This window comes from Crotalus tigris, unplaced genomic scaffold, assembly GCF_016545835.1.
Source record: "Crotalus tigris isolate CLP2741 ecotype Arizona unplaced genomic scaffold, ASM1654583v1 scf7180000019302.1197242, whole genome shotgun sequence".
Lineage (NCBI taxonomy): Eukaryota > Metazoa > Chordata > Lepidosauria > Squamata > Viperidae > Crotalus > Crotalus tigris.
The window spans coordinates 585,433-729,611 of record NW_024097477.1 but is presented as its reverse complement, the minus strand read 5'-3'; the positions used below and the strand labels follow the sequence as shown (position 1 = coordinate 729,611).

Below are 144,179 nucleotides of genomic sequence, written 5' to 3'. Positions count from 1 at the left end.
GAAACCCTATACCATTTCAGACAAACAGTTGTCCCTGATAATCTAAGTACATCATGCCAAAGATAAGGGTTCTCATTTCTTCCCTTGCCATCCCACAAAAAGCTGGCCTGAACTCAGATTATAGTTGCAAGATCAACATTCCTAAATTGTTACTGCATGCATAAATAGCCCTGACACTTATTTGATCATCATAACAATATTGACACTAGGCTTAAATGTTGCAGTTTTACAAGATATTTGTTTCCAAGATGAGTTTGCTAAATTGTTGCAATATAAAGGAAACACTTAGCCATCACTGTCATTTACTGATAATATATAACCCATGTTTCTGCTATGAATATATTTGGCTGGCAAGTAACACAACCAAGTTCCTTTGCTTCTTTCAGTGGGCAATAATATTTTATGAGAGGACTTCTTTTTCTGTTTGTTCAGTGGATTCCTGCTCTAGACTGGGAAAAGCACCCACTCCATTAAAAAAAACAAACCAGGAACTATATTGGGAGAAAATGCCATCTTCGAGCAGATGATAAATGCTTCTAAGCAGTGTAATAAAGGGAAAACTATTTCACTCCATCTATAAAACCATTAGCTTAACTTCCATTCATCAGAAGTAGTGCAGAGATAATCACTAATTAAGAACTGGAATCTCTTAACAGTATGTAGAAAAGAGTATGAGAGATAACATAGTCAACAAGTGTGTGATCTTACCATAGATATGGAATCTCTATTTCTTTGAAAGCTTTAAACAGAAATTAGGAGGAAGACAATGCTTCCAGGAGGATGGGGGTCTGCTCCATCGATTAAAAAGTAGGTAGGTATAATAAGTGTGTCCCCTTGAGGCACAGATTTACAAAACAAAAAGTTTGGCTCATGATTTAAACTGAACAGAAAAAGGAGGCATAGTAGCAAAGAAAAGGTAGACTAGAGACTACGTGCATAAAAGGAGGGGGTGGAAAGCACCTCCACCAACCTTTAAAAAGCACAAAAGAAGAAAGCCTATCCATGAGTTTCAGAAAAATAAATAAATAAGCAATCTTGGTTTTAGATTATAAAAAATATTTTGCCCATCCTCCCCCCTCCTCCAATGAATCCAATTCTTTGAGAAGGGTCCCTAATAGACTGGGTTGACAGGGATAGCCAAACTAAGTACAATGCTCACAAACTGAGTCTCCAGTTTCTGCAAACATCTCAGAAGCATGCTTCACTGACTCATTGGCTAAAAGTTCACACATCTCATGAAGGCACTCTCTGTTGCCCAAGCCATAACGCCACTCATGAAAGGAATTTACAAACCAGGATTGGCAAATAAGGGGCTGAGTCCTCTTACCATACTAAGCCATTGCCAAATAAAGGAGAATATTTGTATTTGAAATGAGGAGGTGTTCTCTTTGATCTTGGTTGTTTTCTTGGAGATTTTTCATTACCCAAACTAAGCAACATCATCAGGACTAGTTTGGGGGTAATGAAACATATTCAGGAAAACAATGAAACTCAGAGAGCACCAGGAACCCCTCAAATAAGGAAAATTAAGAGTATAATAAATATTAAAATGACAGATAGATCCTGTTGAGGAAACTCTCCCTGGAGATTCTGCCTTTAATGGCAAGCCGAGAACATACAGGAGGTGAGTTCCGCCAAAATCACTGGGACATTGGCTTCTTCAGAACCGAAGCAGCCATTCAATACTCACAGATAAAGAAAAAAATAGACTTTGGAGAGACTTCTTATGAAGTGTGTCTCACTGCAGGGAAGGGAAAAACAGGTTTCTGCATGCTTCTCATTAAGAGAGCAATAATTTAAACCTAGACTGAGCAAACTAAGATTCTAAAATACTGACCACGTGCCCCACTTGATGCAAAGTATATTCTCAAATAAATCCTCAGGTTAGGGTTGCAAGGGGAAATTGCTTTTGGCTTCCTTCAAAAGCTTCTTCCACATGGCGATAATGTTTGGTGCAACCTATGCATGCGTAACTAAGAGTCTATCTTAATCAGAGTTTACTATGCCTTTCTCTTATTTGAGCAATTGTGCCACAAATTGTTTGTTTACATCTCTACCCACTTTGGATTACTACTGTATTGTCTACCCTCCAAACCCCTGCCCCTCTTTTAGATCTTTCCCTAAATGAACGTTTTGATATTTCCCCAAACATTTCTCCTTCCTTATACTTAAATTATAAATCCTCCAACCTTGTGCTTAGGTGTCTCAAATGCTCCCTGATGCTCAATTTTACATCAAGCAGATTTCCCAGCAAGAAAAAAAAAATACTTAAGTCTAATAAGAACTTTAGTGCTTGCTAATACTTAACAAGGATGAGAAGTCTTCTTTCTAAACAACAAATATATGAATGCAGGATTCTAGTCCACTTGACTTTGTTATGGGAGTCCTAGAAGACCTCACCCATAACTTCATTCATTCTTTAGTGTATCTAACATCACAACCACATTTTAGCTAAAATGTTACATTCCAACCCAAAATCTAGACAACATAGTTATGCATCAAAAGTATATTATGCTGTAATAAATGCTATAGTTCTGGTGCGACACTGATTGAAGACTGATGTTGAGGGGAGAAAACATAGAAAATGTATTTAAATGTCTGTTAGATTTGCACATAGAAGAACCCTCTAGAAAGATTGAGCAGGTAATATTTCCAAGAGGAAAACTGATTATCGTTAGCTAAATTCTCCATGAACCTTTTTTTTCAAAAGGGAATTGAGAGCCAAAGAGCCTCTTACTATTAATTTTAAATAGCTTAGTTCTTTTCAATTTTTATTCAGCGTGGCTGGTTCCCTGTTGGTTTTTCACCCAGCGCTGATCAGATGATCCACTTCTGCACTAGACTGCATTAAATATCTTAGGTGTTATTGCGGATTGCAAAATATCAAATACTGCTAAGAGCAGCAGAAAAACGGAATGATAAATAAGATACTTTCTGAAAACTTGGTGGAAAGCATGAAAAAATAAATGTCATAGGACTTCTCCTTGAGAAACTACACCAAAGGGAATGCAGAAAAGGCCTGACTCTTGTCTTCCTTTGGGTGGACACTGAATACATAAAGAGAAGGTCTTCCCAACCAAAAGGTGCCTAGGACATGCCTTATTGGTGTCACTTTATCCAAGAAGGACCTCTGTTTCCTATATTGATTTCCATTTTGGAAAAGCCATTATGGGTCTGGGCTGTTGTATACATGGCAAGGCCCACAACAGACCCTTAGATGCACCTGCTGCCACTTACCATCCAACGGCTCTATTTAAGTGACCAGATGGAAGAGTCTTTGCAATCTCTCCTGCTACAAACAGAACAAAAACGGAGCTCCACACAACAGTATCACGCAAGTCAGTGGAGGCTAGTGTGACAATGGTGGAGGAAATGGACCAACCCACGACAGAGTCTCAAATTATGGAGTCAGCTTGCCCCACAATTCTTAGCCATCTCAAGCAATGGATGCATGCCGATATGTGCAATATGTGCCTAAAGTTCAAATAGTGACTCTGGTTTCTAAGCTCCACTGACAAACAGCATTCCTTCCCCAGCTGCCCAGAAATGCTGTCAAATGTTGTTGAGTTGGAGAAGGAGAAGGAAGAGGAGGAGGTAGATGTGAAAGTTCTTACAGCACCAATTCTAGAGGTTTGCTATGTGACAGCAACATACTGCTCAAAAACTGATGCTATTAGGAGTTAGATGATGACCAGATCAGAAGATAAGAGAGAGGGGGGGGTCTCTTTCCTTATTTCTACCCTAAGCTATTTCAAAGCAAGGGAATAAAAAAATCCAAAACAAAACCTAGGAAAAAAACACTAATTACCAAAAGCCTTTGTATTTTTGCCTGTGACAGGGACATATTTTTTTTTTCTACCAAGGAACACCACTGATGTCACATGCTAGTACTGTAGGAGGTGAATTGTCTCATGACATATTAGTTTTCATGACATACTATATAGCCCTGACAGCTTAGGGAAAGCAAAAGCAGCAGGGAAGGGAAAAAATCAGTAAGGTGGGAGGAAGAGACCAAATACTTACCTATCCATCCTGAGACAGGATATTGGACAGCATATAAATACATGCTGACCAAGAAGCCTAACACCACCCACCGAGAAGCAATTTCTTGAGCTGCTGTGCCATCTTAAGGGAAACTTAAGATGACTAAATGGAGCCCTTCCATCTGTGCTTTTCCAGGTCCCCTCCCATTTTAATTACTGTACGGTACTGAGAATCTCACTTAAGGTACCACAGGTGTGGAAAAGCAAGCACTGTGGATTTACCCCTAAACGTTTACATGTTGGTGGTACAACTGAAATTTGGCTTCGAAGAGCAAGTCTGAAAATTATACTGCTAAGAGGCTTTAAAAAAGCTCTGCAGGAACACAGGAGTACATTAGCTGGCTATCTTCCAAAAAAAAAAAAAAAAAAAAAGTGGATGTACTTTGCACTATGAAATATTAGCCAAGAGAAATCTCTAAGACTTGCTTAGAGGGAATGCCGAGATGCAGAACATCCTTACAAAACAAGTGATTTGGAAAACAATAAGTAGATATTCCTATTTGATGATCAGGCATCACTTCCCAAGACTGAGTGACATGAACCAGTTTCACCCTCTTTGACCACCTTGTTTGAAGGACTTGAATAGACATCATTTCATGCAAAAGTACATTCTTGTGAGACCCTGGATAAGACAGGAATTTTCAGATGTCTATTTAGAGATCCTCCCAGTTCTGTACTCAGTAATTTTATTTATATATCTCAGCCAGACACAAATCCCTTACTGATTCCTTCTTGCTCCCAGTTCCCAAATATATTATTCTGCAGCTAGTTAATTTTTCCTCCCTAACCCAATGCAGATCTTCTTGCAGCCTTGAGGACTAGACCAGTGCTTGTTCTCGCTTCCTAATTGATACTGCTGGGCTTTTAACTCAGTATCAACAGCCTTGTGGGCAGCCCATAATAGCCTTAAAACTTAAGTAGTCACTGAAGAATTTGGCATGCAGTGTTAAGACCATCAAACTTCACGACAAAGAAAGGAAGAGAAAAAAATATCCACAAAATGTCTCTAGTATCTTACCCCTGAAAAATAATGGACATCATCTACTAAAGATGCATGGGAAAGAAGTCCCATCAGTAGCAAATGCATTTTAGATAGTCATCTGGCAGAGAAAACTTCTTGTATATAGCTCATCTCGCTCAGTCTTTTAACAGTACTTTAAATGCTGGCTTGATCTTTACAGCAAAAGGATAAAACCAATGCCAGATTCCCCAGGCATGTTTTGGTGGACTAGTAACACAGTTTCCTGCTATCCTATCATTTGTGCCTTCCAATATAAACACCCCCCCCACACACACACACATAAGCGAATTACTCTGCTGTAGAAAGGAACAGGAATAGCTTTGGCAAAAGATCTACACCATCACCCCAAAAGATACCAACAAGCACTGTAAGGACACACTTTTTATGGAACGGACAGAAAAGAGCTTTGGAATTTTAATGGCAATACTTTTAAAGGTGCATTCCTCTTTCCTGCCTGCCCAGACTTTGAAGCAGAAAATCAGGAAGAAGGGGAAAAAAAAGAACAAACCCCTCTGAGATCTCCACCTAAATGCCTGTCTGTGTGTACCTCCAACTCTCTGTATGTTCCTCTAAGGTAGCAGTTCCTGGTTCCAAAAAGTGAGGAGGAGAGTTGCTGATATCATCATCACAAAATTATAATCAAGAGCAGACTTCTCAAATCTTGGCCTCTTGAAAAGCATAAAAAGAAGCCATTCTGATGATATTCAAGAAGGAAAGGGAGAGCCAACCCTCCACAAACTGCTCAAACAAGACAAAATACAAAATGAAAATGAAAACTGGGGAGCACAGCAATAATTACCCAGTCTCATACTTCCAGCAGAGGAGACATAAGCACCTAAGTTTGCCTCTTCACTTCATCCACAGATAAACCTGTTGGATTCCTCAGAACAAAAACACCCAGGGACCACAGCTCCCAGAGCAGGGAGCTTGAACAGGTGGACGTCACCCTGAGGCTCAGGTGGCACATAGCTTTGGCATGGGGACAGGGTGTTATTCTAGGGTACCCACCGTGAAAAATGTAAGTTCTTCTAACTCCCTAATTCCACAGGTGACCTTCCAACATCCCAGATCCAAGCCTCCATCCCAGCTCCAGAAATTATTCCGGATCTGCTTCCTAAACCAAGGAGACTGCAGCAGAAAACTGTTTCCAGGATTCAAGTTTAACCACAGGTTTCTGAGATCTCTCCCGCAGCCCAAACCCGGGTCACTCCTACGGTCGGTCGCACTTAACCCTACAGGCTTCTGCTGAAGCCCTCACCCCCCCTCCCTCCAAATCCAAAGCTGAAGGCAATTGCCTCTGCCCTTAGCAAAATCGCAACGGCTGTTCTCGCCTGCTGCCTCGGAGTAACCAAGAGACGCCGATACCTGGACAAAACCGCGGAGGAGCTGAAGGAGGACCAACCTCTACCGGGCAAATACCACCCCCCCCCCCCCCAAAAAAAACCCTATCAACACTTCGAGGAGCTTGTGGTGGAATAAGGATGCTTAAAAAAAAAGAAGACGAGCCTGGTCGACCCTTCTGAGCAAAGGTGGCCAAGAAAGAGCTGTTGCCCCCCCCCTTCTCCTCCTCCTGCCCTTCTTTCCAGGCGTGCAGAAAAGGGCATCTCAAAAGCCTTCTCGAACCCCGCTTTCACCGTCAGCGGGCAAGAGCAAAACTCATTTTTTTTTCCTTTTTTTAGGGGGAGGAGGAGAGAAGGAGAGAAGAAAGGAAAGCCGAACAACGCAACGCAATGTTTCCCAAAGAGAAACGCACACCTCGCCCTCCACCACCCCACCCCACCCCCCTTCCCGGGTCTCCTTCTCCCCTTCGGGCAACGGGGAGAGAGAGCCCGAGAAAGGGACAAGGAGCAGCACCGGGCACCAAGTCGCGAGGAGTTTCTCCCGTTCTCCCCCCCGTCCCCCCCCTCTTTCTCTTTCTAAGCGCAGGTCGGGCGGGCTTCCCATCCCGGAGTCAGTCCCGAGGATAGGAATTTGGGAAAAGTCACCAAAGGGAAGGAAGGAAATCTAACGGCGGGGGGGGTGGGGAGGGTCGTTGTCTCTCGCTTACCTTGGCTGAGCAGAAAGAAGCAGAGCAGAGCCAAATCCGCCTGGAAAGCTTTCATTCCTCGGAGTTGGCGGGAGATGCGAGCCGAAGTTGCGCGCTCGAGCCCTCGGGTCGCCCACGGTGGTCGGCGCGCTCGCCCAGCGATGAGCCGCCGCGTCCGCTTCCTCCTTCCTCTTTGCCTCCTCGGCTGCCCGGAGCCCCTCGCGAGCTTCCCCCGGCGGCAGCGGCCACGGCGGGCTGAGCGGAGCCGGAGCGAAGCAGCGGCAGCGGCTCCTCGTCCGCCTTTTGCCTCGCCGGCTTCCCCGTTCGACTGGCGAGCTGGCCGGCCTCGTCGCTCATGTACGCGCTCTCCGCCGCTCCATTCCCGAGTCTCCGAGCCTCGCCGGCCGCCTCCTCCTCCTCCTCCTCCTCCCGCGAAGGAGCTCCTCCTACCGCCGCTGCCTGCCTGCCCGCCCGCCCGCCCGACTGACTGAGTGACTGACGCGGCCAGCGGGTAAGGCTTTAAAGAGGAACTCCTGGCCAAGGGAAGGCGGGCGGGGGGAGCTGCGCGCGTTCCAAGTTTGGCGAAGCGGCGGCGGCGGCGAGAGGCGAGAGGCGAGAGGCGGGCGGCGCGAGGTGGGGGGAAAGAAAGCTTCGACCGTTCCAAGTTTGGGGAAGCGGCTGAGGGGAGAAGCGAGAGGCGAGCGCCTCGTCCGTCCGTCCTCGCCGCTCCTCCCAGCCGAGCGAGGGCTGCGGTCCGGCGGGCTCGACTCAGCGCTTTCTGGGATGGCGGCTGGGCGCGGGGCAGGCTTGGCTTCCGGAAGGGCCACCTGCTCTCTTCAGCCCAGCAGGTGCAACAGCAGGAGGGCCGCCCCGCGACGCCCCGGGCCCAGACGGAAAGCCCTGGCTGGAGGCGGTTCTCCTCCTTCGGCCGCTCGCGCCTGGCCGAAAAGGCGGATTGGCAGCCCGCCCGCTTCACCCGGGCGAGAAAAGTCCGCGAGACCGGAGCGCAGCTTGAAGGAGCCTTACGAAGCGCTGGCCGCTTCCAAGGCAGGCGGGCGGGCGGGCGGGCGGGCGGACGCAGAGACGAAGAAGAAGAAGAAAAAAAAAACCCGCAATTCTCCACCAAATCTCTCCTCCGAGGTCCAAGACTGACCTAGCCTATAATGGAGGAAGGGAGGGGGTCTCTAGGATTGTCAAGGCAAAGCTGCTGGCCTGTGCCCTTCAGAAATGCAGGTGGTCCTCAACTTAGGACAGTTCGTTTAGTGACCGTGCAAAGTTACAACGGTCCTGAAAAGTTAGGGGACTTGTGACTATTTGTCACCCTCACAATCATTGTGGCATTTCTCTCCCCCCCCCTCCATCACCTGATCAAAAATTCAGATGCTTGGCAACTGGTATGGATTTAGGAAGGTTGCAGTGTGCCGGAGGCTCATGTTGCAAACTTCAGTTAAGCAAAGTCAGTAGGGAAGTCATATGATTGGCTGAACGACTGCACTGATTCACTTAACAATGAAAGGTCATAAAATAGCACAAAACTCATGACTTAGGATGGATTTTTCCTAGTCACCATCACCTTTGCAGCATCCCCACGATCCTGGGATCAAAAGTCAGATGCTCGGCAAATGGTTCCTATTTTTGACCTTTGCAGGGTGCCGGGGATCACCGGATCACCTTTTGGGACCTTCTGACAAAGCAAAAGGGGGAAGCCAGATTCACTCAAAGCTGGGTTGTCAATTTATCAATTGCAGTGATTGGCTTCACAACTGTGGCAGGAAAAGTCATCCAATGGGGCAAAGCTCATTTCACCAATGTCTCACTTAATGGGAATTTTGGGGTCAGTAGTGGTCGTAAGTCAAGGACTACCTGTATTAGGTAGTAGACGGCAGGGTCTCCTCCCTCCACCTTAGAGAGGTTGATCCTGCCTAAATCCCTTGTGGTCCTTTCCTAATTGGCTGAGGCTGAGTTTGGCCACTTGCTAGATCTTCAATGATGGGCAGAAAAAAGGACAGCTGGGAACTGTAATTTTTAAAGCAGGCAAATCAGCCTTCTCACCTGCTCATCTCTGCAGAACAGGCTGAGGTAGATGCAGAAGAGGGAAGGCCGTGGAAGGCCTTGGCAACCTGAACACCTTCTCCCTGGAGCTGCAATTAAAGAACTAGAAGGAGAAACTTGACTGGCCGCAGTGGTACAAATAAACATGTTTGATTCTGGCTCTCCCCCACCTGCTTAATAATCCTGGTTCTCTTTGGGCCGTGAAGCTTCTCCTCTCCCGTTGGAAGATGAAGGGGAGGCTAGAAAAAGACACTATAATTTGAATACCTGAGGTAGTAGTCAGTCATTCCCCGATACCCCACGTTCCTGGAAAGCATTGCAGGTGACTCACTTGCTTAATTACTCTTGAGACCAAACCCTGAGCTCATGAAACCACCTATCCTGGAAAGCACTGCTGGAAAGTCAGTGTGCTTAAATTGTACAATCTTCAGGTCTATATAGATCAGCGGTTCTCAACCTATGGGTCGCGACCCCATTTGGGGTCGATCGACCATTTTTCGGGGGTCGCCAAAGAAGGCGATCCGCCATTTTCTCCCCTCAGGGGGTGCCGCTGCGCATGCGCGCTGCACATGGGGGGTGCCACTGTGCATGCACGCTGCGCATGGGGGCCGCCGCCGCGCATGCATGCCGTGCATGGGGCGGGCCGTGCATGTGCGCCGCACATGGGGGCGGGCCGTGCATGCGTGCCACGCATGGGGGCGGGCAGCGCATGCACACTGTGCATGGCGTGCGCATGCGTGCTGTGCATGGGGGCGGCCACACACGCCCGGCGTGCATGGGCACGCATGGGGGTGCGCATGGGGATGGGCCGCGCGTGTGCACGGCGCCGCGCGTGTGCACGGCGCCGCGCATGCGCACAGCGCCGCGCATGCGCGCAGCGCCGCGCATGCGCAAAATGTTTGTGTGACGGGGGTCGCCGTCACACAAACGTTGAGAACCACTGATATAGATAGTCCCCAACTCACAACAATTCATTTAATGACCATACAGAGTTATGACCGTTTTTCACACTTACACTTATGGTCACCTGGTCAAAATTCAGATGCTTGGCAACTGGCTTGTATTTATGATGGTTGGAGTGTCCTGGGATCATGTGATCCCCTTTTGTGACTTTCTGACAAGCAAGGTTAGTGGGGAAGCCAGATTCACTTAACATCTATGTTTCTAACTTAACAACTGCAGTGATTCACTTAACAACCGTGGCACTAAAGGTCATAAAATGGGGCAAAATGCACTTAATGTTTCACTTAACAACAGAAATTTGGGGTTCAATTGTGGTCATAAGTTGAGGACTACCTGTACAGAGTTGATCAGCCCTGCCAGACCAGCCTCACCTGGTCAAGGCAGGTCAAGGCCAGAAAAACACTTCATCTGTTACGTTTCTTCCTACCTGTTGTGATAGGCATATTAAGCTTGGCAGCTTATCAATCATTTATTGGGCTCCTGTCAGGTACATACTATAAATCTGTTTATATATGCTTATCCTCTCTTAAAGATGTTGAGACAGTCACACAAATGTTATAGATCTCACTGTAAGAACGCATTCATTTATTCAAGGACTCATCTGATTATCTGGGACTTTTGTAATGGGATAATGAGAATTATGGTTTATACCATTTTTTTTTTTTGGTATTACAATTGGGAATATAGTGGCATTTTTATTGTTAAATGAATGATAAGACTTAAACAAAACAAAATAATAGTTATTAGGTTATGGCAGGTTGTATATGAACCTGAGTTATCTCTGATATTGAAAAATTGAATAAATCTTTCAAGAACAAGTGAACCAGCTATGAAAATTCAATAGAATTGAAATGCCTGATGCTATTTTTGAACTGTATGCAGCAAGTATCAAATGAGAAGGAATGTCTAGACAAAGAGAAAGCACAATGGAGATTTTTTTTTCTCCAAGTCTAATTTCTGATAATTTAGTATGCCTAATTTTATTGTTTTCAAGGGATCCGACAGAGTTGTGTCCATTGTATGGAGGGGGCAACAGCTTTTCCATATTTAAATTATAAGTGGGTTCTTATGTAAAACAGAGCCAGTTTCTCAACTGATGCCTTCTGATTGGGTCTTGATTTCAACTCTCTTAATTTCCAGGCAATATGGTCATTGACCCAGTTGCTGGGAGCAAAGAAAGTTGCAGCCCCAAACATCTGGCGGGAGAGCAAATTTTAATTATGTTTTTAATTTCTACATTGCCCATTTCACTGAGGTGACTCTGGGCAGTTTACAGCTTCATTATAAAACTATATACATACATGAATGGAAGCATACTTTAAAATCTGAATTTAAAACAAGTAAAATGATAAAAAAACAATCAAGTTAAAAAAGGTTAATAAGGCAACAGGAATGCCCTCAGACCACCAGCCATCCCCAGGGCTGCATCATAGTTTTAGACCTCCATGCTAGTTGGCTAGTTTTTCCTTTTCCAGAATAAACCAGCCTCTGGATGTTAAGATGTTCGACAGGGCTGGGGCAGTACCTAAGAAGGCCCTTCTCCTAGATTCTATCAGTCGAATCTCCTTGACCAATGGGTTACATAGCACACCCTCCCTGTTGACAGGGTGGGATAGATCAAAGTCATTGGAACAAAATAGATCCTCGGGTTTATTAGCATATCCATCTGATACCAGCCTAGATGTCAAGTGCATGACATCACAAATTACATGAATTATGTAATTTGCATGTTTCTGTCACCGATGCAAATTGCATAATGTTTGCATTGTTCGTACGAATGTGTCACAACGCATGCAACATCCTTTTTTTATCCCCAGGGATGCCAGTGCAAGTTGGAAAACGCTGCTTTCAGAGTTGTGGAAGTTGCACCAGCTGCTGCAACTATTTATTTATTTATTTATGAGACTTATATACTGCTTTAAGTGCAAGCACTCTCTAAGCGGTGTACACCAGTAAGCAATGTATATATATATTTACATTGCCCCCAACAATCTGGGTCCTCATTTTACCTACCCCGGAAGGATGGAAGGCTGAGTCAACCTTGAGCCGGTGAGATTTGAACCGCTGACCTGCTGAACACAGTCAGCTAAAGTGGCCTGCAGTACTGCACTCTAACTGCTGCACCACCTCGGCTCATAAACTGTTTTTCTTACTTGTGGCACTAGTGAAACAAGCCACAGCTGTTGAAAGGCTATAGTTCAGTAACTCAATACCTGCTTTTCATGCAAAAGACCTTCAGTTCCTTTCCTCACCCAAGACAATTGGGAAAGACCTAGCGGTAAGATTTTGAAGAACCAAACGTCTGTTCATGTGGCACACCACACTATGTATCAGTCAACCACTTTTTAGCATGTTATGTGAAATCAGTGTATTGTGTGAAAAAAACAAAATAAGAAGATCAGGTGGGTAAACCTGTTGTGTGGACACAGCCATTAAGAGTCAGTGTATTGGGCCATATAATACAGGGGTGTCAAACTGCTGGCCCATGGGCCGGATGCGTCATGCTGAAACTGCGCCCATGGGAAATGGAGCAATGGGGCAAAAGTTGCGATATGTCATGACATGTCATGTGACATGACGAGTTTTATACCCCTGATATAATTGGTCCAGCATAAAGTGAATCCAGTTTTCCTTTCTATGCTATTCTGAAAAAAAAAAAAGGCTGTAGCTCAGTTTAATCCATCCAATAAGTCTCTTTCAAGTAGGCTTTGATTCCCAACTTATTCTCAGATGGATCCATATTGTATTCTGGGCAATCACTCAGAAATGATTTCTCATCAACTTGTTTTAGGGGAGTTCCCACAACTCAGTCTAGCTCTTGTCAAGCTTGAAGTTCACTTTGCTGGTGCAACAATTATTGCTTCTTAGCTTGCTAACGAACGTGGAGGGGGAATGGGGAAATGGAATGCAGGCTCAAAGATAAAGAAGGCAGACTGTGAGATTCAAGGACGAGACACTAGTTGTTTGGCCAATGCAGAAACATTTTCTCATAACAATATATCTGCTCCTAATTGGGCAATGTGACCTGTTCATGGATGGGAGGGGGAATTTATACTTTTACTATAGGGGTTTGGCTTGGGTTTTTCCAGAGCTGGTTTTGCTTTGATATGTGCCGAAATGGTGTACTCAGTAAGATTTTACATTAAGAGATTGGAATGTCTTGAAGATGTTTGCTTGGTTGGGTTCGTCAGTCGGAAGCAAGACAGCTCTACTGTAACTCAGTATTTTCTTTCATTTAAGTCAGGGCTTTTCAGCCAGTGGTACGGGTACCACCTGTGGTACATTAGCACCTGGCAGGTGGTACGCAACCATCCTAGAAAAGTGGTAGCGGGGGAGGGGAATGAGCTGAACCGGTGGCAGCACTGCACAAGCCTGAGAGAGAGATGCTGGAGCTGCAGGGCTGTCAGGGCTCAGCGGAAGCACCAGGATCAGTGCCACTTTCCAGCTGATAGGTGCTTCTTTGGGACTGTCAGGGAGCTGGAGCTCGGCACTGATCCTGGCGCTTGTGCTGAGCCCAAAAGAAGTGCCCATCAGCTGGAATGTTGCAGCATCTCCAGGGTCTTGTGATTTACATTCAGATGCTTGGCAACTGATTCATATTTATGATGGTCACAGTGTCCCAGGGTCTTGTGAAGTGACCAAAACCTGCTGCAACCACCCAGAAGACAAGGGGAATAAAACTGAAACACCCCCCCCCTGCTGCCAATCCTCAACAGAAATGCTCACAACAATGAAAACCTCAGACAGGAGGAAGAGCGCGGCCGGGTGGGCAGGCAGGTGTCTTGCTCAGCTGTGGCTTGGGGGCACTTTTTTCAGTACCATTGTAACTTTGAACAGTCACTAAGTGAACTGTTGTAAGTCGAGGACTACCTGTACTTTATCACTTTTTTCCTTTTTGGGGGGGGGAGGGGTCATCAAGTTTTTGACACCTTGCTAGGCGACTGGTGGTAGTCGGATGTTGCCATATCCTAAAAGTGGTACAATGGGTGAAAAGGTTGAAAAGCACTGATCTAAGTAAGTGATTCAATTTGGAATTAAGAAGAAATTTCCTGACAGTGAGAACAATTAGTCAATGGAACGGAGTTGTGGATGCTCCATTGCTGGAGTTTTCAAGACAAGATTAGACAGCCATTTGTCCAGGATGTTATAGGGTCTCCTGCCTTGGATAGGGGTTTGGAGTAGAAGATCTCCAAGATCCCTTCCAACCCTATAACAGGATCTGACTCTGCATTTGAAAACAGTGGAGGGTGACTCACTTCTGCCATCTAGCACATCACCCTAAGCTTCACTTTTATCTGATAGTGAATAAACTACAATTGGCTGGATTCATATAATCTATGTCTATGTCAAAATTAATCTATGTCAAAGTTAATCCAGTCATGTTATGATTTAGTGTAATGTTGAGGTCAGAAACCACTAGTTACATATACTAACATTTTTTTGTTTTGATGCTCAGAAGTACAGAACCAAGCATTTAACAGGCTAAAATAAAGAGCTGATGCACTGCAAAATTAGTTTAAAAGACTTTTGATAAACTAAGGAAATGTCTTGATTAACTGGATATAAATGTTAATGTCTTCATATTTTAAAAAACTGTGCAGATAATAAGTACCATATTAATATATATATATATATATATATATATATATATATATATATATATATATAAAAATCAGGAAATTTCTTTTTTTTTATGATAATCTTTTTTAAAAAAGGTCATTCATTTTCCTCCTGATCTAGTATTTTTTATTCAAGTGCAAATTTAATTAGGCAATTTATGAACTAAAACGTGCATGATTAATAACTAATGTGCCCTAGTCACCATTTTTTTTTAGGATGGTCTTAAAGGTCTTCAGATATGGTAAGTCTACCACTTCTTCTGTATGCCTGATTTAGCATACAGAACAAGCACTTATTAATATATTAGATCTAAGTTGTTTAGGTGTATGTCAAATATAAAGGTCACAGTTGCATCTATGCTAATCCCTAACCTTAATATTTTGAAGACTGTAATTTGGAATGCTCATTTCAGGTTGGCACTTAAACCTCTTTAGACAAAACATCATTTGGAAAATAACTGTTAAGCTCTGTCTGCATGCCAAACCACAGACTCTGAATAATAAAGCACAAAGATTGCTATACACTCAGCTTTGCACAACATGCTAAAACTTAAAGCGATTTATACTGGTGTGTAGGCATTCACAACTAGTATATCTGTGTTGGGCAGTGTTGGGCTTCAGGATTTTAGTAACCATGTTCTAGACAACAGATTTCTTGACATTTTGCCAGCAACTATGAGGCAAAGTAGTTTTTGGAATTAGCTCCAAAACAGGAGGAAATCAGAAACTCGCTTGGACAAGGAGCCAATCAGGACTCAACTGCACAGACTAACCACCAGAACCCAGCACAAAGACAATCAGGAATCAGCATTCCAAAAATGACCAATCAGAACCTGGCATAAACAAAGGGACAATCAGGACTAACTCCACCAAATTGACCAGTCAAGACCAGGTGTAAAAAAGAACCAATCAGAGACCAGGGCTCACTAATCTGCACCAATCAGAAACCAACCAGCTAAAGGCCAGACAGCAATCAGGACTCTTGGCTAGAAAGGCAGGAGTTGAGTGAGTCTTTGTTCAGTTGTCTATGGAGCAGACTACAGTATCTAGCTTCTGAAAATGCCAGCAAATATCAAGTAACCTACTGCTTAGACCATGGTCATTAAACTCTGAAGCCCAATACTGCCAAACTACAGTAAACATGGTTTGTTTGGGTTGAGTTCAGTGGTCCTAGACTGCAAACCAATTGATGGTTTATTTGTTGGGTAAACAGTTTTTATCAGCAGAGATAATGTTAATGTGGTATGACTTTAAAAGTTATATTGTGATTGTTGCTCAGGTGTGGTTGATTAACTTTTGAAGTCTTTTGGTAACAGATGAAATACTGTAGGATGCAGAGGTTGAGTTCAAGTCTCATTCTAAACTGTCAGGGCAGGGTTGGTTTAATAAGCTGTGTGAATACAGCTACCGTATTAACATTAATCCTGCTGTAGGGCTGAGCATTGCATGCAGCTATTTTGGTTTATTTAATAAACTATGGTTTACTAAACTGGTTAAAATGGCTTACTGATAAGAATTTCAGCAGGTGGGATGCATTTGGTAGGTTATATAAGGGAGAAAATCTTTCATTTGCAGTTGTATCACAAGTGAGTGTCTTGTCCTTTTTTAAATACCCTAACACATACTAAATCTACCCAGTTATGAAAAATCAGTTCAGATGTATTTAATAATAGATGGAAGGCTTAAAAATTCCAGGGATAGATTGAAAGGAAAAGAACACAGTAGAAAAGAGTGTCTGTTGCTCAGGGTTGAATTGTGGAGTCCTTGGCATTCCCTTGTTTATTTACTTGCAGATGTTTCATTACACAACTAGGTAATAACATCAGTGAGTGTGGGGTTTGTTTCCTTATGAATGTTATTTTAAAATTCAGCAGAGGAAACAATGGCAAATTAGAAATAAATCAGTCAAAAACCTGTCCCTAAGCAAATGCTCCATTACCAAAGTAACAACCCAAACTCCCACAAGTGTTGTGTAAGAACATTATTCAGATGAGTACAAATGCACAGAAGCAACTCACAACACCAGAAAAAGGAAATGGGTCACCTATACCAGAGGTCCCCAACCTTTTGGGCACCAGGGACGAGTTATGTGGAGAGAGGTTTTTCCACAGACTGGAGGGTGAGTGGTTTTGTGTGCTGCCTACATCCCACGGATGGGGCTTCGCTTGTTTGTGCAGACCGGTTGCTGGCATGCTGCAGTCCGGTACTGTTCTATGGCCTGGGTGTTGGGGACCCCTGACCTATACAGCTTCTTCCAACTAAATGGATACCCTCACAACTTTATCAGAAAGTACTTGAAAGTACCTAATCCACAACAGTACAGCTAGCACAAGCTATGAAAAGGGTAAGACTACCATCTCAGATTGCAAATGAAACCAAGGCTCAAATTGGTTCTAATCCAAAAAGTTGGAGCCTTTTACATGGTTTCATTCCGGTTCAAGGCAGGAGGTAATGAATGAATGGCTTTAACCAGCTGGGAACAGTAATAATCACCTAATAATGAGCTGCCTGAAGTCTTTCTGCTTTTATGAAATAGAACAAAATGTACACAAGAATAAGAAATCTAAGGGCCCGTTAGAGACATTGAGACAAATTATGCTTTCAACTTATATAGAAACTAGCAAGAGTTCAGCAGAGCGATTGCCGATTTCCGCAGGTAAATTGGAGCTGAAATTATCGGGAGCCACGGAGCCAGCAATGCATCCAAATGCAAAACCTGTTTATGGGGCAAACTTTAGTGCAAAGATAAAGAGACTGGGTTAACAGAGAAGCTGGTCAATGGAGCATAGCAAGCCCCATTCATCTTAGGAAGGTAGGAATGAATCCAGCCAACAGTGCTGCATTCAATTTGTTTTGGTTATTGGAACGGTGTATTTCACAATAGTTTTTAGATGGCTGTTTTTATAACTGTCAGTCCAACTGTTCTTTAAATTCCCTGGGTTTATGTGAGCCTACCTATTAAGTTGTCATATCCTTGCTGTATGTAGCAGCTTAATACTTTCTGCTCAGGTTGGAACAGTCTAGGACAGAGGTCCCCAACCTTTTGAGCACCAGGGACAGGTTCCATGGAGAGGTTTTTCCGTGGACCAGGGGGGCGTGGTTTCATGTACTGTCTGCATCCCACGGATGGGGCTTTGCTTTTTTGCATGGACTGATTTCTGGAACTGGCCCATGGATCGGGGGTTGGAATCCTCTGGTCTAGGATTCAGGCTGGGGATGGTTGTACAGGTGGTCCTTGACTTACGACCACAATGGAGCCCAAAATTTCTGTTGCTGAGTCATTTGTGAAGTGAGTTTTGCCCCATTTTATGTCTTTTCTTGCCACCGTTGTTAAGTGAATCACTGCACCAGTTAAATCAGTGACACGGTTGTTAAGTGAATCTGGTTTCCCCATTGACTTTGCTTGTCAGAAGGTTGCAAAAGGGGATTGTGTGACTCCGGGACGCTGCAACCGTCATAAGTATGAGTCAGTTGCCAAGCAGCTGAATTTTGATCACATGACTATGGGAGGCTGCAATGGTCATGTGAAAAAATGGTCGTAAGTCACTCATTTCAGTGATGTAACTTTGAACGTACATTAAACAAACTAATGAGTTCTGGCTGAGAATGTTTCGAAGTGCAACTGCTGAAGACTGATTCTGTGGAAAGCAGAATGTACTCACTTGATCACCAAGTTAATCCTTTCTTCTTGGGTTGAATAGAAAATGTTAAAATATATCTTTTCCCCTGTGTAAACAAACTCATAAATTTTGGTGACGTATGAACTGCACTCATTTTAGCAATAAGACTGGCCAATTACAACCTCTAAATTTACTTTCTATAGAATAGCAAGCAGACAGTGGTGTATTGAATCAATCTCTAGAGCAGTGTTTCTCAACCTTGACAATTTTAAGGCATGTGGACTTCAATTCCCAGAATTCCACAGCCTGGCTGTGGAATTCTGGGAGTTGAAGTCCACATGCCTTAAAATTGTCAAGGTTGAGAAACACTGCTCTAGACCAGCGATTCTCAATCTTCGTGTGACGGCGACCCCGTCACACAGATGTGCTGCGCATGCGCGATGCGCCATGCATGCACGGCCCCATGTGTGGCGCCCACGCGCGGCGAAGCCCACGTGCGGCAGTGCCCACACGCGGCGGTGCTCACGTGCGTGGCGGCGCCCCATGCGCGGCGGCGCTCCATGCGCGGCACCCCATGCGCAGCGGCACGCCCATGCATGGCGCACATGCGCGGTGCCCATGCGCGGCGGCGCGCCCATGCGCAATGCCCATGCGCGACGGCGCCCCCTGGGGGGGATGGCGGATCGCATTGTTTCGCGACCCCTGTAAAATGGTCGATCGACCCAAATGGGGTCGCGACCCATAGGTTGAGAACCGCTGCTCTAGACCGTTTGAAGTACACCGCAAGTAACAGCAATAGAGGCACAGGCCGTCGAGCAGAACAATATTAGTCTAACACTTATAAATTGCAAATCTGGAATCTTTCAACTCTTATGACCTAATATTTTTAAAATAGTTACAAAGTAGAATTAAAACGGCAATATTTCTACTCAAACACCTGGAAAGTTTAAGCATGCGGAAGACTTCTAAGGAATCCTGGCTTTTAATAAAAGCCTTCTAAAACCTGATCTGTTCCTTATACAATGAGCACAATCCAACTTTTCATGTTCCAAGTGCCGCAAGCAGATAGAACACACCCCGATTTTTTTAAGTAATATTTTTAAGCGACCACCTCGTGTCAGATTCCCATTTGCAAAACCTTAGAATTGGCTCTCAGGACAGGCAGGCCTTGGGTAGGGTTAGGATTGAGATGGAGAAGGATCACTCCAAGCCTTTGAGGAAAGGAAGAAATAAAACGAGAAATAGTCATAGAATTAGGGGGCGAACAGGCAAGACTCTTGATTCAAGCCCTAAGCTTCTTTGAAGGGTTTGTGGTGCAATAAGAATCTTTATATAATGTGGAACTTGTTTGTTTATTCGCCTCAGAAGCATCGCAATTAAAACCAGGCATGCTACACGACATGAAATTTAAAATATAAAACACAAGCTTAAAATATGTACAAGTTAAACAGATCTTGCCCAGGAAGTAGCAACATGAACTGTGTTCTGTCACGCTGCCATGAGGTCCTCAAGTGTAGACTGATCGGGGCACAAAGTGCAGGCATGCATATGTGTTGTTGTCTGCATGTCAGCACAATCTCAAAATGCAGAAGCCACCGGATAGCCCCATTTGTTCTGGATCTTGTACCCGTGCACAGTCTATTCCACCATTTCCATACTTTCCAGCTTTTGTCAGATCCAGATGCCGGCTCCTCCGTTGGTTCACCCAGAGTTGGTTCTTTGTAGCTTTCCATGGATCCTCTCTGCTTTTGAATTCTTCAAAGTCTTCTGAGGAGCTAAGGAAGCTTTTCCTGGATTTTAGTCTCTGCTAAGCTGGCTTTTGCATAATTAAGTTAATTTATTAATTTATGACATTTATTCATTAAAGCCTATGCTATGATACAGAACGAACCTTATAAATGCAGGTCGTCCTCGACTTACAATAGTTTGCTTAGTGACTGTTTGAACTTATGATGGCACAGCACTGTAAAAAGGGATTTGTGAGTGTTTTTCATAGTTATGACCTTTGCAGCATCCCCCAGGGTCACATGATTTACATTCAGATGCTTGACAACTGACTCACATTTATGACGGTTGCAGGGTCCCGGGATCACGCGATCACCCTTTTGAGACCTTCTGACAAGCAAAGACAATGGGGAAGCCAGATTCACTTGTTACTGACTTAACATCTGCATTGATTCACTTGGCAACTGTGGCAAGAAAGGTCGTCAAATGGGGCAAAACTCACTAAACAAATTAATCACTTAGCAATGTAAATTTTGGGCTCAGTTGTGGTTGTAAGGGAGGACTACCTTATATAGCAAATCAGACAATTGTCTTTTCATGTTCTCTCTCTCTCTCTCTCTCTCTCTCTCTCTGTGTGTGTGTGTGTGTGTGTGTGTGTGTGTGTGTCCGTCTGTCTATAGGAGGGATTGTCAGATTCCAAACTGTATCATTCCGAACATTGAAAACAAGGAATGTAGATAGAGGAGACACCAGCATGCTTAAAATCTTACAGAGGCAACTATTTTTCTCTTCAAAAATGAAATGGGGAAAAATGCAGAGCAAAGGAAGTTCATTAAGCAAATCAGCATTTTCAGAAATGTTATCAGTTACCATAATCTATCTGATTTAAAGAATTTTCAAAACTGAACCAGATCTTTTTGGTTAATCTGGGAAGTGCTGATAAGGGAGTGTAAGCAAGATCTCCCCGGTATATGGACAGTTTCCCAAAATCTTGTCTTGCCGACTGTGATAAGCTATTAAGGAACAAGTTCAGGGACAGCACAGGCTGAGGGAGATAAGCAGGTAGTCAGGAAGACTGGCTTGAAAGGAAGATAAGGATGAGAAGGCTAGAAAGACTTTTTGGGGTGAAATGAAAGGTTTTGATTATTGATTGTTTCGTATAATACCTCTGGAGATATGAAAAATGTGATCAGTGAAGAATGCCACTGAATCTACAAACCTAACCATCATTACTAAGAAGTTGACTTAAAAAATCTTTCTTCTTTCTTTCTTTCTTTCTTTCTTTCTTTCTTTCTTTCTTTCTTTCTTTCTTTCTTTCTTCCTTCCTTCCTTCCTTCCTTCCTTCCTTCCTTCCTTTCTTTTTTCTTTCTTTCTTTCTTTTTCTTTTTTGAAGGGCAGTACACAGTAAATAAATAAATGCCTACTAAAGTTAACAAGACTTCAGGATCCATACACTCTTCAGGATTATTATTATTATTATTATTTTTTGCATGGCAAGGAATAGTTGATTGCCCTACCTTGACATCAGATATGATTATATTTAGTTAGTATCAGATTTGTCTGCAATTACAGCTTCTTAGCCAGATAATAACCAATGCATCAGTAAAAGAAATGATTTTTGAACTATGTGTCTAAACATGTGTATTTAGCTATATAGGTACAAAGAAAGAGAATGTTGGTGCTGTAAGTATTAAAATATTAGTTTCATCCAATTATCTGACTGTACTCAGAATTTACATCTGTCTGAAAGTTAGTATATAAAGATGCAAATGCATGGAGTCTTGAAAAAGCTAATTTATTATAAATACCAGAAAAACTGGAATAGAATAGAGAGTCACCACTATAAAAAAAAGTCTTTATCTCCACACATATTCACTGTGTGCAAGTAGTCCTTGACTTACCATCCTAACTGAGCCTAGAATTATGGCCTTAAGTCATGCTAGTCATTAAGCAGATCATGTGATAACCCAACTTTTTTATTTTATTTTTTGTACTGGTTGCTAAGTGAGCACCATGGCTTTTACACAAACCCACTGTTTGGATTAAACAATAGAAGAAAATCCCTGATGATGGACTAGAGTTAAGAATTTCCATTTGGATTTGGTTGATGTAAATTTATCTAGCCAGTAAGCTGCCTATCTATTCTATAAAATAGACTATAAAACACTCAGAACAGGAAAATATGAATCTGTTTTGATTTCTCCTACTTTGCAATACTTTAAATCTGAAGTTCTTTATAACCAATTTAAGAAAAAAAAAGTCAGTTTCTTATCCCCTAATTTATAGCACAATTTTTCAACCCTATGCATAAGTCAAGTTCAACGGGTACAAACTCTTAGTAGAAGAAGAACAATAGTCTGTTTGCCAGATACTGTTAACCATGAAATATTCCTTAGAACTGTTCACTGCCATTAGAGATTTGTTTAAGTAGAGCTGGGTGAATGTATTTTTGATATATATTTTTTCTGATTATTCTCAGTCAACCTAATGGGAAGGAAATTGCTTTTTAACATTTTTTTTCAAAGGAAAATGAAGCAATTTTTATGGACAAGCTGTGGGATTCTCACACATTTTAAAGGGTGGCTGAGCTGTGAATGGAAGTAATCTGTCTTCTTTTATGCAATTGCTTCTGTGGTTTGCAATTTTCCTACCAGCCCAACATCCCCAACATTCTCCCCAAACTTTTTCATTCAAGAACTAGGAAATGGATAATCAAGATAAGAGGAAGATGATCATGGTGGTGATAACAAAAACAATAATATCTTCCATCACCTTACTTCAATAATAAGGTAAATTGAAAAATCCCACCCAAAAAAGTTCTAAAGAGATTGTAAAGCATGAGAAACCAACAAAAACCACAAATTCCAAACTCTTTTTTAAATAATATTTTATTAATTTTCTCATTTTACAATTAGGTATTTAAAAAGCAACGTGATGACAGGGTTAATTAATAGTTCAATAGCATACAAAAGTCTTTAGTATAAATCTCAAGTTACAACATCAGATATTTTCTCTCTTTCTCCCTTAATATCTACCATCTCATATTAGGCTAATACAGTTCTTATTATTAGCAACTAAATAAAAACATCTTTGTTACAATTATCAATATTTTTTAGCTTATACATATCTTAATTGTGTTTGCATTTGATCTTCATGTACAATCAATGTCCTGTTATTGCTTCCTCCCCCCCAAACTTTAATTTCCTATCAACATTCAAATTAAAATTTGTTATTTATGATTTCCAAGTATTTTATATTTAGGTGACCAAAGTTTCCCTTATCTCAACTTCTTCCCTTTTCCCTTTTCATAACAAAGTCTAACATTCTAAATACACATCTTATCTATTTGAATATATTCCAAACTCTTCAATCAGGAGATGCTTCAAGAAATTGAAAGACAAATTTTAATATTAGGTTTTATTACTTATGATACAGGGCTGACATCTAGTGTAACTGCTACAACAACCAAGGTTGAAGTCTGGGACGATCCAAGACTGTTGCAAAACAATGCACAGATGTTTTCCCACTCTTTTCCCTGAAAAAGAAAAGTTCAGTTCAGTTCAGAAGCAGGAGACAGAGAACTTCTGGATTATTAAACAGGTAGTCCTCACCTAATGACCTGTTGCTTGATGACTATCACATAGCAACAGATTCAAAATTCCAATATTTATTCCATTCAGCAGTCAGGTGGTTGCATGTTGGGTGCTCAGCAACCTGCCTGTATTCTGGCAAAAAGCACCCGGCAGCAATTACAAAATTGTGTGAAAAATATGGCATATCAATAAAAGGCTAAAATATTGGAAAAGATTAATGTTCATCTCCATTATGTCAAAAAAAGGCTGCAGAAAAGAAGGACACATGCAACTCTTCCAAGCACTGCACCATAGTCTCCGTTTACAGGCTAGAAAAATGTTGTTGCATATTATACCACCATTCATAGAAAAACAGATGTGTGCCATCTAGGTTGCTTTGGAAGCAGGAGTAGGAACTCCTCAATAGTGGAGTTAATGTCCCCTTTTTCCAAAAGCGACTGTTGGCCTTAAAAGTGATCGTTTTGAAAGTCTTAAACTCCATCATTGAACAAGAGGTTGACAAACTCACATACATCAAAAGTTTCAGGCAGTCTCAGAAGATCACCGCAAAGCCATTTTTTAAAAACACACACGCACACACACACACACACACACATTACAATTGCTAACTGATAAGGTACAGATGATTTATCTCATGTGTAAACCTGCATCTGCGTCACCCCAGTTTAAGTCCTCGATCAGCCTAGCCACTCTAGATATCTGAGGAAGTAAACTGCAACTCACAAAAGCTGATACTTTTAAATAGAACTTGTTAATTGGAAAAGTTGCTACTAAATTCCTTCAGATTTGTTCATCAGTGAAGGTGGTCAGCGTCAAACAAGGGTAGATAGAAATTATCCACTGCCTGAGTGGTAGACCATTGGCTAATTTCCAGAATCTAATATTACAAATGAGCTCTACCAGCTGCCAGGGCAGACCTTGCCACAATCTGCTGCAGAGCTTGTTTGTAATATTTTCAGGGAGGAATTGTGAAAGAACACTGTACAGGTGGTCGATGGAAATAAATTCTCCACGGAGTTTCCACAGAATTTCATCTCTGGCCATTCCAAACATGCGTCATCAGCCAATGTCAAAATGAGACTGAGCAGGTGACTGGCGCTTCTTGCCTAGAACATTTGCATAGCGTGACAGAGGAGAGATATTTGTTCAGTTCACACATTTTAACCACAATTGGCCAGAAATAGGATGTCATTCAATTCTTCTGAATTTTGTGGTCAGTCTAGAGCAGCAAGAAAAGAAAAGCTCATAAGAAGAAAGGTGTGAAGAGAAAGGCAGCCTAGCCAGGAATATCACTTGCAAACTAGGTGTAAATATTTGGGTAAGGCTAGTCTGGTGAAAATAAGGACTAGGGGTGACATGATAGCAGTGTTCCAATATTTGAGGGGCTGCCACAAAGAAGAGGGAGTCAACCTATTTTCCAAAACACCAGAAGGCAGGACAAGAAATGATGGAAACTAATCAAGGAGGGAACCTGTAATTAAGGAGAAAATTCCTAACAATGAGGACAATTAACCAGTGGAACAGCTTGCCTTCAGAAGTTGTAGGCCGGTGTTTCTCAACCTTGACAATTTTAAGGCATGTGGACTTCAACTCCCAGAATTCCACAGCCAGCAATGCTGGGAGTTCAAATCCACATGCCTTAAAATTGTCAAGGTTGAGAAACACTGTTGTAGGCACTCTATTCTGAATTTAATTGATAGCATACATGTCCCACCAGATTTCCCCCCGGCAGTGGTCATGTCCTCCAGAATGAGACCCAATTTTTGATTGGATTGATAAGCCAAGTGATGGTATTATTCATTAATCAATTGGAGTTAATCAGCACGGGATTATTAGGGTCCTCAATCTGAAAATGTTGAAGGTATAACTTACAAACTGGATGTGTCCTAAAATAATAGTCCAGCCACCTTGCTCCTTACTGAAATGCCATCCCCATCTCTATTATTGGTTTTACTCCATTTCATGGACTTACCCAGTGTTGTCATGTTTTATGGTAGCAGCTTTTGAGAAAACATTGAACAAAATGGAACGGTATTCCCCTACCTTGTAATATACTGTCTTCTCTTTAACATGGAATAAATTCTAATGTTTTTGACAGTTGGCTTTGACAGTTGGGGCTTGTAATTTTAGTGATGGGGGCAAAGGAAAAAATTGTTGTGCTGTTACTCCAAGCAAGAACTTATTTTAAGGAAGTGAGAACTTCTAAAGAAAGAACAACTGTTAGGGATGACTTTTCACAGTTTGATCTTTGGCGTGATGCTTATGCCTCCTTCTCCCCCCTTTGACTGCAAACTCTTTCTTCAACTAAGCTTTGGAATTCTGACTGCTGTGAACATGGGATGTAGCCAGCTTGTTCCATCTAAGTCAAGTTTGCCCTCTACTGCTTTCCTTTCAACCCTCTACTAAATGGACAAATAATCCAATTTCTAGTTCTGCTTTTAGACTCGGGGTGCTCCCTCCAGACTGCTCAGCCAAGATTAGAAACAATTATTCTGACTTTTGGCAGCATAGCAGTGTGCAGTTATATCTTTGGCAAAATAGGTATAAAATGTAGACATTAAAGTTCAGCAAGGCTTAACCAGGGAGTTATTTTGTCCTTTAACCTCCCCTCTCGATCCAAAATAACTCATAAGAAATGAGATTGTTTCACAGAGGCATCCTCTCACAACCAGCCATGCCCCCTTGTTTGACCTCAGCCACAAAGACATTGCTCTATTAGCAAAACAACAGAGAGGAAATTTACCCCTAACTAGCTTACATTTCAAAAACAGGGAAAGAAAAAAGGCAGATTTTTTTTATACCTCACCTGGAGGGCCACAGGGTCTCTTCTTTACATTCCAGTAAAATTTTCAAAGAGAGAGTGACCCAAGAGAAGAAAAGCAGAAGGCCTCAATTTTGTTAAGTATCATCCCAAATGTTTCATGCAATCACCAGTGCACCTTTTGTGTAATGTGCAATTTTCCAATTTTGCTTGTCCACCTGGTTGGGAGATATACGATATACCTGAAACTGATCCGGACCATCCAGATTGGTGGCAAAGGCACCATTATTCCAAGCAATAAGCAACATGTGTCTGTTTTATTTATTTATTTTTAGAAAGAAGACTCTGAATGTACAAAGCTATGCATTTTTTTTTTAAAAAAAGGAATCTGTCTTACAACATGTTGTGTAATCCTGTAATCCAATTGGGGTATATTAATCCAACTGATCTGACTGCTTTGAGTGACAGCAGGCCTTTAGGATGCGAGACATAACCCATATCTTACATCGCCTGCTTCCTTCAATCTTTCAGCCAAGCACAAAGGGATTTACCGCAAGACCCGTTGCATGAAAAACAAGTATTCTGCAGTTCAACATTGATCTCCTTTCTCCAGCTTTCTCTTTGCCTAGCCAAGCATGCTGTCTAGTGTGAAATGCACAGCAATACATTGGAGTTTCTTCATTCAGTGCAATGTTGTCATTGCCCATCAGAGTTTTGTAATGAGCCATTGCAGGCCCCCTTCGTTTGCAGGTGAGGTTTGGCTGAAAGTTTAAGAACAGGAGCAGAAGAGTCAGCAACGCCTCATTTGCCAAGAGCCTGGGAGAAACATCACTTTACCTCTGCTTTCATTTGAGAAATCTCTCTGCTCACCCAGCTGGTCTTGGCAATGTTAGAACAGTTATACGAAAAGATGTTCCAACATCTTTTCTATTTCTGGGTGATCCTATCCACCCCCAGTCCTCATGAGTTGGAAATAACCTGCTCTGTTTTTTGTTTTTGTTTTTTGTCCCCCTCTTCCGTAGTTTAGGTGCACTGCCAGAAAGACTCTCATGTTTCCCCCCTGGGGTTCAGTAGACATCTGCTCAGAGTTTTACTGGAGTGTGTCTCAGCTTCTTTGGGCCAGCTATTTCTCCAAGCAAACAAGCCTCAAGCAGACATTTCTGACACTTCTGGGTCTAGATAGAGGCGGGCAAGAAATTTTGTTATTTCTGCATTTTAATGATCCAACCTAATTTGCACTTCCTAGAGGGAGATGTAGATTTAGGAGGCAGTTATCTTTGAGTTCTCACATGTTTCTGCATTTTGTAATTTGTTTTCTCTCTCTCTCTCTCTCTCTCTCTTTAAAAAAAGAAAAACATCAGAACACAAAAGGGCATCTTTTAGACCAAAATGCATAGCAAAATGTATTGTGATTAAAAAAAAAAATTAAAAACGCAGAGGATATTTCCCCTCCCCTCTCCCCAAAAAAAGAATTGCAGATTGGAAATGGAAATGGTTTTAGGAATGTCCATTTCTGGAAAAGGTTCCTAAGCAAACTGGATCAATCCATCCATTTTAGGTCTTGCTACCCAGTGGAAATGAAAAGATCCTTTCTCTTAGGATAGATGTGGGAAAGAACCTTTATACAGTTTGCTGGATCCATGTTTTAAAGCAAATAGTCTGATTCTGATCTCTGGATCTATTTTATGGTATGGAGCAAAGTTATTCATACTTGATTATTTTCCACCTGTTGTGATACAGTTCCAGGTTCAAACTAAGTGCAAGACATTTAGAGGTTGCACACCTTGAGACATCACCCTGCTAACAAAAGTGCGTATAGTCCAGGCCATGGTTTTCCCAGTTGCAATGGATGGCTGTGAAAGTTGGACCATAAGAAAGGCTGAGCGCCAAAGAATTGAGGCCTTTGAACTATGGTGCTGGAGAAGACTCCTGCGAGTCCCTTGGACTGCAAGGCGTTCAAACCGGTCAGTCCTAGAAGAGATCAACCCCGACTGCTCTTTAGAAGGCCAGATCCTGAAGTTGAAACTCAAATACTTTGGCCACCTAATGAGAAGGAAGGACTCACTGGAGAAGGGCCTAATGCTGGGAAAGATTGAGGGCAATAGAAGAACAGAACAACAGAGAATGAGATGGCTGGATGGAGTCACTGAAGCAGTAGGTGTGAACTTAAATGGACTCCAGAAGATGGTAGAGGACAGGAAGACCTGGAAGAATGTTGTCCATGGGGTCACGATGGGTCGGACACGACTTCGCAATTAACAACAACAACAACAACACCTTGAGAGAGAAACTACTCTCAGAAACAGAGTAGATCTACTCATTGCACTTACAAATAGGCAGTGAAAATAAGATGACAGTCCTTGAGCTGGAAAGCGTTGCTTGAAAGGGGTTGCTTCCAAGTACAGGCACTACTTGACTTACAACAGTTCATTTAGTGACCCATTCAAAGTTACAACAGCACTGAAAAAAAAGGACTTGTGACTATTTTTCACAGTTACAGCCTTTGAAGCATCCCCCATGATCATGTGATCAAAATTCAGATGCTTGGCAACTGGTCTGTATTTATGACCATTGTATATCCCAAGGTTATGGGATCCCCTTTTGCGACCTTCTAACAAGCAAAGTCAATGGGGAAGCCAGCCATTTGTCAACCAGGTTACTAACGTATCAACGGCAGTGATTCACTTAACAACTGTGGCAAGAAAAGTTGTAAAATGGGGCAAAACTCACTGAACAAATGTTTCACTCAATAACAGAAATTTGGGGCTCAATTGTGGTCGTACGTCGAGGACTGGCTTAGCACCATGAGTTAAAGCAGTGGTTCTCAACCCCAAATTTCTGTTGTTAAGTGAAACATTAAGTGCATTTTGCCCCATTTTATGACCTTTAGTGCCACGGTTGTTAAGTGAATCACTGCAGTTGTTAAGTTAGAAACATGGATGTTAAGTGAATCTGGCTTCCCCACTAACCGTGCTTGTCAGAAAGTCACAAAAGGGGATCACATGATCCCAGGACACTCCAACCATCATAAATACAAGTCAGTTGCCAAGCATCTGAATTTTGACCAGGTGACCATAAGTGTAAGTGTGAAAAACGGTCATAACTCTGTATGGTCATTAAATGAACTGTTGTGAGTTGGGGACTATCTATATCAGCGGTTCTCAACCTATGGGTCGGGACCCCATTTGGGGTCGAACGACCATTTCACGGGGGTCGCCAAACAACGCAGTCCGCCATTTTTCCCCCCTTTTCCTTAGCTGTGCTACTCCCTTTTATTCTGTTGGCTTTTGAAAGCCAATAGAATAGACTCTCTTGAATAGAGTCTAATTCTATTGGCTTTCAAAAGCCAATAGGAATTATCCAGGCTGTCTCTGCCCTGCTGAGCCCGCCAAAAGTCCCATTCTGCAAATGGTGCTGCACCAGTTGAGTAGTCCTCGACTTACGACCGGTTGAGTAGTCCTCGACTTACAACCGGTTGGGGGGTCACGGCATTAAAAAGGTTGAGAACCACTGAGCTAAGGAGTGGCTCCTGACATGACTCTGGGATGAAATTTTGGTTTCTTTGGGGAGCCGTGCTCACCATGTCCTCCCTGACCCCAATAATTTCTCAGTCTGCAAAGTGCTTTGCTGAAATTAAGATGGGCCGGCACTTATGAATATAAATGATGGTCCAATGTGGAATTGAAGTTGCTTCTGCTCCGTGAGATTCTTTTAAGTTGCACACAGCCTAACCTGGCTGATAACGTTCTGCTGTTCTTATTGGAATTCATTATGCACCATTGCTGGAGGATTATCGGCACCGAGGGAACGAGTACGCACTAGATACATTACTGAATCTCCCTAAGGGGTACAGCTGCTACCTTCAGCTCATCAGGGATGGCTTAAAAAGATAGCAAAGGACTCTGTTGTGTAACAAAACTCCTACGATCACCACCTCCTCCTTCTCTGCAAGGAGGTTCGTCATCACTGACTCCGCATTTCTGAACTTAATGATGATACCCCAAGGGAAATCAGCACCATGACTGATGGGGGGAACCTGGATGAGAAGGGGAAGGAAAGAAATACCCAGATCGTTCATTGCTATTCCCCCATTGCACATGTATGTCCTTCATGACTCAAGGCTGCGTACTTAATGGTTCAGTATCAGAATTCATTGGCCTGATTATCTATGCCAGGCAAATTAAGTAAGGGTTTGTTGTTGTTTGCAGGGACCTGTTTGTTTTTACCTCAGGAAACCAAAACCGTAGGAGTGAACTGTTTTGTTTTGCCGATTTGTTGATTGTTTTGAAAGGTTTGGGGGACTTTTAAGAGTCAAAAAAGAGCAGCTTAAAAACTTATGGAAGTCTGAGGCACCTATTTTAGCCATAGCAATAGCACTTAGACATATATACAGCTTCATAGTGCTTTACAGCTCTTTCTAAGCAGTTTACAAAGTCAGCCTCTTGCCCCCAACAATCTGGGTCCTCGTTTTACCGACCTCGGAAGGATGGAAGGCTGAGTCAACCTTGAGCCGGTCAGGATCAAACTCCTGGCAGTGGGCAGAGTTAGCCTGCAATACTGCATTCTACCACTGTGCTACCACGGCTCCTTTTGTTCCTTAAATCCCTCCAAACTGAGAAAATGTATTTTATTTTTTGGGGTTTGATCTCCCCAAGAAGTGAAAAGGCCCTCAACTCTCTTTTCCAAAGGTACAAATGTTAGACAGGGCTATAAATGAAAGGTTGGTCCTATACATATAATAGCAATAGCATGTAGACTTATAAACTACTTTCCAGTGTTTACAACCCTCTTTAAGCAATTTACAGAGTCAGCAAATTGCCCCCCACAATCTTGGTCCTCATTTTACTGACCTCGGAAGGGTGGAAGGCCGGTGAGACTCGAATGGCCCAGCTGCAGGCAGCTTTCATAGACTAAACTTTGCTGTCTCTGCACATCTTTTCACGTATGTGGTTTTCAAAACCCGAATCTTGGCAAGGCCTTCCTAGAGAAGTCTCCTCACCTGCAGATTTACTACAAAACAGCTCCTTCTCTCGTGAGAGCTGCTGTTTTGTTATGTGCAATTAGCCCCATACATGCGATGCTAGATGGGAGCAGTTCAGCTGCCATCTAGGGATTATGGCCTCTTCTCCAGGAGGCGGTTGGAGAAGGCAACTGGGGATGGAGCCCTAAGCAGTGCGATCCTCGGAAGACTCTGGGATCACCTCAGGAGCCCCATTCCCGATGGGAGGATTGAGGGCTGCAGCTGCATTGCTACGATTCGAAGAGGTAAACAGAAAAAGCTGATTCCATTTTAAAAAGCATGCGGGGAAAAAATTTGCCGCAAAAAAATTGCTGAGAACTCCAAATTATTTTTACTGATTGGATGATAACTGTGAAGTGCTACGTGCTGGAGTTCTCCCAAAATAATAATAGCAGTATTCGCAGTCTTTACCCCAGCAACCCTCCCAATAACTGTAAGATAGATCAGGACTATCTTATTCAAAGCCTTGTCACTTTGAAATGCATAAGATCAAAGTCCCAGGAATATATCATGCCAGCCTCAAGCAGGCTAATTCACGCATGAAGTCTGATTGTTACTAGCTATATTTCAAGCCCATTTTCCCCCCATATTAAGTTCTCCCCTTTCCCCTGCACTCATAGTTTTACAATTTTTTAAAATAAAGTAAGCTATGCAGACAGAGCTAAATTGTTCCTTGATTCTCCTAGGATTTTAAATAAGTATATAAAACTGGATTTTTCCTCACCTGTTCTGTCACCTTAACCATTGTACCCTACTGCTTCCCATATGCAAAGATGACAACACAATAATGTGTTAAGCATATAAACATCCTTTTCTCTTCTTCTTTCTTGAACAAGGCAGAATAATCAAAGTATTTATATTCCAACAGAAGGAATGGTCCTGGTCTTCTTTTGGGGGCCCAATATTAATGCTAATATTGTTTACTTGGAATTTTACCTCCTCTTTAATAAGATCATATATGGCATTCTAGATAGAGCTTGGAAGAGCCATAGAAATGTAATACATAAATAAACCAAGAAGCACGTTTTTTATTCTACAGCAAAAATGAAATGGTATCTGGTTGAAAGACTGAACCATCTCAAGATACAGCTGTGCTGGAGATGACCTGCATGTTTGAAGGGTTAGAAAAATAGGGTCTTTGGAAAAAGAGTTCAGCCTGACTTCACTTACCTACCGTGTTTCCCCGAAAATAAGACTGTGTCTTATATTAATTTTTGCTCCAAAAGACGCATTAGGGCTTATTTCCGGTTAGAGCTTATATTCAGGGAAATATGATTCTAAATGCATCTGTCTGTCTAACCATCTTGTGGGGCTTATTTTTGGGATGGGGCTTATATTACAAGCATCCTGAAAAAATCATGCTAGGGCTTATTTTCCGATTGGGTCTTATTTTTGGGGAAACACAGTAGCATTCTTGAGCAGAAGAATGTACAGATAATCCTTGACTTACAACCACAATTGAGCCCTATTTATTTATTTATTTTGCTAAGTGACACAGTTGTTAAATGAGTTTTGTAACAGTTGTTAAATGAATGACTGCAATTAACTGAATCTGGCTTACCCGATGTTTTTGCTTGTCAGAACGTCGCAAAAGGGCAACACATGACATCGGGAGGCTGCGACTGTCATAAATATGAGTCAGCTACTGAGCGTCTGAATTTTGATCACATGGGAACCGTGGGGATGCTGCAATGGTTGTAAGTATGAAAAACGGTCATAAGCCACTTTTTCAGTGCCATTGTAACTTTGAAGAGTCACTAAACAAACTGTTGGAAGTCCAGGACTACCTACAGTATATTGGTTTTCTAGTACACTCAAGTACACTCACCTCTTTCCTCTCCCATGAAATGGTATTGTGTTGGTCTTGAAAGTGGTATGAAGTGGCTCCAAGCCATGGTGTGTCCTTTGTGTGTTGTTGATGATGATGATAATAACCTTTAAGGTCTTTTTTTTTACTGTGGGCACAACGGCACACATTAAAAATGAAATTTAGTTGCTTGCTCACAAAGTGTACACATACATAACACACATTTAAACATACCCTATACAACATATGTATAGACCTACACCCTTACATATCAGTAACATATAAATATTAATCACTGTCCATCTTGAATACACAATGGAAGGAGGCAGCTTTAGAGTTCACAAGGTTAATACTGTATGGCACGTGAAGAGGATTGGCAAAGAACAATCCATTTACTGCATCTTTCTTGATATGGCTCAAAGGGTATATCTTTCCAATGTCTAGTAGATTTTGTCCTAACATGGTCACCACAAGCCAAATGCTAATAAGATTCATTTAATTTCAGTTGCTGGCCATTGAAACATTTACTCTTAGGAGCAGAGTCTTTCCAGAACCCAACAACAACATGTCAGTGCAGAATTATTATTTATTGTATGACATACTCATTTTACAAAAAAATCACAGATCTTGGGTTGGCTTTAGCAAAAGGAATAATTGGTAAACGCTTCCAGGTTTGGTAAGATAACAAGCATCTGCTTCCAGCAACTTTTAGCAGTATGGACTTTTAAGTGAGGTTTAAATGTAAAGAAGGAAACCGAAACACATATTGCAGGATTTCAACACACATCAATTGAAGTAATAATAACTGTTGATTCTAAATAATACATTTGATTGACTTGAGTCCTAGAGGAGACAGTGCCATTCTTATACAGTAATTGGACTATTTAGGGACACAAAGTTATATTCACAAGAGGAAAAAATATATATCAAGAATACTCCATGGGGAAAAATATTATATTCTATTAGTTTCCCTTTATTGCTGGATTTTGTAAGTTTCTAAAAGCTGCTTTGCATGGAGAAGTTCTGCCATTATAGTGTTTATCAAGTTTGTTTGCCTGAAGCATGGGCTTTGTAGGTTAAGGTCACCTGATTTGGAATGGATTAAGGGCAACGTTTAGCGTCTGAATAACTATGCTCCAAAAACTAATGAGTATGGTCAGGGCAATAACTGCAGTCAATTAAATTTACATTTAGAGTTAATAAATTTCAGTATAGTCATGATTACATTCTAGTTGTACACTTAACAATTTTCTCTTCCTATTAACTCCAAAACTACAAGTTGGTAACAACTTTTGACAGTTCTGAGAACCACACCTACGGCTTTGAGTAGGACTACATATGATCCCCTGGTACAGCATATGTCCCGGTAGAGGTAGGAGAGATAGTGAAGGTTACATGAAAGTTGTTGACATAAATCTCACCCTTGGGAAAGGAGTTAGCTGTAAGAAAGAGATCCGTCGCAACTTTGCATGCCAAAAGAGAGAATATAAACTTTGGGAAACTTTCAAGATACTATTATTATACCCTACAACAAGAGAGAGAACTTCATAGTTCAATGGTATCTGATTTCCTGACCTGGCCCACACTGATGGGTTGACAGTCCAACTGCATTAGATCCGTGTTTCCAAATACATTATTAAAATTCATACTTTATACTGGAACAGTGCTTTTCAACCATGGCAACTTTATGATATGTGGACTTCAACTTCCGGAAGGCAGCCTGGGGTATTCTAGGAGTTGAAGTCCAGACATCATAAAGTTGCCAAGGTTGAAAAACACTGTGCTAGACTTAAGTTGAAAAGTATAAACAGCTCTCAAGTGCAGAACCATGGACAACACATTAGGACCTATCCATTTACAAAGTCTTCTTAAAGGAAAGAGTGAGAATAAAGCCCTAAAGAACACAGACATCACAGGTGAACCCCCCAAAAAACACACTGCTTTTGTGGGTTTCTCCAAAACTGATGTTCCACTATCAAAATGGCTGTTTCACCTACCATAGTGGATGCCCTCCCATCCTAGGCGAAGCGTCTAACAATATCTCCACTATCTCAATTTTCCTTTTCTGTTCCACAATCTCTCTTTTCTCTCTCTTTCTCCTTTAGTAATGGAGAAAGTACCATGATAGTTGTAAAGCATAGATAAACTAAGCAACCTATGCTTTCATATGACAGTATTACTTACTGAATAAAAAAATCGATGTATATTTATTTCCTTTCAAGCAAGCACTGAGTATGCAGTTATTTCTGCAAACCTATCTTATCTCATTCCCCCCCCCCTCTTGAAATGTTCTTCAGAATTGTCCATGAGCCAGGAAACTGGAGCTAATGATGAAAGCAGTCACTGTGATGCTTTCCATCCTTTTTGTATCTGTATTGTGTTCTTGCAAATATCTATCAAAGGGGTGGAGCTTGTGTCACATAGCAGGATGCTGCTTTCATCATTATGACTGAAGATTCTGATTTTTGTGAGTGCCTTTTGATGCTCTTTAGTATTGTCTAAAGTTACCTGCAGGCATATTGCTCAGTTTTGACAATCTGAGCACTTGATGCTACTTTATATTGTATATAGACAAAGACATTGTCAGAACAATTACTGCTCTTTCATGCTTGAGTCCTGCATGAGTTTGAGTGGCTCCTTCTTCTGGACCTGATAACCATCTCTTCCAAGATTTGGCCCAAATCCTCTTGAGCATCCTTCTTCCTTGTAACCACTAGTGATCATAGGAAGAAATTACATTGCAAATGTAATGTGAGATGCATTCCCTAATAGAGATCTTTAAACCTGAGTATTGTTTTGAATCTGACAAATCTACCTTGAGAAATCTGGTATTCTAATAGAGAGCATCAAACACAGTCAAGAATTTTCTTTCCTTGGTTTGGCTTTCTGCTAGGTAAAATTTTGTTTACAGAATAATATGTTCAATCAAATAGGATAAATAAAAAGTACAAAATGTTCAAAATCCAATTTTGGAAAGTGTGCTGTACCCAAACTGGGATATATTAAAATTGATGCACAGGTGGAAATGAGTCTTGAGATAATGCAAACATTAAAGGAAAGAAAAAGAATGCTTATTCCTCTTTTATATACCTTTTATATTTATCTACAATTCTTGCAAAAGCACAAGCTTCAGTAGCTTGTGTATTGTTTCCTATTTTTTTCATCACAACAATTCTGTGAATTAGGTAATCAGACAAAGTCAGGATTATTTTAGTGACTTTGTAGAGGCACTTGCAAGGGACCTCTGTATGTTCTTATTTTATGCTTTTTATTGGGAAACCTTACTGGACTTTATTGGGGAATCTTATTGGACTATTTTCAATTAGCTCTTTTGTTATGGGTAAGGGGAAGATCTTGGATGGATAGAAGGTTCTAAACAATTTATTTAACAATGTAAGATTGTAAACAGTTCCACCAGCACTGGTGACCAGGCAAACCATTTCTATATAAACAGACACCAAATCTCACACCCTTCCAGCACTGATGATATTACCTAGTTAGGTAATGAAACGTCTGCAAGAAAACAACCAAGCTCAGAGAGCACCAAAGACCCCACAGATTCAGCAATTTAGCTATGAAAGAAAGTCAACTGCTTCCTGAAATGTAGACTTGACATTTTGTCTAATTGAAGCTCATAGAAAATTCTTATAAGAACATAATGAACCTCAGAGCATGGGGATCTGTGTATTGGGGAGTGAATAAGAGGGATATATGTATATTAATATTTCCCTCTTTGGTACTATTCAGAGAAAAATCTCTCAAGATCAGCTTTTAGGTAGTTTACTTGTGCTGCTGCTGCTATTATCCATTCAGTCATGTCCAACTCTTGGCGATTCTATCCATGTCTTCCGATCTTGTACTTCTTCTTTGAGTTGTTCTGTGCTCTGGCTGGTGTCAGCTGCCGTGTTCTTTGGCAGCCTGGTTTCCTTTTACCGCTAACTCTTCCAAACATTATTGCTTTCTCCAGTGAATTTCCCTGCATGACATGACCAAAATAAGTGAGACACACATCCAGAGAATATGCAAGAGCCTTCTCCAGCACCAAAACTCAAATACGTTGATTTTATTCCTCTCTTGCTTTTTTAAAGTCCAACTTTCACAACCATAGGGAAGCATAATAGAATGGGGACTTAAGCTACACTGCTTATCTCTTTGGGGACTGTCTTCCTCCCCGCTATTCTGGGTGTAACAGAAAAATAGGATTTTCACAGCCTGTGACCTGATTTGCCAAGAAAGGCAGATGATGATGGTGAAGATAATAATGGTGATAATAATGTACCCTTCTATCTACATGCTAATCAGGCACCTTTTACTCAGAAACCAAAGGTGTTAAATCCCTATTTCAATGAAATTTGGGTATTAGGAATATTTGACTATATGGCAGGGCTTATTCACTCACTACAAGCTCTTTCTCCTTTTTTTTTTTTCAAATTGTCATTGGAAAGACAAAGTCACCAAAGCAAAGATCTTTTTCTCATTCATTCTCATTAATCAGTGTGCAATGTATATAGCTAAGAAAAAAATTCTTGTAATGTGATAATAATAGAATAGAATAGGATAGGATAGAATAGAATAGAATAGAATAGAATAGAATAATGACTTTATTGTCACTTTGAATATACACTAATTGGCATACATTAAAATGAAATTTCATTGCATACAGATAGATAGGCTAAGTAGTTCTATATAGATTCTAACATTCTTTTATCTCCTTTCCCTTGTGACTCTTCTATCATGTACTTGATGGAAAAGCACAAGTTGGGGTAATCCCCTTGACAGAAGTTCTGCTAGATGGTCTTCTCCTATATCTTGAAAAAGAGAGAGAGAGGAATTTTTTGGTAGAAAAGGACACAGCTAATGGAAAAGGTGTTCTGTTAATAACTTCAGGGAAAGAGAATTCAATTAACTTAAAGGTGAGATACTGTAAATTGCCGATTTGCACTGGAAAATGTCTCATAATATAATGAAACCAACTTAAATGGCACTCTCCTGTTAGGTTCTGTGGTTCTGAGTGGGAACATTTCTGATGGAAAAGGAAATGAGAACTTTCCATGTAGGGCAAGGGAGGAAGATATGTTCAAAGTTTAGACTAGTCTTTTCAGGCAAAGTTAATGGGAAGCATCACAAAGAGCAAGGTGTCTAAGAATAAGTTCATGTACTTAAAAAAAAGTATCATGGCCCCTTACAGAACAGAAAGATAGGGCATATAGCAGGAAGCCCAAAGTAGGTGCAGATTCTCTATTTTGGTAAGAGAGCTGAGATCTTGAGTGAAGAATCAAGGCAGAAGATGTGAGGGTACTGTTCAAAGCAGAACATTTATGCTTCAGAGGTATACAAGAAGTTTTTAATAGGAGAACAAATTGAGCACAGAGAATTAAACATTTTTAACGTGGGCAAATAAAATCAAATTCAACTGGCCAGTAATCCCTACATGAAGAACCAGAAATAGCTAAAGATTCTCTCATTGCTGCCAACAGTACCATTGTAGTGTCAGCTTCTGAGAAAACTATGATTTCCTTTTCATCCTGAAATGGAAATAAGCACTTGCTCAAGGATGGTTTGTGGGAATTCCAGAATCTCATCCAGAAAAGTAAACTTGCTAAACTGAGCAAAATATACTGACAACAACAATCCAAGTTGTTAGTCAAGCCAGCTTGCGTTAACATCTGGTGATTGCATCATCTGTGAGAAACGATAAAATATGTGATGTTCCTCATCTTTCCTGAAGATTCCATCTTTTTTGTAGGATAGATGTGCACCAGCAGAAAATCCAGGTCTACATGGAAACTCCCAAAGCTTTGGCTTCATACCCCAAAGACTCCCAAAAGTTATTATGAAACAATGAGAAAAATATATAAAACTGCAAATGGAATGAAATAAATGATTACCATGTTTCATTCTTGGCTCTGTCAATTACCGTTGAGGGTCCCTACCCCATCCCACCCCATCCAGCCTTATCATTAAAGACTAACAATAGCACTGGGTCCAGAAAATGTTGTAGAGAAAAGATGCATAAGGGGTTGCACAAAATTCAATCTTAGGATTTAACATTTTTTTGCCTAATAAAACCTGAAAGGCAAATTTGATCCCACTTGGAAGACATAGCCAAGGAATTGTGGAAGTTGTTCAGAGAAGTTTGCTAAAAGATCCCATGTAATGAAAGCTATGATTTTCATTTCATTTTACTGTTTGCAACAGTTGTGCAATTGGTACTGTCTAGATACGTCTACTCTTGAAATGCTCAGAATTCTCTTACCAAGCACTAATTTGTAATGATGGACACTGCAGAGTCCCACTTAGAAGGAGGACATTTAATTGAGGAAAACTGATCCAAAGTGTAAGAAAAATTGGCCCCATTACTTCTGGCAGAGAAGGCATGATGCGAGTACTTTTGGTTAGGACCTACTTTGAGTAACTCCACTTTGAGTAGCTCCCAGGAGATGTTCCTCCTCTGCAGTGGCAGCCGCCATATGGAGTCGCATCCTTCTCCTTGAAATTAGATTTACTCCATTCCTCTTAATCTTCCTGAAGACCTGGTTACTCTGCCAGATCTGGGATTCCCAGGTAACCAGAGATTTATCTTGATGACTCTGTTGCCCAAGGGACACTTTTATACTCCTTTCCCCTTTTCCAGTTTTTGTTTTTATGATGTTTATTATTGTTACTTTTTAGATGTTTATATTTATGTTGGCTGTTTTATCTCTTGTTGTGTACCACCCAGAGTTACCTTTGGGGAGATGGATGGCTATATAAATTTGATAAATATCTTGGTGGCCTAGATCAAGATTTCATCAAATCTGGTTGTTTCTTTGAAGTTCACAAGGAATAAAAAGCCTGTAATGGTTTTCTAGCAGGTGCATTCAGTATCTATCTTCTATTAAGGCCATTTAGGAGATCTTGGGCTCAGTACTAGATAATGCAATTGGTATGCAAAGTCCCAGATTCATTCCTTAAGATCTTCAGTTACAGTTGAGAACACAATCAAAACCTGGACAATTGCTGCTTGTCAGTGTTAGCAACATTGGGCTAGATCAATGATGGCAAACCTTTAAGAGACTGAGTGCCCAAACTGCAACCCAAAACTCACTTATGCATCGTCAGGTGCTGGGTGGATGTGGCCCATTGGCTGGGTGTGGCCCATTGGGTGGGCATGGCCAATTGAGTAGGCATGGCTACAGTGGTAATGGCAGACTGGGTGGGACTAAAAAGTTCAATCAATCAATTCCAACTTTGCAAGATCCTTTTTTTCCCACGAGAAGTTGAAATTGACTGATTGAACCTTTTTTTTTTTTTTGCACATGGCGGTGGAGGCCTAAAGTGAAAAGGTTTTATAAAACCCAGTTGAAGGTCTAGGACTGGGGCGACAGCACGTGTGCCCACAGAGAGGGCTCTGAGTGCCGCCTGTGGCACCCGTGCCACAGGTTCGCCACCACTGGGCTAGCTGGATCAACATTATGGTCTGATTCCATGGTATATCCTGCCTTGGAGGCCATATCATACCTTCATTATGCATCTTCCTTTTCCATGTTGTCCTAGCACATGAACCTACCCATGCCTTTGTGGAAGGTTCAGAAGAAGAAAAAAAAAATCAGGCCTCATTTATTGTTAACCAAACTTTTTTGCCCCAAAAGTTTGCCTCTGAGTGCAGACAAATGAAAGATACAACTCTAGGCAGCCCATTTGCACAAAAGACCAATCAAGAGCAATTCAGTCAGCTCTGTGGTCACCGTCTTTTCTCTCCCCATCCATGCTAATTTAACCATAATTTCCCACCCTTCGTTTCTTTAAAGCAGTTGCCCTCCCTCGGCTTCTAGATTCAAGGTTAATTCAGAGCTATTTCCCCTGCCACAATTCTCTGCCAAAGGCAGCTGGAAGCAGTGTTTAACAGAACTGTGTTACTGACTAAGTAAGAGCTCTTTTGTGACGGGAGAAGGAAAAGTGCTTTGCAGAGGGAGAATGTATGTTCGCAGGGGTTAAATAGAACTAAGGTAAAAGTCAGGGCACCCTGCAGAGGCCAGAGACTAACTTTCCATTTGCAGTAATCCGTCTCAGAGAAATAATGGGAGAATTGTCACAATTGGTTTTTTAAAAATTAAAATTCTTATTTGGCAAAGGTTATACTCATAGGTGCATGAAAATTTTGCTAGCCCTGATTTGTTCCGTCCTGGAAAACTGTAGTTAGCGTAATACCATCTGGGATTTTATCAACTGATCCATACATTAACTGGGTCTACCCTGTATGCTGAATCACAAGCTAGCCAGACAACTCCATTTAACCAAGAATATGGAACAAACCCAGACCAAGGGGCTGACTGATGATTTCATGTACAATGCTAACCCAGAAAATTAGGCCCAGTGAGTAAGTGGTGGTTCGGTTAACCTTGGATTAGTGAGTAAGCTGTGGTTCGGTTAACCTTAGATTGAATTATGTGAAGATAGCCAATATCTTGCAAAGCTGAGCCATCTTTGGCATTTTGTGTCCTTCCCTTCCCAGACGAGACCAAGAATAGAATTGCAACAATATAAAGTTGAAATAAATCAAAGTATGCCAAATCCCAATCAAAGTACACCAAGTATGCCAACTCCCAATATAATCTTTGATTCTGACCTTTGCTCTTCTCTTCTCAATGAGATCACTCTGTTTAATCATTCCTCTGTCTGAAGTTATTCTTGAAAACAACAGACGAAGAGACTTAAGACTGACATTAGTATAATGTATGTACATGATCTATAGATCCCATCACATCTGCCTTCATATGTAATGGAAGATGGAAAGAAGTCTGGACTTCTAGTGCAAGTAGGCCCCCGGTCAGGTCCTTTGTGCTGTTTATTTAATTCTTTAGGATGCTGTGACTTTCTTAAGTTTTCAAAAACTTAAGCTTTCAGAAAAATACATGCAAATATAATACATACTCACCCAACGTCCTGGGTATAAAGTCCACAATATGGTTTCAAATTGTGCAAAAATGTTGATGATCTCTACATTGCGATTAACCATGGTTTAGTGGTTTAATGAAATAACACAATGATTTGAGTTCAAATAACACAAAAAATACTTTACAAACCTAATAGTTGAGCATATTAAACCAGACAAATAAACCTATGGTATATTATTATTGGGTATGATAAAATGGTTGAATAATACTATAGATATCTTTCCTTCCTTCCTATTCATGGTGGATGCCAGTGTATTCCTTCCTTCCTTCCTTCCTTCCTTCCTTCCTTCCTTCCTTCCTTCCTTCCTTCCTTCCTTCCTTCCTTCCTTCCTTCCTTCTTTCCTTCCTTCCTCCTTCCCTCCCTCCCTCCCTCCTTCCTTCCTTCCTTCCTTTGTTAAAAACAGATTCCTTCCATTTATTTTGGAAGCTTATTTTCCATTGCTGCAACAAAGAAACATTCATATCAGCAAACAGATGGTGGCTAAGGCATATAGCATAAAATATATTTATCAAAGCAAACAGCTGTAGCCCATTCTGTTTCTAAGTTTTCTATTAAAAGTTCTTTGCAGCCAGAGGCATAGTTGGGGCAAATAGCTTTCTGGGTCTCATGGATCTTTCTCTTTCTTTCTTTCTTTCTTTCTTTCTTTCTTTCTTTCTTTCTTTCTTTCTCTTTCTTTCTTTCTTTCTTTCTTTCTTTTCCTTCCTTCCTTCCTTCCTTCCTTCCTTCCTTACTTCCTTCCTTCCTTCCTTCCTTCCTTCTTTTGTTCCTTCCTTTGTAGGATGATTTTTGATTACTAAGGCTTACACTCTTTCCTCCCTCCCTCCTTCTCTCCCATTCATGAGTCAGTGACTTAAGAAGGAACCTAGCTCCATTTATGGTGCTGAAACTATATGGAAAAGCACAATGTTAACTTCCAGACCTCTGGCAGGCTGTCAGAAATCAGAGATCAGATTACAGCAAATACAGTATGTTCCCCTGCCCTCTTGCTTAGCATTTTGTCAGTTCAGAACAGGCATTTCCAAAACAATTCAATACTGTACATACGTTGATGAAGAATGTTTCAGAGCTGAGGTGACTAATGTAAACAAAAATAAAAAGAATTCTTAGATCCTGGCATCAATTTTATGTGCCCCCAAAGAGATGGAAATATGGTGTTTGCCTCTCTTTCCAATAGACAGGTTTTCTCTTATGGCCAGGAAAAGGAAAAACAAAGGAAGTCTGTATAAATTATAGGAAATAATAACAGAAAGTGTCTTCAGATGAGTCAGATTATGTCCCCATTGCAAACTGCTCAGTGCTACTTGCTGATGGCTTTTTCAGATATTAGCCAAAAAGGTTCTACCAGCTGGCAGCATCCATAGTCTTTCCACTGTTCCAACCATACAATTGATATCAAAAAAACCAATCAAGGCTTACTTGCATGATGTTGTAAAATGGGGTCTTTTTATGTGAACCTGCAAATTCCAAAAATTGGAATCCAAGGATCTAAAAAAGATTCTTATTAAGGAGCTGACTAGTCCTATGGCTCTTTAGAAATTAATGGACAACAACTTGACCATATTACCAAGAGTTCTGCCAGCTGAAATTCAAAGGCTGCACTTTAATTCATCCATTCTCAATGCTTTACCATGGTATGCTAAGACTGGAGGAGGCCAAGCAAATTATGAGTATAATCTAACACACTGAATACATTAATTTCTCTTTTGGAGTAGGGGTAGTCCAGCATTCCCCCAAATGAGTGGGCTTTTGTCTAAGGATTGAATAGAGTCAGGGCAAAATTAAACAGAAAAACTATTCAATAAAATTAACATTAGAATACCCCAGGTATTTTTTTTTTTTGGAAAATATAATTTGATTTCAACATCTGATTTCACATATAACTTAGGGAGAACACTGTCAAAGTTTCAAGGCTACCCCAAAGCTTGAGGGCACCATATAAAACTGTTGTTGCAAATGGAGACTTTTGATTTAAACAGCTATCTTTATTCTCCGATTTCACTGTGTGCATAGACACCATATCGTGACTTATGTTTCACTTCTAAAAATCGGATGGCATTATATTTTGACTTTTGGTTTTACAAAACTCAGCTTTCTATATTGTCTGTGCCTACCACTATTCCTTCCCTTATAACATTCATCCTAATGAGCTGCAGCTACAATATTCACCTCCTGGTTGAGAGCCATGTCTAAGAGAACAGAATTTTAATCTGGATTGTTTGAAGTACCTATAAAAGTTTAAATTATGTGCAGATTTAAAATGCAAGCTTCTCCTGCTCTCTCAAACAAGTCCATATACTCTTTCTATCTCTCCCCCCCCCGCTCTCTCTCTGTGTGTGTGTATACACACACACACACACACACACACACACACACACATGCTGTATATAAATAATCATGATGGATCACAAGCAACATATGCACCAAATAAAAAATTCCTAGCAGATGAAGTTTCTAATTGAATACATTCTCCTTAGCTGGATCTTGTACATTTCATTCTCCCAAATTCAAGCTTCTATTTTCAGATCAGAAAGTAGCATCAGGATGAGAAGGTTACTCTAAAATGCACTTAGTGGAATAAGGAAACCATCTGCCATCAGAGGTATTAAGAGTCTGTCTCCAACCTTTCTGAAAAACAAAACTGCTATGGAGATTTAGCTTTTCTTTTCCGCGATGCATGTTAGTAGTAATTGGAAGTTGGCAATTGATTTTTATAACCTGAAACATGAAAAGCTGTTGGCTGTATAAAACAGACTGAAGGATCATCAGACATCGCAAGTTGTTTGGGGTAAGACTGTCAGTCATAGATACCTCTGAAGAGTGTTCAAGGATGAATCTGATTTTTTTTTTTTTTTTTTTTTTTTGCACCAAGACACTCTTCAAAGTGAGCAAAAACTGCATAAGCTTGAATGAGAATTTCTGGTAAGCAAAATATGCGACCCACCTTTTTTTCCCTATTTCTTTGCCTTTCCTTGGAAAATATGAGATATGCATAACACATGATAATGATACCTTTGTACTCACTGGAGGATGTGAGGGTTTGGGGTTTTTTTTGGCAATTCTGTAATGAGAGCTCAAGAAATGATGAGTTCTCAAAAGTACAATAAGATCAAATCATATGCTTTGCATTATTTGTAGAATTGAGATTAAATCTTGAGCTGTTTAACTTTGGTAGCTATCATAATCTACCAATAGTTTCCAGATTTAGCTACACCACAGAAGAACGTTTATTCAAAGGGGTATAGGAATCTTTTTACTAAGTTAGATCACTGATGGCCCTAATCTACTAATGTAGGCAATGCCCAGTAGGCTCTCTCTAGTGCAGGGGTCTTCAAACTTGGCAACTTTAAGACTTGTGGACTTCAACTTCTAGGGCTGGCTGAGGAATTCTGGGAGTTGAAGTCCACAAGTCTTAAAGTTTCCAAGTTTGAAGACCCCTGCTCTGGTGTTTCTGACAGAGGTTTTTCTTACTTTCATTGGAAGAGTAAGAATGAATGCCACAGCATATGCTCTACCCATTCTTCATAACGTTCCCTTGAAAAGAAAATTCAGATGCTAAATGTTGATAGGACTCCTGTAATGCTACACTGGGAAACCAAAGGCATTTATCTCTATGAATGATGATTATGAATAATAAAAGTTGAATGGGGTTAAAAGAATTGTACCGTAGAATCAAAGGTTTGTTGTGAGGATGAGAACCATAGAAAATCTCCTAAATTTGTCTTGTCCAGTCTACAAGAGTGTATGAGAAGTTCTTTCCCATTCTAGAAGCTGGGTCGTCAGCCCTGTCCATGGTATTTCACATTAATAGAATGCTGTTGGTTCTAATTGCCCAAAGACTTCCAAAAGGCAAGATATACATATCTCTTAATTTTTAAAAAAATGTGGAGAGCAGGAACTGCTTCCAGGTCTGCTGTTATAATATGGGCAGAAGCCCAACGCTCATCAGATGCATAAGAAAGTAAACCTCGGAGCAATGAATCTTGCCCACAGTATGCTTAAAAGGAATATTAACAATTCATGTCCACAGAAGACCCAGCTGAACTGCATTGCTGCCTGCTAATAAAGAATAATGGTCGATAAAATCATTCTCACAGACAAATAGGTGGAAGGATAGGAAAGTCAATACAAAGCAATTAGCAGAATGACTGGGTGACCCAGTCAACATGCTTCATGCCTTTCTTCCTAACATTTGGATCCAGAAGTCCAATACTATGGGCCCCTTCAAAGAATCCTTAGATTTATAGCTGATGGAATAGATCTCTAGAATATGTCCTCTGCTCACCTCAAGGTCTAGGCCAGTGGTGGCGAACCTATGGCACGGGTGCCAGAGGCAACACTCAGAGCCCTCTCTGTAGGCACGTGCACCATCGCCCCAGTCCTAGGCCTTCAGCTGGGTTTTATAAAACCCTTTCACTTTAGGTCTCTGCCGCCTTGTGCAAAAAAAAAAAAAAAAAAAAGGTTCATTCAATCAATCAGTCAATTTCAACTTCTTGCGGGGAAAAAAAAGATCTTGCAAAGTTGGAATTGACTGATTGAACTTTTTAGTCTCACCCAGTCTGCCATTATCACCGCAGCCATGCCCACCCAATGGGCCACACCCACCCAATTGACCACACCCAGCCAATGGGCTACACCCAGCCAATGGGCCACACCCACCTGGCACTTGACAATTCATTAGTGGGTTTTGGGTTGCAGTTTGGGCACTCGGTCTCTAAAAGGTTGGCCATCACTGGTCTAGGCCAGAATCTCAGCTTCCCACCTAGCTTTTCTATGTAGTAAAGCTACTATAGCAATTATACCCTGCATATGGAGAATGCAGTTTGGCTTTCCAGGAAGGAGAAACTGCATTTCAGAGAACCAAGAGACAGCAAAGTTTACATAGTTTCATTGGGAGGAAGAGGGACAAGGTAGCGCCTCCCTAGAAGTTCTCAGAGTAAATACTTGCTTTAGTTCGACAAGTTTTCTGTCTATTGGTGAGGAACAATAGAGGAAACACCTCAGAAGGAATTCCACATATTGGTTCTTGGGGCACCTTCCAAGACAAAATATGTCCAGGCTCCAAATACTGTGTTTGTGACTATTGGTTCCTCCTGCTTCAGTTCTGCAACAATGTCTTATTTAACATGCCAGGTGGCAATTCTCAAAAACTGCAGCAAATCGATTTCTGTTGCATTGCTCAGTGCAACAAAACCAAGGATTTCCCCCCCCCCAAACATCTGGCAAGTCACATTGTGTGACTGTTGAGCTCCCTTGTTTAGGATTGCTGTTTTCAGTCTGTCAGAGAGATCTGACCCTGTGAAAAATACCTTGACTCTTCTAAATCTGACATTTTTCAAGATTTCTCTGTCCCATCATTAGCCATATTTCATTTTGAAATGGTATTGCCGAACCTTATTGCTATGCTGTGGCTATTTGTGGCTTTAAAGGGGAGATATTCTGCAGGTATGCATTACAGAGACAACCTGCTGGTTTCTAGAATTAAATTTATAGTCACTGTTCTCTAGCCGGAAAATACGATATTTGTGCTCCTGTCGATTGAGACACCTCAGTCATCTAGGCTTGGGTGGGGATTGTTTTTTCCAGCAATTAGGAATCTCTGGACTTGTTTGTTATGTGCTATCTTTATTCAGATTTGCCTGTAACATCAGAATGGGTCAGCACACCATATTCATTAATATGAGAAATATACTTTAAAATTCATCCACAGTTTGACAGTTTGGCCCATAGCCTGTGCGGTTTTTTAAAATTAAAATACTACAGCTGTGATCATTATCTCACATGTTCTCATATTAAAATAGAGAATGTTTAATGCTCTGATGCCTGGGTTATTCCAAGAAGTGTTACCCAATTCAGGAAAAGCATAGTGAATAATTGGAGTTTAAATCTATTATTTCATATCTGCATTCATTTATGTTCAGCAAATGAACTGTGAATAATATCACTTCTGCCAGAGCTGAAACTTCAAAGAATTGTCCAAACAGTATGAAGAGAGTTTCCATAATTCTTCATCTTTCCTATCTCAAATATTTTGTCTTATGATGATAGCAAAGTATGAACTAAAAGCACATGATACAGAGATATTGCTAAAACTAAACATAATTGTGTCTGGTCAGGGCCTGCAGGAAGCATCATTTGTTGATGGATGGTATGCCAGCTTCAATTTTAGCATTGAGGAAAGTTATACATCCATAAATAATAAATAAATGACCAAAATCTGGTAGCAGAAAAGAAAAGGAGAACAAGACATATTATTTTTCTAAATATACAGATTGCCTTTCAGCCACAAGAGACCGCAGTATGATATATAGAATATTGTTCCAAATGCCATATAAAAGCAGCAATAATATTGCAGATATGAAGCATAAAATCTATTCAACTGGTTAAAAAAAAAGAGCAAGCAAACAGAATCATTTAGCACTAGTGAAGGGGGAGAAACATTTTAATTTGGCATCCAGCTGGTAATATTGTTATTGCCAATCATATTGCAATACAGGAGGACATTACAAATCTTGGGCACCAAAGAAGGCCTGCTGTTTGTGTAGACTTTGTATCATCTAGCTAAGAATGGTAAGTTCTGCAGAGTCTGAAGCCTCCAAACCATTTTCAAGGACAAACTGAGTTATAATGTAAGCCACATCGAGTCTGGTTGGTTTCAGGTAGTCAGATAAATTTCAGAAATCAATCAAACAAGCAAACAAACACAATCCGTCTTAGATTGTTGGAGAGTGTAGATCATTGTGCTAAAGCTATTTCTACCCAGGAAAGAAAGCTGCCAAACCACCAAATGTTGGTTTTGAGATCTTTTGCACTTCTAGGGAGAATATTGGATTAAGAAGCATCCCCAAGTGGTAGATAAGTGGTATGCATTACAATGAGATCAATCTCCTTCCAAAACACCAATTTATTAAATCCTGTAACCATTTACGCATAGCATCTAAGGCTTATCGTAATTCTGCTTCCGTGTATTAGTTCTCATTCATCCCGATAGTCAGTCCAGATAAATCTTCAATAATTCCAGTATCTTCAGGGCCTCTGCTACTGATATCAATTATATAGGACCTCACCCCAAATCCTGCAATGACTTCATGTAACAAACTGATCACTATGGGCTTTTTAGAGTTTCATATATTCTTCAAAGGAATCAAATGGTACAAACCCGAACAACACTTTGCAAGAGCAATGGAGGTGTAAAAATGGCAATCTTTTGCTGCCCTCACTGCCCCAATGAGATTTATATCTTGTTCATTTAACTGTTATCTCTTTTCCCTCTTCTTCATTGTCTACAATTGCCGAACAAAGGCAATTACTGGGTATTGCAACACAGGAAAGAGCATTTAGAGTTATGTCAATAGTTATTTCCATCCCACCATTCTACAATAAATCTAGAGCTCTGCCGCAAGGGCTAGTAATGTCTCTAAGGGCAGACCAACCAATGAGGTTGCTGCTCCAGCAGAGAGGAACAAGGACTGTTCCAATACATTTCATCCAGAAATGTACTGACGACAGCAGATGGTGACCCAACAATCTCCTCCTTCACAACTCAATTCAAACCTGCCTCTCATTCACAATGGATCCTGCAACCTTCCCTAGGTTCTTGACTGCCCCAACTCTACTCTGTAAGAATGGCTGGACAGCAGAAACCTTACTATCATTTTGAGAGCATGACACTACTGTCTGTCCTAAGCTATAGTAACAGGGACTAGATGCACACTTTCACTAAGCAAAAATGGGTCCATTACATTATCAGAAATGGTTAAACAAAAGCCTAAAAAGGGAGAGATGTAACCTTTCTAAGATGTATGCAAATTAAAATATGCAGTAGATATTATTGTAATAGCAGTCATTGGTTGATTAAATGTGTTAAGGGGATAAGGATGGGGAGAGGATATTCCAAAAACAATAGTCTCCTGAGTTGAAAAGAGCTATGTTCTTTGACTAAAGTTGTTATTAATGTACTACTTTCTCTAGGAATTTCCTGCTGACCTTGTTTTCTAGAGCTATTCTTGTCTCCTAGTGGTCTAATCAACATTCCTAGTCTTAAATGTTTCTTTGGTTGTGCTGAAAGTTTTATTTCCCTGTGAAAGTGGATTGGGGAATATGTAACCTACTTGTTTTGACTAACAACAGCTTTCTTACTTTAGCACCAACACATTGGATTGGCCTATTGAGGAAAGCTATAATTTCCTTATAGATTTCAGCAATGCCACCTCCTCCGTCTTTTACCCTTTGTCTCATATTATGATATTCCTAGTACCTCAAAAACAAATATTTTATATTTAATTATACCTTAAGGGGTCCCCATTAATTGCAACCTTGGCAATGGAGGGAACTTGGATCTTATTTTTTGGGGTGGAGATTTTAAGATTCTGATTCTTTTTTTTTAATTTTTATTCATAATACAATTAAAACAACAATGGACAAACATGACGTTCCAGAATGAATTTTCCTATCAGTTCCTATCATGGTACAAAAGTTTAATACATCGTTCTTAACCTCTATATAAGCCTCATCTTCTATACAATTCTGATTCTGATTCTTAAGGAGATTTTAAGGATTCATAACCCTCAAGATTATGTACAGGATAAAATTCATTCACAAGTAATTATATAAGTCTGTAAAAATAAATAAAACCAATTTTACATTAATAAGCAATTAAAATGCCTTCTGTTCAAGTTTAGAACTCTATTTACAGAAAGGATGACCTGGAAAAAGCTTATAATTAGAGAAGATCAGAACCTTGGTCAGTTCCTGGTGGAGCATCTGCAGAAATCTGACAGGCCTTCAAATCGAGTCTAGAATTTTATGGTCTTGAAGCCCCTGATTTATACTCTGTGCTATCCCACTCAGAAGTTGCTATAACTTTAAGGTTCCTTTTCTTTTTTTATGTGAATTTTCTGGTATAGCTATGAAATTTCATGGTGCTGTAGATGGTGTAAGGCATGAAGCTAGCAAGACAGTAATTTCCCATCTTAGAACTGTTGTGCCAGGTTAGATTAGACATTTTCCAAGACCATCAAAAGAAGGGTTTAGTTTTCCATTGACTGAGAAAGGTAATATATACAAGTCTAGAATTTAAACCCAGACCAATATTAGGGTTCTTTGTCCCAGAAGGGAATGCATTTCTGGGTTAATATGGCTTTCTCCTTGTTTGCAGAAAGGAGATTGATCTTGCTCCGTCATACCTAAGACCCTTCTGTTGAGTAAGCCAAGTCACCAATAAATGAGGAAGAGTCTGGAGAGCTGAGATTTACATCCATCTCTGCTGTGATGACTGGCAATTGCTTCAATGGTGACGTTGTAGAGAGTGTTAAGGATTAGTGTCTTAAAGTGTCTAAAGTCAGAGAAAGATGGTACATTTTTGTGCAAAAGAGTCCACCTTGGGTTCTTTTTCCATAGCAATTAGAGTTAGAATAACAAAGTTGGAAGGGACCTTGAAGGTCTTCTAGTCCAACCCCCTGCTCAAGCAGGAAACCCTAGTACCATTCCAGACAAATGGTTGTCCAATCTCTCCTTAAAAACTTCCAGCATTGCAGCATTCACAACTTCTGGAGGCAGGTTGTTCCACTGATTAATTGTTCTGTCAAGAAATTTCTTCTTAGTTCTAGGTTGCTTTTCTTGTGAATTAGTTCCCATCCATTGTTTCTTGTCCTGCCCTCAGGTACTTTGGAGAATAGCTTGACTTCTTCCGTATTCTTCAACTGCAGAATAGCTGATATTTTGGGGTTCTCCAGGCAGTAATCAATTTGTCTTCAATTCTTCCCATTATTTTTGCAATAATATCTGAGCCTTATACAGGCTGCTATATTAACCCCCCCCCTTAACACCTATGCATAGTTCTAACTTTAGAAAAACCTGTTAGCAGGTGGTTATGAAAAAAATCTGGCAAGATTTGAAAGTCAGACTTTGATGATGAAAGTACTGAAGCTTTTGACTGGGATTTTCAGTAATCCTCAAATTGAAGCACTGTTAATGGACATTGAAAAGAGCTGCTGGCTACTCCCAATTGCATCTCAACACTGCCACTATCATCTCTCCTTCTTTTTCCAATGGCTAAGGGTGCAACTGCAAGATTGAGTTCTATGAAGACTACTAGATGTCACCTGTGGATACAGTTATTCTATGGCAGTGTTTCTCAATCTTGGCAACTTTAAGATGGATGGATGGACTTCAACTCGCAGCTGTGCTGGCTGGGGAATTCTGGGAGTTGAAGTCCATCCATCCATCTTAAAGTTGCCAAGGTTGAGAAACACTGTCCTGTGGGATTCGCCATGCTTAGTTTCTCAGTCTGAGTAATTTCTGGCCTGTCCCCTTTAAATGTTTGGAGTACTGCCTCTTTAAATGTTCTTTCAAAATGAAATAAGTGGTTGACAAGACACAGCAGTAAAGGGAATTTACTCAAGGTATTTATGCTTCCCTAGAGGAGTCTGAATCTCTCCCAGGTACCCTATTATCTCATTACACCAGTAGTAAACAGCTCAGCTTCTTGAAAAATGCACCCCACTGGTGTGTGCGTGTGTATCTCAGTTGGGGAGAAGACATTAGGTCATCCTAGATATTCAGTGAAAACAAGGTGGCTTCTGCCTTTCTTTTGTTTTTCTCCCTTTGTAGTACACCAATCATATGTATAATAACATCTCTTCGATTTGCTTTGTTGTGACTTGTGAATAAGGCCACTTCAATAAGCTTGCAAGATTTTTCCTGTAACATTATCTCTCCCTGGTTATAAAGTAGGTAGGTAGGTAGGTAGGTTTGTGTGGGGAATGTAGAAGAATGTATGTTTTCCATCAAGTGAGAATGTAACCAGTTTATTTGCAAAACTAAATTCTTACCTTCTGGTAATTATTCCTCCTGACTAATGCAATTCAGGGGGAGGGGAAGAAGAGGAGGTAATCCGAAATCAATATGAAAATGCAAATATACATATTCTAATTACAGGCCTTTCTCCTTCATTTTATGTTAATTAAAGGTTTGTTATTTGTTGTGTGCTATCTGGAGTGCATGGTGTTAGTGTGTGGGAAGGTAAGGACATTAATACCTATTTGATTTAGCAAGATTGATAGCACCCCCAAGTGCTCATTAGTGCAAATGAATTTACATTGGAAATGTTGGCCTTAACATGGAAGAGCAGTTTGCGATGTTGAAACAAAACGTCTAAGGCAGAAATCAGAGAGGAACCTCTTCAAGGTTGCTCCTGCTGTTATTGTCAGGGATAGGCATGATATTTTGCAGAGTTGGAGTACGATGGAATTAATGGAGCATTTTCTATAGATACAGCTACAGAAATCAGTGCCTCTTCTAAAGAAGAATGAAGAACGGAGGCCAACATTTGTGTTCAGTCAGAGCTTCTAATTGCCAATGCACGTCCCACAAATTCTGTGAGATTTATGAGGCCGTTTGTGACAGCTGAGCAATATGCTGGGCAGAAATAAAGTCCTGATAATCATTCAAAATACAGGTAGCCCTCAACTATAATGGGGACCTGAATTTCCAATGGCTATGTCTGGGGGTAGTTAAGCAAATCACTGCTGTTTAAGTGAACCACGCAGTTGTCAAGTGAATGTAGCTTCCCCCCATTGACTTTGCTTGCTGCAAGTCAGGTTGCAAGTGGCAACCCCAGGACCCTAGGACACTGCAACTATCCTAAATACCTATCAGTTGCCAAACATCTGGATTGTTTGGCCTGATTGTGGGGATTCTATAATGGTCATAAGTGTGAGGACTGGATGTAAGTCACTTTTTTCCAGTGCTGTTGTAAGTTGCTGTTGTAACTTTGAACAACCACTAAAGTAATGGTTGTAAGTCAAGTCAACCTGGATTGAGCTGTTGAAGGAAAAGTCTTCATCACAGTTCATCCAAGCTGGGGATAGACAACAGGGTGACTGCTTTAGAAAGAAGGTTGCAATTTATTGAAGAGCCAGACAGAAAGATGGTTCTGGCAGGAAAGAGGAGAAAAAAAAGGGCTGAGCATATGTGGGAGTAGGTTTTTATACCCTCTGGAGCCTTTTGTTTGGAGTATTTTCCTGTTCCTGTTTTAGGCTTTTGTATTTCCTGAATCTAGGTATGCCCTTCTGGTATTCTTGATGGTGGTAGGTTAATCCTATTACGTCCCAAAGGACATATCCTGCTTCCCTGGTGCTGGGGCTAATGACTCTTAGAGTTTGGATGAGGTATGCAGATTTTAGGTGTCTTTGTCTTCTTGATCTCCTAGCTGGGGCCTTTCTGATGGTTTACATCTGCATTTGTACAGAGCTGGCTTCTGCTTGGGACAGAGAGACTTGGGGGCAGGGTTGGTTTCTGCTTTTAAAATCCTTTTGAGGAAATATATTTTTCTGCCCTTTTAATATTTCCTTCTCTTGGGGGCTGACTTCCCACAGAGCATTTTAAAATACTGATATTGAAATTTAATAAAGAGGACAACCCCTTCAAATTGATGTACTAGTTCTTATTGAGTAGTGTAAACAGAAAATATCCTCAGCACGGATTGAGGAATGTGATGTTTGTAGTTTCCTTTGTCAATTGCTCAGCTGTCTACCTGTTGAGCCAGCCTGCAGATTGGAAGTTGTTTACTGGGTTTCCTATTTTCCAAATATTTAAGTGCAATCTAAACTTATACTGAAGTGTTTTTAAGGTGTGTTAAAAATGAAACATTTTAATATGTAGGCAGAAAAATGCTTAAAGTGGTTTCAGATGCAAATTTATGTATATTTTTTTTAAATGATAAATTAATTCAGAGGCAGCATGGAAGGAAGTATGAGTAGCATATGCAAAAGTGACATGGGCTAGAAATAGACAAATTTCAAGAACCTACATTACCCAGTAACCAAAAATCGAAATGCTAAAATGTTCTAATTACGATGACATATATTCCCTTTTTTTTTTTTTGGCAAGCAAATTAAGATTAGGGAGAGACGTGAGGTTTTGTTCCAAGAATCTGCTCTTTCTGTAATTATCTGGAATGGTGCGATTTGTCCTCCATAGCAAGTAGTCTGTTTATCTTCCACGTTCAGATTATTGAAAGCACAAAAGAGCTCACTTTTACAACACAAGCCTGTATAGGTGTATCAAAAATAAATGACATTGTTTATTCCCACATAAGTGGCCAAAAGATTGCAGAATTATTCATATAATACCTGTACAAAAATTGCCCAGGAGGAGAATGTATTAAGAAATATTGGTCTAGTGGTTAAGGCACTAGGCTAGAAAGTAGCTAACCATGAGTTCAAGTCCTGCTTTAGGCATGAAAGCTGGCTGCATAACCTAGGACCAGTCATTCATTCTCAACACAACTGACCACACAGGGTGGCGGTTATAGGGAAAACAGGAGAAGGAAGGTATGAGGGATATAGTTGCTGCCTTGAGTTTCTTGTAAAAATAAAAAAGGTGGGATATAAGTAAAATAAATATCATCACTGATCTGAATCTGTAAGACCATACTGGTCATTAAGGTTAACACAAGAAATCCCTTATTTCTGTTGTATCAGTTTAGACCTTGGAATTCCTTCTTCTACTCATATACTACATCATCTTCAGAAGCCAGTGTAATTGGTTTTAGCCGACCAACATTATATCCTTGAAATACTGCAATCCAGTTTTGGTCACCACGATGTAAAAAAGATGTTCTAGAAAGAGCACAGAGAAGAGCAACAAAGATGACCAGGGGACTGGAGGTTAAAACATATAAGGAACGGTTGCTGGAATTGGGTATGTCTAGTTTAATGAAGAGAAGGAGGAGGGGGGACATGATAGCAGTCTTCCAGTATCTCAGGGGCTGCCACAAAGAAGATGGAGTCAAGCTATTCTCCAAAGCAGCTGAAGGCAGGACAAGAAGCAATGGATGGAAACTAACCAAAGAGAGAACCAACCTAGAACTAAGGAGAAACTTCCTGATAGTCAGAACAATTAACCAGTGGAACAATCTGCCTCCAGAAGCGGTGAATGCTCCAACACTGGAAGTTTTTAAGAAGAAACTGGACAGCCATTTGTCTGAAATGGTATAGGGTTTCCTGCCTGAGCAGGGGGTTGGACTAGATGACCTCCAAGGTCCCTTCCAACTTCATTATTATAAATAAATGTATAAGGATGAGAGGTGACAGCTGATTCATTTTCTGCTAGATAGAAGTTCCCTGAAGATGGGCTCCAGCATGAATCTGAAAACTCGGAAGACTAAACCCCTGGTCCAGTAACCAACTCAGACTGCAACATTATCCTGGGACATTTATATTCACTTTCATTCGTGAGCCATATTCAGCCAGAGAGTTTTATGAAAGGGCGAGAAGTTAAATCTAATCATTCAGATCTTCCTATTTCTCTATCTGTGCATATGATAGTTGGGTAACTCTTATGCATGTTTTTTTTTTTAAATGTCATAACTTACAGCTATTTGTTTAGCGACTGTTGGAAGTTACAACACCAGTGAAAAAAAGTGACTTTGGACTGATCCTTATGACCATCACAGCACACTCACAGTTGCGTTATCAAAACTGGGCACTTGGCAACCAGCATGAATCTGCAATTGTTGCAGCATTCCAGAGTCATGCGATCATTTCTGACCTTCCCAGTTGGGCAAGCAAAGTTAATGGAGGAAGCCACACTTGCTTAAAAAAACGTACGATTCACTCAGATGTACTATTTGCCCAACAACTGCAGTGATTTGCTTAACAGTCATGGCAAAAGAGGTCATAAAACCAAGCTTGTCTCTCTTAAAAACTGCCTTGTTTAGCAACAGATTCTGGTCCCAATTTTGGTTGGTAAGTCAAGGATACCTGTACGGTTTGCTATTTTGACTAGTGTACAGTATTAGAGTGTAAGATTGTAAATTACTGTCAGCAATAAAGCCATTTCCTTTCCTTGAGAGAAAGAGACTGGTTTGCTCTCTCTCACCCCCCCCCCGTCCCCCATTTCATCCATATGGAAAATCAAGGTAACAAATGCCAAGGAATCTAACATGAAAACTCTGTTGCTGAAAGCATGTTTAAAAAGGAGTCTTCAAATTATTTTCTAATATGTTGCCCAGTTTTTACAGTTTGCAGGGCCTTTGCAGTTTTTAAACTTATTTTAATTAACCGGCAGAATAGCTGAGCTTGTGAAGGATCTCAGCACCGGAGTAGCAACTCACACTGTTAACTAAACATTTTGTTGCTCAGCTTAATCACCACTAATGCTGTTCAAGGAAATTAAATGAAGACATTAACACTTTGTAATATTTTAGGTGAAGCTGATGATCAGAAAAGAGCAAGCTTCAAAGCAATTATTAGAACTCAAAAGTCACAGGGTAGCAGAGTCATATAGGATCTCCTTGCAGGGCCTAGATAGGTACAACTGGCCTGCTTGCCTCAGCTTGTTGATTTTGAAACTTTATCTATAAAAGTCTTGAAAGAGAGGACTTGAGGAGACACTTTCCTGTTCCTTCTCTTAAGGATCCGCTTCTGGATTCACTTGGTACTTGAAGATGAAAAGGCCACCAGCCCATGAAAAGATTCCAACTCAAAATTGTTGTCCGTGCAATTGAAAAGCTACATGGCTGAGCCAAAATTCTGATTGGAAGGAAGCAAAAAAGGCCAGTTTACTATAAGGATAGAGACAAGAACAAGTGTCAGGCATGCAGTAAGATCCCCCAGCCTGGACATTCACCAGATGTATGGAACCTTCCAGAATTCTCCAGCCATTTTAGTCATTGGAAAGAATTCTGAGTCAGAATAGGAACACATGCCGTACATCAAGTGTAAGTATCAGGAACTCTTCTGTTGCAGTTAAAATCCCAGTGCTTGAAACTGTACCACAGGAGACTAAAACATATGAAGGCTGCAGGACTTGGGTTTGGCTAGTCTAAAGAAAAGAAGAAATAGGAGAGACATGATAGCACTATTCCAGTATTTGAGGAGCTGCCACAAAGAAGAGGGGGTCAAACTATTCTCCAAAGCACCAGAAGGCAAGACAAAAAACAATAGATGGAAACTGACCAAAGAGAGAAGTAACCTGGAATTAAAGAGAAACTTCCTAAAAGTGAGGACAATTAACCAGTGGAACAGCTTGCCTCCAGAAATCGTGGGTGCTCCATCACTGGAGGTTTTTAAGAAGCGACTGGACAGTCACTTGTCTGAGATGGTATAGGTTCTCCTGCTTGAGTAGGGGGCTGGAATAAAAGACTCCCAAGATCTCTTCCAGCTCTATTCTATTTTAAGATATACAGCTAGTCCTCAACTTATAACTGGTTCCTTAGTGACCATTCAAAGTTATAACCTACCTGAAAAAGGGGACTTTTCTGCCAGTTCCAAAGGTCTGATGGTCTCCCTTCTCCATAGTCATATGACCACACTTTGTTTGCTTGGCAACACAGCTGAATTTACAGCCATTTGCAGCGACCCACGGTCATGTGAGCAGGATTTCTGATGGTTTTGCTGAAAACCGGCACTTCTTTGACAAAACCATGCCATAGCAAACAACGGGTTTGCTTAATGACCGCTTAACAACTGCTGGAAAAAAAGTCATCAAATCAGGTTGCACATTACAACTGTAATGACTTGGGTTCTCTTACAGTCATAACTCAAGGACCTGTAAGATTTACAACAGGAGGGTTTTCCAATCTTGGTTGTCCATTGGCTACATTCAGAATGCTGAAGGCATCTCAAGAATGTTCTTACAACTGTGAAAGGTTCCATACATCAGAAAGGGAGGCGGAGGATCTGATGTGTTTGCAAAATGGCCATCAGGATAGCTTTGGTCTGTCAAAACATTAATTTAATAAAAGACCAGCTGGTGGTCATGCTGTCTGTCATCACCTCTTGCCCCCCCCCCTGCCGTTTCGGGAAGCTGTCTTTTGTTTGATTTCTTGGCAGGCTAGAGCCACGGACTGTTTTTGTTTTCTCAAAATGTATCCAAGTCTTAAAGATTATAGAAAATCATTGACAGTGAATTAAGAAAGTGCAGATGTAATTCCAGCCCTGTCCAAACTCGAGATAAGCCAAAATTGTGTTTGTGTGTGTGTGTTGTTTTTGTTTCTACTGGCAACTGAGGTTTAGCTGGCTAGACAAATAATCTTTGTGAATTCCAGGAAAGGCTTAAAATTTCTAAAAAGACAAGACACGGAGCACACCGGAGTGGACCATCAGAGAAATTCTTCTAGGATTGGAGAGTGCTCAGACAGACACTTCAATGCTAGAAGATGACAATCTCAATGGACGAGAGTTCATCAACCAATTCTAATCAATCAATTCTACCATCCCTGAAGCAGCGACGATGGGCAGTTAAGCAAGGTTGGAAGATAATAGGAGAAGGAACAGAAAAAAGGTATCCAGATCAATTTCTGGCAAATGCAACTAGAGTCAATCTATGTACGTATGGACACAGTTGTCCTGCTGAAGTCAAAAGAGCAAGTAAATCATGATTAAGTGTGTGAGGCTGTGAGGTGGCCAGGAAAGGAAGGGGGATCACAGTGGGTGATTCAGTTGATATATTATCTCAAAACCTGCAAATCAGGCCCAGGTGGGGAGAGGTCATCATACAAAGGCACATTGTGGTTTATTGTGGTCAATGGCGGGATTCAAATATGTGAACAATCGGTTCTCTGTCTGGATGCCGCTTCTGGAAGTCCATTCTGGACCTGGGCAACAAAAAATTAGCTACCGGTTCTGCCAAAGTGGTGTGAACTGGCTGAATCCCACCACTGATTGTGATTCTGGTTTATTGTGCTGTGTGAATGCAACCTACCATGCTTTACTTAATAAGCTATAGCCCATGTCTTAATGTGACATTGGTGTCCATTTCTTTTACCAAATGAGATTTCAGTTGGCAAAAAAGTAGACAATCTGTTGAGAAAAAAAATCATGGCTTCTTTGTTCTAAATTTACACAGGGCTTTGTTTCTTGTGAAAACTGAAAATCTTTTTTTTTTTTTAAATAGTGACAGGAAAGTAACACAGTATTTATTATTTCTGTTGCTCTTTAGAGACTTCAAACCTTCTCAAGCGAATTATCACCAGCATTTTTAGGGAAAAAAAAAATCTTGTACGGAAGGTCAGTTTTATTATCCCCATGAGATACTTCCTGGCCAAATGTTCCTTCTACATTTTCTGCTTCAGATCCCTTTTTATTCAGCTTGTCTAACTTGTCCACATAGCTTCTTCCAATTATACAAACAAAGTGAGGCTTTAGTTCTTATTTCTTTCAGGATATCAACTATACTGTTTAGTTTATTTTTCAAAAATAGAAAAAAAAACCAAACAAACCAGGGACTGGGATCCTAAATGCCCTGTAGATGCTAGGCTGGTTTCATCCATGAGGCTTCCTTGACTACAAGACTACAATACCCATAGCAACACTGCAAAAGTTGTTGCTTCAATAACAACAAATAATAATAATAATAATAATATAATAACAACAACAACAATAATAATAATAACAACAACAACAGTGGACCACCTGGTAAGCTGTTGCAAGAAGATTGCACAGACTGACTACAAGCAGCGGCATGACAAAGTAGCAACAATGGTGCATTGGAAGATCTGCAAAAAATATCATTTGCCTGTAAACAAAAACTGGTGGGATCATAAAATAGAGAAAGTCATAGAAAATGATAAAATTAAACTGCTCTGGACTTCAGAATTCAAACAGACAAGCACCTGCAACATAACACCCCAGACTTAACAATTGTCGATAAGAAAGACAAAAAAGTCTGGATAATGGACGTGGCAGTGCCTTGAGACAGCAGAATAGACGAGAAAGAACTGGAGAAGATAACAAAATACAAAGACCTACAAATAGAAATAGAAAGACTGTGGCAAAAGCAAGCAAGGGTAGTACCAATAGTCATAGGCTCCTTGGGTGCAATCCCAAAACAACTGGAGCACCACTTGAACACCATTGGCATTGACAAATTCGCTATTGGTCAATTGCAAAAGGCAGCCTTACTAGGAACTGCTTCCATCCTGCGACGATACCTGTAATACCATCAAACATCCACATCTGCCTATCCCAGGTCCTGGGTAAGGACTCGATAGGTAGACAAAATGCCAAATCCAGTCTGAACATCTGGCTGACTGTGCGATGATCCATAATAAAGTTGGAAGAGACCTTGGAGGTCATCAAATCGAACCCCCTGCTTAGGCAGATAACCCTATACCATTTCGGACAAATGGCTGTCCAGTGTCTTCTTAAAAACTTCCAGTGTTGGAGCATTCACCACTTCTGGAGGCAGGTTGTTCCACTGGTTAATTGTTCTAATGGTCAGGAAGTTTCTCCTTAGTTCTAGGTTGCTTCTCTCCTTGATTAGTTTCCATCTGTTGCTTCTTGTCCTGCCTTCAGGCGCTTTGGAGAATAGCTTGACTCCCTCTTCTGTGTGGCAACTCCTGAGATATTGGAATACTGCTATCATGTCCCCCCTTCTCCTTCTCTTCATTAAACTAGACATACCCAATTCCAGCAACCGTTCCTTATATGTTTTAGCTTCCAGTCCCCTAATCATCTTGGTTGCTCTTCTCTGTACTCTTTCTAGAGTCTCAACATCTTTTTTACATCATGGTGACCAAAACTGGATGCAGTATTCCAAGTGTGGCCTTACCAAGGCATTGTAAAGTGGTATTAAAGTGCAAGACATCTTAAAGGGCAAGACACTCTTTTCACACTCGAACAGTGAAGGGTGAGTTAAGTCTGCTTCAGAAATAGGTTGGAGATGAGGTGTAAGCAAGCATGTAGCAGAAATTAGAGGTTGGGGTGGCATGTCACTAGGGTGACATGATAGCAGTGTTCCAATATCTAAGGGTCTGCCACAAAGAAGAGGAGGTGAACTTATTTTTTGAAGCATCTGAAGGCAGAACAAGAGGCAATGGATGGAAACTAATCAAGGAGAGAAACAACCTATGACTAACGAGAAATTTCTTGAGAACAATAAACCAGTGGAACAGCCTGCCTCCAGAAGCTGTGGAGGTTTTAAAGAAGAGATTGGACAACCATTTGTCTGAAATGGTGTAGGGTTTCCTGCTGGAGCGCAGGGGGTTGGACTAGAAGACCTCCAAGGTTCCTTCCAATTTTTTTATCTGTTTGGTGTGGATTGGTACAGATAGGAATATGGCACATAGTCTAAGAAGAATGGGCAACTCTTAAAGTTGCAATATGTGCATGTCTTAAGATCTTAATTAACCACCAAGAGTCATTTAATTGCAGTGACATATAAAATATAAAACTAAAATATTGTACGGAGATTATACTTCAGATGACTTTAATTAGAAAACATACCTGTGAACGAAATTACCCTCTTAGTAGGGGCACTATCTAATGCCGGAATCTCTGTTTTCAACTTGTGTATCTTTAAAGAAAAATTGTTAAATATTTAAATGTCAGCGTGCATTTATATTTTCTGCTGAAATGTTTTTAATGGATTGAGCACCACTTTGGTGTTCAGTGCATAATGAAAGGTATACAAAAACGGTGTTAAAGTAAAATAGACCGACAAATATTGATGAATTCCTGCTTACTACAAGTCTCCTGCATGTACTCGAGATAGATGATGATGATGATGACAACAACAACAACAACAACAAAGTTGGAAGGGATCTTGGAGGTCATCTAGTCCAACTCCCTGCTCAGGCAGGAAACTCTATACCATTTCAGACAAATGGCTGTCCAGTCTCTTCTTGAAAACTTCCAGTGTTGGAGCATTCACCGCTTCTGGAGGCAGGTTGTTGAATCTGTTTTAGCTGTACAACTTTTAATTTTTTTGAAACCCAACTATTCTATCCTAATCTGCAATTATCTTTGTTTGAAAAATCTGCAAAGGGCAGATCTATGCATTTTTCTACCCATTTTTTCTTAAAGAATTTCACTGAAAAATTCAGAGAAATATGAAACATTTGTGAGCTTTTCAGATTCATTACTTTGGAAAGCAAGTAGAAGCATCTCTCGTATCAAAGCAAATTCATTCGCTGTTTTTCTTCTATGCATCATACACTTGTAGAGCAATGCTATGGCCCCTTTAAGAATGGTTAATTGAATTTTGCCCCATTTTACAACCTTTCTTGCCACAGTTGTTAAGTGAATCACTTTGGTTGTCACGTTAGTGGCATGGTTGTTAAGTGAAAGTGGCTTCCTTGTTGATTTTGTTTGTCAGAAGGCTGCAAAAGGACTCCAGGACACCTCAACCATCATAAATATGAGTCTGTTGCCAAGTGTCTTAATTTTGATCACGTGACCATGGGGGATGCTGCAATGGTCGTAAGTATGAAAACTGGTCATAAGTCACTTTTTCAGGGCCATTAAACAAATGGTTTGAAGTCAAGGACTTATCTGCATTAAAAATCAGATACCTTTCTACAATCTCATCTGATTAGATAGAAGCCCCCCCCCCAAAGGTGGACTTTCAAAGACAGAAAATTAGAATTTACAGTAGTTGCCTTAGCAAAAATCAACTAGAGTATCAATCTATAGATATATTTTTTTCCTGGTCTTCAGAAAAAGCATCTGAATTTTGATCACGTGATAATAGGGATGCTGCAATGGTCATAAGTATGAAAACTGGTCATAAATCACTTTTTTCAGGGCCAGTAAATAAATGATTCGAAGCCAAGGACTTACCTGTATTAAAGATCAGACACCTTTCTACAATGTCAAACTGATTCGGTAGAAGCCAAAAAAAAAAAGTCCTTCAAAGACAGAAAATTAGAATTTGGTTGCCCCAGCAAGAATCAACTAGATTATCAATCTATAGATATTTTATTTTTCTGGTCTTCAAAAAAAGCATCTGAATTTTGATCACTTCATCATGGGGATGCTGTAAAAGTCATAAGTGCAAAAAAATGCTTGTAAGTCAATTTTTTTCAGAACGGTTGTGACTGAATGGTCACTAAATGAACAGTTGTAAATCGAGCACTACCTGTAATTAAGAGCTGGTGGCCTGAAGTTGAAAATACTTTCTTTGTTTGAAGGCCTGTGGACCTCCGTCCCAACTCTTGTCAGCACAAGAAAAAAAAAAAAACTATTGTGGGAGATAAGTTCCCAAACTTGTCGCTCTTGATCTTTTTTTTAGGTTACCTGCCCCTCTTTTGCTTACATGCCAAGGTGAAGCCTCTCTGAAATGACACACACATAATTAGGAGAACTTGCAGCCTGTTTCCATCGCAAAAGCTGGTTGCTGCTCCATCCACCATTTCTCTCACTCGCTAGTGCAAAAGAAAGGATTGTCGCCACATCGAACTGTCTGTCAAACCTGCCAGCTGAAATAAAGAGGTGCTAATACAACACAGCCTGAAACTAGGAAATAAGATGAAAGGCAAGCACTAGTGAGCTCATGGTGGGTTTAAGGAAAACGGGAAGAAAGCGGAAAAGAAAAAAGAAAGGGTTTTCAATTGCTGGATAGAAAAGCTGACCAAGAGAAATCTTCAAAATTGTTAAAATAAGAACACTGATTATTTCATCTTGTTATAATGAAAGCAGGCAGTGGTGTGGGTGTCGGGGTGTGTGTCCATAATTTGGATTTAATTTTTTCCTTCATTGTTGGAGGCCAGACTTGGTGATTTTGTAGCTGGGTGATACATTCCATGTGGTTCAGAGAACCGCAGAAAACATAATTTACTGAGAATAGGTAGGTTGTTCCTTTTCCTTATAGATCGGATGGCAGCAAGCAACACCAAATTCATTAACCTTATTAATAAGCTCTGTGGTTGCATAAAGCAAATGCTGGTTATATCACTTGGTGTAGCTGATTAGCTGCTTTTGAAAGCCATATGAACTCCAGAAGATATTCTAAGCTAAGGGTGGGTAATTGGAAGCTCAGAGCACTGTTGGTAGGCTCTGAAGCCATTCTATGTACTTCCTCCAAAATCATGCAGTTCAGTGGGGAACCATTAATTATTGCTATTGCTATTTTCTATCCATTGTTGGATGCATTAAGCCTTCAAAGAAGGAATGCATGCTAAAAGTTAAAAACAGGAAGAAATCTCACTGCTGCACTTTCTGGAAATATCATGTAAGACCACACTTGGAATACTGCATCCAGTTTTGGTCACCACAATATAAAAAAAGACATTGAGACTCTAGAAAGAATGCAGAGAAGAGCAACGAAGATGATTAGGGGACTGGAGGATAAAAACATACAATGGATTGCAGGGATTGAGTATGTCTAGATTAATGAAAAGAAGGACTAGGGGTGATATGATAGCAGTCTTCCAGTATCTAATGCGCTGCCACAAAGAAGAGGGTGTCAACCTATTCTCCAGAGCACCTGAAAGCAGGACAAGAAGAAATGGATGAAAACTAATCAAGGAGAGAAGCAACTCAGAACTAAGGAGAAATTTCCTAACAACCAGAACAATTAATCAGTGGAACAAGTTGCCTCCAGAAGTTGTGGGTGCTTCATCACTGGAGGTTTTTAAGAAGAGATTGGACAGCCATTTGTCTGGAGAGGTATAAGATTTCCTGCTTGAACAAGGGGTTGGACTAAAAGACCTCCAAACATCCTTTTCAACTGAGTTCTGTTGATTTTGCCTTCTGGCTAATCATCATCATCATCAGCTGTATGGCAAAACACCATCTGAAAAGGAATCGCTGCTCAGTCCTGTCCAAATGCACAGCCAAGATATGGAGTTTGGGTTGGACAAATGTGTCACCCTTACTATCAATGGGAAAAATAGCAAAATGGGAAGGAATCAAGATCCCCTTTGGAAATGACATCAAGAGCCTGGATAAAGAAGTTCACTGCAGATACCTGAGCAAGTTGACAACATCAAAATGTTGTCTGATTGAATGACTAACCATAATAATAACATACTGCCCCCACTCCCCAGTTGGCAAAAAACATTGACATCATCAAAATCAATATTCTTTCAAAATACTAGGCATCACAATGTCTGTTCCTCCTTTCAAGGTCTATGGAGATTCTCAGTTATCCAGGTAATGGTTGTCCCAAACGTACTTCTTCAAAAGGCAACTGGACATTTCACTTCTCATCCAAGAAGCTTCTTCAGTTCCAGATGCCTTTTTGAAAAAGCACCTTTGGGACTCCCTTCAAGATAATACTTTTCCTCTGAAAAAGATTTGTTTGCCATGGATATCTGCATGCCTGCACCTCACAGAAAAGAAACACTGGGTGTTTATGACATTCGCGTCCAAATCTACCATTCCAATTTTCACAAGGTTAAAATCGACTGAATGGCTGGACTACATGTCTAATCTGTTTCAAGTGCTGTCTCCTCTGCTGTTGTAGAAATTGTGATATTTTTTTCATTCTGATCCATGTTTTTAGTGTTTGTTTATGATCTATTCAGGGGCTAGCTTGCTATCTATGAAAATAGTCAGGGCTGTATGAATGCTTGATTGGAAGGCAATTTGGTCAATTCAGTACTTAATGTGGATATCCAAATCAAATTGCTGAAGGTTCCGATTGAACCAGACATTCATAACATGACTTGGGAAGTTTCAGACCAAGTTCACAGATTTAACAGGCCTTGGTTCATGGATCAGAGTATTTTTCTGAAATGATTTGGAAGTCTGAAGCAAGTCAAATCAATTTTCTGAATCAATCTGAATGTCTGAACCAAACTATCAAGGTAATGATTTAGAAGCTAACCGGATGATGTAAGATGCATGATGTAATGTTGGGAATGACTCAGCAGGGTCTATGTCCCTTTAAGAGCAAGCAGGGTCTGTATCTCTTTAAGAGCCTTGTATAAAAGGGAAGGCTCCTCAGATGTGTGCTCTCTCTTCCATTTCCTGCTGTAACTGTCATGTATTGGATTCTGCTGTATTAGCATGTGTATGTATATTATTCCTGGTGTATGATATTGTAGATAGTATATGATAAACCACCATTTAATATAGACCAATATTTACTGTGTTTACTCCTAGGTTATCTTGCACAATAAGACTGTGCACACTCTAACACAAACTGATTTCACTTTTCAAACAGATTTGGAAATTTGAATTAGACCAAGGGTGATTCATATATCCTTACAAATAATATTTTCAGGGAACAAAAGGATACCTGAAGTTGTTGTTCAGTTTTACGCATGGATTGGCAATTCACTAGATATCAGTGCGTCCTCAACATGTTATTCAAATTGGCTAATCATTTCCCCCCCCCACATAATTGACAGCTTTTACAACTGCTTAGCCATCACTAAAACAAAACAAAGCAAAATAAATCATAAAAAAACCCTTTCTGGATTCTAGAATCTGGTGCTTTGAACAAAAGTCTCTGTTTTTAAACCAAACTTTTTTTTAAAAAGCTCCACACCTATGCTCAGATTAATTGATTCATTTATAGCAATCTGTAGGATTTCTCACCACCACTGCCACCCTTTTTCACAGGGGAAAGAATAATGAAAAAATTAGCATTCAAAAAAAAAAAAAGTTCCACCACTGATTTTGCTGCCAAGATAGACAGGCAGACACTCGCACACATATACAAAGTAAAAATGGATACAGTTTGCATAGCTGAGTTTGTAATATGATTCCTCGGGTATCATATTACAATTATTTTAATTTTATTTTCCCTTGACTTACAGAGGTTCTACTGCATGGCTTTTGCTGATTGTTGTTAGCCACCCAGAATTTGCACTTTAGATGGAGGGCTGTAAAGATGATGTTGGGAGAATGGTGCAAATTTTAGACTTGCAAGATTCCATTAATGCAGCCTTACAATAATAGTCCTTGACTTACAACAGTTCATTTAGTAACCGTTCAAAGCTACAGGAAACAAGTGACTTATGACCATTTTTCGCACCTAGAAGTCTTGCAGCAGCATTTCCATGATCACGTGATCAAAATTCAGATGCTTAGCAACTGACGGTGGCGGTGTTCTGGGGTCATGTGATCCCTTTTTGTGACCTTCTGTCAAGCAAAGTCAATGGGGCTTCACTTAAACAGCTGTGTTACTAACTTAACATCTGCAGCGATTCTTCTAGCAACTGTGCTGAGAAAGGGGAAGGCTGACATAAAACCCAGCAACAGTTGCAACTGTGAATATCAGCAAGATGCTAAACAGTACAGCAGCCAGCATTAACATGTGTAACGATCGGAAAAGGCAGACTTCTATATATCAGTCTGTCTAAGAGCCGTAGCTCCTACATCTAATTGGACGTCAATGAAAGTTGCTTCCGTCATGAAAACAGAATGATGGATGTAATCCTTGGGGTTCAGGCTCATTGCCAATCAAACTATAGAACTGAAAATATTAATATTATTAATAATAATAATAATAATAATAATAATAATAATAATAATAATAATAATAGGAACTGCTTCCATCCTGCGATGATATCTGTAATACCATGAAACATTCACATCTGCCTATCCCAGGTCCTGGGTAAGGACTCGATAGGTAGACAAAATGCCAAATCCAATCTGAACATCTGGCTGACTCTGCGATGATCCAAAATAATAATAATAATAATAATAATAATAATAATAATAATAATAATAATAACAACAACAACAGACAAGCACCTGCAACATAACACCCCAGACTTAACAATTGTCGATAAGAAAGACAAAAAAGTCTGGATAGTGGACGTGGCAGTGCCTGGAGATAGCAGAATAGAAGAGAAAGAACTGGAGAAGATAACAAAATACAAAGACCTACAAATAGAAATAGAAAGACTGTGGCAAAAGCAAGCAAGGGTAGTACCAATAGTCATAGGCTCCTTGGGTGCAATCCCAAAACAACTGGAGCACCACTTGAACACCATTGGCATTGACAAATTCGCTATTAGTCAATTGCAAAAGGCAGCCTTATTAGGAACTGCTTCCATCCTGCGACGATATCTGTAATACCATCAAACATCCACATCTGCCTATCCCAGTCCTGGGTAAGGACTCGATAGGTAGACAAAATGCCAAATCCAGTCTGAACATCTGGCCGACTGTGCGATGATCGATAATAATAATAATAATAATAATAATAATAATAATAATAATAATAATAATAATAATATCAGGGCATAATCAATCCCTTTGCTGGAAAAATATACCGAGATCAGCATTTCCGTGGCAACAGCAATGTGATGATGCCTTTAGAGAAGGGCTACTGATAAAGAATACTAGTCCATTCTGGAGCAATGCAGGTTGACCCTCTCACACTCAGCTCCAAAGAGAATCTCAGCTATGACTAGTATCCAGCTAATTCCACCAGACTAGGGCTTGATCAACAGTTCATGTATGCATTGCTGCAAAGAAAGCCCAAACGGCTACAGTGATAATCAGAGAAAGCTGCTTATCTCTAAAGGTATTACATTAAGCATACAAAACAAAACAAAACAAAACAAAACCCTAGCAACCTGATACATGCCCATTGGGAAGGGAGAGCAAAAAGTTGTTATGAAAAACCAGGCTAGGCAAGCAAGCACTAATTTGTCATCAGTTTCAGAGTTAACTTTTCCCTATTTTTCATCAAGCTCACCAGATTTGTTTTAGCAACCGAGATGCTAATAGTGCTTGCAATCAAAGCCTTTTTGACCAGTTAGGTTTTTCTCCCTCCTTCTTTCTTTTCTTTCATGCTGTTGGGACCTTGGATATGGAGAGATTAATAGTTGGTCCGGGCCCCTGTCCATTTCTGCAAGGAGCAACATTTATCTGCTCAAAACAGGCACTTTGGATTTGATCCTCAGGGGGATTTAGCCAGGCATCCTGACACTTGCTCATTCTCTTTCTCACTCTTTCCTCACCCTCTTTTACACCTTTTCTTTGCTTTCCATACAATGCTGTGCATGCTACAAGCAGATGTCCTATTTCTAAGTTTGAAATCTTAGAAATCAGATCTCTGTGATTGTTGGGTTGTTGTATGCACCCTTGCAAACAATAATTTGCATGGTTAGAAAAATCAACTATGTGTTTCTCCATATTGCAACTTACAAAGTTGGACTGTTGGATTCCTATTGTAGATTTCCAATGCAGTGTTGGAGGAGGAGGAAGATTGTATTGAAATTCATTGTAACAGCTTTGGTTTTATTTGAAATATCAAATGCTCTTTTGGAATTTAATGTTCTTGGTTTACAGACAATAGTTTCCTTCCCATAATCAATAACAACTTCATCTCCACTTTTCAATAAAGGGGGTATTCAACAGTTGAATTAATAGCTAGAGAGAAAATGTGCTCCCCATCTGTGGATGCATTCAAGAAGATGTTAAACAACCATCTACCCAGAATGGTTTAAGTTAGGTTCTGAGCTGGAAGTTGGACTTAGTGGATGAATGAGCTCTTCTGAATCCCTATGGGGTATGATATTTTGCAGCAGTGGGATAATTTTCCATGCTTGGGTCACAGCAGAAACACCAGTAGTCTCAGTTGAAATAAGCTAAACCTTAAAAAAAAAACCAGTTTATAATCTTCCCATTTCCACCTCAACAAATGACAGCAGTAATAGCTGACTTGGACATCTGACCCACATTTTCTTCTTAGTTAAGTATTCCTGATTTTCAGGATGTTATTGTCAGGCCTTACCATAGGCATGGCAATAAATCTAATCAGATCAAATCTGTTGATCTTCCCTCTCCTCTCCTTTCCTCTCCTCTCCTCTCCTAACCCTCCCCTCCCCTCCCCTTTCTTCTTCCAATACAAACATATGTCTATGTTAGAAGTATATGTAGACATCTCTCACCTAGGTGTTCATGCTGACAAATAATGCTCAGACTACTGTTCAACTGTGGCTTTTCACAATAGGCTGATATGTAATGGGATTTTGTTTTCCCCAAAGTTACTTTCCTGGATTTGGTTTGGATTATCAGAGGCAAATCCTCCTTTGCATGTTAATATGACTATGTGTGTATAGCATCTTGTATGTCAGCCAACATTATTTGCTACTCACATAGTGCTTCAGAGCAGCTGGAAGCTGGAACTAATAGCACTGACTGAAGTTCTTAATTCACAGGGTTGGTGATATTTTTCAACTATGATCTACGGCGTGCTCCTAAAGCTAGGATTTCCAGTGTTCACTACTTCTTGGTAGGAGGATTTTCTTTGGGCCACTCTGTCTCCTGCACCACGTTATTACATTTCTTTATTTATTTGGTTGATCTTCAGTTTCCATCCTTTTCTTCATCTTCAAGCTCTCTTCCCTCCAACCAACCAAATATTTTCAGGATTGATGTTGTGAATGCCTTAATTCATTCTGTGTTGAATGGCTGTACTCTAGGACTGTTGAATCCTTGATACTAAAGCAGGGGTGTCCAATCTTGGCAACTTTAAAACTTGTGGACATCAACTCCCAGAATTCCCCAGCCACTTGATGCATCCTTTACTGAGGACTGTCTTGGGCCAGGGGACACTTCTTTAGCATTATCTTCTGAAGTAGAGGTAGGATGGTTTTGTGCAGAACCTCCATTTCCTAAGTGTTAAGGAAGGGTAAAATTGCAAAACTGGGTAATTATTTTTTACCCTGGCTTTATTAATTGCATAGGTAACTCAAGGCTGTGAATGATATACTCTTTTCTCCTCCTATTTCCCCCGCAACAACAACCTTGTGGAGTGGGGTGGGGTGAGCTGAGAGAGGATGACTAGCTCAAAGCCACCCAGCCAGCATTCATGGCTAAAGGGGATTCACCATCTCCTGGCGATTGGCCCAAAGTCACCCAAGCCACCTTTAATGCTTAAAACAAGACTAGAATTCAAAGTCGCCTGGTTTCTAGGTCAGTGCCTTCACCGCTACCCCAAACTGGCTCCCATATAAAAAGATTGCAAACTATGATAAATAAATGAAATAACTCTGACATGCTTTGATACCTAAAGGGTTGAAATCGGGGAATTTAAAGTCTCTGCTTTAAATATTCTTGGTTCTGAGATTACTCCTGTCTTCTGCAAAATTGCAATTGCCTGGACTCTTTTTTTTTTTTTTGTCTCCTTGGAAAAACAGTGACAGCAACAATATTACATTCTGCAGAGTGGTCCCTCCCAGCCCAGGAAAGATTTGGAGCTACCAGATAACTCTGAGACTTCTTGGCCTCTCCGTTGAAAGGAAAGAAAGAGTTAAGCCCCAGAACAAGATTACCTAGAGCAAGAGTGAACTCCACTTGGGGGAAGTGAGATTAATCTGAATCAGCCAGCAGTCTGCTCTCATTTGAGCTGTCAGTCTAGCTTCAGCACACGGCTGAAGGAACTGAGAAGCATCAATGGCAGAGAACAGAAAAGAGATGGGAAGCACATCTGCAACCAAATGCTGTTTCATAGAGTTTCAGATTAATGGTTTCAGAATATATCAGGAGTTTGCATATTAAGCTGTAGTGTTGGCCCAAGGTCGTGATCTGTGCATAACAAGCTTCACCATTGACCCAGCTTGATGCCACCATATGTCTTCCATAGAGAGCTGTCAGGATCTGAAAGCCTCTACAGGGCTCACACTGACACATTCTTCAGAGGTGTTGTGTTAAGAGAGCAGTGGGATCTTGAAGCTGCAGTTTAATTTTCCCACCACACTCCAGCCACAACATTCCTGCAAGATCCATGGACAAAGCTATTTCCCCTGTGGGCTGCACTTGCATGTACATATTTATGAATCTGTTCCATCAGCTTCTGAATTCATTTGCAAAGTTTTAATTCCTATTCAAATAATATCCATGCGTTTTGGTATGAGTTGACAAATAGGTATCTAAATACGCATAATTGTAAAACACTCCACTTCTAATTGATTTTGGTATCTACAAGCGTTCATAATATTCAGCGACTCCAGGTATCTGTATAATTCACAGAAGGCTAAAAGTTCCCAGGCATCTCCATGTGTTTCAAGAGCCTGTGGGAAAACTAGGTAGTGAGGTCATGCTAGGAGCCAACAGCTATTCGGGATAAATTATCTATGGGGTTGGTTAACTATCCAACCAAATCTTTACTGACTGCTTTTAGATGACCTACATAGTTCCGTACAGAAAGGCAGTGGCTAGATAATTCACTGTTGTCCTTCAACTGGTTCTCCATATGGTCATGATTCTAGATATACATACAGAGTGGCCAGTTGGAGACCTTTCTAGAACTTCATTGTAGGGATTTCAGAATCTTCTCTGCTGTTGCCTCTGCTCTGTGGAATATCATGGGGCTACCCTTGAAGAGCGTTCGGAGGCTGCAGTTGGTTCAGAATGCAGCCGTGAGAGCGACTGTGGGTGCGCCAAGGTACACCCACGTGTCACCTATCCTCCGCGAGCTGCACTGGCTTCCTGTGGGTCTCCGGATGCAATTCGAGGTGTTGGTTATCACCTTTAAAGCCCTTCATGGCTTAGGACCAGGTTACTTACAGGACCGCATACTGCCGCATAGTTCCCAGAGACTGGTGAGGTCCCACAGATTGGGCCTCCTTCAGGTCCCGTCGGCCAGACAATGTCGGCTGGCGGGCCCTCGGGGAAGGGCCTTTTCTGTGGTGGCTCCGACGTGGTGGAATCAACTTCCCCCCGAGATTCGAACTACTCCCACCTTGCCGGCCTTCAAGAAAGCCATTAAAACTCTCTTGTTCCAGCAGGCCTGGGGTTGATGTCCTCGGGGGGGGGGGGGCGGGACACAATTGGGACATGCTGTATGAATGCACTCATTTTTATGGTTATATTTATTGTTTTAATTTTGTACGCCACCCTGAGTCCCTAGGGATTGGGCGGCATATAAATTTTATTAATAAATAAATAAAATAAATATCTCCCCACCCCAGAGGTGAGGTTGGCCCCCACTCTTTCAACCTTCCAAAAGAGTGTGAAGATTGGGCTCTTCCAACTGGCATGGGGGTCAAAGAGCAACACAAAACCCTGGGGTTGACTGATGACCCTCAACTCTGCTTTCACTCTATTTTAATTCTGTTTTTAATTAATTACAACTGTTTACATAGTTTTATCATTTGCATCTGTAAACCACCCAAAGTCACTTAGATCATGGGATGGGTGGCATCTAAATTTGGAAAGTAAATAAATAAAAATTCCCTTTCTTCCAAATAGAAGTGATTCTTCTGCCATTCATTCAGAGATCAAGATGATCACCCTGCTTGCGACTCCAGGCAGTATACAGCCATAAAATATATCACAATATCCCTACCACCATCACCACCACCACCATCACCTCAAGAATGAGCACAAATTGCACAACTGGGGTATAACTACACATATTCAGCCTTCCAGGATGAAGCATCTTTGCCCAGATGCCTGAGTCAATTTTCAGGTCTTCAGAGTGTTCTTAAAGGTTGGGGGCTACTTGAGTCTCAGGATGATGGAAGAAATAGTAATTCCACAAAGCAAGTAGATAAAGCTAAAAGTTATCCCTGCCTAGTCATGTCCGGCACTAGGGCATGGTGCTCATCTCTGTTTCTTGGCTGAGGGAACCAGGGTTGTCTGAAGACATTTTCCATGGTCATGTGGCCAGTATGGCTATATATGTGGAAGGTACCCAGAATGCTGTTATCTTCCAACAGAAGTGGTACTTATTAATTGACTCACTTTTGCATGCTTTTGAAAGGCTAGGTGGGCAAGAGCTGGGGCAAGGAACGAGAGCTCACCCCATTGGACAACTCTCAGGTCTCAAACCCAGGCTGTCAACTTTTCAATTGACAAACTCAGCATCTTTAACTGCTGAGTCGTCACACACACCCTTACCACAATTGAAACGGCATGGCTCTTAGATCCCAAGCGGTAGCATTATTTCCAACAAAGAGATTTCTGTATTTTGTTGCAAAGTGTGAATATGCAAAAACAATTAAAGACAGGCAGTCCCACAACTAAAGTAGTCATGGGCCAGGATATTTATGCTATTTGAGTAGAAGCGTCTCTGTTTTGGCTAGTAACCAAGGCATCGAAAATATGCTTGTGGGCAGCTAATTAAATTTAGGATTGTCAACAGTCTTTCAGGATAGAATCTCTGCAGTTCAATTCTCAAGCTGTCCCAGAATATATTATTAATTCTGTTGAACTTTCAGCTATTACACCTCTACCAGGTCTTTTCAACTGTCCTCTGGAATTACACCCCAGGCATGGACAGCAAGCTGCAGTTGAGTGCCCTGATTTAAGAAATAAAACTTTTAATTTCTTTCACCCTCCCAAATACACACATACCACAGCAAGCTGCAGTTGAGTGCCCTGATTTAAGAAATAAAACTTTTAATTTCTTTCACCCTCCCAAATACACACATACCACAATTCCCTTTCTGTCACAACATTGAAGAGCACTTCACTATTTGCAAGTGAAAGGGATTTGGTTTGGTTTCTTTTTTCTGTTAACATTTGACATTTCTTGTACTGTTGTAACATGCAACAGATGAAGCGTCTTTAAACAGACGGTTTGGCCTTTCATTTTAAAGTTTGCATTCAGTTTGGAATACCAAGTTGGGCCCCAAAGACTAGAATGAAAACATTCAAAAGGGGTTTATCCATTATAGCTACTGTTCTGTCAATAATCTCGAGTAATTTACTAATTTGCTTGCAATCTCAAGCAATTAGGCCTAATGTTGATTTCTTCATTAGTGCCATAGTGTATTTCTGTTATTTATTGGGGGAGGGGGGGACATATTTGCTTCTAAATCTCTTTTCTCCCTATTTGCTAATGGAACAAAATGCATGAAGTAGTTCAAGGCAATCTTTATTCATTTAAGTCACTCTTCAATAAATCCCTTTCTTTGATTGGCAAATAGATTTCTTCCACCAATGAAAATTTGCTTTGGGAGGAGAGCTTTCACTGGTACCAAGAGTGTCTTTCCTTCAAGTACAAGTAACAATTTTGAAAAAAAGGGAGGAATATAGTTGGCATATGGACAGCCGAGGAGAGAATAGATGCAGCTCATCCTCCCTCTCTCTTGGGCCTCCTACTACTGCTTAATAGTTATTGCAGCTGTTATTTGCATTTTTAAACTGTATTTAATGTCATGTCTTCTTTGGATTTCACTGCTGGTTTTCTGTAACTTGGTATTGTTGTAAATCAGACACGGACAGGTGGCAGCTATGTATTAAATCTGGGTGGAGACAAAGGCTACAAGAAGAGGACAATGAGACAAAATAGATCACACAAGCTGATATGGTTAGGATTTTTTTCCCCCCTGGTTTTGGAATGGCCTATACTTAGTAAGTCAATGTTATTACTTTCATGACGGATTTTGTGTACTTCCAAATGATAAGAAAAGCTGGTGCCAATTTTTAGAAACCATTTGAGTGAAATGATCAGTGGTACAGCTGGAGGACTGCAAAAAAAAACAAAAAAAAAACAAAAAAAAAAGGATTTGGGCTATATAAATTGCTATGGATACCTACATCTTCTTTAATAGATAGTATCAAAAATTTATTATGGGATGAGAACTATTTTGAATGAAGGCAAATATAGTGTCTCAGGATAATGTTGCAGAATCCAATCTAGGTCAGTCACTGGGACCAGAGGTTTAGAGATTTACCACCAGATACTTAGGAGCTGGGGATTTGGCAACACAAGGAAACAACAGCCAGCCACCAACACATCAATCAACCAATAGGAAGGCACCACATAAATATGACACATAGAATAGCCCAGGGGTAGGCAACCTTGGCTCTTTTATGACTCGTGGACTTCAACTCCCAGAATTCCTGAGCAAGCATGGCTCAGCTTGGAAACCTCTCCATTTCTCCTCAGCATGGCTGGCTCGGGAGTTCTGGGAGTTGAAGTCCATGAGTTATCAAAGAGCAAGGTTGCCTACCCCTGGAATAGCCCAAAGTACAGATTCCAGTAAAGAGATGTTCTCCGAGGATGGGCTTCAGAATGAATCTGAAAGCTGATTGGATCTTCACCTATGTCATTCTGAACAACAGATATGAACCCTAAGAATGTACTTTACTCTTCCATGATCTGCAGAAATACCATTATCTCAGGTAATCTTCATTCAATACATGTGTCTGTGGATCTGTGTATAATACAGTATTGGAATCCTATCACTTTTGTTAGGGGAAAGAGAGACTTCTAGCTTCTTCATCCTTATTTGATAAGCTGCAGCTACCCAAGCATTCTCCTACATAAATATTAAAAATACAAGGGACCATCTACCTCAGAGAGATAACTTACATTAGTCCAAAAGCCAGTAATGAGGATAGAGTATGAAAGGAATAAATAATTTTTTTTCAGGGCAACATCAGCTATGAAACATATAACTCTCACTCACACAGAGATCTATAAAAAAATACATGAAAAAGAGAAAATCACCAATCTTCTCAGAAAGGAGATATCAAAGTCTTACTAAAAACCATAATCAGATAGTGTACTAGCCAACCCATGACATATTGGACTATTGTTTCAGAGGTATTTCTTTACCTAAACAGAGAAACAGAATTACCAAGGATAGGCAGAAAAGCAGTGGGAGCAGGAGACACTTCTGATTTCCAGCTGGCTTCCCCATTGACTTTCCTTATGGGAAGCTGGCAGGAAGTGTTGGAAATGATGATCGTGTGACCATGGCTACAACTTTGCCAAATTTCAATCCCACAAGAGCAACGGATCCTAGATTTGTGGTACATTCTTTAACCCATTTGAGGTACATTGATTCAAAAATTGTTGCCCTATGAAGTTATTGCCCAACTGAAGGTTACAATTAGACAAACAGGAGGGTGTTTGTTTGTTTAAGGAAATTTATATGGATACCTGTTCACTCTCAGTGACTCTGGGCAGTTTACAAAAATAAATTTTAGCAGTATTTAGATAGATTATATTTCTCTAGCTATTTTTTCTAACATATGAACAAGAAATCACATATTGATTTCAGAAGCAATGACTTCCCACTTTACAATGAAACTGAGTCCTATCTGGAGATAGTTTCATATGTAAAAAGCAGATGACTAAAGATCCACCTGTAACTCATAACAGTCTATGTGATTTCCTTGTATAAATTACCAGCCAATTTGTCAAGTAGATATTGTTTTGAGGCTATTGAAAATGACAATTCTCATATTCCTCTCTTTTTTTTCCCAATGACAGCATGTCTTGATATTATGATATAGTGTGTGCGTTCCCTTCCTAACATCAATGCAATCTGTTCCTTATATTAAGAAATATAATAACTGTTTCTAAAAGAATCAGAGAACTCACTGTCTCATCGTGATTGGCACAAAGTCATCCAGCCAGTGTTCAAACCTAAGACAAGATTAAAACTCAAGTTTTCTGGTTTGTAGCCATAACCACTAGACCAAGCACTAGACCGCTGGCTCCCAACTGACTAATTTTACACCTTGTTTAAAAATGAATACTTTCCCCCCCAAATAATTTGATTTAAGATTATAATCACAATAAGAAAAACTAATGCTTAGTAAAAGATAAAAAAAAATAGAAACAGATAAAAGGTGCAAAGGGGAAAAAATAAGAAAGACATAATGATCAAAAAGAAAAGTAAGAATAAAGCAAAGAAATGTATATGTGTGCGTGTGTGTGTGTGACTCTCAACCTTCATCATAACAAATATAAACAATTTTAATAACTTTTCACTTCTTGTTAAATTATAACAAAGTATCTCCTCTCCCCCCAAAAAAGATAAAAACCTATTTTGTGACTCTCTTTTAGGGGAAGATATTGATTTCAATACATTCTGTACAAGATTGTTCTTTAATGTAGTGCAGTTATGATATACATTAAAGCTGGTCTAGAATCAACTCTGCAATTTTTCAAAAGTTTTCTTCCACTGTGAAAGAAGATTCTGACATTTAACCATCTTAAAATCCTTAAGAATTCATTTCCTATTTCTCTTGGTGCTTTGAACTGTGCTATATGAATGGAGCTGGTGAATCAATTTGGTAGGCATTGGTAGGAATGTTTCTGCCAAAATGAGATGCCATGTCCAGTTGCATTGCCCAATCTTTTCCGTGTTTCCTTCCCTCTCGATTAAAAAGGAAACAAGGGATGCAAGACTGCAGATCCTGGTTAAGTGGTTCTCCAATGAAACCCTTCATGCTAACTCTTGGACTTCCTAATCAATAACTAAGTGCAAGGACCTCAGACTTCACTTATGACTCTTTTTATGAAACAGTTTTCTCCTTTGAAAGACATTTGAAAAGCAAGCTCTCTTTACCAAACAGAATAAGAACTGCTAGGGGAAAAACAGTGGATAATTCTTAAGGCCCTTCTTGATCCTGTACCCCCCAAGAAACTTCGAGGAAAGCTGTGTTTTTAACAAAACTGCTGCCTAGCCAATGAAGGATAGACGTGACTCTCTTCTTTTAAATTATGGGATCTATTTTTTTTTTAACTCATGGAATAGCTTGCTTATTTTTAAGTTTAAAAGGTAATTCCCAGCAGTCAAGGCTCTCTCTAAGCAGATGGATGAGTGGATGAATAAATGAATAAATAGATGGATGGATGGACAGAAAAAAATATAATAACTTAAACTTCTATGCCCCCCAAGATACTTCCATACAGAAACACCTTCACATTATATTCTGAACAGAACTATTCAGTGAAAAATTATATTCTTCTTTTGCATAAATTGCAAAGCAACAAATAACCAATAAAAGAGATAATGCCCCCCTCCTTTTTTAAAAAAAATGCACACATAGAAAGGAATAAAAGAAAATGGGTAGCAGCTAGCATGTAAATTCAGCCTTAATGATAATGCATGCATTGTTTTGCTACAGATGATTAAGATCTATTTAGCCCAAGATTAGTCTAGAATATTTCCAGTACTGTAGCAGGTCTTGGACTGAGGAATCTACCGTAAATGACAATTCATAACAAAAAAAAAATCTAATCACTAACGATCTTGGAAATGGACATAAACAAAAGATTGTGCTGCCTAGGAATATGTGTTTATTAATATGTATTTATTATTAATGGTTTCTGTCCATTACCATTGCCAGGCATGTAAAATGTCTAGGCACCCTCAGAGGATGCAGTGTGCATAATATTTGCAAATGCCAATATATGTCTATCTGTGGATATTTAAAAGACGATTCTTGTGAATTTCATAGAGGGCAAAGTTAACAAATTCTCCATTCCATTCACACCCAGTCTAATTAATGTATTATTTAATTTGCAGGCCAATTTAGGTCAGTTGCTTCAGGTCATCATCCTAATTGCCATGCCGAAATTCACAATACCGTGGGTTCTGTTTTGTTTTGTTTTCTTTTTGCTACTTAAGTGATCTCTTTCAAATGCATTTCTAAAAATTATAAGGCAGACATAAATAGAGAGACATTGTGTATTTAATGAACTTGAGTCACCAAAGGGTCTTTAATTCAAATGTCTTTTATCAATTGCCAGCTATTACCTATTGTTTACTCTGTGAAAATTGCTTGCATTCTCTGATTGCGTTCATAAGCATGATGTTATTTATTTATTTTTGGTGCAGCAACTCATTGCCAACCAGTCATTATGGCATATAAAACCATGGTTTATGGCTTAGTGTGATGGGTGAGCTCCATCTGTAGTCTAGCTCAGCTTGTCTCCAAACTAGCAGAGGGCTCTAACTGAATAACACAGACTTTGCACATTATACAGTATATCTTAGCCACATCAGCTTTATATAGCTTTTGGCTTTGCATAATCTGTGACACAGCCATTGCAGTTAGTATGATCCAGCACTTGCGGCTTATTCAAAAAAGCGTGAAGATTTAGTGCAATGTATGAACACAGCCACAGACCTGAGAAGCTGAACAAAGCTTATTATTGTTTCCTCTTAGTGTGGAAACTGCAAGTAAAATGGTTTCTAATTTCCCCAGATCCAGAGTCTCTATTCAAGATCTGTCTCCGCCTTTTCAACTTAGGCCCTATCTTATCAATGTAGCTTACCTTCATTGACCCTTCCTTGTTGGAAAATGGCTTTTCTTCACAAAACCCAAATCTCTAATTCAATCACAAGGCTTTGAAGGCTGCTGAAAGATAAGGAAACTTGGATGTGAAACATTGAACTCAGGAAGTAAAGAGCTTTCAATATGAGTCAGTGGAAAAACTCTGAATTTGATTGATCATTTATTCTAGTTTGTGGCCCTACCAACTAGATGTTTAGACTGGATTTGGCATTACCTATGGAATCCTTTCCAAGGACCTGGGGCAGGTAGATGTATTTATTTGATGTTGTTAGAGGTACCACTGCAAGATGTAAGCTTTTCCAAATAAAGCTCCTTTTTGCAATTGACTGATGTCAATGATGTTCAACGAGTGCTCCAGATGTTTGGCGATTGCACCCAAGGCACCTATTAGCCTTCTTTATTCTGCTGTCTTCACTTACTGCAATGTCCACTATGTAAAAAAAATTTTTGTCTTTCTTATCGACAATTATTAAGGTTGAGGTGTTATGTGGGTATTATGTCTATTTGAATTCTAAAGTTGGGGTTAGACTACAAGACCTCCAAGGTCTCTTCCAACATTATGATGATGATGATGATGATGATGATGGATCATTGCACAGTCAGCCAGATGTTCAGACTGGATTTGGCATTTTGTCTACCTATCAAGTCCTTACCCAGGACCTGGGATAGGCAGATGTGGATGTTTGATGGTATTACAGATACCGACACAGGATGGAAACAGTTCCTAGTAAGGCCGCCTTTTGGAATTGATTGATGGCAAATTTGTCAATGCCGATGGTGTTCAAGTGATGCTCTAGTTTTGGGATTGCATCTAAGGCACCTCTTACTATTGATACTACTCTTGTTTGCCTTTGCCACAGTCGTTCTATTTCTATTTGTAGGTCTTTGTATTTTGTTATCTTCTCCAGTTCTTTCTCGTGTATTCTGCTGTCTCCAGGCACTGCCACATCCACTATCCAGACTTTTTTGTCTTTCTTATCGACAATTGTTAAGTCTGGGGTGTTATGTTGCAGTGCTTGTCTGTTTGAATTCTAAAGTCCCAGAGCAATTTAACTTTATCATTTTCTATAACTTTTTCTATTTTATGATCCCACCAGTTCTTGCTTGCAGACAAATGATATTTCTTGCAGATCTTCCAATGTATCATTGTTGCTATTATTATTATTATTATTATCATTATCATCATCATCATCATCGTTGTTGTTGTTATTATTATTATTATTATTATTATTATTATGTCCTAGAACACTTTAGCTTCTCAATTTTCTGTTATTTTGTTTATCCTTACATCCAGATAAATGGTATTTACCTGAAGAGCCGTGGTGACGCAGTGGTTGCAATGCAATATATAATACTCTGCTGACTGCCAGGAGTTTGATCCTGATTGGCTCAAGGTTGACTCAGCCTTCCATCCTTCCACGGTGGATAAAATGAGGACCCAGATTGTTGGGGCAGGGGAAATATGCTGACTCTGTAAACCACTTAGAGTGGGCTGTAAAGCACTGTGAAGCAGTATATAAGTAATGCTATTGCTGCTGCTATTTCTTGCAGATATTCCAGCACACCATTATTGCTACCTTGTCATGCCATTGTTTGAAGTTGGTCTGTGCAATCTTCTTGCAATAGCTAACTAGGTGGTCTTCAGCTTCTTTGAAGAAGAATTGTCTGTTGCTATTCTGACTTTCTATGCATTTGTTCCTAAGCTTTGGTCTTTTGCAGCCAGAATTAGCCCCTCAGTCTCTTTCTTCAATTTTTCTGTTTTTAGTCATGGACAGGGTCTTGCCATTATTTTTATTATTAACGATAATACCTTCAATGCACTTCACAAAATGACTTTTCCAAAAATTTCTTCCTCACTTTCCTAACAGATGCTTCAGCTCCAGTTTCAGACTGCAGAGAAAGTAAAACTTTTACTTTTTCCCCCTTTTTCAGGTTTTTAATTTCCCTTACGGTAGCTAGGTATCAGAAACTGATGCAGAAGAAATTAAAACAAAAAGAGCACCGAAGACATAAATTCTGCTACAGTAACAGAGCATATTTCTGGCACAATGAAATGCTTCACTTTAAAAAAAAAACAAAAACCAAAACAGAACTTGGGTATCCATTTAAACTTGGCATAACTACCCAGCTTCGTACCAGCCATCTGTCTGGTAGTTTTGAAAGATCCTTGTGTACAGTGATTTTAATTATAGTACTTTCTCTTCTTCTTCTTCTTCTTCTTTGTTTTGCTGAAATAATGTATTCTTTTATAACTCTATTTCTGTCCCATACCATAAAGGAACATCTAAATATTTTAAAGAACACATCTACAGTTTCTCATCATAACAATTAATGGTACACTTATATTTCTGTATTGCTTCTCATTACAATAGTGGTAGTAACACTCAACATTAAAGAGACCCCGTTTGTGTAGTGCAGGGATCTTCAAACTTGGCCCTTTTATGACTTGTGGACTTCAACTCCCAGAATTCCTCCGCCAGCCTCCATTTTGTTTGTTAGATTTAAGACAGGGGTCTTCAAACTTGGCCCTTTGATGACTCTGTCATGACTTGATGACAACTCCCCAGCATGCCTGGCTGAGGAATTCTGGGAGTTGAAGTCCACAAGTCATAAAAGGGCCAAGTTTGAAGACCCCTGGTGTAGTGGTTAGGGAACTAGGCCAGAAACCAGGAAGGCTATAAGTTCCAGTCCCTCCTTAGGCATGAAGTTAGCTGGGTGACAATTGGCCAGTCACTCTCTATTAGCCCTAGGAAGAAGGCAATGGCAAACCACTTCCGAAATCATGCCAACAAAACTGCATATTTTATATAGGCAGTTGCCAGAAGTCAAGGTTGACTTGGAAGGCACCTGAAAAATAAATATATAAATAATGTTCAGAGCTAGAAATAGGAAAGGATGATGCAGAATTAAAAACAAACAAAGAGGTTATGTGAAGAAACTTTTGGGGGAGGCTAACGTAAAACAGTGTATATTAAGAGGCATTTAAGCATATCTGTATTAGGGCTTGACATGCCAAAGTTGGTATGGAAATAGCTTTCCATAGGACAGCTGTCAACCCATCTCCTTGATGTGCATATGTGCCATGAGGCTTAATTTTACAGGCCATAGCACTCTATTTTGTTACAGCTCTAAGGCCAGATACAATATTGAATAAAAGTAGTATTACGTATTATGTGTTTATGTGTGTATGTTATGTGTGCATGTGTGTATTTATGCATGTATAAGAGAAAACCAATTGACATAAGAGAGTCTAAAAATAATTGAGAACATAGCAACTAACATAAATCCAAATAAAATACTACAGTATTATATGATCTTCCAAGTAATGGTATATAGCATATCTACAAACAGTAGCAGAGAACTGGGAGATTTGAAAGGTTATTTTCAAGCCCTTGTCTAAGAGAAGTAACATTAAATAGAAATAACACTACCTACCTGGATTCAAGACAAGATATATAAGGGTCTGTCTAGAGTCCTTGTATAAGGAACAATATAATAGCTTATAGACTAGAGCAGGGGTGTCAAACTCAATTTCATTGAGGGCTGCATCAGCATTGCGATTGCCCTCAGGGGGCTGGGTGGGTGTGGCCAGGGTGGGTGTGGCCTACTGGGTGGGCGTGGATGGAGTGGGTGTGGCCTACTGGGTGGGTGTGGCCAATTCTACATCGTTCATGTTAAGGGTGCCTGTGGGGGCCTGGGCAGGAGTGGGATAGATCTGAGGGTCTCTGTCAGAAGGGGGTGGGACCAGGGCAAGTGCCAAGCCTCATTGTTCCTCTCAGGCCATGCAGGGGGGGGGCTTATGGAGCTAAGACTGAATGCGTTTCAGCATAGATGGCCACCACAAAATTGTACATTGACCAGGGCCAAGGCAGCGGGGGCCGTTCCCTCACTGTTTCCAGGATGGCTTTGCGGGCCACATGAAACCACTTCGCGGGCCGCATCCGGCCCCCGGGCCTTGTGTTTGATATGTCTGGACTAGAGTTTCTATTGAACCATCACCACATCGACATAATAGAAGATGAATAGGAGTACCCTTAAAGCATCCATGGAGGACTGCTAAGAGCATAGTATCCAACCTAGCTAAAGTGAAGGCCTTATGAAATTTTAAAATTGGACTAGATGATAAATATGTGGCCGGAAGGGACTCTTTTGGGAGCAAATGAGAAATAAAAGGGTGTGACAGCAGGGACCTTTCTCCCCCACCCCTCAACATTAAGGGCAGATGTTACCAAAGACATTTTTTTTTTTTTACTTTTGTTAACCTGTTAGAGCTTGCATTGCCTGTAGTGCTAAAAGTTTTTGCAAACTTCTAATAATTAAGTTTCAGATCTTCTTCATCATCACCACCAAGTTTCTTTAAATAATCCATGCATGTCATCCTTTGTAAAGTAATAATCTTCCATAAAAGCATCATGCTGCCTGCTAATGAAGCTACTGTTTCTGCTTTTAAGCAGTAATAGCTTTAATAGCTTTAATTATTTCTGTAGTTTTTGACATACCTGGAAATGATGCTGAGTGGCAGTCTCTCTCTCTCTCTCTCTCTCTCTCTCTCTCTCTTTCTCTCTCTCTCTCTCTCTCTCTCTCTCTCTCTCTCTCTCTCTCTCTCTCTCTCTCTCTCTCTCTCTCTCTCTCTGCAGTTTACACATTCATTCATGTAAATTGTAGATCTTGGTAGAAATACACCGACATCCAGACTGAAAAGCTTTTAAAAATGATCTTTGGGGAAGTAACTAATAAAAATGGGTTAGAAAAGAAAATGATGGCTTACCGAGGGATCAATTAGTTAGGTAGATTGAGAGACAAGGTCTCACAGGCATAATGGGGAGTTTCCAGTCTTTGTTCATCCTGCGATATAAGACCCCACAAACCTTTCAATGGTTTTTAATTATTAGTGAACCATTGGATACAACCTACCCCCAAAATACTCATCTTTACTCCCAAGAACTATAACGGAGTACAGGTAGTTCTCCTCTTACGACCACAATTGAGCCCAAAATTTCTGCCGTTAGGTGAGACATTTGTTAAGTGAGTTTTGCCCCATTTTACGACTTTTCTTGCCACAGTTGATAAGTGATTCACTGCAGTTGATAAGTCAGTAACCTGTTTGTTAAATGAATGTGGCTTTCCCATAGACTTTCCTTGTCAGCAGATCACAAAAGGAGATCACGTGTCCCCGGGACATTGCAACTGGCATAAATATGTCACTTGACAAGCATCTGAATTCTGATCACGTGATTGTGGGAATGCTACAACAGTTGTAAGTGTGAAAAACGGTCATTAGTCATATTTTGCAGTGCTGTTGTAACTTTGAATGGTCACTAAATGAACTGTTGGAAGTCACGGACTATCTGTACATCAAAATAGTGTTAGTTATAGATATATTATATATTTTAAATGTTCCCCTTTATCCTTGATTGTGAAAAATGTGGTACATTTAACGCCCTCTGTTATCTTTAACTGACTTGGTTTGATCTCTGTGATTGTCAGACCCAAAGAATGACACATGGAGTTATTTCTGAATAGTATCTTTGTTGCTGTTCACCTACAAAAAAAAATCTAATCAGGTGAAAGCTATTCTCTAGAGTATTTGTATTAACATATGTTAAAGGAAAAGTCTTCATCATGGTTCAGTCCAAGTCGGGAATAAACAACATGGTGACTGCTTTAGAAAGAAGGTTGCAGTTTATTGGAAAGATGGCTCTGGAAGAAAAGAGAGAGAGAGAGCACATGTAGGGAGTGGGTTTTTATACCTTCTTGAGCTTTTTGTTTGGAGGTTTTCCTGTGGCATGAACTTTAACCTGAGTCTGAGTGTGCCCCTTTGGCATCTCTGGGTTAATCCTAGTATGTCTTCTCTTAAGAGTTTGGGTGGGTATGTAGATTTTAGGTGTCTTTGTCTTCCTAAACTTCTAGCTGGGGCCTCCAACCTTCCAAGATTTTTTACATCTGCATTTCTACAGAGCTGGTTTCTGCTTGGAGGAGGGAGACTTGGGGCTATTAAGAAAACTGGGCATGCTTTTCTGCCTCTTTAATATTTCCTTCTCTGGGAGGGGGTGATTTCCCACAAATAGTAATATAGATACTCTGTGAATTTCTGGGGAGGGTCCCACCTTGCTCTCTTCATAGTAGTAGTAATCCAGATGTTAGCAACCAAAATCTGCCTAATGTGATCAGGCAGAAAATAGATTCTTAGCTTCAGCTGATCTCATTTATAACTTTGGCACAGACTGTTCATATAGATTCATAGCTGCACACCTTACATCTCAAAGCATAAATATATATTTTTATGCAAAAAAATAAGAGCAGGGTAATGATAATTCCAAGGCAAGAGGCAAAACATTTTACACACACACACAAAAAGAAGAATTGGATCAGACAGAGACGCCCTGTAGAGGCAAGTGCCCCTTCTGCTTAATTTGAGTTACTTAAAATAAAAAGGATCAAATAAAGTCTTCCCAACAGGAAGAAGACAAAATCACCAACTCATCCTCTCCTTTGTAATTCTTGGTACCATTTCATATATATTTGGAGAATCACCTAAATCTCCACCACATTATTTCGCAGGCATAGAAATCTTTGTTCAAAGGAGGAGGAGGAGGGAGGGAGGGAATGTCTTGTGTTTCATGCAACTCCTAAACCACCCCAAATGTTTCTTATCTGCTTATTTGTTTAGGGAATATTTCCAATCCACACATTGCCCATCAAAGGATATTCACTGCAGCCAGAATAAAAATAAAAAATAAAATCTGTTCATCATTTGACTTCATTTAAGCCTGGAAAGGAAAGAGACAAGTTGCTTAAAAAAAAAAAAAGAAGTTCTGATATTATAAAAGGGGAATTGCTTGATTATGGTACAAAAGCATACTAAACTTTCATCTCTGGCGGTAAAGAGCTTTTTGCAGGATTTTCTTTTTTCTTTTAATAACAGCACATTAAATATCTGTTCAAATACAATAGTAGGGGAAAAAAAAACAAATGCATTTATGCATATAGACCAAGGCTAGCAGAGGTTTCCTATGCTTCCACTTTAATGTCCCTTAAATACCATCATCTCATCTCAACTTTATTAGTTTTAAGCAGGAGACCATTGCACAGATTTAAACCCACTTTGGAAAGGATGTTCCCAGGATGTTCATACCATTGTTTTATTCTAGCTTTTGTTACACAGCCTCTGAAGAAGGTTGTGCAATCATCTTGATCTTGCTGCTTCCAAATTGTTATCATCTTGACAGGGCTTATTCCAAATTCTCAAACTCCTTTTGAAAAGTGGTTGTCTGAAGAAGCCAGCTTTTACCCATATGGTTTCAGCCTGCATCTCTGTTTATAAAAAAGAAGGGAAAATTTGAAGAATTGTTGAGGGAAATGCCATCTGTCCATCTGAGTTTAGTAGGGGAAATTTAATACAGTCCAAGGTCGTTCAGATTGTACTCTGCCGGCTTATAAAGATTAGAATCTTGGTAGTTAATACTGTGCTCTAATAGCATCTACAATGGTGGCGTGCACAACGTTATTTGAAAATGCATCCTGATCATGAATTCATAAACAAAGAGCAGAGGCTTCTCATGTTTGTAGTGGACATTTCTTGTTCTAAGGACAAGATGGCCCCTTGAGGGCTGCATGGCAAGGAAGAATGAATCTGCAGCCAGAACTTTCCTCTGCCACCGGAATTTATATTACAGAATATGAAATATCTTCTGCTAAATGCTGCCCAATACAACAGTTATGAAATCTACAATGTTTCTTAGAGGAAAATGGCACCCCTGTTGTTGTTAATTGCGAAGTCATGTCTGACCCATCGCGACACCATGGACAACGTTTCTCCAGGCCTTCCTGTCTTCTGGAGTCCATTTAAGTTCATGCCTACTGCGTCAGTGACTCCATCCAGCCACCTCATTCTCTGTCGTCCCCTTCTTCCATTGCCCTCAATTTTTCCCAGCATTAGGCCCTTCTCCAGGGAGTCCTTCCTTCTTATTAGGTGGCCAAAGTACTTGAATTTCAACTTCAGGATCTGGCCTTCTAAAGAGCAGTCGGGGTTGATCTCCTCTAGGACCGACTGATTTGAATGCCTTGCAGTCCAGGGGACCCGCAGGAGTCTTCTGCAGCACCATAGTTCAAAGGACTCAATTCTTTGGCGCTCAGCCTTTCTTATGGTCCAACTTTCACAGCCATACATTGCAACTGGGAAAACCATGGCCTTGACTATACGCACTTTTGTTGGCACCCCTAGTTTTAATTGTATACAGCATTTGTGCTTTTTTTGTTCTACTCTTTATTCAAAGATGATAATACTTAAATTCATAAATTATATCAAAGAGGGGTATTAGAGTTGGTTTGAGCTTTATCAAGAGCCTTTCAGGGACTGGAAAAAGCACACCTGTGACAAAAAAGCACACCTGTGACAAAATACAGGTAGTCCTTGACTTACAACAGACATTTAGCAGCCACTCGAAGTTACAACGGGCACTGAAAAAAAGTGACTTATAACTGTTTTAAAACTGTTGTAGCATACCCATGGCCACGTGATCAAAATTCAGACCCTTGGCAAGGGACTGATATTTATGACGGTTGCACTGTTCCAGGATCATGTGATCCCCTTTTTGCAATCTTCTGACAAACAAAGTCACTGGGGAAGCCAGAGTCACTCAAACCACTGTGTTACTAAGTTAACAACTGCAGTGATCCCCTTAACAACTGTGGCAAGAAAAGTCGTAAAATGGAGCAAAACTCACTAAACAACTGTCTTATTTAGCAACAGAAATTTTGAGCTCAATTGTGGACTATCTCTATTGGTAAGAGTTTATCTCAGGGGTCTTCAAACTTGGCCCTTTGATGACTTGTGGACTTCAACTCCCAGAATTCTGGGAATTGAAGTCCACAAGTCATCAAAGGGCCAGGTTTGAAGACCTCTGCTATTGTCTTATCAGCTAATAATTATACATATCAAATTAAAGACCTCAATAGTTATTATACTGGAAGGAATTCAAAGAGCAGAACAAGCTTGCTCCATTTGTTACACACTGAATCTTTGATTCAAATCAACAAACTGAATCTAACAGTTGATTCAAATTATATCCAAGACAATTTATGCATTCCTGTGTATTATTCCTATTTGAAAATAGCCCATCACAGATGATTGCAGCATCCTTAATCTGACTACTACTTTCTATAAACTTCACTTTTATACAATAGAAAACTTTAAAAGCAATTTCCTTAATTGCTTCTTTACGTAGCTGTTGATATGGATTCTCTGTGAAACCTTTTGTTTTAATACACCAATCTTCCGTGTTTTTCTTGGTAACAATCAATTTCTCCAGAGCAGAAATAGTCATTATTTTTAAATTTATCTCTCACAAACAAAATATATTTTTTTAAAAGAAATTTTATTGTTTTTTTAGTTTTTAAAATAAAGTGTTCAAGACACACAGTGGTGTTAGGGTAGACAAACATCAAAAGACAAAATAATATATACATAATTCAACCAATACATCTAATATTCCCTCTCTTTTTCCCTTAGGTAACATAATTTATTTAAAATAGTCCAATTCTAGCTTAAATTTATTCAACCTATACCTGTTTTTAAAGCTTTAGAAATTTACACTACCATAATCAAATTAACTTTAAGTACAAACATTATCAATTCGGGTATCGCTTCCAAATATATTCTATTTCCTTGATTTTATCATAAATCTTATTTAATTCTTCTTCCACTATATCCCTTAGTTAAAATAAAATATTAATCTATCCTATACGTATCTAGTCCATCAATTAATCAATCTCTTTAAGTTGACAGAAGAAAATCAGACCTTAAGTCATTTCGATCCATTAAACAGAATTCAAATTACATCCAATTAATTGTCATAACTAATAACATCCGTGTTAGCAAACAAACAGATCATCTTATTAGAAAAAAAACAAAATATTTTTGTACAGATGTTTGGAATCAGAAAAAGATATAAGCCACTTGTATTTGTTATAGTCATCCACTTTGCCCCAGTGGGAAAATTGTTGGCAAATATTGCAAATTTGCTTCCACAGAAATCCATAAGGAATTATTTTGCATTCCCATTATATAGAATAGAATAGAATAGAATAGAATAGAATAGAATAGAATAGAAGAGTTGGAAAGGGACCTTGGAGGTCATTTAGTCCAACCCCTTGCTTGAGCAGGAGAGTCTATACCATGCCAGACAAATGGTTGTCCAGTCTCTTCTTAAAAGCCTCCAGTATTGGGGCACCTACTACTTCTGGAGGCCAGTTGTTCCACTGGTTAATTGTTCTCAATGCCAGGAAATTTCTTCTTAGTTCTACATTGCTGCTCTCCTTGATTTGTTTCCATCCATCGCTTCTTGTCCTGCCTTCAGGGTAGGGCATATCCTATCCTACTAAAGGGTAGAAACCAACCATACCTCGGGGGGGGGGGGGGGGATAATGTTCCATAAAGAAGAGCCATCACCAAGAAAGTATGTTTTATGTGTGTTCCACTTTAAGAAAACACCCTGGTTAGCAAATTTTCTTTCATTTGCTGGTCTATGACTGAATAAAAATTGATTGATCGATTGATTGATTGAAACTTTCTTATATTTTCCCTTAGCTAGGTGATACACTGTCAACTAGTGCATTTTAGCTTTTCTTAAAGCTACATAACTGCCGGTGTAACTTTTCACAACTGTGGATTATTTTGGCCTGTTAAATGATATCAGAATGGTTGCGAGACCTTAGTCTTAACTGAACCCAGGTTGTCGTCTTTCTTTCTGGAAAACTTCTACCTCTTACTTCAAGCAATATGTTACTCCTGAGAGCCAAAGGATGAGCTGAGAGTTCCTGCTGCCTTAGAAGAATCTCTTCAATCTATTCTCATGAAATGCAGATTTTTCTCCCAATTCCTATCTGAGGGATTGCCTCTCTCATTATGAACTTTCCTGGTTACTTCAATCAGCAGGTGAGGCTCTTTTGAAGATGTCCCTACTGTCAGGAGCTCAGCTATCTGATATGATGAAAAGAGTCTGGCTAAGAGACATTCTCCCAAGCATGTGCGTTTGACCTTCACTCTGGCAGTATGTAGAAAAGTTGCAAAAATATGTGTTTGCCTAAGGCTATGTGATCTGAGCTGCAAAAATCTGGAACACCACTAGATAGTATCAAACAGTGTTTTATGTATGTCTCCACTGCTATCTAGTGCTGATTTCTGGATTTGTGAATGGATAAGACAGAGACCAAGTTTAGTCCAGTCTAGTGGTTAAGGCACCCAATCTAAAAACCAGGAGACTGTGAGTTCTAGTTCCGCCTTAGGCATGAAAGCCAGCTGGGTGATCTTGGACCAGTTATTCTTTCTCAGCCCAATTCACCTTACAAGGTTGTTGTTGTGAGGAAAGTAGGAGGGAGAGGTTTTGGATATGTGCACTGCCTCGAGCTATTTGTGAAAACAATAAAGGTGGGAACAAACAAATAAATAAAAAAGGGGGCTATGAAAAGAAGTGTAATCTGGCAAGGTGTAGAGGGACTATTAGTTTGTCTATACCAGTGATGGCGAACCTTTTAGAGACTGAGTGCCCAAACTGCAACCCAAAACCCACTTATGCATAGTCGAGTGCCGGGTGGGTGTGGCCCATTGGCTGGGTGTGGCCGATTGGGTGGGTGTGGTCAATTGGGTGAGCATGGCTGCAGTGGTAACGGCAGACTGGGTGGGACTAAAAAGTTCAATCAGTCAATTCCAACTTTGCAAGAACTTTTTTTTCCCGCGAGAAGTTGAAATTGACTGATTGAACCTTTTTTTTTTTTTTTGTACATGGCGGTGGAGGCCTAAAGAGAAAAGGTTCTATAAAACCCAGCTGAAGGCCTAGGACTAGGGTGACAATGCGTGTGTCCACAGAGAGGGCTCTGAGCGCTGCCTCTGACACCCGTGCCATAGGTTCACCACCATTGGCCTATACTGGTGGCAAGAAAGATTGTGAGTCACTTTTTTTTTTTAAAAAAAAAATGTTTTTTCTATCTCTTTTCTTTTTTTCACCTTGTACTTTTTTGAATTCTTTTCTTTTTTTTCTTTTTTTCCTGATTTTTGTTTGTGTGATCTTTTAACATTGTAAAGACCCACTATCACTTAGTTGACTTGGGAAGCTCTAGAAATAAAATAAATAAATAAATAACCTCTTTCCCTCTTATTTAAAAAACAAAAAAACAAAACAATTTTGATCCATGTTTTATTGGCTCTCCCCCTAACTCCTCCCGTGCCTAGATATCTGAACATTCACCTTTAAGTTGGAATTTCAGATTTCAACCTATTGTAACAGTATCTTTAATTAGATGATGATACCTAGCTATTTACCTTTTTCTCCACCAATGTTATAAATGACGTTGGATTTTGAACACTCATTCTTCTGGTTGGACAATCTAAGCCAGGGGTGTGAAACTGCCGGCCCATGGGTCAAATGCATCATAGCGAAACTGCGCCCACCCCATTGCAGGCAATGGCAAAAAAAGTCACAATACGTCAGTGCACGTCACGTTGTGAGTTTGACACCCCTGATCTAAGCAAGAGAAATAAGTCTGATAAAGCTAAAGAGAGAGAGAGGGAGACCATCAGAGACCTGTATAGGACATCTTTGAAGGTGAGGTTTGTCCTACATACACACAAGAATTTTTTTGGGGGGGGGGGAGAGAAATGAGAAGAGCAGAATCTAAATTCAAGTTTCCTTGATTGATTACTAGCAAACAAATACAGGTCAAGAAAAGATTATCCACAGATAGCTATTGTTTCTTTGACCCAGACTTTAAATTAGTTGTGGTGGGATAATGGGGTTAAATTTCCTCAGCAATGTGAATTTCAGCTTCCCTTTTAATGGAAATAGAGATTAATAACAAGATTTTGTTGTTGCAATGTATATTCCTAGTGCTTTGCTTCTATATGAAATGGAAATGCTCAGCTACTGAGGAATGGACCCTTCCTTTTGAAGCGGGTGAATTTGATTATCCTGGTCTTCTCTACCTACAAACAACTGATCAATGCTGTTATGAGTATCTGACTAGGGTTATGCATGCATGAAATTGAATCAGGTAAAAAAAGATTTGAAATATGTTTTTCCTCCTCTGCTCCCAAACACAGAAAATTGTTCTGAGGCTGCTATTTGTACAATATTTCAGTCCAGTTTGTACTTTTATTGTCTCCAGTTTAATAGGTTTAATATATTGGGCATCAGTTTAGACTAGCTACATGATTAAAAAAAGTGATGTGTCCATGTGTGTGGATTAGTATACTGACATCCAAAGGACTTTTTTAAAAAAAAAATAAATAAATCTGTATTTCTGCTTGGGTTTGCTTGGGATTTCTGCCTTGTTAGGTGTTTCAGAAACCATGTGGTTTCTCAACATTGGAGGTTTTTAAGAGAAGATTGGACAACCATTTGTCTGAAACGGTATAGTGTTTCTTGCTTGAGCAGGGGGTTGGACTAGAAGATCTTCAAGGTCTCTTTCATCTCTGTTATTCTGTTATTCTACTTGTTTCTAGTCAGTTACTTGAGAAAGCAAAGAAAAACCAGGATGATAGGTGAGTAGGTAACCTTTATTACTGTCTTTGACCAAAGTGTGTGTGTGTATGTGTCTCTCTCTGAGTGTGTACATACACATATATTAGATACATAATATATTTTAAAAATGACACCTATAAGTTAAACGAGTTAAAGAAAAAGAAGGCAGGGGAGGGGAGAAATATTAAAGGTATCAAAGAAATACAGTTTTGTTGAACAAAATTTGTGACCTCTCTCTTATGTAGCAAAGCAAGGCAATCAGATGGGCAGCATATAAATTCAATCAATCAATAAACAAGCAAACATTGAGCCACCTTGTGAGTGGTAGTGAAATGAATGAATAAATGAATATATGAATGAATAGACAGACAGACGGATTTATTCTGGGAGAGTGAAGGGGATCATGAATACAGATGAGACTTTGTCCAATAAATGTATGCCAATAATAATAATAATAATAACAACAATAACAACAACAATAATAATAGTAATAATAATAAAGTTGGAAGGGACCTTGGAGGTCATCAAGTCCAACCCCCTGCTCAGACAGGTAACCCTATATCATTTCGGACAAATGGCTGTCCAGTCTCATCTTAAAAATTTCCAGTGTTGGAGCATTCACCGCTTCTGGAGGCAGGTTGTTCCACTGGTTAATTGTTCTAACAGTCAGAAAGTTTCTCTTTAGTTCTAGGTTGCTTCTCTCCTTGATTAGTTTCCATCCATTCCTTCTCGTCCTGCCTTCAGGTGCTTTGGAGAATAGCTTGACTCCCTCTTCTTTGGGGCAGCCCCTGAGATATTGGCTACATTATGATATTCTAGGTTCTTGGGAAGAATTTAATGCCTATGAAGGCCAACACCACCTGATGAAACAGCAGCTATAATTTCACATCTCTTTGTATGATATGTAATAAAAATAATCATAATAATTGGAACACTAGTTGAACACCAGCACTTACCATTAGTCAACTGCAAAAAGTAGCTTTACTTAGAACAGCTTGCATCCTTTGATGATACCTTTAATATATTATTAAAGAATTTGCCTATCCCAGGTCTTTGGGAAGGACTTGATAAGTGGACAGAAATGCCAAATCCAGTCTAAACATTTTGCTGACTTTGTGATCAACCATTATGACAACAGGTATATGGGTGTGACAAAGGTAACAACATTTGACAACATGTGGTGTATTGATAGAGCTCTCTGAAATGACAAATCCAGGTGCCACATTTTGACTGTGCACCACCTTCTCTGTTGGGTTTTTCTTCTGCCTGAGGATTATTTTGGAAAGGACTATTATTATCTATGATTTATCACTCTGCACTAGGGGGAACTCTTACTTTCCACAGAGACAATTGCAGAAACCTTGCTGAGAGCCACTTAAAGGAACAGGTACCTATTTTCTGACTGTTTGAAGGGATGAAATATACTTTCTCTTGTTTCTCTCTTTCATTGAGTGGCACATTGTTATCAAGGAAGGTTGCTGACTGCCTGAAAAAAAAAAAACTTAGCTTGTCTTATATCTGCCCTCTTAACAAGAGTCTGATCTGCAGATGCAAGAAGGAGACCTCTTTTTTGCATGGCATTAACGGGGATTTTATGCTAATGGTGGAATGTCAATCTACAGTTAAAGATTGTGCACAAAGGGTTCAAAAACTAACAATCTAATTAGCAAGCATGCATTGTTACGTCTGCCTTGGATATTAAATAAGCTTTTATAACGATGTAATCGCTAATCACAATCTACTTAGATGAATTGATTTACTGTTCTATACTGCAAACCATGTTGTCATTTTCAATGCAGCCTGTTTACTCACAATAGGAATTGACTTGTATCCTATAGGCAGAGTAAGCAGATATGGATTTTTTTTTGTTGAAATGATCACACATATAAAGAATGTGTAAAGCTTTATTTCTCTAGAGAAGAGATAGGCAATATTTTGGGCACCAGTAAGTCCCAGATGTTTTCAGCATTCATAGTCTGAAATATCTAAAGGGCATTAAATTCATCCATAGATAGACAGATAAGATAGATGAGATAGATATAGATATGGATGATACAGATATAGATAGATATATATTTAAGGTAAAGTTAGATGTGTCTGGTAAACTCCAGAAAACATTGGAAGACACCAACATTTTCCTTAAAAAGAGCATTAGGAAGGCTAATCAGAAAGAGACATATTAATTGAAAATGTTAGCAGAAGCATGAGAAGGAAAGATAAGAGAACACATTATGTGAATGCATAAAGAGAGTTAATATAAATATCCATGGACACATCAGACTAGCAGGGCCCTAAATTATTGGAGAGAGAATTTGGTTAAGATACCAAGCTAGAGACCAGGAGACAGTGAGTTCTAGTCTCAATCTGGCACAAAGCCAGCTGGGTGACCCTGGTCCAGTCACTCTCCCTCAACCTTAAGGCAGAGACAATGGCAAACTATCTCAAGATTGCAGGGACTTGTCCAGGCAGTCAACACGAGTAAAACAAAAACAAAAACTGACTCAAAAGCACAAAAAACAAAACAGCAATAATAATGTTAGTTATTGGTCATCTCCCTCTTCTTGCTGCCCCAAAAGTAAGCAGAGTTGGATCTATTTTGGTGTCCACCAGAACATTCTAGTATTGTAGGCTAGTCTGGGAAATAAAAAATAATCAGAACATGAAGGAAAATAATTTTGGTATCCCTGTCAAGAAAACTAGGGAGGCAATTCCATGAAGTCAACACCGCTTAAGCTTGATCTGAGAAAGTTTTTAATCTTCTCCTTTTCATTCCATGAGGAAGCTACTGCATGTACAGCTGAACATTTAATAGTGACCAACATGTCAAGGTCTGGACTATAGAGGCACTAATATAGTTTCTAGTTTTGGCTTTGAATGTCTGGAATTAAACATTTGAAGCATACCTACTGAATCCTACACAGGACTGAATTTATTGTGTTAAGCCATAATGAAGATGATTGATTTTAACAATGGTTTCGAATTTCAACCGTTGAGTCTGTCTGATGTGATAAGCTAACGCTAAATGAACCATGTGAAGGTTTTATAGGATGTAAAAACTCAGTTGCCATAAATTATCTCTGAATCTTAAATAAGTTGACAAAAATGAGGTGGTTGCTGCTATTTTTAGGAACATTGGTTTTGAAAGTCAGAAAAGGGTCGTGGATGGAGAAATGGACAATGTCCTTCTTGCTAGTTGTCTTGTTTGGGTAAGGAGGAAAAGAACAAAGATCCGTTGCATCCAGATCTTCATGAATTCTACCTTATGTTACTTGCTTAGGGAGAGAAAGTCAAGTATCGCTCTCCCTCTACCAGTCAAAAGTAGTCTTGTGGCTTCACTTGTTAGGAGAGATAAAAAAATCACCTTCTCCTGGACCTTTGGGGAGAAGTGGTACAGTTATCCAATCCCTGTCTAATTGCACTAACAAGGATGAATTGGAATTTTCATCAATGGGAGAGAACCATCAGTTTGAAGTCAGCCATGGGCAACGGAGCTGCAGATTAAACAATACAGCCATGTTAACGTCTAATAATACAACAGCAAATGGAAATTAACTGTAAGACAAATATGCCCTGCCAACGACATTGGAGAGTTTGTTCTTTAAATATCATGTTCTTTTAAAAACCAGCCCTATTATTAGGGCCATATAACTTAATTTCAAAGGCATAATAGAAAACTAAACGTTCTCCAGTTGTGCTATTATATATGCATATATAGAGAGATCAAGATCTACCGAGTTTTAAAAGTAAATATCTAGATGGAACAATTCTTTGATATATGTTAATTACTTTCCAAAGTCTAGAGTGCTGCTTGACGACAATAGCAGCAGCAACAACAACAGTGAAAAATCGAATAGATTTGTCTGGTATAATTTAAGTCAAGTCTGTATTCACTTTGTGGCTTTGCCCTTGGGTTTTTAAAATATGTTTTGCAGTATCTGAATGGGAAACACTATTGCCCTTTTTCTGATAGATTTAACTATGGTTAACTGTTATGTCTATATAGGTATGTGTGTTTACACAGATCTCTCTACCTCTGTATATGGCTTTAAGACTAGATCTGGAGGTATTCAAAGTGAAAAAGTATAATCCCCATTTTTGCTGGTCCAGTGTGTTCATCTGTGTTAGTAACTGCCATTGAACCCACCAAAAAGGATCTCTGTTGCTCTTTCTTTCTTTCTTTCTTTCTTTCTTTCTTTCTTTCTTTCTTTCTTTCTTTCTTTCTTTCTCTCTCTCTCTCTCTCTCTCTCTCTCTCTCTCTCTCTCTCTCTCTTTCTTTCTTTCTTTCTTTCTTTCTTTCTTTCTTTCTTCATTTCTTCATTTACTTACTTACTTAACAATATTTGTACAGCACCCGAATCCTGAAGGCCTAAGGGCCCTCACTTGGACTCCAAAGTAAAAACGATCCTTGGCTCCAAATTTGTTGCAAAAGGTACAGTTTTATTAGAACTCAAGCAAACTGCAGTAAAGCAAAGCCAGAACTGTAATTTGTGCGCTCAAAATCCCAGTGTAACTTTTCCCTCCTTAACGTGCCTCCCATAGTTGGTCCCCTCAAATTCAAAAAACATGTTTTTTAGAATGATCTGCTGAGGAATGCAGCTGTGCTCCGTTCCCAAACTGTTGACCTTGAGAAAGCGCTCCGAATGGATTTGGTGAACTTTCATTCGCCTGAATTAGATCCCCTTCCCATCAGTTTCCCAGAGTTTGTGGCAGGTTGGCATTGAAAGAGCCACTCAAAGCATAGTAGCAAAGCACTGAGGTGGCATCTGACAGTTACAAACATACTCAGAATGCCACCACAGTCAACTCAGGCCAAAGACAGGGTAGAAAAACAATTTTATAAACATTGTGAAATGCAGGAAGCTATTGAGTCCATGACCCCTCTGGAAAACATATTTGTGTTGAGAAAAGGCATTCAGGTAAGACAACGCCCCTTTCATAAAAGTATCTGTGGGGTACAGATGAGAAGGCCTGTTGCCTAGACCACATTCTTTGTATTTCATGTAAGGAGACTGTCTCTAGGAGTTTAGACTGGACACACAGATTCAAATTTGACAAAGTTGGTCCTAATATATCTTAGTGTTACATCTTTAGGTCTTTAAAGGCAATGGTCAATTCTTTGAAAGGTGAGTTTCATTCAGCCAATGCAGCAACTGTAAAAATTCTGTGAACTAAGCAAGCCCAATTATTTTTTTTTAAACATGGACAAATAAACTGTGGCTTGGTTAGAACATGTAAATCTGCTCTGCCTTTCATTTCCTTCCCTGACCTCTTGCCTGGCATTTCCAACTGGCAAAGGAGTTAGATGAAGCAGCAAATTTTCCAGGGACTCGGTTAAAAAAAAAATGCTGCAAAATGAACAAGTGCACAGAAAAAAATCTTGACCCCCCCCTCTCCCTCTCTCTCTCTCCCTCTCTCTCCCTCTCTCTGTCTTTCTCTCTCTCTCTCTCTCTCTCTGTGTGTGTGTGTGTGTATGTGTGTGTGTGTGTGTGTGTGTGTTAAATTTGGATTGCTAACAAAGAGTTAAAGGGAAGCTGGTATAGCTATTTCAAGCTCCTTAGCTCTCATCAGCCAGCTATACCCTTCTGAGATTCGAACCTGGGCTGCTTGCATGTTAGACAGCTGTGTTGGGCAGATTTATTCTTCCCATATTGTTCACTTCTCTTCCTCCACTCTCCCCCTTTGTGCATACGCTATTATCTGTCAACCCACCAAAGGCTCCCAAAACTAGCGTGTTCATTCCCCCCCTTTCTTGGCCATTCGTTTCCTTCATACCTATCCAGTTGTTCACTCTCACCCTATTGGGATTTTGGGCTTGCTGTTTTTCCCTCCCCCTTTCCAAGAAAACAGCCAATGCGCACCTCTCAGAAATTAAACAATTAGGATCATTGGATGGACCGATGATGAGGTCCAGGAGTCGTGAGCAAAAACTGGCCAGTGCTATAAAAGAGACTCCCATCGACTTGTTTTAAGCCCTGATGATGTCGGTAGTGCTGACCGACAAAAGCTTGGCATTTGATTAAACGTTTTTAGTTTAAATATTTTCCTGGTGTTTGTTTTTATTTGTTTTTATAGTATGGCTCTTCCCAGGATTCTTATTTTTAATGAAATCAGATATATATATCCTACATATATTTCTCCAGAATAGCATCATTACCCTAAGCATAACAATGGAGAAGATTTACGGAGAGCCATTAGATCATGAGAATTAACCTCCAAATCCCTTTATGCTGACTGTAGATGGTGACACATCCAATGTGCCCTGTGGATAGAGAAGAGAGGTGAGCAATGACTTCCTCTATTCTCACATCAAGAATAAAACAGCACAACTTGGAGCTAAATCTGACATTGCATTCATCTTAAAGGGAAATTCTCCTCCGAGATCAGTTTTGTTTTTCATTTATTAAGGCCATTCCTTACAGCAGGCAACTAAAGCAATCGCTGATACTGCTGACTTAAACAGAAAGTTGTGGGAAGACATCTTAAGACCCTTGTAAAAAGAATTCCCCTCCCTTGGCCCAGTCTGCTAAAATATCTCACTCCGTCCATTATTGTCTACAAGGAGTAAAAATATATTTTCAAAAGTTCAGTAAAACATACAGGTAAGTCCTTGATGTATGGCCACAACTGAGCCCAGAATTTGGGTTGCTAAAGGGAAACTTTTGCTAATTGAATTTTGCCTCATTTTACAACCTTTCTTGCCACAGCTGTTAAGTGAATCACTGCAGTTGTTAAGTTAGCAACAGGGTCATTAAGTGAATCTGGCTTCCCCCAGAGGTCACAAAAGGGGATCAGGCGACCCCGGGACGCTGCGACCGTCATAAATATGAGTCAGTTTCCAAGCCTCTGAATTCTGATCACGTGACCATGGGGATGCCGCAACGGTCGTAAAGTGTGCAAAACGGTCATAAGTCACTTTTTCCGGTGCCGTTGTAACTTTGGAAAAGTCACTAAATGAACTGTTGTATATTAAGGACTACCAGTCTCTATAACAGTGGTTCTCAACCTTTTTAATGCCGCGACCCACAACCGGTCGTAAGTCGAGGACTACTCAACCGGTCGTAAGTCGAGGACTACTCAACTGGTGCAGCACCGTTTGCAGAATGGGACTTTTGGCGGGCTCAGCAGGGCAGAGACAGCCTGGACAATTCCTATTGGCTTTTGAAAGCCAATAGAATAAAAGGGAGTAGCACAGCTAAGGAAAAGGGGGAAAAAATGGCAGACTGCATTGTTTGGCGACCCCCATGAAATGGTCGCTCGACCCCAAATGGGGTCCCGACCCACAGGTTGAGAACCACTGCTCTATAACTAAACTTCCCAAGCCGAGCTATTGCAGGCAAACTCCTCTGTATAAATTCTCTTCTGAACTATACGTAGTTGCATTGATTGAGCACTCTTGGAAGAATTGATTCCAGCTTGCTTCCGTAATAATCTTTATGAAAGTTTAAAAATGCAAAGATAAAAAATAATTCCAGATCTATTATACTCTACTTCTGATTTCCTTGCTTCATCATTTTGCGCTGCAGCTGGTTAAAGACAGTGGGTGATGCAGATTTTCGCAGGGAGGACCTGTTTTGGTTCAACTGCAAGGCATAGATTTTCAGCCAATGAAAATCAAGAGGGATTCCACATCTTCAGCAGTGATACCCACATGTATTTATAAGCCTATGGAAAATTGCCTAAAGAGGGGAATTGTTTTGAATTTGTACTCTACAGCAGAAGACTGCTTTTGATCCTAAAGTAGCCTCCCAGAGGACCCAACTATCAGACACAGTAACTATTGCTTAGAAGCTTGTCCAAAATTTGTTGACCTTGGAATTGCTGGCTCATTTTATCTCTTCAGAAAATCACTTTCTACTTGATTGCTACTTCACATTACTGGAAATACACGTTTTGACAGTAGGGAAAAGAAATTCACTGTGTATGAAGCCACCCTTAGTTCTTCATCAAGTAAGTATTTCTGAGCTTATTGGCATGTGCAATGAGAGAACTTTTCTTGATAAAAGCTAGTTTTGACTGCCGCTATAAAATTTAATCCAGCAATCTAAAGGCTCTGTGTTAGGATCAAATTATTACAGTAGAATTATTCTCCACAATAATACTATTTCCATGTATTAAGCCACTTAGAGGTGGTCTTTAGCAGGCTAGCTTCTCGGCACAGTCTTGAGAGCATTTTTATATAGTTGAGGAAATGCGAACCTATTTCTTCATCAGTACTTTTCATTCCTGGATCTTCCTTCCCCCACTGGTCCTCTGCAGGATGATGAAGTGGATTTAAGGGGAATGATGAACTGGATGTATACATTTTGAATTTTTTAAATTATTATTTTATTTTTGTCCCATTTTTGTTATTTTTATAAGTAACTCAAGGTGGCAAACATGCTCAATACTTCTTCCTCCTTCTATATTCTCCATAACAACCTGTGAGGTGGGTTGTGCTGAGAGAGAGTGACTGGGTTAAAGTCACCCAGTTGACTTTCATGCTTAAGGTAGGACTAGAACTCACTGTCGCCTGGTGATTGGCCCAAAGCCACCCAGCTGGCTTTCATGCCTAAGGTAGGACTAGAACTTATCATCTCCTAGTTTCTTGCTTGGTGCCTAGATCAAATGAACTGTCTGAATTATTTCTGATATGAGTTGAAATGAATTGATTCTGTTAGTGACTATTCAGTTGTCTCTTCGGAACATGGGTGTCTACATGTACAATATGGGATTTTGGTATCGATTGGGTGTCCATGTGTGGACTTATCTTTGCTACTCTGAACAGTCATTGTAAGTTTTGCAATCAACTGGAAAATCTTTTCTATGAATTACATCTACCCATGCTATTAGGCTGATGATTCCTGGGTTATTTTCTCTCACAATATTTAGTCATTGGGATGATGTCTTTGAAAAAAAAAAATCGATTCCCGTATCGTTTTTGTTTCAGTTTTACTTCTTTTTCTTTTTAATATTTTTACATTAGGAGCTTCACAATGTGGAATAATAACTTGAAAGAATTGGGGGCTATTACAATCCTCCAGGAGTTTTACTATTATTACAAGTGGTGCTTTGGAATTCTCCCATGAAGCTGAGTTTTTATATCCAAATCTATCTGCATAATCAATTTTTTTTAAAATGGATGAATAACCAGAGGAGGACAAGTGTTCCCTCTGACAGTCTTACACCAACCAGGATTAGGATAAAATAAGAAGGTGACCGTTTCTCACTGCCTTTAGACAGATTTAGTTTCTCTTTCAAGACTTTATATAATGTACATACTGTACAAGACATTCTTTGCAATCCATCAAAATTAGTAGCATTTTTTAATGTCCTTGCTCCAAGCACTTTATGCCAGAAAGACAGTTACATATTTGATAGCTGTGAGCGGTGGATATAGCCCCTTTCTCTCAGACATAAATTCAAAACTTACCATCCCTCTCCTGAAAAAAAAAAAACAACTATTCTCATAACTGAAAGATGCAGGTTTTAATTGTAAAATTTGAAGATCAACCCTAAAGCAATAAGGAATTGTGAAGTGTGGCTGTAAAAGGTTGTTGATTTTTTTTTTTGACTGATGATTGATTTGGTCGACACAATGGAGTAGTTCTTCCCGTTCATATTCCTACTTCATATGTCTAACTTCTTGCTGCATTTAGAGGTGGGAATTTTCAGAAGCAGTTTGCCATTGCTTCCTTTTTGGGGCTGAGAGAGAGTGACCGGCCCAAAGTCACTGAGCAGACTTTAGTGGAAATAAAATGCAGTCTCCTGGCATTCTTGAAGTATGCCATGAAGAAGTGTGTACATTTTCTGAAAGTGTATGCATCCCTTCCCCTCTACTCCAATCTCAAAAATCGATTTTTGAGCTATGGATTTTTATTTTTTTAGTTCTTATCAAAACCACAGATAAATTCTCCCCTCTCCCTGCCTGCCATGCACTGGTTCACAAAGCTCCCTGCAAACGAATAAACACATTGTTTGTAATGTTTTAATATTTTCAACTATTTTCTGCCCAAAATTACAAATAGCCTTAATATGGAACTCACTAGACTTCTAAAGAAGCGGATTGATTTATCCATCTGTAGTGTGATCCTGCATAAAATGCACTGCATTACTGGGTGATACAAATGAAAAACATACTTAGGCATAAATGCCTTATCTATAGCGATGTTTTGTTCCTTCCTCTGTTTTCTCCATCTATCCATCCGCTGTTAGAAATAACTCTCTATTAATCTCTGGGTGAGGGAGTCCTATGTAATTACTTGCTAATTCTTTCAAACTTTTGAATGACACATTATGAATATTGTGCCTGGTTCCATGGCTTTCTATCTATAGGGCTCTTAATAAGCTCCAGTGGGATTGTACCATATTCCACAAACCAGGAAGGTTGAAAACACATCAGTGCTAAGGGCATAAGCGGCATCCCTTTCCTTCCCTTCTTTATTTCATGGGGGCAGGGGCTTTTTGGGGATAAAAAGCAATGCAAAACCTTTATCATGAGCAGAATTTAACTAAAGAAGTCCCTTTGGAACCTGTTAGCTATTCTATTCAGGCCCCTATGGGAAAAAAAATATGCATCCCATTTTTTTTTCTAATGTCTAGAGGGCATTTTTATATTATTCAAGATTCCAAGATGCTAAGAGACAAAAAAGCAGTATCATATTACCTCTCCTTTGACAAGGACCACTGAAGAGGAGTTGGAAAATGGGAACCCCAGGAACAATTTCTCATTAATATGTTGGGTAGTATGTGGGGCGTGATGGCTCAGCAGTTAAAGAAGCTGAGCTTGTCAGCTGGAGAGCTGACAGCCCAGGTTTGAGACCCAGAGCACCATGCAATGGGGTGAGTTCCTGTCACTTGCTTCAGTTCCTGCCCACCTAGCAATTCAAAAACATGCAAATGCAAGTAGATAAATAGGCATCACTTTGGTGGGAAGGTAACAGCATTCCGTCTGCCTTTGGTGTATCACCTTGCTGACCACATGACCACGGAAATGGTTTTTGGACAAAGCTGGCTCCCTTGGCCAAGAAAGGGAGATGAACACCATGTCCTAAAGTGGGACAAGATGGACAGGGGAACCTTGCTTCATTTTTCGAATTTTCCTGCTATAGTTGCTAAGTGAATCATTGCAGTTGTTAAATTAGTAACATGGTTGTTAAGTGAATCTGTCTTTCCCATTACAACTTTGCTTTCAGAAGGTTGCAAAAGGGGATCACATGACCCCAGGATGTTGCAACAGTCATAAATGTGAGTCAGTTGCCAAGCATCCAAATCATGTGACCAAGGGGATGCTGCAACGGTCATTAAGTGTGAAAAGCTGTCTTAAGTCACTTTTTTCAGTGCCGTTGTAATTTCGGTCACTAAATGAACTGTTGTAAATTGAGGATGACCTGTAATCTAGAGAATGCATCTGGTTGGGGGATGAGTAAACTAAAGTAACATTTCTTGTCAATTTGGGTTTAATTTATAACCGGTATACATGTGCAGTTATGTTTCCATTGGATTCCTATTTTTAAGGGCCCTTCAATCCTACTCATTTTACTCTATGTGGCATCTTAGGTCACGTTCTTAAAATTAGTTTATTTAATTAATAAATGGATTTACTTTTCTCCTGGTCTATCAATGTCTTACATTCATAGATAGAAGACAACGTTAAGTTCAAAAGACTTCTGATTTTCGAAATGTGTACATCTCCTACAAGTTCTCTGAGAATTGTTTATACACGTGTCAAAGTCAAAGGACTTTATTTGGGTCACTGACCAGGCATGTACAGCATAAAATACACACTAACACATAAACAATCATTTTATAATGTACAGTGACATTTGTAAACATATAAAACAGTGCTAAACATAATGTAAAGCTTCTGATTAATCAAACTCTCTGTGTCTTGGTTTATTTGAAAATTTAACAGAATAACAGAGCTGGAAGGGACCTTGGGGGTCATCTACTCCAATCCCCTGCTCAGATAGAAAACCCTATACCATTTCAGACAAATGGGTGTCCAATCTCTTCTTAAAAACCTCCAGTGTTGGAATACCCATAACTTCTGGGGGCAAGTTGTTCCATGGATTAATTGTTCTCACAGTCAGGAAATTTCCCCTTCGTTCCAGGTTGCTTCTCTCTTTCATTAGTTTCCATCCGTTGCTTCTTGTCCTGTCTTCTGTTGCTTTGAAGAATAGCTTGACTCCCTCTTCTTTGGGGCAGCCTCTGCATCCAGTTTTGGTCACCACAGTGTAAATTTATCACATAGAAATGCTCCATTGAAAATCTTTGATCTTTAGCCCTAAAGAACTCATACTTCTATCCCTTTCTAAAGACAGTTGTTTTTTTAAATTTTGAACAGAATCTAACTTTGAGGGTTTCTTTGTTCTGCTTCTTGGCATCTGATAAATAAATACTTTCCTGAAGCTGTCTTAGACTCTCCAATAACTTCCTACTGCTTTGTTACCAGCTTTGTTTGGATGGAAAAGTGGGCAGGAGAGAACAAGAGAGGAGGAACTGGTCCACATACGTTATGTTCCTTCTCAAAAGGCATTTCTCCATTTTCCTTTTTTCCCCCTAAAAGCTTTGCAAGAAGCTTTGAGAAACCCTCTTTCAATTTCTTTTTTTTTTTTTTTGGTAGCTTTTCTTTCTCTCTTTCTTAGTATTCAGTGAAGAACATTCATATTTGTAGTACAAAATAGGCCTCCTTAAGATTCAGAACTTGCCAAGTGTTGGATAAGCTGTAATACAGTCTCTTGTTGTAACCGTACCGTGCTGACACAGGCCTGTTCGGAAAAGGGGGGTGGAGAGAGACAGAATTAAATTCTATTCAATGAATCTTGCAAATTCTTCCTGAACTTTTGCTTGCAGAAGATAAAAACGCTAGCCTATAAATACTCTTGTGCAAGAAAAGTCTGAAGGCATTAAGCTGGAAGAGAGTATAATAATCATATACGGTACAGCTTTGCACATATGGTTTGAATCCACTTCTGCAGCTGTTGCAAGCATGACCATTGGGAATGTGTCAAACTATCTGGAATAATTATTTTATTTTTTAACAACCCTGTAATCCCTTGGATCAGTGTGGAGTCAGGGCAGCTGAATGGAGCTGAGCGTTTACTGGCTGGATGCCCTTCCTGACGCCTATGCACTGTTCACAGCAGACAATTCCTTCTTGCGCCCCAGAGCGAGAAATATCTGCTGCTACCTAGGATCGAACTCACAGCTTCCCTATTGTGAGGCAAGAGCTCCACCTCTAGGCCACCACACCACTAAAAACCATCTAGAATAACTAATCATGGAATAATAATTGTCCCTGTACTTGCATAGGTTGATGCCAGCCTTCCCTTCCGAACTAAATAGGGAAGCCACTCTACATTGCAGAAATGGGCTAACTATCTTTGCCGCTAGAATTGTCCTTGACTTTGGGACCAGAATTTCCATTGCTAAGCTAAGTGCTTGTTAAGTAAGCTGTGCCTGATTTATGACCTTTTTGTGATAGTTGTTAAGTGAATTGTGTCATTGTGAAGCGAATCTGGCTTCTCTCCTTGATTTTGCTTGTTGAAAGCTGGCTAGGAAGGTTGAAAATGGTGAAGACATGAGTCCCAGGATGCTGCAAGCATTGCAAATATATTCTGGTTGCCAAGTGGCAGGATTTGGATCACGTGACCATAGGGATGAGATGGATGTAAGTAAGAGGACCCCCCCCAAAAAAAACCCACTTTTTTCAGTGTTGTAACTTCAAATGCTCAGTAAATGAATGGTTATAAATTGAGAACTGCCTGTAATTGTATCAGAAATATGTTTGATTGCTGGAGAGAATGAGCATGTAGTTTTCTCTTTTTATTAGAGGACAAACACAGAACATCAGAAGAAAAAAATAAAATAATCAGGACAAGTAATTACATAGTTAAAAAGGTTTGATGATCAAAAGAGGATGTATTTTCTGGAGAAATATAATGTTTCTCTTTGTCTTGATTTAATCTATATGATCTGGAGATTGGATTTCATTTATTGTTTGTTTATAAACAGGGCTTGTAAAGTTATTTTTACTTTCATTTTATTGTAAAGGATATTTTTCTTGGAAATAGACATTATCTATGAATTTGATCTACCATATTTTTTGCATTCTTTGGGGAAATATTTAATCTAATTAGTTCTAGTAAGTACTGTATGACACTGAAACAAACTATAAGGGGACCCATGGATTTAATTTAGAGAAGCATATTCCAGCCAGTTATTTTTTAAAAAAATATTAATCCCACATGTCAATTTCTTTCCCTTTTGATCTCTTAGGCTGATAAAAATGAATTTGGCATGCACATTAAGCAGACAAGATGTGCGTGTTGGTTGTTTTTTACATTAACCTGGTTAAAAGGGAGTGCAGTCTTGCCAAAAATGAGATTATGTGTATGTATGGCTCACAACTATGGGATATAAAGGCTTTCCCTGTTCAAAATAGGATTGCAATCCCTCAAACAGAACAAAGACATAGTGGAGAGCCATATGGCTTTTCTATTTAGGAACATCTATTGATAGATCAATTATATTCTTCTAATCCTGGATAGTTCAACCAATTGTGGAACTACTGGTAACCTTTTAATTAGATTATTGTACCTTGAACTGGTCCAGAAGCTGCTTGAAACTCGGATACCTGATGGATGTGGTTCATCTCTAAAATTCTAGGAAAGGTTGTGCTGTAAGTGTTGAGAACTTCCAAGTATTCTGTGATTTTTCTATGTGGTGTTTCTTGGAAGCTGGAAGTCTCACGGTCCAATGACAGTCACAAACCACCCACTGTTAGATCTTTTCTTCCTTCAGGACTTCCCTTTATGAATGTGGGCTGAACGGCTCCTCTTTGTTTTCCTCCCTTCTCCATTTTCCCATGACTGTGTTTTCACGTTTAATGCATTGTTTTTATTACTGTAGTTCGATCTACTATAAACTGCTCTGAGGTGTCATGACACGAGAAGCGGTACCGACGTACGTGATGTAAATAAACTTCCTTTATATTCTTATCAAGCAAAATAAGCCCTTATCTAAGCATCTGCATTGTATAATCTTTCATTTCCTGGAACTATACTTGAAGATTCCAATCTTATGAAATTCACTCCCTTTTAAATACATCTCACCCTCTTTGTAGACCCTTGCCATGGATCTGTGTGGCTGAAGAGAATACTCATTTTAAAATGGTGAAGGTCACTTTCCAAGGTCTGGCAAACTCATTCCTTTCTGTAGGTTGGCAGTGAAACTGCAGTGATGGACTTTCATGACAGCTGAGGGGTCCCCCCCCCTTTTTTTTTTTTTTACTTTTTAGAAAGAGCGATACTGGTTGAAGGAGCTGTTTAAAGAGGATGAAGAGGGCAGTTGTTTCCACTTCTTCTCTTTCAATCTGTTTCTCTTTAGTTATTCTATGAGATACGGAAAAAGTAACTACAATAAATGTTCCTAAAAAGTACTCCTGTCTTTTTTTCCCCATTTACACTTTAATCCTGGATATATCTAAAAATGTACTTTCAAATTAAGCTCAGAAAAAGATCTCTGCTAATACCAATATCAAAAATTTCTAACTGACATACCTTATACATGGCTATAAACTATACAGTAAACTATTGTGGTATTGTAATATATATTGTGATATATTGTGGTATAAGATACCTAAGATATTGGTAACTTATGATTATATTACTTTGTTGTTTGTATGTACACTGAGAGCTTATGGTCTGGAGACAAATTCCTTGTGTGTCCAATCACACTTGGCCAATAAAGTATCCTATCCTATCCTATCCTATCCTATCCTATCCTATCCTATCCTATCCTATCCTATCATGCCCTACTCTACTCTACCCATGAAGATGCACATCTAAAAGCATTTCTTCTACAAGTCTGTAGCTTTCCCAAACATCTGTGAGATTGTGGAGTCCATTTAGTGAAAAATTCTACTGTGAAACCTTCCCTGTTGGCTTAATTTAATTCCTCATTCCTTCTTTTCCTATTGCAGATGGCCATCCATCAAGATATTCTGCTATTACCATTTTAGAGATAAGAGTGGAAAAGGCAATCCAGAAAGGAGAGACTCTGAAATCTAATCCAATTTTAATTACCCAGAAGGTTCCAAACAAACAGAACAAATAGTAAAGATGCCAGAAAATGTTGACTGTGGTCTTCATATTTGCTTGAAAATCAAGGTCATTTGAGGTGAGTTTCTTTATCATTCCTGGTTCAGACTTGTAAGATTCTGTTAGTACAGATCTGGAAATACAAGTGATCCTGATCTATATCGCATTGGTTTCTTAGTCTGATCTCCCTTGTTGGACGGATATTATCTGTATGAATTAAATGGCAGTTGTGTCCGACATAAATCTCTTTGTGCTAGGAATAGTTGTGTGCAATGAATTTGGCTGGTGCAGATGAGTGAGATTATACAGGTAGTCCAAGATTTACAACAGTTCACTTAGTGATGGTTCGAAGTTACAGCGGCCGTGAAAGGTGTGACTAATGACCGTTTTTCACACTTATGACCATTGCAGCATCCCCATGGGGTCAGGTGATAAAAAAAATTCAGACGCTTGGCAACTGACTCACATTTATGATTGTTGAAGGGTCCCCAGGTCACAAGATTCCATTTTGTGACCTTTTTTCAAGCCAAGCCAATGAGGAAGCCAGATTCATTTAACAACTATGTTACTAATTTAACAACTCCAGTGATTCACTTAACAAGTGTGGCAAGAAAAGCCATAAAATGGGGCTTAACATTAAAAAAAAACACTTAACAAATTTCTCACTTAGTGACAACAATTGTGGTCGTAAGTTGAGGAGTACCTGTATTTGATTTAAATGAACTATGGTTCCAAGGCATTCAGTCTTTAAAAAGGTTGTGCCCTTTTTTTGGCAGTGGGTGTTATAGTGAAGCTAGGAATGGGATTGGAAATTTTACTGTTTATGAAAAGGAGTGTCTACTTAGCTTAACAAGCCTTTAGTGAGCATGAAAATGTGCTGATGCATATCTTAAATGCCTGTACCCCATTGCCATGGAGGATGGTTTATGCATGCAGGTCTCTTGGGGTACCTGCAAGAAAGCTCAGGTGTACTAAGAAATAGGTAATGACGTGGGCAGTAAAGAGGATGAGGAAAGAAAGGATTTGTGTGACTGAAAGGCGATAGTCAGCATTCTTATTTAGCTTTTTATTCCAAGCCAAGGACAGAATCAGTAATTCCTAATTGCAGATTACACTTTTATTCATTTCCAAAAGTTGTATTTTGCATTATTATTTTCATTTATTGAATTTGTTAAGGATTGCATTTTTTTCCCAGTTGCATTGGTTTTTATGCAATACAGTGTTCAAAGAAATTTGGGCAGCATCCTGTGGTGATGATAAGAGAAACATTTATAGAAACATTGAAGGGACTTTGGAAAACTAAATGTCTTCCTTCCTTCCTTCCTTCCTTCCTTCCCTCCTTCCCTCCTTCCTTCCTTCCTTCTCCCCCTCCCTCTTTCCTTCTTTCCTTTCTTCCCTCTCTTTTCTCCCCCTCCCTCTCTCCCTCCTTCCTTCCCTCTCTCTCTCTCTCTCCTTTACTTCCCTTCCTCCCTCCCTCCCTCTCTCCCTTCCTCCCTCAGTAAAAACATCAACATATTGGACATTTCTTCTTAACGAGAAAGATTTTTTTTTTCTTTTTAAGTGGATGATGTGACAGAGCATATTCAACCTATGCAGAGGAAGCACAGTAAATGCTTCGCTCTTAAGAAGCTGGGTTTTAACCCTCGTGTCTTCATCTATTTTTGTAGTGCCAAATTAAGCCTGCCAGAAGGACCAACCCTATCATTAAGCCAAATGACAGAACTGCCTTGTGTGGCTGATGATTAAAGATGCTAGTTAAATGCACTGAAGGGCACTAGATTTATTATCAGCATTGAAGAAAATGCCAATGTTTGATAAGTCCATTTTTATTCAAAAAATGGAAAGGAAAAAAAAAACTATCAATTTGTTCTTGGCTTCGAGAAGCAAAACTATCTAGGCTGGCTTTGGGTTCCATCTCCTTTTTTCAGACAAATTCTCCAAGTTTAACAGCTACTTGATAGTTGATATAACTTGGTCATTTCCACTCTGGGTGGTATGGTAAGGACTTTTTGAAAAAAACAAAATCAACTTTCCAAAGTTTGTCTTTCTTTTTCATAAATGGGACAGAAAGAACAGGAGATTATAAAAAAAAAAGAATGTGGGTGATAGCAAAATAGTCTTCTAATCTAAATTGGGCTTTAGTTTTACACTTTTCCTCATTAAAAAGAGTAATAAATCAGTGCTTAGTTCCCACAGCATGTCTGAGTGTCAGAAAACCTAACACATTAAAACAAAATTCCAAATTATCTTTGGATGGTACTGGCTGAATCTATCTTAAGCAAAAGAAGATTTTTTTTTCCTCTTTAGATATTCAAGTAGGACAATGTCTCAGATTCTGAATTAAATTTCCTCCATGGAATTTTGATTGCTCTGCCCCCATGGCATTATTTTTGACCAAACATAACCTAAGGATTTCCACCTATATTGTCATCTGGAGTTCACCTTTCTCATTCTGGTCCTTCACTTTTGAAAGAATAACAATAGTAACTCAATGTCTTATTTTATGCTCTATAACCTAGTTACCGTATTTGCTCAAAAAAAAAAAAAAGATCTTGAATTTAAAAGATTTCCTTCCAACAACTGAATATACTATATAGGTGGAAGATAAAAATTATACATACTGTACACATATATGTACATGAGTAAGGGTATGTGTACACATGTGTATATATATAATTTTCTAGAAATCACATTTCTGAAAGGACCAGGGCTATATTCAAATATAATATATTGAATTTAAAATTCTAATTAATTTTGGTAAATTAATGAAGGTAACCTGTTTTGCAAAATTAACTCATCCCTCATCTAGGTATACCAATAATTTTTTTCCCTCATGCACAAACCGATGTCACAAACAGAAGCACATGCATGCATATTTATCTCTTTCCAGCAAAAAAGCAGGGGGAAAAACAAAGAAAAAAGAGAGAAAGTTAGGACGAGAGGAAGGTATAACTATGGGAGGGAGAAACAGGGGGATCAAAACTGGATAGTGACAGGATGTAGGCTAATAGGACAGAGAAGAAAAGATAATAGATATTATAGAAAGGATTAATTCATCAGGCAAGCACGATCTCCCAACACCCATGATTAATAAATTCTTATTTCTGTAGCCATTTGCACTTCCTTCCTTCACTTATTTTCAGCAAGGTCTTTGTTCATCTTTTGTTACTCTGTGACTATAAGATAAAATCTCCCAAGTCCATAGCTAATTATTTAGGGAGATTAAATCTTTTATCAAGTAGATACAGTATATTTAGACCTTTTTTAAATTTGCAAGTGATAGACTGTCATGAATCTAGCCAGCCAATGTCAATCATATGATGGTTAAGTGTTTGTATGTGTGTGTGAACACATACATATATACATATATACAATGGTGGGATTCAAATATGTGAACAACTGGTTCTCTGTGTGGATGCCGTTTCTGGAAGTCCATGCTGGGCCTGGGCAACAACAAAATTAGCTACTGGTTCTGTTGAAGTGGTAGGAACCAGCTGAATCCCACCACTGCATACATACATATACACTGAAAGAGAATTTTACAATATACTTGGTGTCAAGTATACTTAGTGTCAATTTTTGGGGGGAAAAACACAAATATTTCTCCTCACTTTAACATCACTCAACATCATGGCAAAAGATATAAAAGAAATATCTCTCTGATTTTTTTAATGGAAGTGAAAGTGGAGTCCACTATAGATTAGGCAGGCATAAGTTAATTGAATGTATGAAACATTACTTTGTCTCTTGTCAAAAATTTGCCAAAAACACAGTTTCTTTGGGAAAAATACCAGTGAAAAAATATGAAAGCTATGTTCCGAACAATATACAATAGAGATGCTTTTTTCCTTTTCAGCAAAACATTTATAAAGAAATGTGTTTTTTAAAAAGAACACATTTTTTTAAAAAAAAAAACATTACAGAAAGCTTTGTAGAAAAAAAGTAAACCTTCCAAAATCTGTGTTCAAAACTGTGGCTATTAAAAGAACTTTCATTTAGAAGAGAAAGTTGATGACAAATTAGGAGGGATTTTTTTTAAAACAATTTTTTTTTAAATATGTAAACCCTTTCCACTACTAATGGACCAGAATAATTATCTAAGAAAAATAGTAAAAAAGAGAGATAGGTTTTATAATAATTTGTACATCCCTATTCACAGCTTTCCTTCTAACCAGTACATTACTACCACATGCACGACAGCTCACACATATCCACACATCCACAAAAAACAAAGTTATTTGGAGATAAAGAGTTATTTTTCCACATATGTATGACAAATAATAGAAACAAAAGAAACTTGTAAATTTGATACTGAAATAAGCACACGTCAACACATCAACACTATGTTGATGTTCAACAAGAGACATTCTTATCGAATCAGTACTAGGGGAAAATATCAGACCTACGTTTTAAGCTATCTGAGGCATCTGTACCATACTCGCAAAATAATCAAACTCTGGGATTTTAAGTAATTTCATGCAGCTTCAACATTTACCCTGATTCTTCTGCAATCCATACAACTGGATATAATCTCCAGGCAGAGTTATCGGCACAGGGATCAAAAAAGAAAGGGTACTTTTGTTTTTAATTAATGAATGGATTGTTGTGGACCTCATATGATTCATCATATGAGGTAGGCAGTCATAAAAGTCTTGTGAATAAATAAAGACGTATAAGTCAAGTTGTTGTAGGCACCTTCTTATCTTTTTTGACTCCATTCCTTAGGACACCCCCCGCCCCCAGGTATTTACAGGTAATCTTCAACTTACAGTAGTTCAGTTAATGACTATTCAAAATTGAATGGCACTGAAAAAAGTGACTTATGGGCGTTTTTTATACTTATGACCATTGCAGCATCCCCATGGTCACATAATCAAAATTTGGGTACTGTACTCGGCAGCTGACTCCTATTTATGACAGTTGCAGTGTCTCAGGTTCACTTAACAAACCGTGTTAATAACGGCAATGATTCATTTAACAACTCTGGTAAGAAAGTTCTGGGACAAAATGGGACAAAAGTCACTTAACAAATGTCTCGCTTAGCAACATAATTTTTGGGCCATAAGTCGAGAACTCCCTATATTATACTACCCCTTGGAGAAAGAGCAACAGATTTCAGATGTTCTCTCTCAGAAATAAGGGAACTTTGGGAAACAGTTCAACATTGGACAATGAACGCCTTCTAATCTAACTGAAAACACTGTAATGGTGTGTGTACGTGTGTGTGTGTGTGTGTGTGTGTGTGTATTTCCCATCATCCCCAATGCAGCTCTGAATAATGTTAAACGCTATGTCCAGCCTGCTTCTTTTGCCAGGCAATCCTCTATATACCCAGCCGTTCCTGCTGCTAAGTTCCCCAGTGTCAATTCAATTACAGGCGTGGAAACAGTAACCCTTCATTGTTGCCCTGTTCATTTGTCTGGCGGAAGGAAACAGAACAGATATGTATTTATATAGCAAGAGGGAAAATACATTTCTTAAGACGGATGAGGTTGCTTGCAGGTTTGATGGACCCAATAAAATAACCCAGTATCAAGAGAGAGGTTTATTTTGAAGCTTTGGACATGTCATAATATCAGCTTCCAAACAGGCCCTAGCATCGCATAAATCAGAAAGTAGATTTAAATAAATTGTTGGGACAGCAGTAATTGTTAAATGGGACAGGGTAAAACAGTCATTATATGTAAAGCCTCAGTTGTACAATGTTATGGGCAGGTTATTGGTTAATCCTACCGATTAGGTCTAGCTCCTATGTTTCTCTCACGCTGTCCAATCTGTTCCAGCAGCTGAAATAATTTAGTTTCACTGAATAGGCTAAGGCTAAGAAACTTCTATTCTTCAAAATTGTTATCGCATACGAACTTTTTCTGGCCTGGCCAGAAAACCAATGGCCTAGCCCTTGGAGGACTGGAATGACAGTCTGAAAATAACTGGCAAACCATAGATTCAGATCTTGACTCTCTTCCTTAGAATGCAAAAAACTTGACTGGATTCCAAACTTGCATTAAACCACGTTTAATGTGGTTTCTTTGGTTCTGATTAGTAGAATTAAGTTGACCATTATAATTTGTAAAATACAGCTATAACTTGTTGGTTAAGTGTAAAACAAGCCATTGTGCTATATTTATTGAGTGAAGGTTAAGAAAAAAAACATAGGTAGGATGCAGTGGTGGCATTCAGCCAGTTTGCACCATTTTCTAATTTAATTTTGCCTCATTTTACAATCTTTCTTGCCACAGCTGTTATTGAATCACTCAGTGGTGGGATTCAGCTGGTTCGCACCACTTCGGCAGAACTGGTAGCTAATTTTTTGTTGCCCAGGCCCAGAATGGACTTCCGGAAGTGGCATCTACACATAGAACCGGTAGTTCACATATTTGAATCCCACCACTGGTAGGATGATATATGAACCCACTGGTTGCATTCATAATTGCACTAACTCTTAATTTTGGGTGGTTCAGATTCTAGACCAGTGGTTCTCAACTTGTGGTCTGTGGACCTCTGGGGGGGGGGCATGATATTGTCATGGGGTTCATGAAGGCTTGAAGAAATGTTATGATTTAAATCTTGAGTCTTAAGTCTTGGGGGGGGGGGTGTCCATGGCCACAAAAGGTATTTAAAGGGGTTTTGCGGTGAAGAAAAGATTGACAGCCATGGTTCTAGAATAAATCACTTGAGGACAATGGAGAGGCTCCCTCGAACATCATACTTTATTTCTTTTTACTTATTTATTATATGTATATGCTGCCTGTGTCACTATCAAGTAACTCTTTTATCACTTTCTGTTGCATGTTTTTATTGACAGCTGAATTTTTAAACAATGGCACGAGAAATGGTCTCTGTCAGCAGCTGGAAAGAGGGCCACTGCTGCTCCCAACAATAAGCCTAGCCAATTTAAGATCCATAGAATGAGCTGGTATAATTGGTGGCAAAATAATATCCCTGCAATATTATTTTTACCAAACATAAGAGCTTTCTTGCTGTTTCTCTTTTTATCGAGGAATGGGAAAAGAATTGGCTTTTGCATACTTAATGTGTGTAATATTTCATTATTGTACAAACAAGACAAAAAGCCAAGAAGAAAAACACCACAGTTCAAATTCCTCAGTGTGTGTTCCTCCCCCATGTTATTAGCGTAAAGTACATTTTGAAACTAATATTTCAACAACCCTTTTGTACTGAAGTGGAAGGTGGTGTCTAATCTCACGGAAACAATTTGCACATTGCGCTTGTTCTGCATGATTATTCAATGACTCCTTATTCATTTACTATAAGTCAAATATACGTTTTCAATGGTAGCTGTCTGGAATGATCCATTTAACTGAACAGAACAGAATAATAGAGTTGGAAGGGACCTTGGAGGTCTTCTAGTCCAACTCCCTGCTCAAGCAGGAAGCCCTATAGCAAGGGTGTCAAACTCGCAACATCACGTGATGTGTCGCGACGTATTGTAACTTTTTTGCCATTGCCGGCAACGGGGTGGGTACGGTTTCACTATGATGCATCCAGCCCACAGGCTGGCAGTTTGACACCCCTGCCCTATACCATTTCAGACAAATGGTTGTCCAATCTCTTCTTTAAAACTTCCAATGTTGGAGCACCCACAATTTCTGGAGGCAAGTTGTTCCACTGATGAATTGTTCTGATGTTCATGAACAAAATATGTTTCTTACCAAATACAGTATCTGAACAATCTTGTTTCGATCATTTTTTTTTTTAAAAAAAAAAATGTGTTGCAGTGCAAACCACAAACGGTGACCACACAAATCCTTCGATCCTTTTCAATTTCCAAATTATGGTGAGCACATCATCTTGCTATTGTGGGGATGGGTTAATGTGGCCCTGTGGTTGCTTCACAATTTATTGGCTTGGATCCGCATGCAGTCATGCTTCAAAAATACTCCTCAGTGCAGAAGAAGACCAGGAGCAGAGCTGGCTGTGAAAGCAAGACTGTCCCTGCATAAATCATGCATGCCATAAGATTTTGGAGACATTGAGATTGATCTCCTTTCAAAAGAGGTTACAGCTGAGTCATCACTCACTCATTTCTGCCTGTTTTGAAAGCCAGGATACCAATTTGACATTTCAGTCTTACAAAACCATATTCCACATTATCTATCTTGATAGGGTACAGGAGCTGGTCCTTCCTTGCTTTTCTCTTTGTCTGTCTACTTGGCCAAGTATACTGTATGCTGGAGCTTACTGAACTGATTTTCTCCAACCTCATAACTTCTACCTTACGGCAACTCTGCAGCAACAAATATGAAGGAAACACAATATGGGATTGTTAATCAAGTCACCAAGACCTGTGCAAGCACTATCAGGTCACTTAAGGACAAAGGAGGACTCTTAGAGAACAAACAGGTGCAATAAATAGAAGGAACCAAGCCAACGATGAGTTAGTTAAGCAGAGGGAGTAAAAAGGAGATGAAGAAATGCTGAGGAACAGCAGATCTGACCTAGAATGAGGCCAAGAACATGGCCTTCAATCTGGCTGCAGAGCAATGCTGTATGATTATCCTTTACTGTTCTGGAATTAACTAGACTGAGGACAATGCTTCCTGCCCTCAGACTCATGGAAGAATAATCATAATAAAAAAGAAGTGCCGAGAGAAAAAGAGGTACTGAGACTTCTGTTTCATGTTTAATAGCAAGCTGGCTCCCCAACGGTTCCTTCTCCCCCCCCCCAAAAAAGGGGTCTGCAGTCAACTTTGTGCAGAATGAAATTATTATAGATTTGATTACTATAACCACTCTACTCAAGCCTATACATTTTTTTCAGGATCCAAGAAATGAATTAATTTCAAGATGGGCAGTGATATTGGAGATTTCCCCTCATTTGTCCAACAGGAAGAATTTTGAGGGCAGTTCTGCCAGCTCTTTAAATAACATATGGTTATTTAACATACCGTTTGTCTGAAATGGTACAGGGTCTCCTGCTTGAGCAGAGGGTTAGATTAGAAGACCCCCAAGGTCCCTTCTAATTCTGTTATTCTATTAAGACAGGTCAGGAAACAAGGATAGCATGAAATTCTGTAATTCTGCTGTTCTAGGGTAAATAAAGTTTCTTTCTCTCCTTCTCTCTTATATGAAAGACAGACAAAGTGGGGAAATCTTGATTTTTTTTCCCCCTCTCACTTCATCCTATCTTTCTGGGTTAAGTTCCCATTTCCCAAGAATTCCCACATATCTTCTTCAATGCTGTCTCTATACTCCACTTTAATTCTCCTTTTCACTCTTAGAATAAAGAAGGTGTTACCAAAGCTCTTTCATTGCCCTGGCTTAGCATGTTGTGTGAAATTAAACAATAGGGTTTATTTAATAAACTAGAATTAAACAACCAGGGCTTTATGTAACTAACTAGTATGTAAAGGGATCAGCTAACCTGACAGGTAAACCTTATCTCAACATTGATGATGGGAGAATGTTCCGCAGAAGTTTTAAGGTAGGAAGTACAATTTTGGGATGCATGGGGTGGGGGTCAATATATTTCTTAAATATATACAGTTTAATTCTCTGGGAATCAGGAAGGTCTGAGGAATTCAAAGGAGAAACATACTTGGCATTTTCAATACCCAATTGATAGGAGATGAAGCCATTGTCCAAAATGCCTTATGGTAGGACCAGGTGAGTAGAAGGATCCCCACTTAGACAGAAGATATAAGAAGAGAGAAAGAGGGAATAACTTCTATCTGTGAAAAATAGAGATCAGAGTCATGTCACTCCACCTTTGCAATTGCCCAGCAAGATATAAAATAAATAAAAAAAAACCAGATATACTTTGAACTAAGCAAATGTATGACATGTCATGTCCTCCATCTCCCCAGAAACCTGAACTGACCAATTGTATTTAGCTTATCTCTCTTTAGAGAGTTTGTTTTTATTTTTATTATATAACTAGTAAAACACATTTGTCTACCTATATCCCACTTAAAGCTTTCCTTCCTTCCTTCCTTCCTTCCTTCCTTCCTTCCTTCCTTCCTTCCTTCCTTCCTTCCTTCCTTCCTTCCTTCCTTCCTTCCCAAGAAATTTGATGACCCAGGCTAACACTCCTCCCTCCCTTCCATTTTCTTCTTTTCATGATTCAGTGACTTTTTATCCTCACATTTCCTTCAAAATATCCCTTTTTGTACTGTCTGCTTTCCATTGTCCCCATAGCACAAATTTATCTCTTTCTCAATATTTATATTACTCTAATTAACTTCTTTTGTACCTCTTACTCTCTGGGTTAATCTCATTTATCTCTTCAATCCAGCTCAGAACTCAGTGTGTTTATTTTATTTTTCTCATGGTGGCTTATTTAATAAAGACTGTAAGGACAGGAATGGTTTTAGGGAAGTTTCACTTAAGATGAACAGCATCAAACTGGGGAATCTTCCCAAATGTTTTTGGGTCACAGCTATAATTCTACTTAATGGAATGGTAATCCAAAATATTTGGAAGGTACTAGATTTGTGTGGTCTGGAATAAAGACAAAGACATTTCACAGCAGATTTCTCCAGATTAGTATGCTCCAGATGTGTAGGAGTTTGCATCTGATTTCTCCTATTAGCATGAGAATATTTTGGTATTAAATATTTTGGTATTAAGAACATAGATTGGTGGATTCTTGGCTTGGTGTACTTTCAGTACAAGTAAAAAAGAAGAAGAAAGAAAGTGTAGTTAATAATAGTCTTTAGTCATCTATTCCTTGAAGTATATTTTCTTGGGGCAAAGATGAATGCTACCACTTCTACATAGAGCTGGTGAGGAATTACACCTATTGTTGAATTACATCTACTATCATTTTCAGCCATTTGTTACATGAAGTTGAGGGAAGTTAAAATCCAACATATAGCCCTGGGAATGTAGGTTACTTACCCTTATTGTAGATAACCATCTGAGGTCTCATGTCGGGTTGTTGTTTCTTCTCTGAACTGTTTTAATCTTCCACCAAACTAGATCTCTTCCATATTGGCAGGAATGCATTTGCTGTGCCTCCCCTATTTGTCAAGACAGTGTTGTTTTGGCTCATCAGAGAAGACTTTTGTGATTCTCAAATACCATCCTTACCATCTTCCTCCTTTGCCTTAGAGGAACAGTGGTCAGAATGCCAAACCAGCCGTTATTTGTACAGTAGCTTGATCAACCTAAACACAGATATTCTCAGTGCACCAATCAGTGTTGTCTAGATGGAGGAGACTTCTGTGCTAAGAGTCTATTCAATATGCAACTTAGAAAGCACCTTTTAATTAGGACAGTCTCTTTAGCAATTTGCGAGTAAATGTCAATAACATGGTGATCTATAGAAATAAGTCTGGCTGTAGATTTGGGAGAATATCCAGCAAAATGCCTTTCTATTGAAAGATTCTCCGCTTCTGTTATTGTTGTTCTTGTTATCTCCCCACCCCACCCCAGTAATCTAGCAGAGCTTCAAAACAATCAACTCTGAGCTCCTTTTCCAAGATCACGAAAGTTGTTATTCTGAAGCACAAGGGAGAGACACAAAGTACACAAAGCCCTCAACTCACCACCATTTATTTAGTGACTGTTCAAAGTTACAATAGCACTGAAAAAAGTGACTGATGTCCGGGCTTCAAACTTATGACCATTGCAGCATTCCCATAATCACGTGATCAAAATTTGGGCATTTGGGCATTTGGCAACCAGCATATATTTACGACCACATCCCAGCAGGCATCCCACAAGCAAAGTCAATGGGGGGGGGACCAGATTCACTTACTAACCACATCATTCACTTACAAGCTTCAGGGATTCAATTAAGAGCCATGGGAAAAGGTGGTAAAACCAGGCATGATTCACTTAAGAACTGCCTTGTGGTTGTAAGTCAAGGATAGCTGTATCACAAAGAGTTGGTTTTGTACTAGTACTCTTTATTCCCTGCATAAAAATAAGGCATTTGCTCTCTATCCTCTTCCTTCATAACACTGCTTCTTTTATTAATATCCAGAAGATATGGAGCATATTCAAGATGGTGACTAGAAACAAGCTGATGATGGATCAGTAGGAAAAAATAAAGCAATATGCATTATGTTGCATGTTGCTAGGTAAAGCAGTTGGATGTATAGAATTACTTCCATAGAATAGAATAGAATAGAATAGAATAGAATAGAATAGAATAGAATAGAATAGAATAGAATAGAATAGAATAGAATAGAAAGAGACCTTGGAGGTCTTCTAGTCCAGCCCTATACCATCTCAGACAAATGACTGTCCAGTCTCTTCATTTTAAAAACCTCCAGTGATGGAGTGCCTATGATTTCTGGAGGCAAGCTGTTCCACTTGTTAATTGTCCTCACTGTCAGGTAGTTTCTCCTTAATTCCAGGTTGTTTCTCTCTTTGATCAGTTTCCAACCATTGTTTCTTGTCCTGCCCTCTGGTGCTTTGGAGAATAACGTGACCCCCTCTTCTTTGTGGCAGCCCTGGAACACTGCTATCATATCTCCCCTATTCCTTTTTTTCTTTAGACTAGCCAAACCCAGGTCCCACAGCCGTTCTTCATATGTTTTAGTCTCCAGGCCTTTGATCATCTTAGTTGCTCTTCTCTGAATTTTTTCCAAACTCTCAACATTTTTTTTTTTTTGTGATATGGTTTTGTGATATGGTAACTAGTATCCCTCTTGTTTTGTGTCTAAGGTTTTTATGGAGCCTGCATGCATGATCCAAAATGTGACTCCCTCCCATCTCTACTCAAGATTATAATCTATGGCAGTGGTTCTCAACCTGTGGGTCGGGACCCCATTTGGGGTCGAACGACCATTTCACGGGGGTCGCCAAACAACGCAGTCCGCCATTTTTTTCCCCTTTTCCTTAGCTGTGCTACTCCCTTTTATTCTATTGGCTTTTGAAAGCCAATAGAATAGACTCTCTTGAATAGAGTCTAATTCTATTGGCTTTCAAAAGCCAATAGGAATTGTCCAGGCTGTCTCTGCCCTGCTGAGCCCATCAAAAGTCCCATTCTGCAAACGGTGCTGCACCAGTTGAGTAGTCCTCGATTTATGACTGGTTGAGTAGTCCTCGACTTACGACCGGTTGGGGGGGTCACTGCATTAAAAAGGTTGAGAACCACTGATCTATGGGAAGGTACCACAGAGTTGTCTCGCCTACAGCTGACAATGAATTTTTGTCTCAACTTATTCTTTAATGTCTTTCTTCTGTCATTCTTCTGCTCCATTCTGGGACATTCTCCAAGGAAAACTCATTTCAAAGAGCATGTCTATTAGACTAACAGCTGCAAATGGCTCCCAGGATTGTGATGAAGGTTTTTTTTTTTTAAAAAAGTGTTTTGCTGTGATTTAAAATTCTCACTGTTCTCATCAGAGATATGTTCCCATTGCTTGTGCTGAAAAGAGATTCTTTCTAGATTTATTTTGCTACTGGAAAGAAAAAACAAAATAATAAAACTAACACTAAATAGTTAATCTTGTCAACCAAGATCTTCTGTCATCTAGAGAACTGAAATCATCAACTGAGAGTATCTATGCTCTAGTGGGCCAACTCAATACACTTTGGGTAATTTGAGTGGGAGCAACATATCCACCCCAATGTGGGAGAGTGGGATTTCAGCGGGATAAACATAATAATTAAAAATAAATTCATTGATTAAAAAGAAAACCAAAAGTAAATAAACCCAAAGGGCAGACTTGATGGACCACTAGATCTTTTTCTGCCTTCAGTTTTCTATGTCCCTCAAGGGCTTATTTTCTGATTTCAAGTTGGGAATTTTGTGCCACTGAGACAGGCCCAACGCCGGGGAGCTGAATGACCAAGATTTATTTATTTAGTCAACATAGGGCCCACCAATTCGCAACAATTTTGAAAGGCATACCAAATTAAAATGATTTAGAATGCACATAAAAATAAATAAATGCCTATTGACCTTCCTCTCCTCCCCTCCCCTCCCCTAATTTGTTGCCTCTTGGTGATTAACCCAAAGTCACCCAGTCGGCTTTCATGCCAAAGCCAGTAGAACTCACAGGTTTCTGGTGATTGGCCCAAAGTCACCCAAAACTGGGACTAGAACTCACAGTCTCTTTGTTTCTAGCATGGTACCTTCACCACTTCACCAAAGTGGCTCAATTTTTCATAGATTCAGTGGTGGGATTCAACTGGTTCACACTGGTTCAGGAGAACCGGTAGCTAAATTTTGCTGAATTCGGAGAACCGGCTGAACGCACACTGCTTCTGGAAGTCCAGTCTAGGCCTTGAAGACCTGGAGGACGGCTGGAAGTGCATGGATGCCACTTACAGAAGTCCGTTCTAGACCTTGGAAGCCAGGAGGAGGCCTCCCAGGCCTAGAACAACCTGCCAGAAGTGCATGGATGCCACTTCCGGAAGTCCGTTCTAGGCCTCGGAGGCCCAGGCCTGCATCCAATAAGAGAACCAGTTGTTCAGGTATTTGAATCCCACCACTGCACAGATTGAATAAGTTTCTTCCCAGAAGAAACAAACTACAAACATATGTTTAAAGAAAGTATTAATCTTTCCCAAATATCCCAAATGACACAATAATTTACTCAAGCCTTTTTTGTATCACTACCATTGAATTCCATAAAACTGATATATTATTTTGGGGGTGAATAGGACATATTATAAGTCAATTATTAATATTGGTATTTGATACAAATGTCAATACTTCTTCCGATGTGTCTAGACAAGATAGAAATCTAGATTTTTTTGTTCCGTTCAAACTGTTTGAGTTTGCAATGTCACATTTTATAAAAAATAATTGTAGGGATTTACTGTCTGTATCATATGATTTAATAGTCATATAGTTAGTTAGGTATTTCCTAATCTTCCCATTAACAGAAAAAGTTTTTATTACTTGGTTATGGCTGCTTTGTTGAGTTTTTCATCCTGTTAGACCTTGATTATGTCAATCTGATTTCCTCTCAATTTATGCTTATAATGCATCCCTTTTACTAATCAACATTTTCCCTCAGATTAGATATAAATTAATATTCCTTTGCTAAGACATCTTTATACCTTAGCAGCTTTTCTTAGGCTCTTGGCTGTTATTTTCATAAACTTGTTATCCTCATTAAATTAGATTCTACCTCCTAGCTTGCTTCATAACTTTTGAAGCCCTTTTTCTCTCTCTCTCCCTCTCTTTTAAAAAAAATGATGTATGAATTTACTTTCAGGAGATAAAAATCATCTCCTACTTTTTGATGGCTAGGTATTTCTGAACTCCTTATTAATAAATGCATTTGTTTTCAAAGATTATAGATAAAAAGAAGCAAAATCTTCTGATGTGTGAAACATCCTTTCTAGTCATCTGAAACCTGTGTGTGTGTGTGTGTGTGTGTGTTTGTGTGTGCGTGCGTACCCGTGTGTGTGTGTGTGGGTGTGTGGGTGTGTGTGTGTGTGTGTGTGTGTGTGTGAGAGAGAGAGAGAGAGAGAGAGAGAGAGAGAGAGAGAGAGAGAGAGAGAGATTTCATTACTGCTATATTCATCTCTGCTAGCCAAGCTGCAAAAAGGTTTTACATTGTTATGGCACTTTCTAATACTGAGTCAACATTAGAAGTGGTCAAGACATAAAATCCAGAGAATAGCACATGGTAAGTCTTAGTGGGATCAGCAGGACAATTACTCCATGTAGTGAATCACTTTTATGCATGGAGAAAGATGAGTAATTGTTAAGCAACAGGGTCAGGTTCCTTCTACTAAAAAGAGCCTTTATTTCTTGGTTCCTATGATGGGTAGATCACCACCATTGCAGATCTCTAAATCGATCGATAATTCAAATCATAAGACTTTAAAAAAAAAGCTCATCACAACTCTAATTGAAACTCATTTTAAAAAGTGTAATTTGACTGACGTGGGACTAAATATGTGTGAGTATACGTGTGTGATTCAATTCCTTGGTGAATACATCTCACACTTGGATAAAATCATTATGATCATCTACTTTCCCTCTTAGAGAAATGACAACATGCAAAATTAATCAGAAGATAGAGACATAATATTCAAACTTTCCTTAATCAAGGCAATTGAAAGAACCCTACACAGGGGCTTTTCACGGTCTAGTATGATAATAGAAGCTGAATGTACCAACGAAACAGCAATCTGATCAAATGTAATGGCCTCTTTTGGGAAGTACTGTAGCCTCAGATATGGGCAGCACAATGTAAACTGAAATATAAGTGAAGGCGATTGTGTTTCTAATTGTACTATTGTCCCTACCTAATGATTCAATGTGACAAGGACACTGGGTAGAGAGATGCTTGTAATTTTAAGTCTTAAAGCTACATACCCACACACATTTGCTGGGTTAAAATTATAGGAGAAAAGGGGCAAATCTAGTAAAGATGGTGTATTGTAGACATTTTCATTTTTGAGTGTGAAAAAATTTCAGTATGAATATACTTTTTGGAATATTTGTTTTTAAGTAACATACTGGGCATTATATTCCATCAAAAGAACATAGCCAAAATGGAACAGAATGGAACATAACACTTTATTGACCAAGTGTGATTAGACACACAAGGAATTTGTCTATGGTGCAAAAGCTCTCAGAGTAATAATAATCACAATAATGACACCAATAAGAGGTGGTGGTAAAAAAGATGAGAAAGATAATAATACTACAGCCATACAACATGGACAAATATACATAAGAGACTATAAGATATAAATTAAATTAATATTCCAGTATGGTTATTCCTTTTACATTTAATTGTTTTTCCCCTTAAAATTAGTTAGTAATCTGGATTCCAGGGTGCATCTCCTGTCTGTGATAGAATAGAATAGAATAGAATAGAATAGAATAGAATAGAATAGAATAGAATAGAATAGAACTGGAAGGGACCTTGGAGGTCTTCTAGTCCAGCCCCCTATACCATTTCAGACAAGTGACTGTCTATTCTCTTCTTAAAAATCTCCAGTGATGGAGCACCTACGATTTCTGGAGGCAAGCTGTTCCATTGGTTAATTGTCCTTACTGCTAGGAAGTTTCTCCTTAATTCCAGGTTGCTTCTCTCTTTGGACAGTTTCCAACCATTGTTTCTTGTCCTGCCCTCTGGTGCTTTGGAGAATAGCTTGACCCCCCTCTTCTTTGTGTCAGCCCCTCAAATACTGGAATACTGCTATCATGTCACCCCAGTTTCTTCTTTTCTTTAGACTAGCCAAACCCAAGTCCTGCAGCTGTTCTTCATATGTATGTATGTAATTCTTGCCTTTCTGTAAACATTAGAAGTTGTTTAGAAAAGCTACATGCACCTGATTCCCTCATACGTTTTTGGGGGGATGTTGGTGTGCGCATGTGAGCATTTCTGATGAGGCCAGACGAGTTTGGCATCTCATGTATTACCTTATGGCCAATACAATGATGCATCTCTTTAAAATTCAAACTTATTAAGAGGCAAAGAAAGAGATTCTGCAACAGATTAAATGCTTACAACTCAATTCTTTCTAGCCCATACAGTACACTCTCTTTTGATTTTTCTTTAAAAAATATTTTTATATAACTATAGGAGACAAAAAAGCATATATATATATATGCAAATGAAACAAGGCAAACACACAACAGGCAAGTAAGGCACACAGATGAATAACAGCAGATAGTTACAACAATATTAACAGCAAAAACAACAAATTAAATTCTGACCATATGGAATCATATTGTTGAGTCTTTCCTTTAGGCTGATAAAAAGCCAACTCAGACTGAAAGTTGACACATTTCATCAAGCCAAATTTTGGCATTTGCTGTACAAGTATCTTTTCAGGAACACACGGCCAACTCTTTAGCAACAATTCAGTGATTGTATGCCAGGAATTCTTCATGAGTAGATAAAGCCCGATTTATTTATTTTTTTAATGTATAAATTAGCAAAATATAAAACGTGCACCCGTGTGGTTTTTGCTTAATATCTACAGGTATATCTTGCAGGTATAAAATCACAAATTCCTGGAATCAGAGGGATTTTTTTTTTTTTTTTTAGCAAGAAACCACTTGGCACGTTTTCTCAAAAGTGGAATTCCAATTCCAATGCTAGGCACATATGCTTGATGGATGGCTCAGGACTCCCTCTATTTGTGCAGCCCAAAAAAATTACTTCTTCTGCATGATGAAGAAAGACATGGAAAACAGACTGAAAGCTCTACCAAGGATGTGAGGTTGGGATGCCAAACTAAAAGAACAGTGGATTTAAAAAAAAAAAAAAATCCATTGCCCCCAGTGTTTGTAGTTGAGCGAAGAGGTCATTTTGAAACCTACAACCGCCTCCTGTTTTACTCTATCTTTGCTCTACTTAGAGGCTGACTCAAAAGTCCAACTTTTGGGGTGGAGAGTGGAACCTGGGATAAGTAATTTGGGTCAAAAAACACATTTTAAAGATATTTAAAATGCACCTTGACTCAGATTATTCAGCCCCAAGGAAATCCTTCATATTTTTTACTAAGATCTTCATTGGGATAGCATGGTGCATCTGTAGAGGATTTCACATTTAATATCTGCTTTTTCTTTAAAATGTAACATTTAATGAGCATGAGTTGGCTTGTTCTTATTATATGCATTTATATGACTATTCTCCTTCATTCTGTTTGATTATATTGTTTTCTCCTATATTATTGCTTTAGTTACACAATGGCTTTAAGGTTTGTAATTATTGTATTGTACTTATTTTTTTTTAAGTACTATATCTGATCTCATCTCTTGCTATTCTGCTTCCTCTGTTCCCTAGTAATTTCAAATAATGGTTTAGAATAACATTTAGTGCATCCAGTGAAGTAGAGTGAGAGCCACAAATGTGGTGATAAATTTGTTTGTGGGGTCCTTGGTGCTCTCTGAGCTTGGTTGTTTGCTTGCAGACATTTTATCACCTGTCTAAGTAATGTCATCAGGGTGACGGAGGGTGTGGGGTTTTCTCCCCTGTTTATATACAGTAGCTTGCAGTGTGTGTTTTGGTGGGGATGTGGTTTTCTCCTTGTTAATTCCTGGATTAGGATATTGTTTTCTGCTGGATGGTTTGTCTGGTATTAATCCCTGCTTAGAGAGCAACAAGAATTGCACAGATCAAACCTGAGCTATATATATTCTCTTCCATTGAAATTTGTTTGTCTTTTAATATGCAAGATAACTCTTGGTCATTTTTAATGCAGCCGATTACCAAGATTTGTCCTCTAGAAGTGGGCATTTCTAATTACACAAATGTGACAAGGAAGAAGAGAAGATATAGATTTTTACTTTAAGGAGCAGACACATGACAGATGTCTGATCTCCTTCTAGTCCAACTTTTCAGGGGTCTAATCTGGCAGGCAGAGGAAACAAATTAGAGTCAGTCTTCCAGATATAAATATGCTGTTCTAAAGGAGAAAGAGAAAACATTTAAAGATGCTATGAGGTGTCGGTGAGGGAAATGTGTTTTTAAATTCAAGAGAGGCGTAAAATTAAAGCATAAGATTTTTTTCCTGACATTGTTGCTTGCTTTCCCTTGTCTCTCTTTCCTTTCCTTTAAATGTTGAAAGAAAGCTAAAAACAAACCCACGGGAAATTCAAAATAATAGTAGCATGCAGATGGACACACTTTTTCTACAGCCACTCATTGGTCAATGCCAAATAATTTTTTTCCTGTTTTATTCCCCCCCCCATTTTTTCAGCACATATTCACTTGTTTCTTAACAGCAGGTTTCTTTGTTCTGTCAAAGTCTTTAAGGAGATTTTCTTTTATGTTACATGAAATATGTCCTTAATCTTATTTTATAACACCAGCCTATGTGAGCAGGTAGCACTTCCTAAAACCATAGCAGAGAATATTAAATGTATCAGCTAATATTACAGATGTCAATGAAATTGAAACTGAATTCTGGAAGAATCAGGACAGGGATTCACTACAACAAGATGTGGTACCAGCTTGGGTACCACTTCAAAATTGGATCCAGTTAATTGAAATCCTGAGGAAGACTGGCTCTTAACATTGATGGCAATGAGACTACCTCTGAAGGCCATCTGCTGGGAGACTGGTGTACTTTCTTGGATAGTTGGTTGGCTATTGTGAAAACAGACTGCTGGACTTGATGGGACAGGCGTCTGATAAAGCAGGGTACTGCTTATGTTCTAAAAAAAAATCCTTTTTTGCTTTAAGTTTAAAATAAAAAATGTCCTTGTTGTTGTTAGTTGCAAAGTCATGTCCGACCCATCGTGACCCCATGGACAACGTTCCTCAAGGCCTTCGTGTCCTCTACCATCTTTTGGAGTCCATTTAAGCTCACTCCTACTGCTACAGTGACTCCATCCAGCCACCTCATTCTCTGTCATCCCCTTCTTCTCTTGCCCTCAATCTTTCCCAGCATTAGGCTCTTCTCCAGTGAGTCCTTGCTTCTCATTAGGTGGCTAAAGTACTTGAGTTTCAATTTCAGGATCTGGCCTTCTAAAGAGCAGTCGGGGTTGATCTCTTCTAAGACTGGCCAATTTGAACGCCTTGCAGTCCAAGGGACTCACAGGAGTCTTCTCCAGCATCATAGTTCAAAGGCCTCAAAACTTTGGCACTCAGCCTTTCTTATGGTCCAACTTTCACAGTCATACATTGCAACTGGAAAAACCATGGCCTTGACTATATGCACTTTTGTTGGCAGGGTGATGTCTCTGCTTTTTAGTATGCTGTCTAGATTTGCCATAGCAATTAATGTGACTCAAAAGAGTTTTAAACTGATGCAGAAATGGTTCTCAGCAGAAGGTAGAGACACAATAAAGAAGCTAGCATTAGATGTAGATCAGGGGTGTCAAACTCGCAACGTTATGTGACGTGTTGCGACATATCACATTTTTTCCCATTGCCAGCAATGGGGTGGGTGCCGTTTTGCCATGACGCATCCGGCCCACAGGCCAGCAGTTTGACACCCCCAATGTAGATAATGAATTCCAACTGGTTATTTGAAACTGATGTTATTTGAAACTGAAGAGAAAATATCTGTGCTGTGAACTCCGCATAGGCATCAGAAAGGGCATCCAGCCAATAAATGCTTAGCTTCATCCAGTCACTCCGACTCCAGCTCATATAAAGGAATCACAGGGTGATAAAAAAATGAAACGAATAGGCTTAGGTAGGATCATGGCCATTAGAAAAAGGCTACAAGGATACAACAAGTCAAATGAATTAACCAAGATGATAGAATCAGCTGAGAGACTGGTTGTTCTTGGCTGTGCTTTAAGAGAGTGGTCTTATTTATTTATTTAGCGTATGGCATATCATATGTGGAATAGCAATCTACATTAACATTTCACCTAGATTAGTAAAAGACATCAAAATATAAATGTTAAAAAGATCTATGTTCAAATACCAATATCTAGGCCATCTAACTACTGAAGCGCAGCATCGTTTATATGGGAAAAAAATCAGATAAGACTGAGTTTGGTCTTTATTGAGGAAATCTCAAGTCACTCAATATAAGCATGACTAAAACTGAGCCAAATTAATCCATTTAGTTTTAGGAGATAGCCAGATGTCACTATCCATCCATTTAGAGTTTGAAACTCTGACCACTATCCCTTGGATTCAGTTACTGCCTGGTGCAGCTGTGAGCCTTTGGCTAATAGGATATCTTCACTTGCATACAGGGATCCATGACTGCAACAGGAGAAGCAATCACTGGTTGTATTAACTGGGTGGTGTGTACCACCTTGGAGCAAGACAGAGTCCTGGCAGACCCATTCTTCTCCTCTAACATCAAAAGGAAAGCATCCTATGAAAGGGCCAAATACAGAAACAGCAGCAAGCTGGGCAGAGGAGAAAGGTTTATTGTATTTCTCCAAGTCATTTTCAAAGGCTACTCTACTTGCATTCTTTTATTGAAAAAATTATGCCATTTCTTTTAAAGAGTTTCCTCTTTTTTCAGATAACAGGACAGACAAGGAACATCTTAGAGGGGCAGCCAAAAGCAACTTCAGTAGTTATTCTTGTGGTAAGTGCATATATATATATTTTTCAGTAGCAAATCCAATTATGGTAACTATTTTGTGAATGGAGGAGACACTTGTATGGCAGATGCTTTGGAGGATATTTTGCAAAGACTTTTAGAATTCCAAATGGATTTTCTGGTCTAATATGGCTGACATTAGAAGAGAAAAGTGGCAGGTGGAACTCTGTTTCCATGCTGAATTTTGACCTGATTCTAACCCCTCCATGTTCCCTTTGTAGGTCTTCTAAGAGAACAACTTACAAGTATCTCTTCCCAGATAAGTCAATACTATGCATTCAATAAAAAAGGGATAGACGTGAGCAGATCAGAATTTGCAAACCATTCTTAATCTTAACCAACAATTTTATGCCTCTTAAGGCCCAGTTCCTAAGATACTTGTGCCTGTTTTTTAAAAAAAGAAAATCTAAAATAACACTTGATGCAGCATCTGGCTACTCAAGCAGCAGGTGATTAACCTGAGCTGAGAAGCAAGGGCAAAGTGAATAATAGCCTGGGAGACAAGCTTTGGAGAGAGAAGTGAATTGCTTTCATGTGGGCTACTTCAGGAGTGTATGAAAATGCTCCAAATCTCTGTTGCATAGTTGCATTCAACACATTTCACTAATCCTTTATTAAATTGCTGGTGGTCTTCTGAGTCACTGTCAGATCTGAAATATTGCCATGGAAAACTCTCTCTCTCTCTCTCTCTCTCTCTCTCTCTCTTTTCCTCTTCTTGATCTCAAAATTAGAAAACTCTTCTCTGATCTGAGCACTGCAGGATAAAACAACAAAACAGCATCCCTGTTTTTCAACTGCATAATTGACTCATAATGTTTCATTTTTACTTTGTAGTAATATTAGCTGGAATTGCTGCTTAGGATAAAAATGCATAAAATTATTTATAGTATGGAGAAAGTAGGAAGCTAGAACAGGCAGGGATGCAAATCTTTGTAGAGTGAAGTTAAGCAGTAGAATTTACTTCCTTTGGTTAGCAAAACTGTTTCAATTGACAGGGGCATATAGATTTTTAAATCATACCCTGCATTTGTTTGCATCTACATTCTGGATTAAATATAAAGCTCCATCTGTCTTGGCTCACAGCATATCAGTCTGAAGATCTGCTTAGCTAAACTCTAAATGCCACAGCTGGGCAAGCATGCTGGTAGCTGGGTAGCTGAGTTGGCTGTAGAAGAAATTGCTTATTGCTGCTATTGAGGCCATGTCTATTCTCCAGCATAGCACAGAAAAGCCACTGATCCTAAATGAGCATATGAAAGATGGTTCAAAAATGGAGTTCTGGTCCAAAGCTCCCAAAGTTAGCAATTAGCCCAGATTTTGGAGCTGGAATAAGTTATGTGAATATGGGCCAAACCAGATGATGTAGATCTCATGAATTTGTGTCCTGCATAATTTCCAGATCTGTTCCCGATGATTCTCTCAGAATTGGATATTCAAATGAATTTTGTGAGGATGTTCAACAGTCCTGGACTTCCAAAGTTTGTTTGTCAGTAATTATTTTGGCTATTTTATAAATGGCATGTGGGAAACACCTTGGGAGACTAAATGAAGAGGAACTGCCAAGGGAAACATTCAGTTAGGAGACAGTGTAGCCCACAGCTAGATAGCAAGTAGGATAAGAGGCTCAGAAAAGACCTTCCCTAGTTTCTGGAGCTAAAAAGGAGATAGTGGGGGGAGCGAATTGTACTTTCAGACTTACCAAGATTCTGTCAATGTAGTTTTACAATTAGAAGTAGAACCAGCTCATCTGGACATATTTTCTGATTTGCTCCGCAAGGCCAACATCAATCTTGCAAATCTGAATGGAATTCTACCTTCCTCCTCCTTTACAGTCTAAGGAACTAGGGAGGGTTTCTTCTGAAATTTCTGCCCCACCCACTATCAGTCTGTAGGCTACATTGTCTGTTACCGACCCTTCCTTGTCTCTCAAGATCTTTCCCTCATACTATTACAATATTTCTCTGTGCAGGGTTACATTTCATAAAACAACTAGCTATCTCCTTAGAGCTGTAATACATTTCTTTTGTTTTATGCAACTCCCCCCTCCATATATATGTTTTCTGAGGTTTTTGCGGGTGTTTGTATGGACTAAAATTGGAAGTGTCTTGCTGAAATTTTGACGAAGTCCCATTCGTCATCTTCAGGCTGGTGTTTTCAGCTTCGTGCTCCTAGAAGCACGAAGCCAAAAACACCAGCTTGAAGATGAAGAATGGAACTTTGTCAAAATGTCACCAAGACACTTCCAATTTTACGTGGGAGAAAACCCGAATAACCAAAGACCTACATACAAACACCCGCAAAAACCTCAGAAAACAAATATATATAATTAAATAGCTTCCCGAAGATGCACAAATTCTTCTCCATGGAGAATATGTGTTTTGGCTACTTAGATTCATTTGAACGTTTGTAAGTTGCCTAGGGTTGCTTCTTTGCATATAGGTTTGGTACATAAATAATAAAATAAGTAAATTTTGGTTTTGAGGACTCAGCCATTAAGGTTTGTAACATAATTAATAGCAATATATTTGACCCTTATGGATGATTAAGCAAATCATATTTAAACCAAACCATCTTAGGTGACCCTAAACTAATGTTTATCTATTCGAATAAAAAGTAAGGATAAAGGTTTCCACTGTCCAGTCATATCTGATTCTAGTGGGAAGTGCTCATACTATATATGCCAAAGGTGCATAGAATGCTGTATTCTTCTCACTGAAATGGTACCTATTTATCTACTTGCTTTTGCATGCTTTCAAACTGCTGGGTAGGCAGGAGCTGGAGCAAGGAACAGGAGTCACCCCATTGCATGATACTCTGGTCTTGAACCTGGGCTGTCAGCTTTCCAGCTGACAAGTTCAGCATCTTTAACTGCTGAGCCAATCGCACCCCATCTATCTAAATATCGGTATGGGGCTTGAATCCGAACAAATATATTCACTCATGGGTTCTACTGTGGCAAATAACATTTTCACTATTAAATTGTGTGAAAATATAAATTTCCCCCCTCCCCCAAAAAAGGTGGGAAGAATTAATCAGGATGGAACATACAACTTGATGAGCTAAGTTAGATGCATTCATTTGCAACTTGCAAACCATTAACCATGGTGACCCTTTCAATTAGACTTATGAAACTGCTCTCACACCTTGTTCGGGACCATATGTTCTTTAAAATAGATTCTGCAGGATGGTGTTAGGTCATTACGTCTGTATAGTAACACTCTTGTGAGATATACTTTTCTTAAAAAAAAATAAGAGGATCAATCATTCAATTATGCTTCTCCTCTCTGCCACAAATAAAGCTAAACTTCTACAGCTCAAGAAAAGGAAGGAAAATTTGGTTTATGGCTCACTCTGGTCTCCATTCACTGTGAAAGAACAATCTGTAATAAGTTTGGAGGTTGCACATGGAGGAGGAAACTGTCAAACCTGGGATTATATTTGGAATGACTTTCTAGTTCTAACCCTTTGCCAACTCGTCTCTGCACCATTACTCTTTTCATTCTGAGCATGGAAACAGTGATGGTGAGGAATCTGAAGCAACTGCCAGCATTGATTGATCATATCTGGGGTCAGAAACTGGGTAGGTGTTACTTGATGGGAGATCACTAGAAGGTCCTAGGAAAATTAAAATAAATCCAGGAAGAATATCAAAAATGCACTTCTCCTTTGCTCTACTATACAGCAGGTCTTGAGTATCTGTTGAAGACATGTCTTTCCTATCAGGTTCTTTCTTGATTTGTTGAGTTGCATGGATTAAACTCTGTGTACTGATTTTTCCTGGGTTTTACTGGCCATTTTGTTTTTTGCTTCATTGTATGATTTGGTGTAAGCTTTTTCTAACTCATTCTTTACATTCCTTAGTAATTGTTTTAATGCTCATAGAAAGTAATAGTATCGTTCCATGCAGCATTGGTTCAACCACACCTGGATTTCTGTGTTCAGGTCTGGTAGCCACAATATAAAAAGGAACTGGAAAGAGTGCAGAGAAGAGAACAAAGATGGTAAAGGGCTTCAAGGCTAAATCCTATGATGAGCAATAAAAGGAACCAGGCATGTTTAACTTAAAAAGAGAAGGTTAGCAGTCTCTTATGCTCCAAGTGGTGTGTGTTCCACCACTGGAGATTTTCAGAATACTGTACCACCATTTTTACAGAATAATATGAGGATATTGCACTCTCTAATCTGGTTGGATTAGAAGACCCCCAAATATCTTTTCCAAGTCTATGTTTCTATGATAAGGAGTTTAGAGAGATACACAATCAACTTCCAATACTCATGAAAACTTCCTGTTCCCCAACTGTATGTTGTTGTTGTTAATTGCAAAGTCGTGTCCGACCCATCGCGACCCCATGGACAATGTTCCTCCAGGTCTTCCTGTCCTCTACCATCTTCTGGAGTCCATTTAAGTTCACACCTACTGTTTCAGTGACTCCATCCAGCCATCTCATTCTCTGTCGTCCCCTTCTTCTATTGCCCTCAATCTTTCCCAGCATTAGGCCCTTCTCCAGTGAGTCCTTCCTTCTCATTAGGTGGCCAAAGTATTTGAGTTTCAACTTCAGGATCTGGCCTTCTAAAGAGCAGTCGGGGTTGATCTCTTCTAGGACTGACCGGTTTGAACGCCTTGCAGTCCAAGGGACTCGCAGGAGTCTTCTCCAGCACCATAGTTCAAAGGCCTCAATTCTTTGGCGCTCAGCCTTTCTTATGGTCCAACTTTCTTATCTGAGTATAGCATAAAATAAAATAATTCTAAAATCTGTTAAGAAGTTACATAGGTATGCTTTCTCCTGAGAGTGATATTTTATCTTGACGCATTTGACCTTGCAAATGTTTAGTGTGTCAGTCAAGAAAAATATTCTGTTTTCCTGCATGGTCATCCTTACTCAGCTCTACAGGCTTCCCATTTAAAAGGAGAAGGAGAAATTAAATAGAAAGCAAGAGAAGAGGAAGACTCAAAAGGAACAGAAAGGCTTAATTACATTTCCAGTTAGGTTAATATCTTTTAAAAGGTGATGCACGAGAAAACAAAGTCATGAATCCAACTTGCAAGATGTTTTTCTTTTTTTAAAAAAAAAACCCCTCCTTTTCCTGTTTTCACTACTTGTTCTTTGACCTTTGTGATTGTCTGCTGATTTATCAAAAGTACTAGATGGCTTTTTTTTTTCACACCAGTAGGTACCTTCTGAGAAAAAAGAAAATAAAACCTCCCCCCCCCAAAAAAAATCATGAAGAGTGTGAGGAAAATAAATCAATGTCTTTCAAAAACCCTGTCTTATCATGGCAAGTCCAAATTAATCATAAAAGCAATAGCGGGCGGCTGGTACTTTGGTTACATGGCTAATAATTTTCAATGGCAAGTCAGAACATCAGCAGATGAAGACGTAGTCTGTTTAACTTTTCGTTGTTTCTGAGGATTATAGTGTTCTTTTGACTTTTAAAAGAAAAATTTCGAGGCCTTCATCAGTTCTGGGAGATTTTTATCCTAACCATTTTTTTTAAAAAAGTGAGGTGAAGCCTGATATAGATTGTTCCATTTGGGGGAATAAGGTCAAGTGCAAAGAAGCAGGACCATTTGTAAGACTACAGCGTAGAAGATTTGTTCAAGCCTATACACAAGAACTAAAGTTCAACACTAAATTGGCACCAGATAAGGGTCAACGGAATTCAGGAGAAGTTGGGAATGCAATGACTGAACCACTTAAATCTCTCACCCCCCAGGTCTGCCCACTCTTCTACAAATATGGCTGATCTGCTTTTGGAGGTTGCAATCTTGCATCTGCCAACACCAACTTGTGCCCATTAACATTAGCATTTAGTAAGGCCAGCCTAGCAGAGATGCTGCACGGCAGTCAATGTCTCATGTGAATGGCTCATTCTGCCTCAAGAGAGATTACAAACGGTTTCTTTCGAAAACAGCTGATGATTTTCTCTTTTTCAGGGATGTATGCTCTTTCATTCTGTTTGTACGGTTGCCAGATATGGGTCAAGTGTTTCAGCAGTGTGAATTTTTATGGCATCCAAATGAGCTGATCCTTAGAAGTTATAATATATAATGAGTAATGATGTTCTCCAGAAGAAAAAGAGAGAAAGTCACAAGTCAACAACTTGTGAAAGGTGTCAGCTCTCAAAACCAAGAAAGACAATCTGAGTTTCTTCTCAGCAATTTCCTCTATTGTTCATCACTTATAGACAGAAACTTGTCAACTACAGCAAATTACTTGCATCACTAAAGGTGTATTTTGAGAATATTAGGGAGAAGCTGTGTTGACCCACTTCCTCCCAACCAAACGACCTAAACTTTATTGTCTCTTAGTCCTCTGAAATGTGGCCTCTGTCTCTTGAGAATCCAGACTACATTCCACTTCACAGAGACCTGGATGGAGCTTTCAAAGGCATTAACTCAATAAAATAGTCTTCGCCCAACTGATGCCCTTCAGATTTATTGAGATTCCTTTGGTCCAAATTGGCTAAGATGCCTGATCAAATATCTTGCTAGTTATATGTCATATTTTACCACAGGATAGCAATGGGCATAAATATTGGTTGTTACATTTGTTTCCCCCAGTGATTTCACATAGCTTGGGAGATGAAAAGATGTGAAAAAGAAAAATGATTTTAAAAAGCCCCAACCTCCATTAAGCTGAATTTCTATGGAGACTCTCAGTCATTCAAGTCATGGTTGTTGCAAAGGTGCTTTTTTAAAAAGCACCTTTGGGACTCGATTAAGCTGGTGAAAATGTTGGATATATAAAAAAAAAATGTTTGAAATGTCCCATAATGTGCGTTGTTTTCCTTCCTTCTTCATGAATGAGTCCACTGTAGCCTTTGCTATCAACGAAAAGGCAGAATAGCAATAGCATTTAAACTTATATACCACTTTCTCAATTCCTGGCAAATCGGTGGGGAAGAAATGGAGGTAGTGACAGATTTTATCTTCCTGGCTCCAAGATCACCGCAGATCGAGACTGCAGCCAAGAAATTAGAAGACACTTGCTCCTGGGGAGGAAAGCTATGGCAAATCTAGACAGCATACTAAAAAGCAGAGACATCACCCTGCTAACAAAAGTGCGTATAGTCAAGGCCATGGTTTTCCCAGTTGCAATGTATGGCTGTGAAAGTTGGACCATAAGAAAGGCTGAGTGCCAAGGAATGGAGGCCTTTGAACTATGGTGCTGGAGAAGACTCCTGCAAGTCCCTTGGACTGCAAGGCGTTCAAACCGGTCAGTCCTAGAGTCAAACCCTGACTGCTCTTTAGAAGGCCAGATCCTGAAGTTGAAACTCAAATATTTTGGCCACCTAATGAGAAGGAAGGACTAACTGGAGAAGAGCCTAATGCTGGGAAAGATGGAGGGCAATAGAAGAAGGGGACGACAGAGAGTGAGGTGGCTGGATGGAGTCACTGAAGCAGTAAGCATGAACTTAAATGGACTCCAGAAGATGGTAGAGGACAGGAAGGCCTGGAGGAATATTGTCCATGGGGTTGCGATGGGTCAGACACAACTTCGCAACTAACAACAAAAATCACCACTTTCTAGTGCTTTACAGCCCTCTCTAAGCAGTTTACAGAGTCAGTATATTGCCCCCAACAATCTGGGCCGTCATTTTACCAACCTCAGAAGTATGGAAGGCCAAGTCAACCTTGAGACAATCAGGACTGAACTCCTGACAGTGAGCAGAGTTAGCCTGCAATACTGCATTCTAACCACTGTGCCATCACAGTAATTGAAGCATGAATGATGGTGCAGAGAAACATTGGAAACAGCCTTGTGACTCTTGACTCTTGATGTCTGATCCGTGGTCTCCTTAAAATCCAGTCTGGAGCCTTCAGGTGGTTTATCTTACCTGTGGGTTGATTCTTTAGCAATATCACTGCCCAGTGTAGGCTGTGGAACATTTGTCAATTTACGGAATTGATGGGGTTAATTCAAGACATGGCATAACTGACTGTGACATGGAAAAGGAGAAAAATATAAATGCTGGGGTGGAAAGGAGATTGTGCAATTTCAAAAAGCACGTTGGGCTATCCACTTTTATTCACATCTCTTTGCAGCGCTTTCTCTCCTCCCACTCCTGTGATCTCATGCCAAGCAGACTTACACTCTAATAGGAAAGCTGAAAGTTTCCAATATGCTTGCAACCTGCAGGCTGTCAAAATGTCTTGAGAAGCAAGGGTCTGCCCTGGTAAGATACTAATTGTCAGATTCCTTCCCCCTCAGTAGCAAATAATGTATTATTTAAGAATTAAAAGAAAAAAAAAAAGAAAAAAACTTTTAGGACACTTATTCTCTCACATCATGAAACACTTAAACCAAATTATATGGAGTGCTGTCCATCCATCCATCTCCACTATCTATCTATCTATCTATCTATCTATCTATCTATCTATCTATCTATCTATCTATCTATCTATCTATCCACCCATGTATGTATGTATGTATCTATCTATTTGTTTTCTGAGGTTTTTGCGGGTGTTTGTATGTAGGTCTTTGGTTATTCGGGTTTTCTCCCGCGTAAAATTGGAAGTGTCTTGGCGACGTTTCGACGAAGTCCCATTCGTCATCTTCAGGCTGGTGTTTTCAGCTTCGTGCTTCGAGGAGCACAAAAGACCAAAGACCTATCTATCTAACCAAAGACCTATCTATCTATCTATCTATCTATCTATCTATCTATCTATCTATCTATCTTTTATCATCTCTATATCAATTTCATCTTTCTATCTATTAGTCTGATATTCTTTTTGGATATACTCTTGTTGAGATTGCATAGCTTGGGCTATTATTGTCATTATTAGAACTGCAGTGTTTACATTCACTGGAAAGATGTGCCTCAATCATAAACCAGTAGATTAATTTATAAAAAGCAGATATTAATAGATGTACTTCTTCAAGGTACATAAACAGGGATTTTCTTACATAAAAAGTGATGGGCAAATATATTTCCTAATTTGTCACATTCTGTCTGCCTGCACAATCTAAATTGTCCCCTTGAACCTTGTTTTTTATGCATGAATATTTGTCCATCTAATTAATCTATGCAAGTAAATAATTTTTTTTGGGGGGGGGAAGGATGATAAATTCATTCCAGCCAAAGTTTTGTATCTAATTCACTCTTCTTGTGAAATATCATGCAAAAGCACACAAAATGTGCATTTTTCAGAATTTGCAAGGCAGTTTGCAAATCCAAGAACAGTGCATATAAAACTCAACCACATCTATTAAGGAAATATGGTTGCAAAGGGGAAAATAAGCATTAAGATTTAAAATAGTTTTTCTGGAAAGTCTCATCCCTCTCCCCCAACAAATTAATAAATAGATAATAGACCAATTTAGAAACAGCTGAAACAAACAATTGGGGAATGAATGAATGAATGAATGAATGAGATGGAAATTGATAGATTCAACCCTGATCCTTGAAAATTTCATTGTGACCTCTTGCAAAGAGAATCAATGGGTCTTTTTTTTTTAAACAAGAGGATCAATTTTGATCAAAGCAGCAGAGTGATTGATCTATGTTGTGCTTTTGTGTTACAACATGATGGTCCAGAATTATCAGAACTCTTTTCCTAATTTTCATCTCCACCACTTTCCTTGAAGACCTCCAGCTTTCCTTTCACACAGTCTCTGACCGTAATAAAAGATGATTATCTTGCGTGATCAAGGTTTATTGATTTGTTTCAACATTAGGCTGAATTATACATACTATAGCAGGGGTCTTCAAACTTGGCTCTTTTATGACTTGTGGACTTCAATTCCCAGAATTCCTCAGCCAGTGTACCTGGCTGAGGAATTCTGGGAGTTGAAGTCCACAAGTCATAAAAGGGCCAAATTTGAAGAACCCTATTGTAGCTTCTTTGCCTGTTTTGTGAAAAATGGTAAAAAAAAAAAAAAAAAAAGACGAATCTCCAGGAAAAAAAAAAACAATGCAGCTCAAAAGCTTCTCTTTGCATTTGAAGTAACTGGTCAGACACATGTTCATATGGCAATGTGGCCTAGCTTTCTGCAAGTTTGTCCCACACTTTTGACTGGACATTTGTTTGAACATGTGACGTTTCACAGGTTTTTAGTTCAAGTGACCCTTCCATTTTGACTGTGCTACCTGTTTTTTCCCCATTTGGTCAGAAACTGTCCTGAGTATTTCTTCTACTTTTAATTAATTTCTGTGGTTTGGGGTTTTTTTAATGCATGAATTGAAAGGAAGGGACAATAGACTTTCAGAGCAAATCAGCAGTACTTTCATTGTGGGATGGTGCTTTCATTTCTGTGTTGCAGCCTGCCCTTACTAAAGTCAAATTGAAAACAAATCTGAAGAGACTTTTTTTTTTCTTTTAGAGAAGAGGACTGAGGAATTCTTTGAGATGATAATAGGGATCTCACAGTTGATCAATATAAAGATTATTTCATCTCGATAGGTCATGTACTAGCTATTTACCAGTCATCTAAGAATTTCTCATTGTTTGCTTTTTTTAAAAGTATATACTCCACTTTTTCTTTTTAAAAAGAGGACAAAAGCCACTAGCAGCACACTGATCAAATCTGATAAAAGTACCTGTTAAAAATATATCAGAGAAGGACACAATTAAATGGCAGCAAGCCTGCCCATAATAGTGAAGAGCCAAAATGTAATGAAAAATAATGGGACTGCAGCAAAATGTTCCCAAAGTAAGTGAGGATTAATCTTTAGGGAACAGAACTGAAGTACTTTGGATGAGTGGGTGGAGAAAGTAGATTTATTTTTATACATTAGAAGGATAAAGTGGTTCCCCCTCCCCCTTGCTAATAGAATAAGAATTCAGCTATTTTGTTTTTAAAGATAAACCTTCCTTTTTAAATTTAATTTATCCCCATAGAGGATTTTTTTTTCCATTGGAAATGAATGATCCTACAGAAATAGAAGGTCCCGTATTTTGTCCAATATATAGCCACCTTCTGCTTTTGTGGTGCTGTTCTAATAAATCCATTTATTTACAGAAATGTTGCATCTCCTGTCTGCAACATTGGATCAATCAGTTCGTGACTTCTGTTTCAGACTGTGGATGTTTATTGAAGAAGAGGCTCTAAAAAAATTTCCCCGTGGCAGCCGAAGCAATAATTATCAAATATCTTAATATGAAACACATTAGAACAGAATGTTATGCAAATTGTTGTCTAATCAGGAAAGGGAGGGAAGGGGGGGTGCAATCTTCATTATGCATTAAAACAGTACTGTTTTCAGGAATCAAAGGGCCCATTTTTAAACTTCAGTGTCACATTTGCTGCCTTTTCTTTTGACAGATTTTATGACATTCCACACAAAGAAAAAAATTTGTAGGAGAGTTTATGGATTTTTAGGCAACTCAACCAGTTGGCAACATGTGCAAACCTATCACAGAAAGAGAGAGGGAAGACGAAAGAAAGATGTAGCATTTTTGCTGTCAAGGCTTGGATGAAAATGAGTTAGCTTGCTGCTGTTCTGTGTCTTGTTTTGTATTTTAATTAGAAATGTTCTCTTTGACTTAAGTGGAGAAATGACACTACCCAGCCCTAATCAGGAGATAAGGAAAGGACGTTTGCAAAAATCCCAACAGCTGCTCCAAGCCAGCCAACCAGGTAGTATCAACAGCCAAGGAGATTAAGAGGAGATGACAAATGGACTAATACTATTAAAAGTAATTCCTGCATATTAAGTGGACTTAGCCAGGCATTAATCCGTCCTGTAATTTTTCAATTGCAAAAGGAATAACATGGGAGGTTACATCTGTTTACATTTGTATAACCTTAGAATGATGTGAAGGGCATTTAAAGCCATCACTATATATATTAATATA

The 144,179-nt window shown here is 39.5% G+C and overlaps 1 protein-coding gene and 1 long non-coding RNA gene across 3 annotated transcripts in view; one reads left to right on the top strand and one right to left on the bottom strand.

Annotated features, from left to right (window-relative positions):
- LOC120316229 (kin of IRRE-like protein 3) overlaps nt 1-7,508 on the bottom strand; it is a 474,406-nt gene extending 466,898 nt beyond the window's left edge. For both annotated transcript variants that reach the window (XM_039361571.1, XM_039361570.1), the window contains exon 1: nt 7,112-7,508. In XM_039361571.1, the coding sequence (XP_039217505.1) occupies nt 7,112-7,166 (55 nt within the window). In that variant the 5' untranslated portion in view covers nt 7,167-7,508. The remainder of the gene's footprint in view (nt 1-7,111) is intronic.
- A 25,515-nt stretch (nt 7,509-33,023) lies between these two features.
- On the top strand, nt 33,024-132,574 carry LOC120316235. Its single transcript, XR_005558894.1, has 3 exons — nt 33,024-33,140; nt 110,347-110,543; nt 132,299-132,574. It is a non-coding gene; the product is annotated as an uncharacterized LOC120316235 (long non-coding RNA).
- The last annotated feature ends 11,605 nt before the right edge of the window (nt 132,575-144,179 follow it).